The sequence below is a fragment of the Cyanistes caeruleus genome, chromosome 3, assembly GCF_971803275.1.
Source record: "Cyanistes caeruleus chromosome 3, bCyaCae1.hap1.1, whole genome shotgun sequence".
NCBI lineage: Eukaryota > Metazoa > Chordata > Aves > Passeriformes > Paridae > Cyanistes > Cyanistes caeruleus.
The window spans coordinates 102,897,123-103,041,301 of record NC_141703.1 but is presented as its reverse complement, the minus strand read 5'-3'; the positions used below and the strand labels follow the sequence as shown (position 1 = coordinate 103,041,301).

Genomic DNA, 144,179 nt, shown 5'->3' with positions numbered 1-144,179 from the left:
TTGAGACTGAGGTGGGCACATTGACCTTGCCAGTTTATAATTCATCCCTCTCAATGCCCTGTGTCATGCCATTTCCTGCCCCATTCAGAGGCGAGTCCACAGTTTCCCTGGTCTTCCTTTTGCTGATGAAGGATCTGGGGGAGTCCTTCTTGTTGTCATTCATTTTCCTTGCCAAGTTCCAGTCCAGGTGGGGTGTGACTTCACTAAACCCGTCCTGGCAAGGTCAGACAGTGTCTCTATATTCCTCACAGGTCACTTGGCCTTGTTTCCACCTTAGTCCTTCCTTTTCATGTTTGGGGTCTGTCAGCAGCTCCTTGTTCATCCATACAGACCTTTTGGCTTGGCTTCCTCTTGCACAGGGGGATGGACCATTCTTGAGCTTGGAGAAGGTGGTACTTGGAAATCAATGTCTTCTTCTTCTCCCCTCTTCTCTCCATATCCCACAGCATACTTTGAAGTCAGCCCCAGTGCCTGGCCTCCTGGGGTCTGGGCTTGCAATAATAATTTTTTGCCATTGGCCCTCCTCACAGGATCCAAAACTTTGGCATCTCATGGTCACTGCAGCAGATGTTGTCTCTGTGAGAAACCACCAGCCTCTGGTCTATTAAGTAAGAAAGTAGGACACAAATCTGACCTATCTCTGTGACAGAATATGTTCAGGTTTTTTGAAAATGATTGTGATAGGGCCTTTGGTCTTTTAAAACCACAAGAATTAATCCTTTGGGGCCAACACTATAATGTTTCTGGAATTTGTTTTTTATAAATTATTTCAGGGCAGGAGGTGAGGGTGAATGGGGAGGAAATGGTTTCAGAGGAGTCGTAGGGGAGCCATAAGAAATCTGTGTGTGAAGGCCAAATCACAGACCAGGTCCTGGGTGGGCCAGCTCTCTACTCTCCACAGGGAAGAAATTATTCCAGTAACAGGTAGTTCCCACCCATTCTCTGCCTTAGTTCACAAAAGCCAGATTCCCAAGGAGTGTAACAGGAGAGCACAGGATCAGGACAAGACAAACAGGGAAACAGTGGCCTCTGTAGTCTTGCCTTTTCCCAGACTGAGGCCAAATAAGATGCAGCCACTGACAAGTCTATACAAAACTTTTATTTCAGTTTTTTGGCAGCTTAGAGAAAGAACCATCTGAGGAATACCTGAACTAATTTTGATGGAAATTTTGTTATAGAAGAAACGCTTTTCTTAAAAGATGTATGCCAACTTGCAGAAAAGGTGCAGTTTACTTCTATTTTCAAAAATTGTTGGTTATGGAGTACTACAATAATTCATTTGTAGATGTAAGAATTTATGTTAAAAGTCTTTCTTGGTCTTAGTTTATGCAGCAGGCTCTTTATAACACATTGACAAGTAATCTTCTACTTAGAGTAGGAGTGTTATTTCAAATCAGAAAGACTCTTGAGAACAGAAAGCAAAATTTTAATTGGAGCATGTAAAAGTGATGCTAAAACTAGCAGCATTGATGCAGAAAAAAGATGCTAGGGGATTTTTCAAGGAGATTTTGCAAAGAGATAAGTACATGAATAACTTTTTCTGTTTTGTTTTCATAACACTTTTGCCAAAAACAATATCAAAAGTGCTGGAAAAGCCTTGTAAAATCATTTAGCCCATTCTTCAAACCCCTGCCAGTGCAGCATTATTCCTCAGAGTGCATTCTCCACTCTCTTGTCCAAGCTCAACTGTATATGGCTCAAACAATGGATTTCCACCACTCCTCTTGGGATATGTTTCTACAATATAATAGATCACATTGTTAGGAAATTTTGCTAAATGTTCCTTCAGTCATTTTTAATCCATTAGTTTTACTGACATGATACTGGGTCATCATAACCAGCACATCTTTCTTGCTGGCTTTCTTGTCTTCAATTATTTATAGATGACCAGAGCACACTGTCTTTCCTCCTGGTCGTCACTGACCTCAGGTAGCACACCAGGTTTAGAACATTTCTTTTTTCACTATTTTTACAGGATAGTTTCTGCAGCTATTTTCACTGCTTTGCCTGTTCATTGACTTTCTTTGATATTCTGGTTCTTTTCCTTCCCATTTCTGATATTTTATCATTTCACCTGGAAGAGACTGGCATCAGATTTGAATTACAGCAATGTGTATTTCTGATTAGTTCAGTCAACTTTTCTCCCTCCTGCTTAAGAAAGTTCCTAAGACATCTGTGATATATCCTGAAAGACTTAGACAGGTTGGCATTTTGCTTGCAAAATATTCTACGCTGTTAGCAGAAAGAAGGGTTATTATTAAAAATAAAATGACATTTAATATTTTACATTTCATGACTTCACATTTCAAGTGACTTTAATTTTCTGTTGCAGGAGACCTTAAAACTATGAATAAAACCTTCTTTCTACCTGGATCTAAAAGGCTCCCTCCTCGATTATTTGTTCATGGTGTGCAGCCAGTCCCACATGGGGACCCTTCCATGGTCTTTGTCAGGCCATGAGAGGTAAGAAGAAACCATATTAAAATAGCAATAATTTTCCTCTTTTCTGTTTTACAATGTGCTGCACTCTCAGGTGACACATTCAGAGACCTGTATCTTGAAGAATGGCTCAAGGTTTCTCAGACATCTGTTTGTCCAGAGGTCTTTTGCATGTTCCAAAAAATTAATCTTGCTAGATTCAGGATTCAGTAACCAATTTAACCACTGTAGAAGAACGGGCATGACTTACACATTCCTTAAGTGTTTTCATTCATCCCAAATCATATAAATGTGGTAACTGTTAATGAATCTGCCCTCTAGCTTTTTTTTTTTTTCAGCCACCATCCACTACAATTCTCATATGAAAAGCATTTTGTTCCTTTGTAAAAAGCTGTGAAAAGCCACCCCAATTTTAAACTAAAAATATGTTTGATTTTGGAGTTCTTATGTGTAAAAAATAATAACAAATTGGATATCTGACACACTCATCTAAGAATGCACAATAGATAATGTAATCCCACATGTAGCTAATTCATTACTGAATTTTAAAACTGTGAGGTTTTGCTTTTAATGGAGAGAAATATGGAAAGACAGAGACTTATTTTGTGCATGTGGGTTAATCAAGTTGCCTAGTGAAAGGTGTCCTGTCCACAGAAGGGAAGCTGGAAATAGATGATTTTTAAAGTCTCTTCCAACCTGTCAAATGTATGATTCTATGAAGTGGACACTTTGTAATGCTTGCAGGGAAAATTTTAAATTTTATTTTTGTTTGTTTGTTTGTTTGTTTTGTTTGTTTGTTTTGTTTGATTTGTTTTCTAATGTAAAAGGCTGCACAGAAAAGAGAGTAGCCAAGACAAGGAGAAGAGTAACATGCCACGTCTCAGCAAAATGCAAAGAAATAACACTTGAATGATGCCATTTGGATGGAGAATGCCATCAGTTCTGTCTCATGTAACACTTGAAAACTCTGCCATGTGGTGATCACCAGCAAAACTCAAGAGACATTGAGAAGGGAAACCTCAGTTATTTGATTTATGAACTATGCCTTACAATCCACAGAGACAATGCTTTCCATATACCAGGTTTTCCTCTTTTTTTCTGACTACTACCTTTCCTTCCATCAGTGTGCTCATAAGGATATAGCTGCCAGCTCAGAACCCTGACTGAAAGATTTTTTTGCCAATGTCTTTTGTTTAATTACAGTATTAAGCACACATACATTGCTTTATAAACAGGAAAAAAGAGTTGAGAATCCTTAATCAGAACTGCTATACACAGCTTTTTGTATGTGTTTATTCAGAAGTGCTAGGCCAGTCTCCACAGTAATTTAAATATCTTGCACCCTCACTAGTTTTAACAGAAAAGGCAAGAGTAGGGTAAGAATAAAAGAGGTTGGGATTTGTCTCCAGAAACAAAAAAATCCAGGTCTGGCATTTGAAGCTATGCTATAAAACACTTGCTCAGCTAAGAGTGACAAACTTCCTGAAGATTTACACTGTAAAATTTACAAAGAGGAAGAGATGCTGGAAACATAAGCAGTTTTTCACAGCTGTCAGTCTCAAAAGCAGTATCACTGACACAGCCATTGAGAGATGTGTCAAAGTGAGGAACAGGTGAAAGAATAGCATCTGTGGTTTGACAAAGTACTTGACTAATCAAGCCAAAGATGGAAGCAATTTCAATTGCTGCTTGTTAGCATGATACAGAAGATTTCTATAGATGATAAAGACCCAGAACAGGTCCTATTTTTATTAGGCATTTGACCAAATTTTAGAGACTAAAAGGATAAATGTCACAAATTGTTTACAACTGCTGGAAAGGAAAAAATATGTCCCTGGAGTATTTGCAATCATGTTATGATTACCTGGGCTGAAGCATATTCACTTTGATAACCTGGACTCAGTTAATCCAGCTAAATCTACTGCTCCACAGGAATAACAATTCCATAGACTTCCTAAATGTTTGCCACTTCCATTAACCTCAGTGACAACAGGCAAGCTGACTTTTTTCTTATGGATTTACATAGGTTGGCATCACTATTTTCATCTCCTGTAGCTAAATAAAGTCAGTGAATTACCATTTCCAATGTCATAACAGTATGTAACCAACTATAATCTTTATATATTCTCCTTATCAGTTATTCTGAGTTATCCTGCACTCTCCTCTCCCCAGATTTTGAAAAACACTCTCAAAAAAGCAGCAAGCTACGGAATATGTAGCTCCCAGAACTTTAAAATAGATGATTGGAGTATAAGTATTTTCTGAAGATATGTGGATGATGTGGAAGGAAATTATCCTGATCTAAATCCTGGTATACATACTGTTTTAAGGGAGTTATGAATGACAAGGAGTCACAGTATTTGTTCTATTCAAAGAAAAACAATAGTGGTTTCACCTCAGTTTCATTATCTCTGGTTTCTTATGCAAGGAATCGTAGTTTTATTTAACATTTGAAGTTCTTAAAATTATTTTCTCATGTAACTGATCACTTTTCTTTTTGTTGTTGTTATTTTTTGTACCACTGCTAGGTTTGGAATACTTTATCTTACACAAATGCTTATGGCTCAGCTCTGACTTCAGAAAAACAAGCACCATTCCCAGGGAAGTCAATGGAAGCTGCACTTGGATATGTGAGAGAGTGTTTGGGCCTTTAGTCTTAACACAACCAAATCTTCCATAAATTAATTTTAAATTTTATTAGCAGAGAATAGCCTTTCCCCTGTGCAGCTGATTCTGTTTGTTCTGTATCTATCACTAATTTTTTCAGGACATGTTTACAAGTGGAGTCACGTATCAAATCTGATTAGCTGAATTGTAACTATGAAAAATAACTGGTTTAGAATTAGGTAGCAGAGATTGAAAGTGCCTTTAGGAATTCAATCAAATTTATGCCCTTGTATGTGGAGAGCAATTTAGCTTTAAAATTTGTACCACATGTAATAAATCCAATTTAATTTTCAAAGACCCCTTTGTTTAGCACTGGGTTTGAATATAGCATAAGCTATTTGTTCCTCTACCTATAAAAAATGTAAATTATTCATGCTACCTATGTTCAGTGACCTCTAGATGAACTTTCCCAAACCACAGATGACCTGCTGCAGCACAACTTCATTTCTAGGCAGCGTGCACAGTGTCTAAATTAATCATTCAAAGCTGCAATTATAGATTATGTTACTTTCAGTTTGGCTGCAGCAGATGATTAGTTGGTAAATATGACATTTTGATTGGTCTGAGAAAAATCCCTAAATTAGAGCTTTCTGATATTATAGAACCAAAAGTCTTATAAGTCATCTTTGTATGCCTTGGGCCAGATTGTCAGAACAGTTCTGTGGTCCTCACCTCTGTTGTGTAGGATCGATTTTAGTTACTGTCTTAAGATTCTTCTGGTTTTCATAACACACAATAATCGTACATTCCCAGAGGTTCCAATAATACTGTCCTACTGGTCACTTAAGTCCTTAAAACATACTTCTCTTTTGTCACTGAAGTTTTTCAATTTTCACAACTACTTCCTCAGAAAAGAAAGTAAAATCCCTCCCATGTTTGCTTTCTCTAGGCAGCAAAAGGAAGCTTGGTCATTTTCTTTGCTTTGACTTGAATGAATATGAAAAAAACTGCAGAGAGATGAAATTGGCAAAACTATGGATTTTTGTTGACTGGCTGAATCTTCTGGAGAATGGAAAATACTACAAAACATAGATCTGATTGGTTGTGTTGCAGTTGCGCTCAGGAAAAATACAAATTATTGTGATTTAATGACAAAAACCTAAATTAGACTGTATAAAATGGGAAATCAACTCCTGTGACTTATTGATTTTACTCTTGTAACCATTTCTCTTATTTCTACTTCAACCATTTCACATGGTGTGGGCCCCCCTTTGCTCGTGCTCAGTGGTTCAAGGCTATGAGACATGAGTAGGACTGTGATCATAACCATGTCCTCAGTTTCCAGTCTATTGCAGCAACATTTCTTAGCAAATCTGCATCTCTCCCTCTCATCTTCTTCTTTAGCCTCAGCTTTAGACAGCTCATCCTTTGACTTCCCCATACAGAGACTGGACATTGTCCAGGCCCCTGTGGTTGGCACCCCATCCTTCAGATGTGAAGTAGTATTTCAGTGCTCTAGTATCAATAATTTCTTTGCCATCTGGTTAGGAGACATCCCCTTTCCTTTTGACTAAGCCTTTTTTAGTCAGTGGGCTGCCTAAATTGACATCGACCATATGGAAAAAGTACAAATGATTAAATTCCTTAAAGAATGGAAAGTGGCAGACACAACTGAAAGGAATCAAACTGATGGATCCATCAGAAGCTAGTAAGAGATAAATTCTTCTTCCTTGTCTGTCTTCCCTTTTCCCCTGAATATTGGTATGTTTTTTTAAAAAAGGCAGGGAAAACAAAGTAGAAAGTATAAGAATGAATCCATGCATCAAAACAAAACAGCCAGGGTAACTACAGGTTTCTGGGGTCTGGCAAAAGATCCAAGAGTTTCTACAGGCTTCTGGGGTCTGAACGGATGCCTGGAGCATTTTGTACTAATATATTTGGAAAATACTCAAGTCACATAGGTGGCCTAATGAGTGTGAGCCATATTGAGTACATTATAAATCTTTGTGCTCAGTCTGAACTGTTAGTTTCTTTTGTCCTGTAGGTTTTTGGGGCTCTTAAAGTGATGCAGATTGACTGTGGCTTCAGAATTCTGTATAGGTATCCAGTCTGCCATTAAAATGACCCAATCGAAAGAAGGCTGGACATTTTTGGCAAATTGTAGGATATTTACTAACTTTTTTATTCGTGCAGTTAATTAACATTAAATTAGTACAGCTAATTCAGTACAATTGCATGTAGGGTGACTGTCCTTATCATAAGCCCATCTGAGTGACACTTATATCACTTTGTCATATGAGACACAAAGGGGTGGCTTGCAGATGTTATCCTTACTGATGGAATTCCAAGGTAAAGAAAAAAACAAAACAAAACCAAAAAACCTAAAGATCTCTGGATCCTTAGTATTAGATTTCAAAAACCACGGGCAATTCAAACAGCCCTCTGAGATCAGGGAATTATTTTTTGTTCCTTAGGATATCCATTACCTTTTGGGTTTGTGTTACCTGTATAGCTGCCCAAGGAAATATAAAATTAAGCCAAAGGACCTAGTAAGTAAAAAATATCATATAAGTGCTGTCACAACTCACTTTAATTTGTTGTATAAAATGCAGGTAGTCACTTATTCCACCACTGGAAACTCTGATTTAAGGTCTCAAAATTTAGAGCTATGCCTTTCCAAAGCCATCAGCATTTGACCCAAGACCTCTCCAGTTAAGAAAAGCCAGAGTGGCAGACTTAGGTACCCTCCTTGAATATCAGAAGCCAGGATCCTAATGTCTGTTTAGACATCCCAGTGGCTCCATTTCCAGAAGTGTCAAGTGGCAAGCTTTGGACCAGTTTCCAGTACAGGGCTTTGATATAACAGTTGGATTTTGACCTTATAAAAAGAGGTAGATGAACTTTTTTATGAGAGGATATAGTGACAAGACAAGGGTAATGACTTCAAACTGAAAGTAGAGTTAGATTAGATGCATGGAGCACTGAGCAACCTGGTCTGGTGTAAGGTGTCCCTGCTCAGGGCAGGAGGCTTGGAATGAGATGGTTTTTAAGGCCACTTCCAACCCAAACCATTTTGTGATTCTATGAAATTATCAGTGGAGCAGAAGTCAGCATCAGCCACTGACAGTCCCATCTTTCAGCCACTGCTCAGGGAGCGCCAGGGGCCATGAAGTTGCTTTGCCAAAACTGCAGCTGCAGAAACACTGTAGATCCTTGACCTTGGACAGATGGAGCTGCTCCTGAGGAGCTGAGCCTGCTGGGAGGTAAAACTGTAATACAAGAAGACTGGTAGTCAAAAAAAAAAAAAAAAAGAAAAAAAAGAAAAAAGAAGAGATTACTACCAGGACACCTATTGATGAAATACAGTTAAAAGGATGCTGGCAGCATTTGAAAAGTGTTCCCGGTTGTGTTTTAAATAACATTGGCCCAGAGAATGAGAATGTGTACTCTGAGTTGTAATAACACTGAGGAATGTACTAGACCACAAACTGAGCATTGTAAAACTGTTGTTTTCACATTTTCCTAGTAAAATGCCATGGCATTGTAAATCTGTTTTTATTCTGTTTGTAATGGCAGAAATGTGTTTATCATAAAATCAAACCCTATTTCAAACTGTAGGCCATAGGACAGTGACATAATTCATCCTGTTCAGGATCATGGTTTGCATCACGACAGTCTGAACAAAAAATTGCAATATGGTGCTTAAAATCCCGTACTTTCAAAATGCATTATAACACTAAGTGCACATTCAGGTCTGTGCTGACACTGCAGTTTGTGGCAAAGTAAATCAGAAAAGTATAAAGCAGTTAAATGACAACATGTGGAGTAAAGTATGACTATCTGGAATGGTTGTGACAGAGGCTCGGTGTGAAATGGCAAACACAACTGACAAGTCATGATTAAATGTGCTCAAGTTTCAGTTTATCGAAGATTCCTTCCCTCCAAAGTGCCAAACACCCAAGTACCTATTAATTATATTTAAAATTATGCCTCAGTCTATAAAGCATGAGGTTGTAACAACTGAGCGCCCTCTAAACCAGACTATTTTATTTTGTGATATAAGTATGAGCACTGCATCTCTACAGCAATGGAAATGTGTGTGAATTTGCAAGGAAGAAATTAAAGTGATGAGATGTATAAAAGCAGTCTTCAATGACTCAGCTGTATCAACATTTCCCACACATATAGAACATTTAGCAATGGAGCATACCAAATAAAAAAAGCCCAACAAATTCATTGTGAATTGCAACGTAAGTGTTGTTCTTTAATAAATTTTGACAAAGAAAGCTTTTTAGAAAATAATGAGATTCTCTGTCACATCCAAATATTGTGTACCATGCAAAAAACTATTATTTTGTCATTTTCTAGTCCTTTTGGTATGATGCCTGAGGTAAAAAATGCAGGGCTTTGTGGACATAATGTAAATTATGAATGGGGAATTCTGTAATTGTAAAAAAATAGAGCCACATATGTCTGTATTAATAAGCCATTTTGATCTGTACACTTGATTTTTTCACTTGAGAGGGCAGCAGCTTCATCTTATTCCACTTGAGAGGCCGGATCCCTTCATAATAAGTACCCACTCCACTGTGAGGCATTGAATACCAAGTCAAGCACTCACTCTTTGTGGCTCTGCTGTTCCCTCCTGGGAACCACCTAAACCAATTTGAACACAGAGGTGAAAGTGGGAGAATCATCCCAAAGACAAGAGGAAAAGACCAAACGCACTTGAAATCAAGAAAGGAGCAAGCTTAACTAGGTTCCGAGCTGAGGCAGCCTCTCATGTTTTCATTACCTTGTATTCATCTCCTACAGTTCTGCCAGAAGGATGATGCTGCAGGATTTTATTTAGAATAAGAGGGGCTGTGATGAGATTGCCTCAACCCATTTAAGAAGCCAAGAATACAAAATAGGATACAAACTGAAACATGCTACGGATACAAAATTTATGATAAAATTACATTACCGCGACTTAATCTGAAAGGATCTATGCTTCTCCTTTGTATAAAATGTATTGTACCAGACTCTCAGTGGGGGATACATTTTCGCTTTCACAGAGCTACACAAATCTACATCAGGTGAGGATCTTGCCTAATATTGATTTTCTTCATAACATTTCAGCAAGGGATTTAATTCAGGATTAAATGTATATTTCCTCTCTTCCTGCTTATACTGCATTCTCTGTGTGTTCTTAAGATATCTATAGACAATTGAAACAGAGGTTATGCATTGATCAATACCAGAAAAGGAAAAAAAGTGAACAAATCTAGTCAGACAAGGTCAATCAAGGGAGTAGCAGCTCTGAGTAATAAGACACATTTCAAGGGAGTACAAACTAGTGAGAAGGACTTATGGACATTTATGAAATAAAAATTTTAAAAATCTAAGGATGTTTATTCCAAACCATCTTTAAAATGAGGCATTTCACTGTTTAATGTCTCTAATCAGAATAAACAATCAAACAAACAAACAAAGAGGCAGATAGTCCCAGGATGAAGCAGATTGCTAAAGAATAAATTCAGAATGTATTGTAAAAGCAACTGAAAATGTATCCTTCAAAGTATGAGAGCTTTTTTAAAAAATCTTTTCAGTCCTCATGTTAGAATATCCTGAGGGTGTTTCAAAAGGGGACTAGGAAGCCAAGAAGCTACTGGAGAAGGCCCAGCAGAGGCTACCAAGGTGATGAGGGGTCTGGAACATCTCTCTTAGGAGAAGAGCCTGCAGGAGCTGAGTCTGGTTAGACTGGAGAAGAGAAAGCTGACAGGAGACCACAAATATCTCCAAGGTAGGTGCCAAGAGGATGGTGCCAGATTCTTTTCAGTGGGGCCCAGCAACAGGGCAAGGAGCAATGGTCATAAATTGAAACACAAGAAGTTCCACATCAACCTGAGGAAGAACTTTTTACACTGAGTGGGGCAGAGCACTGGAGCAGCTGCCCAAGGAAGGCGTGGACTCTCTCTGGAGACACTCCAAACCCCCCTGGACACATTCCTGTGTCACCTGCTCTAGGTGACCCTGCTTTGGAGCAGATTATTTCCAGAGGGCCCTCCCAAACCAAACTATCCTGTGATTCTGTGAAATCTACTTCTCTCATTCAAGCACTTTCTAGAAGTCATTCATTATTCTATTAAATCAGTGGGGGTCTGCCATAGGTAAATTCAGACAACTGCTTGGGAATAGAGTACCCATGTGGGTGCTTGAAATAATAGTTTTAGAGAAACATCTATATCAAACATCTCACAAATGTATATATCTACTTGCAAAAACAACAAGTTTGCTTAAATTCCCAGTAAACTTCCAACATCTCCCTGGATATGCAGATTTGGACTTGTCATCATGCACAAGAGTACCTTAGCAAGAGTTTAAAAGGAAGCTGTACCATAGGGGATACAATTCAGCTAGGGAATTTATCCCATAGAGGAAAAAAAGTCCTCATATCCCAGAACTGGAGTTACCAGGAGGTATAATGAGACACTTTCAGGTTTATTTTAAAATTTTCGAAATCATATTTCCTTTATTCAGCTTTCAACTAAAAAAAAAGAAAAAAAGAAAAAAAAAAACAAAAACAAAGAAAAACCCAACACATATTAAAGCAGAAAACTTTTAGATAAACCATTTTTATTCAGTCAAAACTGCCAATATCATAAAGTCTATATTCTACTCTGCTCAAGTAAGAGGTGAAGCTGATGTAGTCAGAGCATTTCTCTGTTCATTGTTACAGAATTACACTGGAAGCAAGTGATAGACTTCCACAAAGAATGGAGATAAAGAGAAGACCTTTTATTTTCCTTCTGCAGGACTTGAAAGGAGAAATAGGGCACCTATTTATCACATACTTAATGGCTGAAGCTGGGTGAGAAAGACAAAGGCCTGACAAAGTATAATAATATTTGACATCTAGCACAGGGTTTGTTGTTAGTGACAGAAAAAACAAAGATTGTTAACAAGTAAAAGTAATGGTTCTGTTTTAGTGACTATTAGTGGAACAAACTGCAAGGAATCCAGAAATTAAAGATTAAATAAAGGAGTTGATTACAGAAACATGGGACAAGGACACATGTGAGTCCATATGTCAGAGTAAAGACAACTGCAGGACATCTAAGCAATAACTAGAATGCCTGAGTAGATATATATGATTATTTAAAAATTCAACCAGTCTACCTACATCTACTGGGAATTATGTTGGGCAGGCAATCTTCTGCACTGGGTCTCTGAAGGACTTAGAGTGTTCTCCTCTCTCCAGTGACCAGCAATAGGACACAAGGAAATGGAATGAAGCTGCATCAGGGGAACTTCAGATTAAAAATCATGAAAAAGTTCTTCACTGAGAGGGCAGCTGGTCACTGGAACAGGCTCTTCAGGGAAGTGGTAACAGCATCAAGCCTTGCAGAATTACAGTATGACATTCTGTTTAGTGACAGGCAGCCTTGCAAGGAGCAGGGAGCTGGACTTGATGATTCTTATGGGTCCTTTTCAATTCAAGACAGTCTATGATTCTACAGTGTTTTGTCTCACATGTGCATTTGAATATGTAAATGGCATCTCTTTCCTTCGCCCTTTTTTAATTCTCTGAGCATTCAAAACTAATTTTTTATTCCTTCCTGAAAAATTAATTACTGGGCTTGACAACTGTGGCTATACAGGAATTTGACAGCTCTTAAAGGTCTCTCTTTGATTTATTATTTAAGGTTTTTTATGTGCCCAACACAGAAGCTTTTTCCCATCTCATCTGTTGAACTGAATGGGAAAACCCCTTCTGGGAAGTCCATCAGAAATTTCTCAGTGAAACTGATGCAGCCTGCAAAGTTCCCAAAATGCCTGTGCATCTGTCTGTTGCAAGATTCCCTTTTGAGGACAGTGGCTGCAGACTGTTGTAGAGAATTCTCAGTATGAAAAGCTACGAAGTCACCTTTCAGGCTGTTCAATGGAATGTACACCATTATTTTAAAAATGTTGCCTTGGCTTGCACTCATCTCTCAGTCATGGAATTGAATGCTTTGGCTATGTTTATTCATTATTTTCCCTTGGGAAAGCATGAAACAGGATCTCTGCCTTACTTATAGTTTTGGGGGAAAAGGCTCACTCTTCTGCTGTTCCATGGGACAACTGCACATTGTCATCTCCTGCTGGATGCAACCATCCATTACTGAATCCCCAGGGACTACTGCAGAATAAATAACATATAAATTCTATGAAGAAATCCTTCTCATCTGAGAAAGATCTGCCAATAAAGTGTCTCCTTCTCACACTAGGTAAATTTAGACGAATACACTTTATTTGAATTGCTGGAGTTTAACTTAGCTGAAACCAATACTACACAGAAGGGTACCAGCCTCAAAGTTTTAAACTTATCTGTATGGTTTGAGAAATAAACTCTTCTTAAGTTTCATGTGCTGTCCTAATATTTTCAAGAAAATATGGCTGAGGAGTGTGACTGTGCTTGATGTACACTGCCCTTAAAGTATAGTCAGTGTAGGTAAAGGAAGAGTGTTAGGAAGCCTGCACTTAAGCATTTTCTTTAACATGCATTATACAGTGCTATGGCAGTCTAAATTGTAAAAAAAAAATTAAAAAATACTAACATTTCTAATTAATCTCGACTGCTGTGTTTTATTTTGGGCTAAAAAAGAGAACTCTTAAAGGAGATGTTTCCATAATTGACATTCCTCAAATTAAAAAGACAGAGAGACAGAAGCAGAAAGAAAGGGAATGAGAGAGAAAAAGCAGGAAATCAATAAAGCAAGGAAGAAAAAAGCAAGCAAGCAGGCAAGCAAGCAAGAACTGCCTGTTAGCCCAGAAATAAAGACTTTCTGCAAGGTAGAATCACAAATGAAAAGCCTGATAAGAAAATACATTTATAGTTAAGAAAATGTTTAATAATTTTTAAATATGAGTAAGCATGAACTAAATAGTGATTAAAATATTAAGACTTCTGATATAGAAAGGAAGATAATAGTAATTCATTTTTGGTTGAAAAAAATAGAATAGCTGAAAGATAAGGAAAAACTGTGTTTTCTTCTGCCTTCCTAGGGCTAGTCTACGGTTCATTATTTTGAAAGAATTCAATAAAGAAATCTAAACTGTAAAAGCAGCTGTAAATAAAGTGATTTTGAAAAGGGAGGAAATTTCAAACTTTAGATGGATCCACATCACCGATATTCTCTCTTACCTTATGGGAATGAACTGCTTCATTCAACAATATACACAAGACAGTGTGTTTTCAGATTTTAAAAATGTAGAGCATACCTTAGGAGACCCCTTGCACCACATGTTTTATTTTGACATGGAATGCTGAATTTCCATCATGTCTATGAACTATGTACTCCTCCCACTGGCTAACTCCCCACCTCATCACATTACTAGCACATTACTGTTTTTTCCTACCCTTCATTTACACCTGATTCAAGGTGCACTTTGATACCTGTAGGTAAATACTCATGTTCACAAAGGTCATGGGGCTTGTTCAATTGAACTAGTGTTGGGGATTAAGCATTTAAGTGAAGCATTTTGAAATGGGAAGGACTCTGCCTAAAAGCCAGCCCTTACTGCTGTGTAAAGAGCAATAATTTCCATACAGCAGGGAGAATTCAAGTGCAAAAGCTCCTGAACTGAGGGTCCAGCCTCAGTTTTGTGATGGTGTCCCTTGGGTTCAACAGGATCCGAGCCATTGGACCCTACATCTTCCTCAGCTGTTCAGAGTGGGAGACTCAGATCACGATTCTGTTATTCTGTGCTTTTGACCCAGCTTCTCTATATTCATTTTAATTTCATTAGGTTACAGTCTGTTTGAAGGAGGAGAAATCTGGGTAGTATTTCAGATTTTGTTGGCTGACACTCCATTGCTATAATGGAACATGACTCATGGCAGGTTTGAGCCAACAGCTTTAACTGTATACATGAAGGCTGTATTGAACACACGTTGTTCCCACTATGTCTTTCCAGGTCTTATCTTTTCTGATCTATTATTTTTCTTTATACTTAACAAACTGAAGAGATAAAAGAAGATAGCTATATTGCAAACACATTATGCAAGATGCTATATAGGCTTCTGCTTATTCCCACCCAGTGCCCACCTTTCCCTGTGCACAGCCTGCTTCATAACTTAAATCATGATGCAACACATGATGGAAGTAAAAGGGAAAACTCTGGAGGAATAATGGGCTTCTATTATTAGAGCTTGACTTCATATTGCAAACAAGTACTGAGAGAACCATTTATCTATTTCACTGACACAACTTTAAGTTAATAGACACTAGTCAAACTGTTCAAAAGCTGCAAAATCTGAACCTTTTCCAACAAAGTTTATTATTTTGAACATAACTTTCCATAAATCAGCAAAATGTGTAAATAATGAAGCTAAATAATTTGACATTTCACAGAAATGCAGAAATCTTTTCAAGAAAAACAGAAAAATTTGGCTCTGTGGTATTAGGATTCCTTCATTTATTCATATGCTGTGTCACATAATCTGGTTGCTGGTGATTTATCTATTTGGGGTAGGGGGGTTTTTTGTTTGCTTTTTTTTTGGTTGGTTGATCTTGGTTTTTTCTCTGTCCTAGTTATGGTTTTATACAATTTTCCACCAATAATTTCATTGCCTGTGTAGTCAGTGAGAAAACTTAGTTTGAAGAATCCTTTGATCATGGTGTGATTGTGAGTAGTTTACACAATTTGCTAAGCCATTTTGATTTAAAATGACTCACATGAGATGAATCTCCATAGTGATTAGATAAAAATAATTAATAAAAATTGATTTTAATAGGATCATAGAACATTTTGGTTTGGAGGAAACCTCTGTAGGTCACTTGGTCCCAATCCTTACTAAAAAATTTTTATGCACAAGCATTACTGATCACTAATTTAAAACTTATCTTTCATGACTATGCATTTTAAACTCTCTTACAAACATACCTGCAATATATTCCTGGTGAAGACACAGGTGCTGATGAGTTGTACATATTGGCAGTATCAAAGTTCAAAAAATGTAATTTAAACAACCAGATAAACATAAATGTTTGTTTGAAATGCTTCTTTCTATCTGTTTAGTTCTAGTTACAGCCTTGGGGTTTTTTCTCTAAAATGTGTAACCTTTTGTTTTGAAAGTAATATTTCAGGAGGGTGAGATTTGTGTCAGAAGAGGAAAATCATTTTTGCTTGAAAAGTGAGATTAAAAATGTATCAAAATATGGAAAGATTATGCTGACCTGAGCAGTAATAAGTACAAAACAACTGATTAGTTCATTTCTGGTTATGCTCCATTTAACTGTTTTCTGCTTGAACCAGCTTTGAAAAACTGCACAAACATGAAAATTCCTAAGATGAGATGGTCATTGACTTAACTCGCTGTGCCTTCTCCACTTTGAGTGTGCCCTTGTGCCCCTCTGCCCTCATTTTACTTCACTGCTCCCTGACTTCTGCTTTTTGTGCCATTTTGCATGGACTGCAAGGAGCACAAGAGGGAATGAGAGACAGGAATGAATATCTTCAGAGCAGAATCTTTATCTGTATCATAAGAACAGAATTCCTTGTTCAGAGTGGCTTTTTGACTTCAGGTTTTTTCAGTGAATTTATTTACAATGGAAGAAGTTTAGTGTCAGGCTGATTGAAGAAACTCAAATTTGTTTTTTTATTTTCATGTTTGAGATATTTTGGATGTTTATTTTAGCTTTTAATCTCATTCTAATGTTGGTTGATACATCTCTTTATTCATCCAGTAATTATTTTAGGTTTGAAAATTTAAAGCTCTTATTTAGACTAATATAAATTATTTTTTTAAGAATTAAATGTTTGAAGCAATGTGGGGAAATCCTCTTGCTTTAGGAGAAGACAATAATTTGAAAAATTATTTCAATTCCAATTGCTTAGACTAAACATCAGCATCAGTTTTTTGGGATTTGTGTCTAGAAGTTACCTAAGCTTGAGGCTTTTCAAAATAAACAAGCTATCTGAGTTGAAAGCTCTTCTCACACCTAATAAAATACATTCACTTGTTTTAGTTTTCATCTGAGTACACCGAGTCCTTGCAAAGGATGATTGTCTGTCAAAATTATTTTTCCCAGCAACGAACATTTAGAGGACTCATGAAACTCCTGGTAGTTTCAGGAAAAAATTCCCCAAGTCATTAATTAAAACTCATTTTACCAGCTTGTCTTTCTGTCAGCTCTGGTGCATCTGATACAACTCCCCGAGCATGTGATACATCTGCCTGATCTCTGTTCACTTTTCTTCATTTTTTTGTACAATAGGGCCCAAAGGACCTGAGTTCAGAACCACTTAGTCACGAGAGCTCTACGTCTCCATGCAAGTCACAACTTCCACCAAAAAAAATTGAGTTTTAGTTGCAAGTGATAAAGGCAGCGCATTCTTATCTCCCACTTCACTCATGCAGAACAGAGTACAGGGAGATTGAGTGATTTGGCCAAGGCTCCCCAGGAAATCTGAGTCCAGGAGTCCTCAGCTTTAATCCACAAGATTATCTTTCCTCTGCTAGGAAACAGATGTTAAATTGGAAGTTAATTTTGCCATGAAATTTTTTTTAAGAACTGTGAAAGGCAAATAGTCTCCAAGAATGATTACTTAGCAGGCTACCAGCTCTGCAGTCCTGCATCTTACAAGTAATTCATTCCATCTTTGCTGGCAGGCTTTAAAAGGCCTTTTGTTTTCACTTACTGATTAGTATAACAATCTATTTTGAAAGATATGTGGGCTGATAGGGGGGATCGTTTATTTGCTTCAATGGTAGATTTTTGCAACAAAATATATGAAGCTTTTAAGTGTCGCAGATTGAAGCCTACAATGTCAAAGACAAATGTTGGGATTATAAATACAGATCTTCTAAAGTACTGTAAGTACTGTAATCAGTAACAGAAACTTGCATCATTCCCTTGCCTCCTTTAAAGTGCTGAAGGCTTTTTCTTTTAAAAGCTGCAGGCACATATATTATCAGTCAAAATTAATAACTGAGGCAAGCACATAACCTGAGATAATTCTATAATTCCTGTTGCTTTATATAAAATTCCCATTTAATGCTAGACTGCAGCACATTGTGGGTTAACTTAGAATTCCAGTTAGCCTTCCTCTCCTCTTTTCTGCTATTCCAATCAGTCTTCTGGAAAATTGGCCTCAGTACCAGTGACGTGCTGCTGAACTTACAAGATCTCAAGAATATCCTACCAGATTTCATTCTTTTGTTGTAAAATTGTTTCCATCTGGGGCCTAGATATAAACTTGGAAAATGTAAAGACTTTTCCCTCTCACCCTGCCTGCCTTCAAAACATTGGCAAATAACCCTCCTTGTCAATGCAGTTCATATTGGATTAAAACACTGGAGCAAATTATATTTCTGTGAGTGTAGGAATTAGTGGCATTTATTGAAAGTTTAATGTACTGCCTAACAATCCAAGAAGCAACTACATACTTTAAAAATCAAGTGGAAATTAACATTGAACATAACAGAATAGAAGAGAATAGTAGATTCTGGAAAGAAATATTGGTCACACGAGACCAGATCTGCTAAAGAGCACAGTTACACACATTTGCAAGTGCTTCATTTGTGTAGAGTCTCAATGTGTGAGCATAACTCCCTGGCTTGAGTCCACATAGCTGTTTTACTAAGCTGGAGTAGCTAAGCTGGGAACAGAACCACTGTTAGCTTCTCTACACTCAGCAAGGGCAGTGGTGACTATATACCTAAAGTTGTTCCTCATGCAAAATTAAATAAATGTTCTTTTATTTGGTCTGTGCTACCACATCTAGTGAAAATGCTTTTGATATAAATGTCATCTATAAAAATATTGGTACTAAGCTTATACTGGGGAACTAAGCAAAAAAAAAAAAAGCATCATTTGCTGGAGGGGAGCAAGTTACTTCAGACTTCTCAGTGTCTGCTTGGCTTGTGTTTCCTGGTGTATACAGAAGGCTTTAAGTGTTCATCATTTGACAACACTGTCACTGCCTCCAGCCTTTGTGCTAGACATTTGTACATAAACTTTTGTGTGGGTGTGTGTTTCTGTGCCTTCACTACTGTTAGTGAACCAAGAAACATTCTTATGGCTTCTACAATAAAAACTCATTTAATGCTGAGAGGACTTTTACAATGATAACTGGAATTTGAAACATGCTGTCCTAGGCACTCTAAACTAAGTCTTTCTTTTTTTCTCTGCATTTCCACAGATCAGAAGTAACTCTGCCAGTTATGACCAGTTTTTCTGCTTTTTATTTATATTTATATACATATATATATATACATATAATCTGTCTGTATAGCGTCCCAAATATCCACACCATTTTCAAATGAAAATGTAATCTCTGCATTCTTGACTGGCAGATGTTTGTTATACTCCTTTTGTCTGATAGCAAATGATAGGTTCTGCTGTCTGACAGCACTGATAGGTTCATGACCAAAAAAAAAAGTCTGCTAAGAATGAACACAAAGACTCTTTCTGTACTTGAGCACACTGACATCTAGTTTCATTAGTGCTCACAACTTACAAGTAAGAGCTCTGCTGTGTTGGGACCCTTCTCAGAGACACCAGGGATGTTGTCTGCATTACTGAGCAGTGCAGAGCGACAAGAGTGCGTCTGCTTGTCAGTGCTGGGGACATGACATCCACACACAATCGCTCTCCCTGTGTGGGAAATGGCCTTCCAGGGTAGTCTGCTCCCACAAGCTGAAATCCACTTGCAGCTGCACTGCACTGGGTTCATAAGTAGTTCACCATTTTCAAGAATTTGGGTTCACTGGTGTAGGCATATTGTTGATGGCCTGAACCACGCTCCAAGGTATCATTAGTATTTTCCAAGGTGTAGGCCTAGGCCAACTATGGCCCTCAAAAAGCTGTTTGTAGTCTCTGATACTACTCATCTACACTTTTTCTTCCAGATGTAACAGTTCTTCCATCCTTTATCTTCCCAAAGGTTATTTACATTGCCTTTGTATGCCTTGAATGTGAAGTGAGAATTATGTCTTTGTTCTTCCACAGCATGCCTTCCAGAACCATCATCATTTTCTAAGAAGAAAGAGGCATCTGTCTTCTTAAATATTGTTTCTCTGATTTATTTACTCATGCAGTAAATCTCATATTCCCTCAATATGGATAACCTTATAGCTCTGAGTCTTATTCATGTACTTCTTCCTTTCATATTAATTTTGTTGATTTTGGAACTGGTGCAAGCAGTCTACTTATTAGATGTCTCATTTGCTTTTATAATTATAAAACAGATTCTTATTCATCTCCTGCCAGGGGGTTCTCCACTGGCCTGACAGAGAGTGCCTCTGGCTTGTGATGCTGCTGTTTTCCTCTGTGCCAGCGGTGTGTGATCACAGCTGGGCTGGCATCAAGCACCAGGTAACACATTCCACGTGTCTGCACTGACTTTGGCAAGGCAGAGACTGCCAGGGTGGGCTGTCCTGGGCTGTCACTTTTGAGTGCTGAGAGAATCACAGCATAATTTTGGTTGGAAGGGACTTTCTGAAGGTCACCTGTCCCGCTTTCCACTAGCACTACAGTTTTTTTCTTGTGGAGGTGGCTTCTTTTGCCCAAAAATTTGTTTCCATTGTTTGGGGTACATTCCTGGAGGTGTGAGATTCCAGAAATTACTCTACTCCTAGGAATTTGGGGCGATAGAGGCACCTAAAACTTTAAGACTCAGTCTTCATTTTTAAATCAACTAGAAGCTTTCTCATCCCTCTCTCTTTTCTAAGAAAAGAACTGTATTTATTTTAGTGCAGCTTTAATACAAAATTCTGTAACAAATTCATAGTTAGCTGTGCAGATTTAGGGGTGGGAAATGAAAACTATTACATTATTCTTCAAATAAAACACTGATATAATTCATAGAACCTAAGCTAACTTATTTCTGTCTTCATTTTTTGAAATTTCTGGTTAAAAAATGCAGATGATTAAGATAATTGAACTTTCTCTGTCAATTTTGTATGTTTTGATAACAATACTGATAAGAGTTTTAACTGCTAAATTTTTTCACGAGGGTTTATCTTTAATTCATCTTGCTTGCTTGTTTAGAGTTCAGTCCTGGACAAAAAATTCTGACAGAGATGAGCTTCATTCAGTGTATAAATACAATGAACCCATAAATATACGGGCTTTTAATAATACTGGATCTTCTGTGAGTACATTAGGGCTTTCTGAAGGCACAATTACTCTCAAGCCTTATTAAATACGTGAGCTGATGGATAGTATTGCAGAAGGGAAACTGAAGAAACCCATCCACCTGAGAGCTGAACAACCATAGGGAACAAAGGCAATTGATTGCCATACAAGGAATCACAAAATCATAGAATGGCTAGGTTGAAACAGTTGGAAGGGTTGGAAGGATAGAGATTATCTAGTTCCTATCCCTGTGCCATGGGCTGGGACACCTTCCACTAGACCATGCTGCTCAGAGCTCATCCAACCTGGCTTTGAACACTTACAGAGATGAAAGAGCGTGAGCTTGCCAGGACAGCCTCAGAATTCCAATGCCTCATCACCCTGACAGTCAAGAATTTTTTCCTAATCACTAGTCTCCTACTGTCTGTCAGTTTGAACCCATTCCCCCTTGTCCTTTAACTCCAGGCCATTGTAAATAGCCTCTTTCAATCTTTCCTGTTGGGTCCCTTCAGGTACTGGAAGACCACAATTACATCAGCCCAGAGTCTGCTCTTTTCCAGCTTGAACAATCCCAGTTCTCCCAGCCTCTCCTCACAGCAGAGCTGTTCCATCCCTCTGATCCCCTTGGTGTCTCCTCTGGGCCGGCTCCAGCAGCTCCCTGTCCTTCCTGTGCTGGGAGCCCAGGGCTGGATGCAGCCCTGCAGGTGGGGTCTGAGCAGAGAGGGGCAGAGGGGCAGAATCCCCTCCCTGCCCTGCTGCCCACGGGGCTCTGGATGCAGCCCAGCACACGGGGGGTTTATCTACACTGTGCTTTGCTGTGGGAAGTGAGGGAAATCCTGGAAAGATGATAGCTGTCAGCAGCAAGCTGAGGATCTGGAGCAGAAGAAGAGGCTGCATCTGTTTGCAAGTGAACTTTTGTGTGTAGCTATCTGCTTAGCAGGAATCACCAGGTGGCAAGAAAAAATTAGTTGTCTATGTCTAACATTAATAAGAAAGGAGAAACCATTCTGTTATTTTGGACAGACCTACATAGTAAAGTGGAACCAGTGAAGAATTCTGTTGTGGCTTCTGAGTTAGCACAAAGTGGCATTAAAGAATGACAAAATTGCAGAAAATTCATGTTGGAATTACTCCATGCCCAAAATAGGGGCAGCATCCAAGTAAGCTCCAGTCTTTGTCCTTCTGGTTTCTGTGAAGGAATCTCTGAGGATGGATCCATAACTCAGGGAAACTTTGAAGAATTTTCCACCCTTATAGTAATATGTTTTCCTCACTTCCAGCTGCAACTTTCTTCACTGCAATCTATGAGCATTGCCTCATCTGTACTGTGCACCTCTGAGAAAGATTTTATTCTGTTTTTAGTCATCAAATCAGGCTGTGATTTTTTCCATTGTGCAGAACTCCTGCTGGTACAGAGACCTAGGCAAATTCCACAAAACAAATGGCAAAAACTGGAGCACCTCCTTTTTCCCTGCTCAAATTGAACTTGGAAGAGGGGTAAGGTGTTGTCTTTGTAACTATATAAACCCATGCTCCAGTTTTGGATTACAACAGCAAGAATCTTTCAGGAAGGAGGTGGGGGCAAGCAGGGAAAGAGTGTCCCGTCCTCACTGTCTTTGGTTAAGCTGGAATTTCACCCACAGAAGTGATTACCCACACTTACATCATTTAGGAACCAATTAAAAACTGTGTTGCAAACAGTGGCTGGCAGTGCTGCTACAATGGTCCACAAGTAATTGCAGGTGACACTAGGCCATACTGGAGAAAGAAATAAAGCAAAGCAGTTCTCCACATTGCTGACAAGACAGCTTCTTCATAGCTGAAATTAGACATCTGGGGTTTACTGTCTTAGCAGCAGCAACACCGTAGGGAATAGTAAGGAATTCCTTCTTATGAATATTTTATTGTTTCTCCTGTGTTACTCAAGAGTGCATCAAAAGGGTACAAAGTCATCTTATTTGAAGAAAAACTCTTCCATGTCTAGATGAAAGTTTGAAGTTTCAACAGCACACAGAAAATTATTCTGTAGTATGCACATTACAACAGGGCAGCCCTTGGTACCAATCCAGGCTGGGCATGAGCAGCCCCAGAGCAGCCCTGGGAGAAGGACTTGGGGGTGCTGGTGATGAGAAGCTGGACATGCCCCGGCCGTGTGCGCTGGGAGCCCAGAAACCCCCCGTGTGCTGGGCTGCATCCAGAGCCCCGTGGGCAGCAGGGCAGGGAGGGGATTCTGCCCCTCTGCCCCTCTCTGCTCAGACCCCACCTGCAGGGCTGCATCCAGCCCTGGGCTCCCAGCACAGGAAGGACAGGGAGCTGCTGGAGCCGGTCCAGAGGAGACACCAAGGGGATCAGAGGGATGGAGCAGCTCTGCTGTGAGGAATGGCTGAGAGAACTGGGATTGTTCAAGCTGGAAAAGAGCAGACTCTGGGGTGATTTAATTGTGCCCTTCCAGTACCTGAAGGGAGCCTGCAAGATTGGAGAGAGGCTATTTACAAGGCCCTGGAGTGACCAGTCAATGGGAAATGGGCTCAAATTGACAGAGAATAGATTTAGTTTAGGTGTTAGGAAAAAATTCTTGACTGTCAGGGTGATGAGGCACTGGCACAGGTTGCCCAAAAAAGCTCTGGGTGTCCCATCCCTGGAAGTGTTCAAGGCCAGGTTGGATGGGTCTCCTGGAAGTGTTCAAGGCCAGGTTGGATGGGTCTCTGAGCAACCTGGTCTAGTGGAAGGTATCCCTGAATAAGATGATCTTTAAGGTCCCTTCCAACCCAAGAAATTTTACAGTTCTTTGAAAACTAGAATGGAAGAAAAACAGATATTCAAACTAAAACTTGGATCAAAATGTAATTAATATAATTTTTAAAAGCTGGCATCTCTAGAAACTTTTTTACTTTTAAACCCCAATCTAATCACATCTCAAAAATAGCCAACAATTTAGAGATCTTCTTAAAATGACTACAAAGGCTATTTTGGTCTCGTTATTATGAACTTTTAAAGAAGTATCTCCCTCCAAAACCAAACTCAATAAATATATATATACTTTGCCATAATGTGAAGATCAAAATCTTTGTTTCTGTTGCAAAAGAGCAGAGTAGGAGTTCCAGGTATTACTGATCAAACCTGTCTCCTTTTGACCATGGCAGTGGAACAAACACAGAGTGAAGGAGACTGTAAGGAATCCAACAAGCATTTGCTATGACATTCCTGTTTAAATTTTTATTTTAATATGGGATTTTAAAAGCATGTTACTTAACTGCTTGGAATGCTGAAACTTTACAGTCTCAGTTGTGCTGTGGATTTAACACATATTAAAAACAGAATCACTAGTAGTTCTTTTATCCCCTTATGTAACACTTAAAAAGGTTTACAATATTACCTACATAGGCACCTGCAGAGTTACTTGGGATTCTTCACACTTTACAGTATTATCTGGAATATGTATTTTTTTCGATGGGGGACATAATCTAAGAGAAATTATATTCAGTTCTTAAGACCCTGTCAAATTTGCATAACTTTTTTCACTCTTTCTCCAGGTCTAAGCTATTAATGAAATACCAAGCACTGGAGTGAAGGATATACAAGTGCAAAACCAGATGGATGGCAGTATTTTTAAAAATTATTTTTGGATGGAATGCAGGACTTCTTGCTTTATAGTCTATAACATTTCCACAAATTAATACCATTCCACTAAGTTGATCTCAAAACTTTGAAAAAAGTTTTTTTTCCCAAACTAAAATGTAAGAATCAAATAAGCACATCTCAAACTATTGAGTCAGCAAGTAATTTTAAAAATCCATACCCTGATATCAGTATAATACAGATGTCAATGCATCAAAGCTGCTGCCCATGCTTATAGACAAGTGTGTATTTCATGTGATTAATCGTTGAGTTACTGGAAATGTTTTCTTCTGTTGAAAAGAAGAAACTCTTTTTCCACTCAGAATTGAGAGCATTTTGAAAATGACAGCTAAAATCTAAAGCTACATTTGGGGTCAGATAGTTTGGGATTTTTTTTAAAACATACTTGCTGATATTTTTATTATTATTTTAATAAGATTTTATTATTATTTTAAATTAGATTTTAAAATAAGAAATAATTGCTAACTCTGTAAATCGTAGTCAAATTAAACCTGGCGAGAAAAAGTAACAGGGTCCAGAAACTCATACTATTTCTAATCATCTGTTGGAAATTTCCCAGGTCTAGCTGAAATGAAGACTGAATCAACACAAACATTAATCTAATCTGAAATAAATGCACTGAAAATCTTCAGGATGTATTCTCAGACAACTACTAGATTGGTTTCTGAAACCAAATACCTTCTGAAGAGACAAAGAGATATTCATTAATGTGAACACTTCCCTGAAGCAAAGCCCTGAATATATCAAAAGTTGTCTACCCTGCAATTCTATTTATGGGATGCTTGCACCATTAAGCATTTCAAACCTCAAGCAGGAGGTTCTGTCAGCAGAAGGTGAAGATATTTCCCATTACTTGTGCTGCAGACCTTGTATAATTTATTGTTGCTTTATGTAATTATTAGAAGCACATGCCTGGGAAGAACTATGTGGAATATTTAATGCAGTTCCTTTAGTCATACACAATGAGCCTCCATAAACTCCTTCAGAAGGTAGTCACTGGAAGCAGTTAGTTCATTGCTCATCACTATTCTCTTTGAAAGGTCATCTGAAATCCTTCTTCTTTTTTAGTTAGGAATCTTCTCATTTCCAGACTAGCTTGATTTGGGAAGACTTTTTTATCCTGATGTTCTGCTTTGCCTTGAATAGTTCTGTCTCTCTGTGATCATTATGTCATACTTAAAACATCCTGAGACTTGCCTACAGAATAATCAGCACTCATTAACTTTCCCAGCCTTGCCAGAGAGGCAGCTAAGCTTAGACTGGGTTTGCTGTGAAAGCTCTGACATGGAGCTGCACTCCAGTGGCTTTTGGATAAGATTTGGTGCAGGCAGAGGTGGCTTGGGGCAATCTATAAAAGACAGGTACAACACAGTACACACGTGTATGTTCAGACATATTTCTAGCTCAGAAACACACCTCTCCTAAGGAAAGATCTCCATTCCCCAATTTTTCTACTATCCCTTTCACTCTACCTGGTCCACTTTGCATTATTCTCTTGCAAATGCACATCATACATAACATTAATGGCTATGTAGTAAATTGCATTTCAGCATTACAAGTTGTTACTTTTAGCCATGGTGTCTCATTGCAATGCCACAGCATCACAAAATATTCTTATCAATAGTTTGAGAAGAGGCATGTGATTGGATCCACAGAGCTCCACACATTACTGCTAAACATGAAATTAAAAAATGCTAATGGATTAAGGAACAAGTAGAGATTCTAAAAGCTATTCCCTGTCTAAGCTATAGGATAAATGGTAAACACATCCCTTGGACAGCTATTAGACAAAAGCTATGGAAGTTCTACACTTTTATTCAGAATATCATTGGTAATCTTAACCCCAGATCAGAAAGCTACAAATGTTATGAAATAGTGTATTAAGGCATATTGAAGCACTGAAAAAAGTGAGTGACCAATCTGCAGGTTCTACAGCATCTCTCATGTCAGTGTAACTCTTTATGTAATGGTAACTCTTATAATAATCTTATTAATGGTAACTCTTAGAATAGACCACTTTCATTTAATACAGACTTTTACCTGGTTCTGTGTGTTGGAAATGGGAACAGCCAAGAATCTTTTTATTAGTGGGAAAAAGTCCTTACAGATAAAATACCACAAATTCCTAGATACCCATAACTCCTTTCTATTGCATACTATTCCACTTTCATTTAAGTTGAAGGGAATTTTGTTCAGTAGAAACAGAACTGAACCTGTGGTCAAGCATTCATATGTGCATAGAAAATATAAATATTCTCTGGGGAAACTCAAGGGTTATGATTCTTTGGTAAATCCTCATGTGACTACAAAAGAAACCTAGGGAAAAAATCCCGATATACTTTATCCATTAAGTCTGATTTATCTGTGACTAATCATTCTTCAAATTTGTCTTTAATATGTTAGGCTTTGAAACTTAATTTACTGTATATTTTAGACTTTGTTTTTTGTTTTTTGTTTATATTGTAAGGCTTTAAAACAAAGTAGAAAAACAAATCACAGAATAGTTGATTATGCTGAAGTTACATTGCAGTTCATGATATGGAAAGCTGCAAACAGTGAATTTTGATTAATACGTAAATACAAATTAAGCACAGTGATTTGAAAACTGCCCTTTGGTATTGAAACACAGAAGTCCTCATATTTCAGAAAATATACAAAGACTACTAAAAACAATGAAAATCAGACAATTTTTCATATTCCCCAAGGAAGTGGCAAATTATTTGAATCACACATGTATAATAAACTACAAAATTGTTTGTTCAAAAATTTTTAGGACCAACTTGGAAAAATGTTTGCACAAGTGATTCACATTCCAGTTTCTTTAAAAGTGGAAATCAACACGAGTCACTAGAAATAGATTGGATCTTTATTTTGATTTATGAAGATGGAAAGCAAGTTTTGTTTGGGCAAGCACACCCTGCCAAATTTAATTAAGTTATATATTATTAAATCTTCATTGTGATCGCTATCCTGGGTAACAGGCCACAGAAACTGACACATTTCCAATTAAAGCAGTCACAGGTAGAAGCCAAACCATAGCCTGTACTTAGCTAGATCAGGACATGCAGGAGTGGCAGACAGGTACTGAAGCAGCAGACCATGACTTTATTAATTAAATTCCATGGGGAACCATCCATTCATCCTTTCTCACACACCAGATGTTTAATCAGGGCCCACTCTGTGTTTGCTTGAGTCCCAGTCTTGATCTCCTAGCTTGGGGCAGGCTCTCTCCATGCTCACCTCCAGGAATCAGGTGATGGAGACCCCTGCAGCTGCAGCTGAAGGGAGGAGGAACACAGAGCCAAGGGGAATATCTGCTCTGGAGAAGCTACAGGTTTCCCTTCTCTCCTCAAGCAGAACATCTCATTTGCCATTTGGACTGCCTCTTTCAGTCTTTGTCTCCTCTGAACACAGTCAAAAACTGTGAAAAAGCATTTTTATTTTTCTTCAGTTTTTTCTTTGAGCTCTTACTTTTCTCTGACTTGTGTCTCCACAAAAAAAAAAAAAATAAGTGGAAGAACTCTGACACTTTGACTCACTTGGGCTCAAATCTCACCTTATCTATAGCAGGAAATTGATCAGAAAAATACAAAGTGTGAAGCAAAAGGTTTCCTGAAAGCCAGATCAAATATTAGATTTTGAGTGATACAAAGCTCTCTAACCCCAGTGAAGAGAGAAAACAATTTTTTACATTTATATGTATGCTTCTCCAAACACTCCATTATAAAATAAGACTACTTTAGTTTGTCAGCTGCCTTCCACTTAAAGGTCTGTTCCACATTTCTCCAGTTCACCATTAAGACACAAGAGGCAGGTAAAATTGTACTTAGTTTCCCATCAGGGATGATACTTTAACTTGCTTTGCTTCTGTGGTCACAGGACAATATGATGGGATAATCCAGCATTATAACCTGCTGTAGCTTTCATGAGTCTCTCACCTACACATAAAGCTCAGTCTAAATTAGATTTTGAGCCATACAGTTTATGTGGGAATTCAAGAGCAGCTTTACTTCACCAATTGAATCTCTGTAGCTGAAAACTTAGCAGGAGCTCCGGATACTTTACATAACTTTACATATCTTTGCATTTTCTCTTGACTACTGCAATACATTTGAATTTGGCAAGTCTGTAATTGGACACGTTGAGTGAAGTTATAACAGGTGTATATTTACAGTCCATCACAAGAAATTCAGCACCTGATTTGGTATCCATTTATTATTTCATGTTCCCTTAGCCTTTGTCTATTTTAGGCCATAAATTAGTCACGTTACAGCACATCACCTTTGCCTACTCAGTACAGAATTTCTCCTGAACCTGAAAGGTGCATAAAGGTTCCTGCACCACTGTTTCTGTACCCCAAAATGTAAGCAGGGTCAGTTGTTTAATGCTGTGCTGGTCAGATTATTTCCTTATAATCTTCTATCCCCTACAGCACAAAAGATGACTGTAGGTGCTATAGCTACACATGAAATCATTGAGCATGTCTTGAAATTCAAACTTCAGCATTTAACTTTCCTTAGCAAGGACCACTGCAAGTGTGGACACCCTGCCACCTACACTGAACTTTATCTTTTGATTTTTGAGAAGGCCAGGAGATGGGGACTGAGGCCATCTGGAAAGAAGATCAGCTCAGAAATATTTTCCTCCTGTAAACGTATTGGCATTGATTCATAAACCATTTAGGGCTAAAAAAATTAAGAGCCTGGAACACATGATATTGGAATACCCACCAACCACACATTCTGGATATTTTCTGAACGTGCAAGAAAGAAAAAGATGGGTGGAACAGTAAATTTATGTGGCCTTACTTTTGTGATGGGACACTATTTCAGAACTTGAGAAAAAATTCATGTTTCAGGGCTCCCCACAGAGCAAAGCTATCCTTTGGGAGAGTTTTTGTCCTTCTGAATTCATCTAGGTTGTCAGGTATGTGGACATAGAAATGCCATCTTTTTATATGTGTTCATGAACTTCAGAAAAATAAAAGTAGTAAGAATCCAACTCTGGGTAGAGAGAGTATCAAGGAAGATTCTTCACCTGATTATATTAGGAAGGTGTATTAGGTACATTAGGAAGATGTAATATAAAAAATATCACTGACACATCTTGCCACAGGTTCCAGCAAGGCATGTGCTTAGCAGAGGCCCAGTTGTGCTCTTGGTGAGGTCTTCCTGGGCCCCTTTACGCTTTTCTTTTACCACAGAGCTGACCTTGACGTTTTCAGCTCCCAGGAACGTGTGGTCTGTGCAACAAAAATGCACAATCACATTGCCAGCTGCTGGATTATCCATATTGGGTATTGATTAGTATGAGCAACAGGGATGATGTGAGGTGAATTCCTGTGCTTTTCTTTCCTGGCTTGGGTGGAGAAATGTGTGTAATGCTTCTTTTATCATATTGCCCATCAGTTGTGCTCATGAGTGCTGTCAGAAAAGCAATGCCACCGATTATGTTCATATCACATTTATAACAGGGCTTGTTCTCTGGTATTTAGTGACAACAGCTTTTCATCTTCAAATCTTCTTTAATCTTTAAAATCTTCAATTTGCTTAAATTTACTTTCTCTAAATTATAAGAATGACCATTTCCCCTTGCTGTCAAACTAATACAGATCTTTTCTGGGTGTGTGTGAAGGATGAATGACTGGAGAAAATTTTAATAGGAACAAAAAGTTGCTGGTAGAAAGAGTGTGCTTCCTTTAAAAATGCATTTGGTTTTCAGATTAGTATATTTCTTTCCATCTGTGATAAATCCCCCAAATCTGTAAAACTTTAGAGGTGTTTGTTATAGATGTTTTCAGTCAAGCCTGTTCTAATTGTTATTATTCATGCAAAAATTACAAACTGGGTTACTTCACCAGCCATAAAACACTAGTAATCTAAATTACATTTTGCAGCAACCTGCTAGTTTTTGAGGTTAAACATATACTGACTGTAATAAGAGGTCAGACCTATGTTAAGCATATTTAGAAGTGGCTCTTTACTACTGTGATGAGAAGTGAAAACACTAAAATGTGGCATTATGATCTTAAATAGCTCTTTTGAAACAAAACATATTTTTTATATCCAGACTAGGTATAAATTTAAAGCAGAGCTGTACAAAAAGGGACCTTTTGTCATTGTTTACACAGAAAGCCTGGGGAGAAAAGATAATACTGCGTTAATCAAATGTGTTCTAATAATCTCTCTATATACATATGTGTGTATATATGTATGTAGAGTATATATAAACCTGTTTTGGTATTCTTGTAAAAGTTGATCAGGAGCTCTAGGAGCAGGAATGATCTTTCCATCATATCTCTTTCAAATACCTAGGAATTTAATGAAGACTCAATACTCCAGATCAACAAAATATATTAGAGTTTTTAATTAGCAGGATGATAACACCTATGAGAACTTGCTATGGGATTATGGGCAGGATTTTCTCCTGGGGTATTCTTATAAAACAGAAGAAATTACTGGCAAAGAGACTTTTGTCATCTTAGTGAATAACTTACGCCACCTGAAACCATTGAAATTTCTCTATCTAATAATAGTAAGATACTAAGTCACAAAGCAGAAAGTACCTAGAGTACATCATGATTTCCTCCCTCCATACCTGCAGCATTAGGAAAAGGTTTCTGGCTTACTGTAATTAACACTTTGTCATTGCTCAGTTTGTATTTAAAATAACTTTACTGACAGAATTAACTTCTGGTGTTTAGGTCAAGCAAACCAAAATTTTAGTAAGATTCCTAGACAGTGATTCCTATTTTCAGGTGGTTAGATAAAGAAAATGTGTCAAGAAAAAACTACTCAGCAAGTTTTCAGTGACCTGGGTAACAATCTGTTGAATAATTATATTGATACATTTAGGAAATGTTAGACCATGTTTCCCCTTCTCTTTTCCTTTCCTTTCTCTCTGGCACATAATAGCAGTTTGTCAGTCTGCTGCACTCTCTGCATAAACTGTTCTAGACCTCTTGCTATGACAGGGATTAAATACCTACAGATAAACACAGGAGGGCACATCAGGAGAGAATTTCTTGTGTTCAGAACGACCCAGAAGTAAATGGTGTCCCAGTGACACATCTGACAGGGCAGCCCAAGGCCCAAAGCATCACCTTGCTCCTCAGCTCTGAGATGGCTTTGAACTGTCTTTGGTTTTTTGAACTTTCAGCATGGCCAAAGCCTGTGAGACCCCAGCTCCCATCACATCTACAGCAAAGCCCTCACTGAAGGTCAGACAGTGAGAAAAGAGAACTTGGCCTCCCTTCTTGCTGACACTGGCTGCTGCAAGCCCTCTCTGGATGTCACACAGGGATTGCCACCACAGAACAAACACCTGAGTGACTTCAAGGTCTTCTGCTGCTGCAGTTGAAGTTTGGCAAAGCTGGCACCAGGGAAGGCAACATTTGTTTGATTTGTAGATTTGCTTGCTGGTTCTTTAAGTTTATGTGTGCACAAGAGAACTAGTCAGAAAGAAAGAGTCAACAATTGTCTCTGAGAGAAGAGCACTTCAGTGTTCTGTTGCTGTCTTGGTGCAGAAATTGGGATGGAACTCACTTGTCAGAAAGCCAAGCAGGTAGCCAAGGTGCAGCACTGGGAAGTGGGTGGCAGCAAGTCATACCTGGCTAAAGCCCAGGCTTCAACTCTGCATCTAAGCTAATAGGCAGAAATCTTCCAATAGATAATACCTGGCCTTCAGTGTAATTTGCAAAAGGTTTCCCAACATTTTTATATCAGAATGGTACTCAGTGAGATTAAGATCTCAGAAATCTCTGTTTTAAATGTACCTGTAATGAGATGTTATCACCTCCTCAAGAAGTTAGCTGCTAAATAGAGAAGTCTTTTAGCAAAGACTGCAAAGTCAGTCTTTTATCCTTGTTTAAAAGATTAGGAAATGAGGTGATCGAATAATTTTGACTATAGTCTTTAAGAGCTTTCAGAGAAAGGAAAGAGCTGAATGCAACTCATCTCAAACATCTAAATTCAGTTCCTTGACTCCAAGGTCATCCTTCTTTCCCCTTCCCTCCTAGGTTTTTATTACAAAGACTGCAATCACAAAATGTATCAGCCTTTACCTTTTGGTGTAAATACTCCCACAACTGAAAGCAGAGCAATTGCTTGATAAGCACATTCATTTGCAAGGAGGCTCCAAACTTGGTCTCCCCTACAGGCACTTCTGTTTTGGTGTGTGAAGCTGCAGTATTCACAAGATTATACTGGCAAGAAGGAGAACCACCCTACTGCAGCTGGAACTGAAATCATTTATTCATGGTACTGCTTTTAGAGCTGATAAAACTCATAGTCATGCATTCTCATTGGAAAAGAGGGTTTAAAAATCCGAAAATATTTAGAAAGCATGATTGTTAAAAGCTGTATAATCCCAAGGTTTTGGGACAGATTCTCAACTTTGGGGACTGGTAATATACAGAGACACAATGTTTTTCATTCATTTGAATCATGAAATTCTACCATTTTTTTCTCTTTTTTTTCTTTTTTTAATGGTTGCAATTGGCTAGTGCATTAACTTTGTAACAGCTTGCACAGTGTCCCTTTTTTAGTGAAGTATTTTAAAGTCCCTTAATTACTGAACTGCTTATACTTACATTTGCAGATCAAATTATTACAGGACAGAGGAATTCATTTTTAAATTAGATGGTCCCAAGTTTACTGCAAATACAAGTACAATTAACTTTGCCTAATGAGATATAGCCACCAAATTTTGAACAAATCCAAACAAGATACTTTTTTATCTGATGCAGGAAAGGTGCTCTTTATAAAGCTGTTATAGTACTTATTTCTATGAAATCTGTTTTGTTCTACACATAGTATAAATCAGCTGCATTCTACTACAGTGCGGGAAAACAAGTTTTTTTCAGATTCCAGCAATAGCAAAAGTGTGTCAGGGTTTGAGTGGGCATTACCTCTTCATCCTGAAATGGCTTCCTTTGCCCATATGTAACAAATAATATCCATTCAGTGTATGTGCTATAAATGCATCAGCAGTAACTTTATGTGTGTGAGTGAGCCAGGGAATGTGTGATCAGCAAGCCATTGTGAGGTGCTGGGAGAATACACTTCATGAAATGGATACCTCAGCACAGTTGCCAAAAGCCCCAGATGATCATTTTAAAAGTGTTTTCAAATATTTATGGGTCTTTGGAGGACCTATAAAGGCCATTTACTTTCCAGAAAAAAGACCAATGTAATCTGAAGAAAAAAATTATTTTTCTGGCCACCCAGCTGCACCAAGTAGGTGAGATATATTGATATTACTTGCATGTAGATATGTCAAAGAATGATTTTCTTAGTCAGGTTTGTAAATTTGTAGTGGAATACAGCAAAATCCAAATTCAGTACTGAAAAATTACATTTGTTTAGAAGTCCTGTAGTCACTGAGGAGACACAAACTATTTCACAGCCTTCCTTGAAGCAGGGATAAACAATTTCAGACAGTAAGTCTCTTGAGCCCCCTTTGCTTTCTCCAAATGAAAAAGTCAAACACCTATATATCTCAAGTATGAGCAAAACCTACTATGAATCAACAGTTTCTGTTTCATAGAGAATACTTGTGTTTGAATATAGTAAACAACAAGCTACACATAATGATCTCCAGGATTGTTAGTGTGGGAATACACTTTGGTACTACTTATGAAAATAATTAGAATGATCCATTTTCTTTGGTTTCAACAGCTGCAAGTAAACACTATATTCTGGGGCAGCCTGAAAGGAGAATAACAGGTTTGAAACTAAATTTAAAGACGTTTTTATGTGCTCAGAGCTGCAAATCTGGTAAACAGCTTTCTTGTCCATCACATAATAAAAAAATATATTCACTTGTAGATACAGATGGAGAAACCTCGACATGGAATTACTTTATTGGCCATCTACCATTCTTTTGCCTGCTACTGCAGTAAGGAATGATGTCACTACAGTTTACTGTCCCAATCTGATTTTCTCCATAGACTACCAAAGGTACTAAATTTCCACTTCAAGGATTTTTTTTTCTCCTTCATTCCAACAAGTTGTTGTAATATTTTATACGCAGATTTAACTCTTCAGTGGCATAGTATCAATTGAATTTGGTTTAGTTTTGCAAACAAAGCATAAAAGAATGTCTTCCTGTCTCCTAGGAACTGTTCTGCTCCCTGATCCCAGTGGCCCTATCTTTCCCTTCCTTTTCTGTTGGGCTAAAACATCCTTTAGCCCTTTTTATTTCTACACTGAGATAAATACATTCTATTTTAATCACAGAAAATCTGTGTCATCAGATTTGCTCTGTGATCTCATTTCTGTTGACCTCTATCCATCAAAGGTCTACCTATGTTCATTTCTCTGAAAGCTCTTTTGGCTGTTTTAGCAAATTTATTGTTTTTTCCTTTTAGAAAAATTGGAGCACCATGAATGAAAAGTATTCCTTTTCTGAACAAAAAGAAGAAGTGTACAGGATATATTTCTTCTTTTTTACTCAATCAGCTGCTTGTCTACTTCCAGCAAGATAAGATGGCTATATGAAAAAAACCACAAATCTAAAAATATAGTTGCTTTCTGTAAAAAACAACTTTTCTATTCACTATAGCAGCAGAAATTATCAAATTATTAAATTCTGCATACTATATAGGAGTACAGTATAAAACTAGTTTTTCTGAGGAGAGGGGAAAGAGCATTTGGAGAAAACATAACAATCATCAGAAAATATGAGATAATTGGTTAAAATAAACATAATAAAGGTGCAGTCTGAACATTTTCAAACAAAAGGTTCTGCAATATTTTTACTCAGGCACTGCTAAAGTATCAATTTCATTAAAGGGGGGAAAAAGCACAAAAAAAAAGAAAAACAAGGCAAAAATAGTTTTTACATCTCAATTTGAGAAAAAGGGGAGTCCATTATTATCTACATGCTTCCAATTTATGTGGATCATTTCTATCATTTTCACATTGATATGATGCTATCTTCACCAATCATATTTAGGTTATATTCAGGATAATTTGACCTAGTATTTATGCTGTAAAAAAAGAACTTTAGAACTTTTCTTATTTTTTCTTCTTTTTTTTAATTAATATATTAATTTATTATTAGATTTTATTATATATCTTAATTATATATCTTAATTATATTAATGTATTATATATTAATTGATATATTTTTGATTAATATATTAAGATAATGCAATAATTATATCCTTTGCTATTTTTTCAGCAAGTTTTACATAAGGTTGCAAATCTGCATGGAATGGTCTGAGTTGGAAGGTGGAAGGGCCATTAAAGATCCTCTAGTTTCAACTCCCTGCCAGAGTCAGGGACACCTTCCACTATCCCAGGCTGCTCAGAGCTCCATCCAGCCTGGCCTTGGACATTTCCAGGGATGGGGCATCCACAGCTTCTCTGACAACCCCTGCCAGGGCTTCAGCACTCTCACAGGGAAGAATTTCTTCCTAATACCACTTCTAAACCTACTCTTAGTTTGAAGCCATTCCCCCTTCCCCCCTAGAGAAGGAACTGAAGTTCTTCAGCTCCTAGGAATTGTCTCAGTGTCAGTCTTTCAAAAGAAAGCAGCAAAGTGGGGACAATTTCTTTCATTATTCCACCAGTGCCAGATCTGAATCAAATTTGTAGGCCTTTGCAGGGACAGCAGAGGAGCATCATGAAACATCCTCTGCACTTTTCTGGGTTAATCCACACAGAGATATTCCTCTTGTTGCCCTGCAAAAATCCCTTGCACAGACATTGTGCTTTCCTCCAGGAGAGGGGTGGGACGGTCTCTGTACCAGCCATGCCCCGAAGCCAAGTGCATCTCACAGGATGTGTGGTGCAGCTCACAGGAGTGGGCACCTTTCAGCTTTCAGCCCCCTTAGCCTAACAGCAGCTTCCCTTTGGATTTGTGATCCAGACACTGAGCACCTGCAAAAGGTGCTAACCCCCAGTAAGTTCCCAAACAAAAGTTCCAGTCTCTGATAATGTGTGAAAAGCCAGAGTGTGGGCAGAGATGGGTGATGTTCAGTTAAATTCACTGAGCTGTTCACAGAAGTTGGAGCAAGGTGAGGACACGAAATTTGCGTTGGGGAAGGTGGATGCCAAGGGGATTGTGTGATATGGTTGCCAGTTACAGAAGGGAGCAGAATTCGATGACCAAGGAGGTCTCCTTAATCCTTCTACCCTCACATAAGTGTCAAATAAATTTAAGCAAGTGTTAGAAATTACTGTATTTGATCTTACCCTGCCTGTCATGTCAGGACTACCAAGAGGTAAATTGGTCCTACTCTTTCTATTGCATGGTGCTTTGTAGGTCACATATCACAGTATATTACTTGTCCTACAGATTTATAGAGACACTCCAAAACCCAGAAATTAGAATTTACCCTACTTGCTATCCGAATCGCACAATAGGCTTGCTCACAGTGAACACCGAGAAACTGTGCAGCAAAGGAAAGAAATAACTCACTAACAGAAAACAGAAACATATCTAACCGTGCTTATAATTGCAGGAACACATTGTAACTCAAGACTGATTAAAAAGGGAAGCAACTTTGAAATTCTGCCAGATATTTTCCAGCATGAATGACTCCCTTTCTGTCTCGCACACAGAACACACCAAGAAGCGATGTTGCATACTGCAACAACCTCCTACTTCAGCACGAAGAAACTGTCAGAGCTAAGGCAAGAGATATGCAATATTATAACCATTATTTATTCTAGATTAATGAAAGGGGAAAATAGCCCTTTTAGTTGCAGCTTGCATGCAGAAAAACATTAATCTTACAGAGCTCAGACTGTCTATTGTATCCACAATATATTAACAGTTAGCTGATCTATCAGCTGAGATGAATTATTACATTGGCTTACAGTGATATCAGTTTTCATTACAGGGCAGTCATCCAAGTCTTCTCCTATTCTGTTTGCACATCCTTATTTCTTTGCTTTTCCTTTACACTTTGGATCCTCTCTGGCCAGGAGGTTTGTAGTCTGAATATGCTGGGGAATTTTTAATGTCTGAAATGCATGAAGAATTAGATCAACCAATCAAATAAATGGTTTTCCAGAGAATTTGTCAAGCTTGTACCACACCTTCTTCTCATTGACCAAACCTCCTTCTCCTTGGACTAAAACATATTACAGCTTGGGCAGAAAGGAAGGTTGGGGGTGTTGGTTTGGTTGGCTGTTCTTCATTTGTTGTTGTTTGGAGTTAGCTTTGCTATTTTGCTTTAATTTTTTAATTTTTATTTTATTTTTACTCCATGTTACACGATAGTGACTCTACCAGCTAAATAATGGAAGATGTTCCAGAGAGAAATTTGCAGCCCTGGATTTATAGAGTGCACGATTTCAAGACAGAAAGACAAAAATGGTGGAGGAAGGATGGAGTGGCAGGCTGCTGTCTAATAGAGATGGCTCTTAAAATGCCCTCAAGGACAGATTGACACTGCAAATCTGCAAGCATGGCTTTGAACACAGTCTGAGCAAACCCATGGATCCTACAGGACCCTCATGACAAAGTTCACACCAGCATCTTAGCAGCTGTCCTCTAGGATGTTCCTGGGGCTTCTCTTTCTGCCTCCAAAGCTCCAGGTTTTGGGCCAGGAAGGCATGGAATGTGTGTGGGAGGATTTAATATATTTACTTGACAATATTTTCATGTTAAATTGGCAGTAGCACTTGACTGGCAGCAATATCAGTCCCTCCCTGATGCAGCTCAGTCTCAACCCATGGGCAGCATCCGTACCCATGATAGATAATGCTGTCTTTTGAGTAAGGCTCTTGTAGGTATGGAGCCCTGAGACTGCAGTGCTCCCTGCATGGCACCTCCCTGCAGGTTTCCTCAGCTGCCCAGGGGCTTCTGAGCGGTTTCCAAGTACAACTGGGGGGACCACTGAATGGTCAGGGTGCTTTTACATACGACAGAGAGGCTGAGTCTTTAGAATTTAAGTCTGTGTATATTTATAAATAGACATACATGTACATGCACATGTATTTTGAAAAAGGAAATTTGGCAGGTTTTTCCTTATTTAAAGCATTTATTTCCCTCTTCCACCTTCCCCATGCTCCCCTTAGAAATAATTGTCTCTCTCTGATGGCTTGCCCGCTTCAAGCAGTATTATATTATTTTTGGGGCAGAGTTTCTTGTACCTTGTCTATGTTTGAAGAGGAAGCAGCAAGCACCACTTCAAGTCTAAATAATGACAGTAATCATTTCCAGCAAACAGACAATCTCCTCCTGGCTGGCTATAGTCTTCAGCCAGACTCTTCAGCCAATGTAACTGGCAGTCCTGATATTTCCTCTGAGCCTGGCACAGAGTTAGGATGCTTAGCAGTGTTCTAGATGCCAATTTATCAATTTATTCCCTAAAGCAGTTTGATTTTGTTGCATGCAAAATATATACTTATCTATTAAAGGAAATACAAGTGGAATAAACCAGGAAATATTAAAACACAGCAGGATGCAGTGAGATACGGCGTTTCTTAAGCAGTAGCAGTAATTCAAATAAAATGCAGATACAGTCATGTTGAGGGAGCAGTGTAGTAATAAAAAGTGAAGAAAGGAGCAAGGTGCATAAAAAAAAAGGGGCAGCCCTCAGGTGGAAGAATGACTGAATTTAGCAAAGACATAATGTGGTGCCTGTTACAATTGAACAGATTTGCTTTCAAAATGTAAAACCAGTGGGTGGACTGCTTTAATGCCTGCTGTAATTCCACCAAATTCAATGGAATTATACCTATTCTGAATATAGCTCTGCACAAGCAATATAATACACTGTAGATGTGAATAAAGTCAGGTGGACAGAATTTAAAAAAAAAAAAAAAATCATGTGCATTTCCTTAAATGTAAAATTCATGGCCCTTTTTGTTCATTTTCCAAGAATATTCCCAGTGATCATATTTTGGTCACGGATAGCAAATATCTAAGGAATGCTTACCCATTCAAGTTTTGTAGCTCCCCAGGAAATTTATTTGGTTTCTGTTTTATGTCAGTTCTCCCAGTAGGGATTTGAAACAACACCATGTGACACAAGAAGAAACCAGTTCCCAAACACCACCAACCTTTTATTCTCTCTTTGTACAGGATCTAACACAATGAGAAATCTGCTACATGACATAGGGTTGTGTCTATTATAGATAATAATAGTAATAGTAATAGTAATAGTAATAGTAATAGTAATAGTAATAGTAATAATAGTAATAGTAATAGTAATAGAAATAGTAATAATAATAATAGTAATAATAATAATAATAATAATAATAATAATAATAATTGTTGTTACTATTAAAATATAGGAAGATATATTCTTTAAAAGTAAAGAATTTAAAGAAAAATGCAATCATCAGGCACAGTCAACATGACTTCTCAAAGGGAAAGTCCTATTGTAACTAATTTGATATCCACCTGTGGTAAGGTCACCTGCCTAGTGGATGAAGGGAAGGCAGTCAATGGAGCTTTTCTGGATTTTAGTGAGGGTTTTGATATTCTCCCTCACAGCACCCTCCTGGACAGGCTGTCCAGCTGTGGGATGAGGGTGGGTGAGGAACTGTCTGAACAGCAGTGCTGTGAACAGGGTGGCAGTGACTCAGGACATAGCTGATTCCCAGAGGGTTCAATTTTAGGAGCAGTTCTGCTCAATGCCTTTATCAATGATCTTGGTGCAGGAGTTGAATTCACCATTAGCAGGTTTGCTGTCCAAACTGAGCTGGGAGGTGCTCTTGGCACTCCTGAAGGACAAGATGTCTTGCAGAGGGATCTTGATAGATTGGATCATTAGGCTGTGATTAATGAGATGAAATTTAACAAGTCAAAATACTGGATTATGTACAGAGGATGAAATAATGATAGACACAGTGTAAATTGGGAGAGGAATGTCTGCAGCACAGCCCTGCAGAAAGGGATCTGGGGGTGCAGCTCAGCAGCCTCAGCCTCAGTCAGCAGAGAAAATCCCATTCTGGAGGGCATCAAACCAGCTGGTCAAAAGAGGGAATCATCCCACTGTATTCAGTGTTGGTGCAGCCTCGCCTCATGTGCTATGTTCAGTTCTGGGCTCCACAATTTAAAAATGTTAAAGTCCTTTCCTGCCAAATGGGGGAAGGCTGACAGAACTGGTTTTGTTCAGCCTTGAGAAAAGAAGTCTTAGGGGGAGACCTTCTCATCATATTCCTGTATTTAAAGGGTGGCTACAGAGAAGACAGATTCCCTTTTTACAAGGAGTTGCGTGGAAATGACATGGGGTAATGGTACAAATTACTCTTGAAAAGATTCTGATTGGACAAAAGAGGAAAATTTTTCACAATGAGAGCAATCAGCCCTTGAAATATTCTTCCCAGGATGGATTCTCCAACACAAGAGAATTTTAGCATTTGACTGGACAGGGATTGCACCATCTTGGCTTTTTCCAAGAAAGGCTGGACCAGATGATCTTTGAGGTGCTTTCCACTCTGGGATGCCATGATTCTGAAAATGTATCCAGAGGACAACAAACCTGGAGAAAGGGCTGTACAGGATGACCCATGAAGAGCAGCTAAGAACTTTGGGCATGTGTAGTTTGGATAAAAGGGGACAACTTCATTTTTTTTCTGGGAAGAGGAAGTGGAGAGGGAAGTGCTCAGTTTTTCTCCAAAGGGAGAATAGTTCTCCAGGGATAGGAATAGTTCAAAGATGTGTCTGAGGAGTTTTAAGCTGGGCATCAGGAAACCTTTGTTTACTGAGAGGGTGGTCAAGCCCTGTAATGGGTTTTTAGAGAGGTTGATGCCCCAGGTCTGTCGGTGTTTAAGAGGCATTTGTACAATGCCCCTGATAAGATGTTTGAACTTTTGGTAAACTCTGAATCTGTCAGGAAGTTGGACTAGATGATTGTGTTAGGACCCCTGCAACTGAAATCACCCAGACATGGGTCTAAATATTTCTTGTGTTCAGAAAGTGCTTACAAATAACTGAAACAAGTGTGCAAAGTAGAATAATCCAGGAAAAAAATCTTAAGAATCTTTTGTTAGTGGCAAAAAATTGCAGGAATATATTTTGCATAGCACTTTCCAGGTGAAAGCATGTCAGTATAGCAAGGAAAAAGGAAGAGATGCATTTCTTTATGTATTGCACATGGGAATCTCATAATCAGTACATTGTCCAAACATATATGTGATTTTTCCCTTTGTGGTCTAATGGAGTTTTAGTAGCTCACTATCTAAGCTTAATACATGTTGTTACTCTACAGGGTTGCCTGAAGTTAGACCTTGATAGTTCTGCTCAGATCCTTGGCAACTTATTTTGGTTCCCAAACATTTCAAAAGGGGGAACCTCTTACTTGGCTGTGCATCTTCTTCACCTGCCAGTGGAAACAATGATCCAGGCTTTGTGAGGTAGCTTTGCTATTTCAGGAACACCTGACATACAAATGGAGGATGACAGAACCACACTTCTTCAGAGTGGTAAAAAAAGAAGGCCTAGCAGTGGTTAATGGCACTCACTGCGTCTTTAAATGCCATTACAAAAACTAAAAAGCCAAACTCTTTCTGATAGTCACAGAATATGAAACAAGAAGCAGAAAAATAAAAATTTCAGCTTGAAAGGTTCAGAATGGGCATTAAGAAAATCCTCCTTACTGAAAGGGTGGTTCTGCCATGGAGCAGGTTACAGTCAGACCCTGTGAAATCTCCATCCTCAGAGCCTGGCAAAGCCATGGTTGAAATGATCTAGTGCTGGTAATAATCCTGCCTGGAACAGGGATTGGGACTAAACTACAGGTCCCTTCCAACCAACACTATGATTCTATCATTCTTGTGTCTTTTGGGTTTGGTTTGGGGTTTTCTGTTTGTTTTTCATTTCTCTGGGTGCCTTTGGCTGACTTTGGGCCCTGGGGAGCCTTCTTCCACACTCTGCTCTTAAATTGCCATGGCTTCACATTTCTGCACATTTTAACTCTCTGGAAAACTGACCACAAAATGAAACCAAAAGTTTCCCTGTTCATTGGCTCATCCTGTGTCTGTAAGAATTTCTCACAAATATCAACTGGACACAAATACAAACCAGAATGTCTAAATGGCAAGCCTGAGGAGGCACTGTCTTCAGTTTTGCAGTGGTTTACATGTTATGTATAAACAACCAAAAATCTCAAGTAATGTTTTGGTTTTTCATCCTGGAAGAGGGACAGAAAGAGAAAGAAAGGGTAATAATGCAAACCATGCTCTTAAATGTCTTTCAAAGCTATTAAATTTAACACTGGGGTATAATAAATATATAGTCTGATGATTTACTTATATAAGGATGCTCATTTATAAGAGAATTGAAGCAGATTCTGGATAAGGTATGTGGATTTGACTTTCTAGGAGTACAAGAAATAGATATTTTTGTGTAATCCTGTAGTTGTCCCTTTTTTACATAAGCAAGTCATTGTATATTACAGTTTTAAAAGAAACTGTATCACTTGTACTCATCTTATTTTGCTTGTGTCAAAGATATAAAGTCAAGGCTTCCTCAAACACTTGGTTATATGTGCAATTCATGTTTTACAGAATGTGTATCACTATTATTCTCTTGAAATATTCCTAGGAGGAAGTTTAGCACTCTGAATGACATTGCTGTTCCCATTTAGCATGAAGAAAGAGGTTTTTCTTGAAAAGCAACTTCCTTTTTCAGACAATTAGATTACTAATTGTCTGAGATGGTTCTAATAGAACTCACTTTTAATTACCCTTCATCCTCCTTTGAAGACAGCACTACTATTACCTAGCTCAAATATATGAAAATGTGAATGACCCAAGAGAGCCTCTTCAGGAAACCAAAAGCCTCCAGGGTCTTACTTGATGCTCCTCCTTGGCCAACTGTATCTTGTTTTACTGAGGCTCTGTTGCATCTTCTTTGTCCTCTTTTGATATTAAATGTCTTTCCTTTGGTTTCACATCCTTTTAAAATTAATAATATGCCTTTATCATGCACTCATTCTTTTTTTCTCTAGGAATGGTTCAGCTTTTGCATCTTTCTCTGTCCAGTGAGCAACCTTTTGGAACTGCTTCTTCCAATGTAGGTCAGCCAGGCTTCAGCCTCTCTCATCTTGTTCAGACTGGATGTTACTGACAAATTTCTACACACTAGAAGATTTAAAAATAGGCTCCCCCTGCCTTCAGACTTCGATTCCACAAAGGTGATGCCTTTTCCTGCACTCCTATGAAAACCAAGGTGTTGTAATGGAATTCAACATCATGCAGGATCACACATCTATATAGTCAAATCCCTTAAAAATACCATTAACACTCAGATTTAAGATGAGATTTCCTATAATTAGAGGAAAGGATGCATACATTCAATACATTCATTTCAGTTTCCCATCCCAAAATCTCTTTGTCATTTAGCACAGGGTGCAACACAAAACAGGCTTGAATCAGAGTCATATTTTAACACTTTGATTTTCTCCATAGCCTCAGATGAGCAGTTGTGTTCACCTAAGCCATTCTTCTGATTTATAGCTTCTCACCACTCAGACTCTTGCTCATGTAAAACTAGGAAAATCTACAGTGACTTTAGCACTAGGGATAGACACAACTCCTTTCTTATTCTGGGCATGAGCTCATCACTGATGGATATTAAGAACTTTCTTTTTTTTTATTTATGAATCTGTTTTTACTTGGCTGTTTCATAACAATGACATTTCCAGTTATCCTCACATTTAAGTTTAATACTGTTGTAAATTCTCTTAAAATAAAGACACTAGACCCAGGAAAATCTGGTCTGTGACTACTTAGCCTGCTGAGATTATTAGTGATGTGAAGGAATGATCTCAAATTCCCTTGGCTTTTTGTATGCTACTGAGCATAACTGTAGGAATGCACATTGATCTGCAAAATAAGAACGTGAATAATGCAAAAGAATGAAAATCTGGGTGATGTAAAAAATCTTCTCTTATTGGAATCTGGCCTGGCAACAGAAAACCAGATTTCGATATTAACATGAAGATCATATACCTGTATCTCCAGAAATCACTTCTCCAGCTGATTTTCCTTTTTGTTGGAGGTGGGAGAAGTTTAAAGACCAGAGAGAGAAAGTGGAAGGTGAAAAGGAATTTGTAGTTCATTGGCAAAAGTAACCCTTTGTCTATAATTCCTCTGAAAACAGGGTTTTTTTCCTTATGCACTCACATCAAGAAATGGAAAGAAGAGCACAATTTTCTTAACATCAAACAAAAAAAAAGGGACATCTGATGATAGTCAACAGTGACTGAGATGCAATAAAATGAATTCCATATATGGTAAATGTTATTTGTGTTATCTGTCACTCACAAAAATATAATAAAAAAACCACACACACCAAAATCTAACACTGACCTTATGGTTACACTTGGATCTGTATCAAAATTATCAGTCTGAATGCTCCATCTTTGGGAAAGTTCAGTGTGGATTTAAAGCTTGTGGTTTCCTGCTGTCTCCATAAAGAGATTCAGCCAAAATTTTGGTCCAGGCACTCTTGAACACTGTCTTTAAAAAGTATTTTTGGCATTTATTATATGGCATAAAGAAACACACAATAAAAAGCCATATTTTAGATGTCATTTAATTTTTAACTCTACTGCCTGCTCTGAAAGGCTCCAAGCACATACAGGTAGACTTACTGGAGCCTCTTGGTCAAGTGCAGAAGTGGCATTTTGGTGCTCATATATGTTTGATAATTGAGAATCTTTTTAGTGTCAGTCTCTGCAAAGAGGACAAAAAATTGGGTCAAATATTTGGTTATTTGAGCTGTGAGTGAATGGTGAGAAGCCAGAATTCCAATTCCCCCTCCCATAATATCAGCAGATTTCACCCCCTTTAAAAAATAATTCTATTTCCTCCCTGCCTCCATCCACCTCATTGCTGCTGAAAGATTCAGTAGGATTCTCTGACTGTTTTTGCAAAGGATGAACATGACTCCCTCAGAGCACAGTAAATGCTGATAGAGGTTTTGCATATGGGGAGCTCAGGGTAGGCTGGGGTAGAGTTGCTTTAAGGAGCAAGGAAGGAAAGGAACGAAGGAAAAGTGAGTGATGAAGCTGCATGCTGGGGAGGACCCTGGAGAACCAGATTTTCTGTCCATTGAACACTTTCTGAGACGAGGGGGTTTATGGAATCACTGCTGCTCATAGGAGTATTGTCATCCCACATTATGGCTGCTGCTCCTTCAGCTTACAGCAGGTCTGTGGCAATAAAGACTGGTCATTCTGCCACTCCTGCAGTCTGTTACCCTAGAAATTGCTCTACTTCACTGTGCCTAAAGCCTGACCTTGCTGGCAGGCCAAGAGCCTGTTAGCATTGGATTTGCAGAGATTGTCCAAGGGCACAGGGAAATGTGTGCTCACATACCCACTGCAGTTCCCAACACAGGCATTTCTTCACTTGTCTGGACAGGTCTGGCAACTTGATGTTTTCCATCCTTAGTAGCTTTCCCTTTCTGGTAGCAAAAGCCCTTTGAGCAAACCATTGTGCTCCTACACTGAAAGAGAGTGGCCCAACCTCCTGGCTTTTTGGAGCAGTAGCCAGCAAAGAATGTCCTGCAGGATGTCCTTCACAACCACTGTTGCACTGAAACATTGACTGTATTGCTGTATAAAAATCTATGAAAATTATGAACACAGCAGTGGCAACTTCCCCTCTAAAATTACTTCAAGAGCCCATAATTTCTCCTCTTCAAGTTTTTCTCATATTTACTGTAACTTTATAATTTCATCATTTCAATAATAACTGTGTAAACCTTTGGCAAAGCCTCACTCTTCTGCTTGTCCTCTGGTTAGAGATGCCCCTGTATGACTCATTGTCCATTCATCAAATGCATCCTTCACAGTTTTTATTGGGTTTTATTTGAAGAAGGGGATGTTTAAAAGACAGATCCAAGATCCAAGTCCTCTTGTGTCTCTCAGACTGAAATAGGAGATCTGTCATTTCCAAAGCCATGGAAGAAGAGAGCACCTAGAGTGTGCCACTTCATTTTCCAGCTTTGAGGCTAGAAATCCTCTTACTGAACAGATCTCAGTTAAAGCACCAGCAGACCTCAGCTAAAAAAAAATAAAATAAATTAAAAATAAAAACAAAAAAAATTTACTGACAAGCTCTGTTGTAGAGTCATCAAAATGCAATGCAAATGCACAAGTGTCTGAATCTGCTTGTTTTGGCATCTCAACCTACAAATCAAAATTGTCATATGAAAGTGATCTTTTTGGATCTCCTGCCTTCCAGATGGCATTTTTCCCACGTGTTCCTGACATGCACTATCTCTGTCATGGCTGAGCAGTCCTCTGAATGCAGCTCCCTAAACTAACAAAATTAATTGGAGGCTTTTTTCCTGCTAGAGTAATGTCCTGACTGTATCTAAGATTATATCCTAGGGGGCTGTTGGTTTGCCATTTAGTGAGGAAGGGGGTTTGTGGGAAACAGTCAAGGTAAGAAGACTTTCAGAAGCCATTAAAATAGGCCTCAGAAAAGAAAAAGCAGAGAACTTAGAGCTAGCTGCAACTGCAGGGCCTGAAAGTAAAGAAGATACAATAATAAAATATGCAAGGGCATGAAACAATAGCTGACTTTTTAGGCTTGGCCAAGATAGACCTTAAGACTGCAGAAAAATATGCTACCAAGATAGTAGAAAGTTTCAAGCTTAATAACGGAGTGTTGTGTATTGTAAATAGAAAACAAACAAGCAAACATTGTTTGAAGAAGGTGTATGTGTGTTTCTAGTGATTGGATGGAAGAATTGTCTGTAAGCTTTAGCAATATGCTCTTGGCTGAAAAACTTATAAAATGTTATGTAACAAAGAGATCTTGGGCTGCTTGTGGCAGACATGAGCTTGTGCCATCTCCTGTATCTGTAGCTGAGACTGGTGCCCAAAATAAAAACTCGTGGCACATCACCTGGCGGTCTTGTCCTGCTTGTGAAAAACCTCCAACAGGATTTTTTCAGTTGTCCCAAAACAACTGTGTTTCTTAGACATTTTTAGACTGCCAGGGTTGATATGACCTGAGAAGCTTCTCAACACAAGCTCAAAAATGCAGCACCCTACCACCATGGGCAGTGACTGATTAATTGAAAGGGGACTTGCACCATTCTGCCTTTTTCCTAAACTGAGCTCTTGTGCTGCAATGCAGTAGAAGAAGGGAAAAGCATAAATCTGCAGAACTTTCTAGGCTTCTTGTGGGTCTCTTGAGACCAGCTAAGCCTGTTCCACAGCTTCTGCTTGACTTAATGGAAGGGAATGATCCAGTTGCCATCTTTTGAATTTGATTTTTCTGTGTTTAGGGAAACATAGCCTGAAAGGCACTTGTTTCATAAAATGCAAGATGCTTACATGTGAGGAGGTCCTCTAGGCTTCCTTTGATAGTCAAGAGAAAGCAAGAGACTTCCTCTCATTCTAGGCAAACACCTATGGAGGGTTAGTTGAAGTGTGCTGGCTTCTTTCCACTCAGTACACAGGGAACTTCAGATATCTGCACCGATATGTGACACCAGGTGAGGTGAATCCTCCCTGCATGTCTGCCTAATGCTTTGAGACAGTGCAGGGTAATTCTCTGAGACAAACTTCATGTTAGTACTTATACTACTACAAGGTTCAATTACTTCCAGCTGCATTAATAAACCCTTTCTCTCCCCTTTTTTATATTTCATGTTGAAGCCACTTTTAAAGATCTGACAGTCTCTCAGGGAAACACATATCTTGTTGATGATGGACTGAAAAATGTATATTACATATTAGCAACACTAGGAGCTCATAAGCTTTATGCTGAGAAGGAAAGCTACCACAGCATTCACCTCATGGCCATTTAAAGTGATTACCTGTAGGCTGAAAATTATTGTGTCATTATTCTCTTCAACTAGAATGAACTGTTCTTAAAATCATAGGTAATCTGGTTTTGAGCATCTGCAAATAACAAGAAGCTGACAAAGTGAAATCCCCTCCCCTCTTCCCCAGACTCACCTTTGTTAAACCTTTGGGTCTCTGCTACTTTTCTGATTATGTGGCTTATTTAAAAATGCCCTACTGTGTTATCTGTTTTTTTCAGACATCAGTAGGTGTGCTTGGTGTTTAAATAGGTCTGAATAATGGAGAAATCAGTCTGATGTAAAAGTAGAAGGAGCTTACATTTATGGTGGTAGCAATAATGATGGTACAACATCACACAATGGCTCCTGGAAGCAGACAAATGTCAAAACAGCATGAAAAACCCCTCTTGCACACTGTTAAGACTGCCCAGAATTCTCTCAGAATAACATACACAATCATTTTGATGAAATCAAAGCTAACATCCATGTCAGACCATCACAAAGACAGCTAGTTTCAAACAGAAGCTAATTGTACTGTCTTGTTTAAAAATAAAGTAATCATCCCTTGCTTTTGCAGATTTTCTCTCTGGCATTTTGCTGTTCTCGCCTGAAAACACGCTGTGTGTAAAATGGTGGCATGAAAGGGTTAGCAAGCTGAGACACAGTAGTGGACATTGTTGGGGATATAACAGCACTTTTAGTTGTCCAGGAGAAGGGTGTGGGAGAAGGGATGATCTTTGGAGAGCTAGCACACCTCAGTGGAAACTGCATGTACTGCAATGAACAGCGCTTTTTAACAAAATAAATCTGTGTTACCTTAAAACACAGTCGTGCACATTACCTGGCTACTAAGGTTTTGATCTATTTGTTCTGCTTTGGTTTTGCTGCTGTTGTTTTTAAACTCTCATGGTTTCCATAATGCTCCATTCTCGTGATAATTAGAATTTATCAAGGGATTTCTTTTTAACTCACTGGGAAGTCTCTTTAGGAGGATATCTCAGGCAATATTGAACACTGTGCTTTCTGCACAGCCTGCACTTTACTCAGTCACCTTTCAAAAGCAACCACTGACCCTGGAATGCTGATAGTAGTTATGGATTTAATTTCTCAGAGCTGTCCAGTCCCTAACTCCAGATGAATTCAGAGGGAGCTGTGGATGGATATCCCTTCTGTGACTCAAGCCTTGAGTTTACTGGAAATAAAAGTGAGCCCTCACAGTCTGCTTATGCTGCTGCTACAGATCCTGTGCCTTGCAAGGCTGCAACCTCCATATTCTTCACTGCTTTGCTTCAAGCAAATATTTTTTAATGAAATGGAATGGAGATGCACATACCAAATAAACACATGAATTAGCAGAAAATCCCATTCATGACCAAAAACACGGCTGCTAGAAAATCTCATGGAGTAGAGTATTGTGTTTGTGATTGTTACATTGCACATCTCACTATAGTGAGGATAGATGCTATTAAAATAAAATTATTACAATACAATGAAGATGACAATAATAATGGACTTCAGTGTAAATAGAGAGTAATTTCTTCCTTCCAGTATTCACAAGTAGGATAAGGAACCAATATGTAAACTGTTATTTTTTTTCTTATATGTTCATGCATATAGTAATTATATGGGTAGGAGCTTTGCTGGTAAATATTTTATTTATCCTTTATTTTTTCATCTGACCACATTACTGTGCTGTGTGTCTGGTTTTCAGTTCAACGTCAGCCTTGATTAAGAATTCTATGTTATTACCTTCTCACAGTAATATGTTCTATGAAGTCCTGACTGACTGGGTTGAGTTCACTTGCCATTGAAATCCCACAGAAGCCTCCTGAAGCCTTTCCTTTCCCAATAATCTTAACAATTTTACTTATCCCAGAGTAAACAGAAATTATTTTGACTAGTAGATGGCTTCTTTAATTGTCTCACCTTCCAAGTTTTAGTTGGCCAGTTAAGGTACAGGAATCGATTGTGGGGGCATTTGAGGGATCTTGTACTGCTGCTCCTGAACCTTTTCTGCAGGGAAACGTGAGGCTGTGTGGCAGTGGTGTTGGAGCACACATCTCAAGGAGGTTCAGAAAAGCATTGTTTCCTGATGTACCTATGTACTTTTGAAAGTCCAAACTGTTTTAGTCAACAGGATACAATCACCGGTGTGGGTGTTTTTTTAATTTGTTGTAAAGAAACTGATTCATTTCATAAACTCTCTCCTTGACACACACACAAACACACCCCACAATGAAACCAGGAATGGCAGGAAATCCAGAAAGACCATGAGACTCATAACAATGCAGAAGGATATGAAAATACTGCTCATCTGTAGCACAATACACAGGAACATCAGGTTGAAACTAAAGTTTCAAAATTTACTATTGAAAAACAGAACCAGACTCTTTCTCCTTTCTTTTCAAAAGTAAAAATCTATTATATTCTTACTTACAATTTAATCACCTTTAGGCCATTTTCAGCTTTGAAATCATTAATACATTTAAGCAGATTTCGTACACTTGATCCCAAAAATGGCCACATAAGGCCAAGGTCTGTAGTTTTGTGTGCTTCCTAAATCAGGCTTCAAAATGCAGACACCCTTGTCAGATACTGCTTCCTTCTTATTTTTGAGACACACATAAATGTTCTTTTAGAAAATACTGAAGAATGTGAAAGGTATGAGTTTGTTACACATGGTATGTAGATTTCGTTATTGATTCCCAAAACTTGGAACAAAACATGGTCAGTTTCTTCCTTACACCCAATTGTTCTCTCTGTCACAATGACTACTTGACTGTTTCTTGTAGTAATAATTATTGACAAAGGGACAAAGCATGGAGCAGTCAGATTTTGCCCCACTGTTAGTTCCCATAATATGGAGCTCTGATGTCTTTGAAATAGTAAAAGATATCCATAATAGATGTGATTTCTAAGATCTTCTGTAGGAGTTCTTTTCAAAAGCTGCATTGTTTCCATGGATGCTGGCGTATAATCTAATTATTCCTGATGGGTTGCCTATTGTACCACAAGATAGGACAGGAAAGGAAAACAGCAAGGTAGATCATTTGAGCAAAAAATCTTTTATTTGTTTAGTACAATGTTTCACAAAAGCTCTATCTGGGAAGGAAAAGAAATCTCTTGTGAACCTCCTTTCTTTCAGAATTCAAGTTGCTATAATCATATAAAGCGGCTCTGTGTACTGTATGTTTTATCCTTTCCTTTCATTGGGTGATAGAAGACATTTCAGCCCCATGTTGGGATGGGGTTTTTTCCCACTGAAAAATTAAATCATTTATATTGTAGGATCTACTGTAGACAAGTAGGGTAAGGCAACCCCAAGCAGTCAGAGAATACAAGCCAGGCCCAACACCTGCAGCTTGTCAAAGGAATTATTCCACTCAACTCGGCTGGAATCTTTTCGTGGTAAGACACACAGTGGTGCTAAGGAGTTGATATTTACATCCACCTCATTAAAGTGAATCAGTTTCTTATTATCACTGAGTCACAAGTTCCTAGGCCACATGATGAATCTCACTTGGTCTGTGGTGTGTACAACTGAACTGCTTTTGACCTTGGGCATTGTGCTAACGAGTCCCATTGCATGTGCTGTTTCTCAGGACACCTTTGCACCTGCATAACTAGGCTCCAGACAGCTTTTCTCAGGGAAAGGCCTGAAAATGTGCTTTATCATGTCAAACAACAATATCCTGAGCACATGAGCATGATCTTGTCTTGCTGTGCATGAGTAAATAAATGAATGCTTCCCTTATAAGCACCGTCATCCAAGCTACCACACTGTAACAATATGGCTGTGTGGGAAACTAATAAGTGCTAAAGCAGGAAAGGATGGAAGCTCAAAACTGTTTCTCCCCTTCACCCACTCCTGTCTTAGAGCTATTACCATGGTACTACTATTATGCAAAACTAGATTATGTGTTTTGGAGTTTTGCCATCCTTTCATATATATGTATATGTGAAACAATTTACATTTAAATTTATTTAAATGTTGTCTTCATTTGTATAGTCTACAAATAAGAAAAATCTTTACAGATTTTCTGATATGTGGCCTTTCAAGAGCATTTATATTTCCAAAAAATGACCTGTTTTGTTCCTATATTATCATTATTCTTATAAGACACAAAGGTTCTGCCAGAACCCTACTCAGGGCTAATTTTTTTCCTTATGTGACACCTATCCTTAACATTTGTTAATGGTCTGCATTGATAAATGGTATTCAGCTAGTAAATTTGTGCTTTTAGGTAGAGACAGCTCAGCTTTGCTTCCTCCAGTGTTTATCAACAGAGAAATCAGAGCTCTAGTTTTAAAATCTGTTCAGGATCCAGAAGGAGCAGCAACAAATTTTCAGACTATGGTGCTGTTTAGGGAAGGACTCTCAGAGCAACATGGAGCTGAACTTCTGGAGGAGGAAGGGGGAAAAATGAGGGGTGGAACCAAAGCTGCACATATTTCAGGAAAATTAATGGAAAATTTCGAAGTCTGTGTCAGAGGAGTTGAAGGGAAGACCTACATTCTCATTCTACACAGCCCTGAGAGAAGCTGATATTCTATATCTTTTTCCCTTCTTCCTGTTTTTCTACTGTTTATTCACCTGCAATACACAGTATTATAGCACTTACACACGTCTATTTCAAGTCTAGTTCCTCACAAACAGACAATATTCTTCAGTCTACAATATTCTTACCTTCAATTGCAGATAAATTGTTTGCTTTAAATTAAATGTTTGGATATTTCTCTTTGGCTAGGGTTTCAGTAATTGAGGGGATGGAAAAGTACTTATGCAATGAAAAATGTGATGTGCATTCAGAAGTATAATCTGCAGAGCTGGGTCTCAGAGCACATCTCCTTTGAAGGTTCTCTCTCCCTTGTAGAAAGAAACCACATTCTTTCCTCTGGTTCAACCAGTTTCCTCTCATGTGAAGCCACATAAGAAGGAGGTGACAATATCTCTCCAGATAATTGCTGTTATCATGGAGGGATTCAATTCAGACTGTGCAGAACCAGGACAATAGAACACCATACCCAAGGTGAATTTGTTTCCAAACAGGGGGGATAACTTCTACACCTAAATCTTTTCAGCAGAATAGAACAGAATAACTAGGTTGGAAGAGACCCCCATTGAGTCCAACCCATGCCCTAACACCACAAATAAACCACGGCACCAAGTGCCACATCCAGTCTTTTCTAAACACATCCAGGGACTGTGACTCTACCACCTCCCTGGGCAGATGACTCCAGTACATTATTATTCTTTCAATTAAAAACTTTTTCCTAATATTTAACCTATATTTCCCTTAAGACTGTGTCCTCTCCTTCTGTTAGCTGATGCCTGGAGAAAGAGACCAACCCCACCTGACTACAAACACCTTTCAGGGAGTTGTAGAGTGACAAGGTCACCTCTGAGTCTCCTTTTCTCCAGGCTAAACAACTCCAGCTCCTTCAGCTGTTCCTCACAGGGTTTGTGTTCCCAGCCCCTCACCAGCCTCGTTGCCTCCTCTGGACATGTTCAAGAATCCCAGTGTCCTTCCTAAACGGAGGTGCTAGAACTGGACACAGAATTCAAGGTGTGGCCTCACCAGTGCTGAGTACAGGGGAAGAATGACCTCCCTGCTCCTGCTGACCACACCATTCCTGATCCAGGCCAGGGGCCACTGGCCCTCTTGGCCAGCAGGGCACAGGGCTGGCTCATATTCAGCCTGAGTCACCAGAACCCCCAGATCCCTTTCTGCCTGGGCAGTGTCCAGCCACACCATCCGCAGCCTGGAACACTGCAGAGGGCTTTTGTGACCAAAATGCTGGACTCAGCACTTGGACTTATTAAACTTCATCTTATTGGACTCTGCAGTCTTTTCTATTACCTCTTATGTAGGTATTTAACCAATGGAGGCTGAAAGTAGCAAACATCTGGAACAACATGTAGATCTGAATCTACTACAATGAAAAACTCCAGTTTTAAATCTATTGTGTTTAAACTTTATTAATCCATGTTGGAGCATTAGTTTAGGGTAGTAAAGCTGAGGGGATTACAAAGTAGTAGTAGTATGAAAAATATTGCAATATTAAGTACTGTTTTCCAAATATTAGGCACTTAAAAGGAGGGACAAAATTATGGCTTGATATCAAAATCCAGAAAAGCTGAAATCTGAAAATCTTCATTTTAAGAAGCAGACATCCTCTCAAGGGATGGTTTGCTTCTAATAATCCAAAGTAGTACGAGATATAGAATAAATATGTTCTCAGATGATGCCATTGGATGACTTGTAGTTAGAAAATATGGAATACTTTCATGGCATGTATACATATTTTGGGATGATTTCAGGTTTTCCAAAGGGACGGTCTTCCTACAGCAGTATTTTCTTTAGCTTTTAAATTTTTTTTCCCCAGACATTCACACTCATACATGGCTGCATTGAAGAAGCACAGCATGATTCAGGAAAGATGCTTGGAAATGCTTTGGGAAGGTTGTTTAAAATTTTGGAATAGATTTCCCACAGCATGAGCTGTAAACAGAGAATAATCCTTCTAGTGTGTGGCATAAGCATTATGAAAAGGCAGAAATGCAGAATCCTGTAGAAGATACTTGTGGCTACTTGGGCTCAGAGCAATTATGACATTGTAAAAATTTTTATTACAAACGTAAATATATTACAATTTAATGATTTTTGGTTTTTCCTTTCTGTGTAAACAGAAATATTTTCATTTTGTACATATTTTCTTATTCACAATACCCTTGACTTCCAATTACTACTAAATCTGAAAAGACAAAGATATGGTCACAAACTCGCTACAGATCTCCCCGCAGTCTCTCCTGATAGTTGTTATGGAAAATGGGATGCCTTGGATAAAGGTGCTTTTGATCACACACTGTGAATGTGGCCTATGACAATAAATGATTTTAATTACCTGGAGTCATGGAGTTATTTAGGTTGGAAGGAACCTCTGTAGGACTTGAGTTCACTCGGGGTGTTCAAAGCAGGGTCAAAGTCAAGCCAGGCTGCTCTGAGGTTTCTTTGTCCAGCTGGGTTTTTATACCTCCATAGCTGGTCCTTCCAGAGCCTCTCTGAGCACTTGTACCAGTGTCTGGCCCATTGTCATTGTGAATATCTTTTTTTTTCATTATACCTAACCTCAGTTTCCCACGTTCCAGCTAGTCTGGACTGTCCTTTCTCTGGGGACCTTTGGCAATATTCTAGTCTAATCTTTACCAATTAGGTATCTACAGAGAACAGTTAGATCTTCTGCTTAGCCTTCTCTGAGTCGAAAAAATACAGTTCTGTCAGCCCTCCCTCATACTTCATGTACAACTAAATATTTTTATGGAAATAGAGGATGAAAACAGTGACAACTTGAAAATCACAGGAAGAGGAAAGAGAGAGAGGGAGGGGGAGAAAGATTTAGAGGAAAAAAAATAACAGGAAGACTGACTTGATGTTGGCAGAAGATAAAAAAAGGAACTGTCTTGGTTTGAAAGACAGGTGTCTTTTAAGGAAAGCAGGAGCCTCCCTTGAAATGGAAAATGTAAACCCCTCCCCCAATTATTATAATTTTGAAATTAAGGGGCTCTCAGGCAAAGATATAGGAATAGGAATAACAGTTCTGTACTAAGAAAATGAAAATATAAATGCAATAGTACCAAAACAACACTGACAGAGTCAGAATACAGCCTGACACCCTGTTGGTCCTCCTGGAGTGACAGATGTGGTTCTGTTGAAGCAATGATCCCATACAAAGGTGTAGTTTTCCTCTGAAGGTCCAGTGGAGGTGTAGGTGGGTCCATTCTCTCTTCTGGGAATTCAGTGGAAAAAGGCTTCCTGTGGTGTTCTGAGTCTCAGATTATATCCAGGTAGGAATGTTTGGCTCCTCCCCTGGGTGGAGCATCTCACAATGGGATGATGTAATTTTACCAGTCATGCAGTGAGACTCAATGGCCCATTAACAGAAGAGATCCCCCTGGAGGGAGGATGGGTTGTGGAAGAAAAAAAACACTGCCCCACCTGGTTTTAACAGATGGTAATAGAATACTGACTTTTGGTTACATCTTGCATTGCAACCCAAGACAGGCACTGAGGGAATCCTGAAGCAGAAAAAAGAAAAAAAAAAAAAGAAAAGAGGAAAAGGAGGACATGAAGCTAAAAAATGCAATATGCAGAACAGGCCTTAGAAGTTGAAGAGTTACAGAGGTGAGAAATGGGTAGGAAATGGAGTGGCCATTCCTCTACCATTGTAAGAGACAGTAAGGGTCATGTCTTCTGAAAAGGATGGTTCTGTAAGTGGACTTATAGCTTCATTTTTACACAAAGCTCATTTCTATCCTAGAAAGAGGAGGATGAAGAAAGGCTTTCTGGGTAGAGATGTTTTACGAAGATGACACGACTGGTGCAAAAAATGAATGAGCACTGGAGCCTGCAAAGCAGAAAGCTCCTTCATAGTTCCTGTTCCACATGCAAAGTCTACAGAAGATTTGCTCTTTTTTCTTTTCACTTGCAAAGTCTACGAAAAGCTTTCTTTGCCTCCAAAGTCTACAGAAGGCTTTCTTTGCCTCTTTCATGTCTTTGTCCAACTCTAGAAAGAATCATGACTATAGGACAGCAGCCTTAAGTGACAAACTTGGCACTTTTGTTTCAGGGTAATAGCAAGTTCTAAAGAACATCATCTTCCCATCGCCCTAGGCTGAGGTTTATTAAATTTCTAGGTATAAAAGGGCTGCAAATGTACTGGAACAAGGTTAGAATTCAAAGTGCTCTTGACATAATGGCAGAGTCAGAAAATAGCAGGCTCCTAACTTTTCTAACCTTAAGACTATTCTTCTATTCTCTACCCCTTCACAAATTTTATGATGGTTTATCCCTATTCATTAATGAAATTGCTCTGGATGGATACTAAAGTGAAAATAGCCCTACAGGTTCTGAATTTTACAGCTTCTATTTTTCATTCTTTATCCAGGTGAATATTCATGTTTTTTACAAGAAATAATAGAATGTAAAGCTGAAGAATATGAAAGTTAAACTACAAAAGATATTCTTGCAATCAGGTAATATAATATAGATTCTTTTGTAGCTTTTTAGAGGGAACAGTATTCACATACATTTGAAAGGAACTGAAATATAGCTATTCTCAGTATTTGACCTTGAAGATTCCAGCCCATTAATAGCTCTTAAGTTATATTGTAAAGTCAGAAAGTACTTTGGACTTGATTAGCATAAGAGATTTGATGATCAAGATGCCTTAGCAAGAACAAACAGAGCTTTGAAGATTTGAAGCAAGTAGATTGGATCAGTCTGGAACAGAGACGATTGAATCAAGAAGAAGAGATGTTGGAAAAATGTATAAGTTTGTATGTTTGTATGATGTTTAACCCAAACATTGTAGTAAAAAATTACTAGCCTTCCTAGAATGATGTATCAGCTTATGTAGCCCACAGTAAAATTGGATTCTGATCATAACTCAGTTGTCCCCGTCTCTCTCCATTGCCAATAAAGTTATGTTGCTCCATGTTGCTACTTTTATTCCTCAGCTGTAGGTGTAGAAATATCAAATACACTCTACCATTAGGCAAATGCCAAAGCTGGGTTATTTTTCAGCAGCTAATCTTTCTTCTGGAAGAACTCCCCACCTTTCCCTTTGGTTGCTCTAAGAACTATTTGGAACAATTTACTAAGTGTACTATCTTGTGATTTTATTTTTAAATTTCATGATTAACTCTGAATGTTTTAATGAGTTGAAAGTGTTTATGGCCACATGAAGAAATCAGTGTAGTTCTTCCAAAGATTCTCCTGTGATATGTAAATGCTTGTCCCCATTGGTGTGGAGGAACAACAGTGCCAACTATGTGTATTTGGCCATGAAGTGGCCAAAATAATTCTTTGCTAAATTCTTGATTGTTTCCGTTAGTTTAGTATGTTCACTACTGTTGTAAGCAGGAGAACAAAAAAATTGTTGAAGTGAACAACTGAAAAGAAAATTGTGTCAGTCCCCAAGTAACTATTTGACCAAAATATTGTTACAGTAATCTCTGAAATTTTTGCCAGATGAGAATGGAATTTCTGTGTTGGATACTGTGCCAGCCTTTGCCAAGTTTGACATAGTTTGTAAATTCTTGGTTTTTCTACAGTTACTTTGACAGTGTGCATCAAAGTGCAACACAATGCTCTGGATTAAACCAAGAATATAAAAATAATTAACAAACAATATAGTGTGCTGTGCCAAACCACTGTCACATGTTTGATGATGCAAAATATTTCCTCTGCTCATTCCTGGTCTTCCATTAGAAGAACAATCTTTTTAAGGAATGAAGCCTGGTAGCAATCCTTGGACAACCACAATTTTAGAAAGTGGAATCCTATTTTCAGCCACAAACACCTGCCTGTGGAAGAGGGTTATTTTCCACAGGAAGGAAAGCCTGGCAACCCAGTGTTTTGGGGGCAGTTGAGAGGTGGCTCCCTGGAGTCCAAGGCCAGCCAGAGACACTGGTCCCTTGTACAGATGGCTGGGATAAATAAAACCAGTCCACCAATGTGCAGCACTCAGTCCCCTGGATGGATGAGAAATACATGCTTCCTTTCTGTGTTGGATCTGCTTGGATTTTTTCTCACTTGGATTTTTTTTTGTATTCTGGATTTTGTAACAATATAGAGTATTTAACACAGTGTTGTCTGCTGGTGCCAGCAAGCAGACAAACTTCTACCCAGCCTCTTGCTCCAAGTGAGACATGGAAGAAGAGATGAACAAGAGCAAGAAAGCTGATGGGTTAAGATGAAGACAGGATGATCACCCACCCTTTTTGGCCATGGGACAGACAGACTGCTCCTTGGTAAATTCCCAATTAAATGACAATTAGCTGAGAATTAAAAGGGTTGCCCAGAGAAGTCGTGGCTGCCCTGCATGATGGCTACAGGGAAGATGAGTAGAGCAGCATGAACAGACCCAGTGCACATCCTTCCCGTGCTTTGACATCAAGGCACCCTCTTACTCATGCTCTCTTCTTTTCTGGGTAATTATAAGGAAGACAAAGAACCAAGAATTCCTTGATATCGAATTTCATACCCCATAATCAGGTGCAAGGTGCAAGCAGCCACCAGAGGCATCTCCTGAAGGCACTGGTTGCTGGGAACAGTGGAAGGGGAAAGAGGACCCAGGAACTGAGGTACATAGCAGTGTTTTGCTTTTTCTCTGCAGTTTCTCTCAGATAGGTACTTGGATTTTAGGATGAATTTCAATGGATTGTAGGTGGGAAAACAAAATACAGGTTAAAAGAAGGTAAGAGCAGGTTGAAGAAAATTTTCATGAATTAAACTTATTTAAGTTGGCAGAACTTAATTAAATGTAATCAAGTACTTTAGAAACTAGCTCTAATGTCTCTGAATCATCTTTATGGATTTCCTAGGGGACTGGGGAAGCATAACCATGGTTTATGAATTGAAATATGGGAAATGGATGAACCTGGGGAATTATTGAACATACATTCTTGTTAGGACAAATGAGGGAAGAAATGCAGCTAGCTCTCAGATTGAAAGGATCTGTCAGAGCATGGCCTCTGTTCAATCATGCATTAAATTGCGGATGACAAGAGGGAAAAATGCACAAAATCAGCAAGGGGGAACTGAAATTTTAGAGAAAATTATCAGAATCCAAAACTTAACTCAGTCCTTAGCTCAGAAGGACTAGGATGGAGTCACCACATGTGCAAATGGATAAAAAACAAGAAGCAGAAGAGCACAAAAGTTTGGAAAAATAGCTTCAGAGCAAGCTGGTCACATGATTCATTCCCCAAACACCTTATCCTAAGATATCTCTGCCCCTACATCAATTAAAAAGGTGGTGATGATCATCATCTGTTTGTTATGACAGAGCACTGTCCTCAGTATGGCACGTTAGAGCAAATGTGGGCAAACCAAAGATAACCACAGCACACAACAATGAATTATTTTATCATCACACCCCATGGGAGGGGATACAAAACTGTACTATGTATCCCTAGAAAAAGAACACAGGAGCACCTGTGAAAACAACAATGTGCAGGTGTGAGTACAGTGTGTGACCATAATTTTCAGTTCCACAAAATTTTGATGGAAACAATGGCAAATCATTCAACTGGAGAGGAAAGAGTTATCATGCCTCCAATTATCAAGACTCTGTGTGGAAAAAAAAAAAATCCAAATTATCAAAACAGCTATGGAGATAAAAGTTCCAGAAACTTCCTTTTTTTTTCTTTTTTTTTTTTTTTCCTTTTCTTTATAATTAAAAAAAATCCAATCCAGAATGCAAGAGATGCTCAGTGGCATTACAGGGGCAACTCAAGGTAGGAGAACAATTCATATGGCCATGCTGCACAAAATCCTTGTAAACTATGTGCCACTGTAAGATATTCACTCCACCTCATGGAGCTTGTTTGAAGAACCTACCTGTGTGTCAGATGAGATGCAGGATTCCTGCTACCTCAGCTTGCAACTACCGTGTCCATGGCTTCCTGTCTTTCAGTTTCCAGAATTGTACAACCTAGAACTCAGATCACAGCTTCAGAAATAATAATTCACAGCTTCTCCTTCAATTGGTTTATTCAACCGTGTATATTTAAAAGGTTGCTGATTTGACAGCCCAACAGTTAAAACTACTGCAACAGGAGTAATTCCAGAGAGCAAAAATATTGTTATTTGTCTTCTGTGAAATAAAAAGGATGTTAGTTTATTGACAACTAATACACAGTTAAACTCTGGGACATTCTCTACAAAAATTGCATAAAAATTACCAAAAAATCCAGCACAGGAAAAAAAATCAACCAGAGGCAATTTTTGCTTTTATACTTTTAGTTTCTCTAATTATTACATTCGTATTCTGTAGGTTTTTTTAACACAGTGCTTGAATTGTCATTTTATTTAGATAAATTATCAAATCTCACTAGATCACCAAAAAATAATGCCATTCAAACAACTCAGCGTTGCTCTGCTCCAGAATCAAGACCTGACCCACAGCCAGCCCAAGCCTCACTCCCAAACCAGCCAACTGGATCACCTTGCTCAGCTGGCCAGACAAAGCACCTCATCTTAGCCAGACTCTGTTTCTCCAGCCACTCAGCCCCAGCCAGAGACTAAACCCAACCAGCCAGCCAGAGCCACGTTCCCCAGCTGCTCTGGGAGATGCTCTTGCCATCCAGAGTCACTCAGCCCTGTCTGGCTCACCACAACCTCTCTTCCCTGGACAGCTATAGCCCTTTTCCCCAGCCAGCCACAGCCTGTTTCTTCAGCTGGTCAGCCAGAGCCACTCAGTCCCAGCCCACCAGCAGAAGATCCACCCCACCTGGCCAGTCAGTCACCCTGGCCGCAGCCAGCCAGATTATCCTGCCTGGCCAGCCAGGCACAGAACTCACCCTGGCCAGCCAGCCTGTCCTGCCAGCCAGAGCTCCTTTCTCCACCCAGGCAGCCAGACAGAGCAGTGCTTGCACAGCACAGGATTAGTATGGGAAACCAGTCACAAGCCTTACTAAAGTCTATACAGACAACATTGTCTTACCTTCTGCAATGATTCTTCTATTTTAGCACTGAGGCCAATCAGATTGGTCAAGCATCATTTAATCCTAATGAACCCATATTGACTATTCTTGCTCATCTTGTTTTCACTCATTTTGCCCAGAGAGAGCACCAAAGACCCATTTCATCATTTTCACATCAACTGAAGTGAAGCTGGCATGTTTGTAGGTCCCCAAATTCTCCTTATTCCATTTCTTTCTGTAGCTGTAGCATGTATCATTCTCCTGGAATGTGTTCTTCACCCACCTCTGGTATGGGGGAAGTTTTCTCTCCTGAGCACCCAGGTCTGCACTTCATTGCTGCCTCAGGATCTCCATCTCCCTCTATGTTGTGGTCTGTGTAGCCATGGTTTCCATCAAGATCCCTCACCAGAACCTTGAGAAATGTTATCAGTCCATCACAAACCTCTGGTATTTGTGCTGCACAGGTCCCTTAGCTCAGCAAGTGGCATTGTCACAACTCAGCTGCACTTTGCATTGTTACTTGCTCTGAAACTGCTGAGCCAGTGTTTCTCAAAGCTGCAACATTTCCCCTCCAGTTTTCTTGCATCATTATTTTCATCCGGTTTTTCTCAGGGATTTGTGCCCATAAACCTCAGCTGTGCTGTTATGGAAACTTTTCACAGGAATGAACAATTGGTTTTGGAGTGTGGGGAGAACTAAGACAAAGCCTCCCCTTCGTTATCTTGTTTCATACATCTCAGTTTATGCTGGTAAAATACAACCACACTGTACAATAGAATAGATAAGCTATTTAATTATTTTATTTTTTTTAATTTGTCCTGTTTTTTTAGCACTATTTAACTTCTTATTTTATCACTATTTAATTCATTGTTTAAATCATTATAGATAATTACTTTTTAAAATTTAATTTTTATTATGAGTATTATAATTTTATCGTTGGATTATCTTTTTCCAATAACATGCACAGTTGGAGATCAATTGATGTATGGTGTTTGCACCTGATCACCACGTTCCAGTCAGCAGTAAAAGCATAATGAACAGTCAAAAGGGAGATTAAATGAATACTTATGAATACAGCATAGCTGTGTCATCCTGCCAGACCCCCCATGGAGGGAGTCTGCAGCTCACTGAGCACTAAGCATCCCATTTCAGGAGTTCTACAGAGTCATAGAATCATAAAATCATTAAAGTTGGAAATACCTCCGAGATCATCGAGTCCAACCTTTGGTTGAGCACCACTGTATCAAATAAACCACTAAGTGCCACATTGAGTCAGTTCTTGAACAATTCCAGGGATGGTGACTCCACCCAAGCTCCCCAATTCCCAATTCTAATGCTTAACAAAAGTAGACCAGAGCTTTGAGGTCACTTCACATGCCATGATTCCCCAGAGGCTTTCTCAGGCATGCCATGGCTCCTATTACACCCAGCTCCTCTACCATGGCCACACTGATCCTGGGACACTGCAGGAGGCCCCTAAACAGGTAGGAAAGTATATTTATAAAAAATAAAACACACACACAGAAGACTCTGCCCAGAAGAGTAAAATGGCCCTGGCAGGGTGCAGCTCCTGTCACAGTGCTGGTGTTTGTGTATGAGAGGAGGGGCAGGAGGAGCATCAGCTATCCCTCTCCTGCAGAGTTTTCTTGCTCTTCATTTTCCATTACGGTCAAATAACTTTTAATGATTAAAACTGCATGCAAGGGCTGTTTCCCCAGCAAATGAAGGCACTGTTAAATGCCTACTTGAAGGACAATGCTGTAGCTGGTGAAGATATTCCATGGCTGGGCTCAGCCCACAGAAGCATAGCCATGGTTGTGTGGTGCTCCTAAACAGGCCAGCCACGTCCTCCTCACAGCTGGACCAGCCTGAAAGAGTGCCATGCCATATTCACAGCTGCATCCTTGCAGGAGCTGATTTGGCTTGGTCAGCTCAGGATGCCTCGTCTTCCTCTACCCAAACATCCCTTCTGACAAATGTTCCCACCTCCAACACAACCCAACCCATGGGATTTTCTTGCTTTATGTCTGACTGGGCCTTTCCTTACTCCCTGCTTGGTTTCCTCTTGTGCCTGCTGACTGAGGACTTGGGCCTCTTACAGATATGGAGATGCTGGGAACAGGTAGGCACATCACCTTCTTGCCTTGCTTAATAAGCACATGTCACCTAATGCTTTATCTTCCTTTGTGTTCTTAGTTAGGGATACTCTTGGATAGTATAGATTTGTGCTTCTAAAGGAAATAGCTTAGGTGGTGACAGTTCACAGCAGCTGGCAATTCAAACAAATTTTCTTACTGCCCTTCAGCAGAGAGATCCTGTTAACTGCAACTGCCTGAAATCCCATGTTCACTGTTAAATTCACTCCTTAATCTTCTGTATTTCACATCTGTCATGGATAATTACTTCTTCTGTTTGTTTACTCATTTTTAATTCCCATGCAGATAAACTCTGAATTAATTTGTGGGACCCCTGATTTCTGCACCACTCCTCTGCTCTTTGAACGTCTTGAATGTCTTATGCATTAATGTGTATAGATTGATAAACAGAATCTTTGTTGCCAAATAGAGATAAATCATTCTCGTAACTTACATCTCTTTGGCTTTTTTTCAAAGCAAAACACTATTCAGGGTATCTTGGTTTTCCATTATTCTCTAGGTGTTCTGGTCTCCCCTTCACAAATCCAGCTACTTTATCTTACTGTGCATAAGAAAAATAAATGTCATTTTTGCAGCATCTTCACCCTGCAATAGGTTTGCAGCTGACCAGTTGATGACCATCAGACCCTGAAAAGTGTAGCCAGCAAACATACACTTCTGAGTTTTTGATGTGTTTCTCAGCTGGCTGAAGCAGCCCAGTGAGCTGCTGTGCCCTGCTTGGAGTGACCTCTCCTGTATTGTGCTCCTCTGTTGCCAGACTCCAATTTACAGCTGTCCTTGTCAGTTGTCCTAGTCCTGTCTCCTTGCCACTCAGCACCAGCCACCTGTTTCTTACCCTGGTTGTAGCACCATCCTCAGGCTCTCCCTCCCAGCTCCTGTCCCTGCACAGCTCCTGCTCCCAGCCATCCAGACTCAGATAGGCTGGTGGTGTCTTGCCCTTCAATTGTGCAATTTCTTCGGGATCCTTTATTCCTGATCTCTATCTCTGTACAACTGCCCTTCTCTGATGTGTGATCATGACTCACCATTTCAGCATCTCACTCCTCCCTCCCCAAACAGTTGTTACTGCTGGACTCAGCAGTCAGTGGGTCTGACAGACACAACACACCTTGTAGGTCTGCTCCCAAATCCCCTTTGAATTTTTAACATCTAAGTCTGTAGCTCTTCCTTATTTAGAATTGCTGTGCAGTAACTTAGCAATTCAGAGATGTCATTATTTTATCAACCCTACCTATAACCTGGCTCACAAAGGCAAGCTCTGGTATACTGGGTTATTATATTTTTCTCAATCAATATATTGATTTTTTTTTTTTTTTAACAGAGGGCCATGGAAAGATCAAACAGAAAAACAAGACATGCTTTCTATTTAGGATTTATGCTTACATGACAAGAGTCATATCTCTCATTATCCAAGAGCTTTCTCTCTTAGCAATTATTCTACATTATGTTCTTTCTTCCACAAAGGGCATTTGAGATGCTTAATACCTCTGTACCTAAGGAAGCAAAACTACAAGACCTTAACAAAGGATAGGAGTGTGATATAGAACCAGGAGAAAGCAATTCAGGGTGCAGTCCCTTTATCAGATGTTAGAATGGGGTTGCAGCCCCTACATTAAATCACAGACAGGACACATCACAATTCTTAAGGTAAAGTTATGGCCACAGAACCTAACTGCAGCCATGTGAAATGCATAAGCCAGGTCTTGTCCACATGATAGCAATTACCATTGAAACAGAATGAAGGAAAATACCTTAGATGAGGATGTTACAGGACCCAGAGCAGCTGGAGGTTGCAGGGAAATTGTTATCAGTTTTACCTGGAGAAATGTTATTTGATCAATGCTACCATCTTGAAAGGAGATATGTAATAAGGAAAATGGAAATACATCTTGGAAAATACACCTGCTTTCCTCCTATCTCAAATAAGCATTCCTTGTTCTGGGTTTCTGGAAATTTTTTTTGTTTGCTTTTGGTTTTTTTTAATATTAATCTAGCACCAGTGATACTGAAGGGTCAAAAATTTTGTCATATACATTGTTTAAGCATTGAATTATATCTACCTTGAAAACACTTTGTCCAGGCTTCAAAATGCGACCAGAGAAATCATTTGGAGATAAAACCTAACACACAGAACACAGAGCAGAGCTAGTTTATTCAAAGACAGATGGAAGTAATTCCTAAAAAAAGCCAAGAGTTCAGAAAGTGTTCCATTTGAAGACTATATTTGCCCTGAAAAGCAGAGAGCATGTTGGATTAGACAGCAATAAAATGATTACTCTTTGACATTTTTTTTTAGCAGACAGAAGGTGGCAATTTCTTAGATATTTTTGGTGTCAGTTCTCTGAGATTTTCCAAAAGCTTTCCCAATATGCTTTTGGTAAAATTTTCACTTAAGAACATAAGGAGTTACCATATTGGATCAGATTTGTGATCCATCTGGTCTGGTAGTCTGTCTACAATAGCAAATAGTACCAGACATGTCAGAAGAAGGTGCAAAAACCACACAGTTGACAGAGGTCATTTCATGTCTTCCCTAATAGTCAGGACATAGTAAAAGGATTTTTAAACCTTTAAAATAATTTGTCTGCATTAAATAACTCTGGATATCTTTATTGTTGTTGAAAACAGTCAGTCTTTTCACATCCTTCTAAATGGCATCCAGAACTGGCTTCCATTGTTGGTATGTTTAACAACCAAACAATACTGGAAAAACTACAGTCTTTCTTAATTTCACATTTGTGCCTTCTGTTTTCATTAACTGATAGTTAGTCAGTGTCTCACTGCATCATTAAAACAGATGGACTCTCTCTCACCCTTTCTACTCCAAGCATTGCTTTGTGTTCATTTCTCTCACTCATTCTCTTTTTACCTTTCTGGAGCAGGAAAGCCCAGTCCTTTCTGCCCCTTTTGGTGTGAGATTTTCCCCTGTGTCTGATAACTGTCTCCATGCTTTGAGGGAGCAGAGTGCAGCAGGAGATCCACTTGACACAAAGCGCAGCTCGAGGAAAAGACAGGACAGGAGCAGAGGGGTCACATAAGAGCACAAGGCTGTTTCACAGGAGATTGAGGAAGTGGAGGAGGACATTTGAACTCAATTCTGTCTTGCAGAAAGTAGAAAAAGGAAGCCAAGGTGAGATGGTGAACAGCCTCCCAGAGGTGCTACATGAGGCATCCTAACCTCCACTGCCCTGAAATCTGCCTTGGTTGGAAACACTGTGAAACCAGCCCAAATGTCAAGAAAGCAGAACTTTTCCAGCAGTACTGACCACAGACTGAATGGAAAATATGGATATCATCTCAATAATGAGAGAGCCTAAAACCCAAAAGCTTGTGTTAGAGGCTGATAAGAATGGGCTAGTTCTGAATCTTCTTCTTGACTGTGATTACTGCTGTGTGTTTCTTGAGCTACTTTCTGACCTGAGGAATAAATTCTTCGATTCAGAACTCTTTAAAAAATCCTGATATTGAGAGTAAAAAAATCAACTCTCCAGTGTTGTAGTATGTTTATTCAGTTCTGTTAAAATTGTTAGTGTTTTGTCTGTTTGGTATGTTCCTGGTTTTCCCCCATTTAGTGCTTTGGTTGGTTCCATTTGTCTGTTATGTAAACCCCTCACAGTTTTCCTGAATGTTCCCTGTCAATCACCTTTACCCTGCCCCATCTCCCCATCCATCATCATAAACCCCACCTCTCCTTCCAGCTCCTTCCATGTATATCATCCCTTCCTCAAAACACTATTGGTTGTTATGTTATGTTCCCGCCTTCTTTGTATCCCCATTAGTCCCTGACATTGTAACCTCCTCCCCTTACCCCTCCCTCCATGAGCTCCCATTGGACCCTGGACTGTGCCCGCCCCTGAGATAAAACCCAGTGCACAGAGGTGCTCAGGGCTCTCTTTGGTCCTGATTTCTCCCAGGTCAGACACTTGTGCTCATCCCCTCTCCTGAATAAACCTGTTCCTGGGAACTACAGCTGAGTGAGTCTCCTCCTTCCTTTTGCCACCACCCACGACGCCTGATCTGGCAGAGCCCGGCAGGATTCGGTGCTCTGAAGGTTCTGCAGTGGGATCGCCTTTCCCCTGCAGTTCCCCACTCCTGGCGACTGCCCGTGCCGGAGTGGCACCACAGAGCTAGCCCGGAGCTCTGGTGCGGCCAAAGCAGCATCACTCCAGATTTTACCAACTTCACTGTATTTCTGCCAGCTCAGATAAATTCTTCCAAGCTGCTGCCAGTACCACTGCTCAGTACCCATGCATTGAAAGTTACTTTAAATAATGTCCCAAGACTGTGCACAGAAGAAATGCCATTGCAAAATAATTTCTGGAGGCAAATTTGAATCTGTCTCTCCATTTCTTCTTAAACTGAAGAATGAGACTAAATTTTTGAAAGAAGAATCAAATGTTCCCTATGGGACTGATTGTTTCTTTGGCAGGCAGATGTAGGAAATGTTGCCACTTGTTTTTACAGAGTTTTCACAAGTGTAACCAAAGGATTTTGGTAACATGAACTGAGCAAATAAATTACAAAGCACAGAAGAGAAAGAATTCCACTCTGATGTGTAGTAAAAAAAAAAAATAAAAGTAAAATGACATAAGCAAATGAAGATCCACAAAATATTAATTAATTCATTCAGAGGAAAGACTGTAGAATGATTGATGGATACAGGATAGCAGAAACACTGAGAATATCTATAAAATACCATCTTTTGATTGTACAATTATGATTTGTCATTATTTTTAATCACTAGATTTTATACATATGAGTTAATTCCAATACAACGTAGGGAAAATACAAAAGTCCCTCAACTAGTGCATATTAACAGTATAATTTCTATATCTACATTCAGGCTTTTGCATTAAACTATGTTAAAAAATCCAGAGTTTAGCAGGACCCTGGAAGGTTATTAACACTGCAGATAAAATCCATCACAAGGTCTTATAGTATGGCTAGACAGTTGGGCTCTAAAAAGGGTCAAATCTCAGGATTTCAAAAGTTCTTGGAAAAGGCAGCTTTGCTTCTAAAACAAAATTACAAGTTAAATAAAAATTTAGTTTGTTTTTATTCTGTTGTACAAAGGTTTTCATTTAATAACACTGGAAATCACCTTTATTGATCTCTTATTTGCCTTCAATTAACTTCTATACAACTGATCTTAGATGTGAGTTGGAACTTTTTTTGTAATTATGACATTAAATGTAATTAGTAATGTGTTTGTAGTTGATCATTTACCTGCAATTTAGTGCAGGTAAATGATCAACTTTGCACTTTGGTGCAAAGCTCTTTAAAACAAAGGTGTGGAGAAAAAATACTTAAATTATGTTAAATATCATGTGGTTGAGGACTACCAACAGTAGATGTTTATGTCTATAGGTGTCAGAGAGTAAGAAAAGAAGAGTGGTAACTTCTGTGTGTGTGAAGGAAAAACATACCAAAACATTGCATACACAAAATGTGGACATGGGAGACTTCATTTGAAAAAATATCTACAAGATTTTGATACCAGAAAAGCTGTGTGATGTCCGCTTGTGCAGTCACTGGGGATTTTTTTGTTTGTTTTAGTACTTGGCCTGCCTTGTTCAGGTCACAGGCTACCCAGAACGGGCCAAATTCACTACTCTTTGAGGTTTTGTGTTTTCTTACTAAGTTTACAAGATAAGATCTTCATTACACACTCTTTTCAAACCCTCTCCTAAAACACAAAACAATATTCATTTTTTTTAATTTAATTAATTTATTAATTAACCTAGGATCTTGTTTCAGTGCACCAGCTCTTCCATCTGTGTTCACAAAAATTTTAATTCTGTTTTTGCAAGACCTGTCTGAGCTGACAGACAGAGGGGGCTTATGTCCACTTTACAGATGGTCAGCTAAGTCACTGAGAGTTGAAAGTTTCCACCTATTTTTTATGCCCATAAAGCTTTATTTTGTGGAGTATTTAACATTATGTCAAACATTATACCTAGACTTACTGTTAGCATTATACTTAAAGTTCAGCTTTCACCAACTTTATTTTACTGCTATGTGCTCTTTGTTTCTGCAGGTTTGATTTCAAGATGTCAGAAAAGAAACAGAAAAACACTAGTGTGAAAAACTGAAAGTACTAGTCAAAAAATAGATTTCTTGTTTAAAATATTTTTCCACTCTCACTATGAACTTCCCCAAATGAAAACCTTTCCACACAAGTTCCTGGGTGCAAACTCATCTAACAGGACATGCTGGATGACTTGAATAATACAGAGTTCCCTGTTCTTGCCATAACAGACATTCATTAATATCAGCATTCATGACAGGTTTCTGCAGTCAGGGGATGTTGCTGCAGTGTTTGCAGATTTTGCTAGGTGGAAGGTACTGAATACAAAAGGTTAATTCTAGTAATTAGCTGATGATAGATTAGGACCATGAAAAGCTGCAGAGAACATCAATATGAGCATTGAAGAATGTCCCCAGGGCCATTTAATCTAATTCAGGAGTCAGAGTAATAGCTGAAGTAAAGGAAAGCCTGGCACCAAAAGTCGACAAAGTAGAGACAGCAGAGCCAAGGTGTGATGGGCTATTTTGGTCCAGAGATTTACAGTGACTGAACCAAAGACAACAACAGATAATGGACTAGTGGATTGTAAAATGTTAAACCAAAATATACTACAGGACAAATCTATGAGGAAATGCCACTAGATTTTGATGAAAAGCTCTTGCATAATTAAGTTATGTAGCAAGCTGTATAGATTGCTTCTGGAGCAGCATCCTGCCTGTCTTCCATCTGTGTTCTGTCCAATACCAATGGAGTCAAGTTGGATTTTGATTTCATCAATCTAATCTGTACTGTGTCTTAGTTTGGGCTTTCCTGCCATTGATCTTATTGCCTTTACATCACATGGAACATCTTTTTTCAAGTTGAAGCCCAGTGGTATAACAGTGAATGTGCCACTGCAGAGATTTGTATGACTGGTAGAGCCTCAAATATGTCACCTCAGGAACAAAAATAACTTCAGTTCAGCTATTATTGGGGGAGATGGTTCTATTTGAATGAAATCAAATTAATTTAAGTATTTTAAGGTACCAATGAAAATAATCTAGTGTAAGAAGAGGGAAATTAAACATTTTTGTTTATCAAATTATTCCATTGGTTTTTATGTAAATGGCTGTTTTCAGAAATGGTTATTTTTCTGCTGATATCAAGAAACTGACTTTTTTTAAAAATATTGACTATGTTTTATAGTCTCCAGATGTAAGGCTATGATTTTTAATAAGGTGGGGGTTTTTTCTGTCGTTGTCTGCTTCTGTTTTATTTTAATGATCTTTCCTCAGCCCTATTAATTCCTTCCTTTTTGTATGTTCTCTGTAATTGAGGCTCTTTGGGCAGAGAAATTATGCAGGAATATAGATAAATCTGGGGGCAATATTTTCTGCTCCTTAAGTGTGCTGGATCGCAATTTGCTCCCTTAGAAACTGATAAAAATGTCGAGCACTGGTGAGGGCAATGTGTGAACTGGGGGCAGCAACCAAGAGTTGTCTATATGCCAGTCAGTAATTCCTCATCTTCCTTTTTGGCTGTAGCCAGGCGGGATTCAGCCCAAGCTCCCAGGCAAGAACCAGAGGCCATGGTCTCAGAATGCACCAGGGAAGGTTGGGGTCGGATATCATGAGGAATTTCTTCACATAAAGTTGTTAGAGCAGGATGCCCAGGGAGATGGTGGAGTCCCCATCCCTACAGGTGTTCAAGAAATGTCTGGGCCTGGCACTCGGTGCCGTGGTCTGTTTGACAAGGGGTAGTCGCTCAAAGGTTGAATTCGGTGATCCCGGAGGTGTTTTCCAACCTAAATGATTCTGTGAAATATCCTTTAAGGATGCCGGGGAGTGCGATGTCGCTGTGATGCTCCCCAAGGGATAAGTGGCCACTTACCACACGGAGGTGAGGCGCTGGCAGCGCCGCCTCTCTCGCCCCGGCCCCGCCGCATTCCCGGGTGGTTCTCAGGCGCTACAACCAGCTCCGAACAGCTCACGGAGCCCTCCAGCTCTGCAGATCAACCCTGGCACCCCGCGGTGCTCCTCCGCTTGTTCCCTGCGGGTCGCCCCCCGGCTCCCGGCTCCCGGCACACACCATCCCGGCACTCCATCCCCTGGGACTCCATCCCCCCCACGCCATCCCCCGGTAGCCCATCCCCATCCCGGCCATCCCCCGCTCGCTGCCCCGCACGGAGACTCCCATTGCGTCCCTCGGCCGCCGGGGAGCGCTGCGGGCTCGCCCGGGAGCGCCGGGAGCGCCGGGAGCGCCGGGAGGCAGCGCCCGGGACTCCGCTCCTCCTGGTACCCGCTGCTGCTGCTGATGATGCTGCTGCTGCTGCTGATGCTGCTGCTGCTGCTGCTGCTGCTGCTGCTGCTGATGCTGATGCTGCTGCTGATGCTGATGCTGATGCTGATGCTGATGCTGATGCTGCTGATGCTGATGCTGCTGCTGCTCCTGCCGCTGCCGCTGATGTTGATGCTGATGCTGGTGCTGATGCTGATGCTGATGCTGCTGCCGCTGCTGCTGATGCTGCTGCTGATGCTGCTGCTGCTGCTGCTGCCGCTGATGCTGATGCTGATGCTGCTGCCGCTGCCGCTGCCGCTGATGCTGCTGATGCTGATGCTGCTGCTGATGCTGATGCTGATGCTGATGCTGATGCTGATGCTGCTGCTGATGCTGATGCTGATGCTGATGCTGATGCTGCTGCTGATGCTGATGCTGCTGCCGCTGAGGGTAGAGCGGCTCTGCTGCTGTCACAGGCTGCTCCACACGATCGCACACGTTCCGCGGGTACTGCCCTCCCTGCTGGCTGCACCAATGCGCTCAAATTGCGCTCGAACTTGAATTTAGCTCTGAGGCTTTGGCGCTTTTGGTTCAAAGCTGGAAAGGCATTTGTTTCAGCTTTTCTTGAGGCCACTAAGTGCTCTAATCACACCTCTGCCTACAGGCTCGCTTCTGATTTTCCCAGAGAGACAGACCTTAGCCCAGCTGGTTCCTGGGGTAAAGGGCACGTACTGTAAGGACAGATACTGGTGATGAGATTGCAGCCACCCTGCCTTCAAGAGAGAGCAGACTGCCTGCCCACCTTGTAAAAACAGCAGCCGTTGCATCCTTGGGCAGTGTCTCAGAGTCCATATTTCATAAAGCTGGCTCAAATTAAAAGCTACTCTGTCTTCAGTGGATAATTTCAGCTTGGGATCTGCAGCATTCGAACTAGATCGTTGAGCCAGGCAAGTCCAAACTCCTCATGTAGGCAAGATCACAAAAAAATTATGTGTATGCAACTGACTTAGATAATCACAGCCAAATGTTTTGTGCCTTTGGTGTAATTCAGCCCTTGCAGCTTTTGGGTTGATTGTCTAAGCAAATTAGGATTAAGTGATAGGGCTGTGTGCTTATGTGTGTGTGTATATATATGCTTATGTGTGTGCATATGTACATATATATATAAACACCTGTCTGTCTCTTCCACCCTCTGTCCAATTCTGACCAATTCAGAGATGTCAAAGTTAATCATTTTAGGCATGTTTTGCAGGGATAGTCTAATGTAGAAAGAGGCTGCACTAGTGTACAGCTCAGGAAATGCTTGAAGCTGGCATCCCTGTCCTATTACATAGCAGAGAACCCACACCTTGCAAAGTTAATCCATAGAAAACCAGGCTGCATTGGTCCTGCTGCTCTCATCATTATTATTTGGTTGTTTTTCCTACTTCTCTATGAGAGAGCTTAGTTCTGAGAACACAGAACTCAAATAATTGAGAGAATAAATATATCAGAAGCAAGAGACCCATGACTCTTCTGCTTACCTGCAGATCAGGAGGTGGTATCTGACTCCAGACACAACCTGAATTCAGCAAGGCAGGGGAGAGGTTAGCTCAGAAACACAGCAGGAAATAGCAAGAGAAAAATATATCGTATCTTTCCACTTTTCAAAGGCTGCTAAGTCTGAGCTTGGAAAAATGGTAGAGCTCAGAGAACTGGTCATTGAAAAAGTCCCTCACTGAGACGAGTCCTATGGTAAAAACGCTTAGTTCTCTCTGTGGCTGTAAAGGAAAGCTAGATTAACTCTGATTATACATTTCTATGTGGAGGCATTATGTACAGCTGCAGCGATCTTCCTTCTTGCGTCCTGTGATAACAATCTGGAAGATTTAGAAAATTAAGATGTAACATGTAAGATTAAAACATGTAAGATTAAAGATATTAATGATTAAATAATTTACTATTAAATAATATTGGTTGTAAAGAATATATTAAAATACAGGAGAAAAAAATAGAAGCTCTCAACACATCCAAATTGTTTTTCAAGATTAGCTGCATTTAGGTAAGACAGAGCTAGGCATGAAGATAACTTTCTCAAGAGTTTTTAAATGAACTGGAATTTCTTTTCTAAACACAACCTTGGTCTTTCTGAGCCCATGGCTAAGTGTATGTCAGCAATGCTTATCCTTTGAGAATTCAGGCTCTCATATCATGTGGACTCTCAAGAGAAAGGAATCAGCTCTACCCTGCTGCAGGGCAGAAGGAAAATCCCTTTCTCCAGGTTGGGGAATGATCTGTCATGTGTGGGTTGTCCATGCTGGGAAGGGGCACACCAAGTTTCCTGAGGCCCTTTGGGCACTGTGGACTAGTTCCTAGCAACTTTTTTTGATTAAGATTCCCACTCTGTTATTAGTAGGGTTTGCAAAGTAGAACTTCCCAGTAGCCTCCTAATTTCAGGTTTTGCTGCAGTAGAATACCCACAGCTAGGGAGCAGCAGCTGCCAGCAGCAGTGACAGCTACAGAGCCTGCCTTACCCCAGCTGTGATTTGATGCACTCATCATCATTGCTGTCTGCTGCTGCAGAACAGCCTTTGGTTTACAGTCAAATAGAGACAAGGCTTGTGCAGCCTCGCTGTCATCACCACCCTTTCAAACCCTTTAAGCCCTAACAGAGAAATGTCAAAGACAAGAGTTACATCTTAAAAATCTTGTGTCCCACAGGTTTCCTGGAAACTGGTGAGCGGATACTGCTTTATTGCTCAGCGACGCAAAGCTGTTCCTCTTTCTGGTAGACATGCCAGGCTGCTGAGTGAGAAGCATGCCTAGACTTTGAATCAGACACAGTGTATAAGGTATCTTGCCCAGCTTTCGTGTAAAACACTCAGAATAGGAATACTACAAGAGAAATACAGAAGGTAGGAAAGCTGAGATGAGTGTAGCAGGAGGCCTCAGGCAACACAGGAGGGAGCTACATGTTTTAGTTGACTTAGAAGAGCACAGGAAAAATGGAGTATAGAGATTGTTAGGAGGAACAAAAGGGAACCTTAGAACACTGCAGCATTGCCTTTATGGGATAAGAGGAAAACAATACAGAAAATACAGAAGACCCATAAAACATGGAGGGGGAGAAATGGAAGAGAGAGGGGAGGCTTTCTATGTCTTGCTACTCTCAGAACTATCTTGTGCAGATCCCCCATTTCAGAGGATCAGTGGGGCACTTACAAAAAATGTGGGAATACCTGATCAAACACCAAAGAGACAGTTAACTCCTGTAAAGAAAAGCAATTGAGTACATCTCTGGAGAATGGGAGTGTACATGGATGATAAGATGATGTGAATTGACAATGTTCACTTGTGTAAATGAAGTCTTAATAGATGTTTGGTTGCCATGGATTTTATGCAGGTGAAATACTTCCTTTTCCTTTTTTGCTCACATTTCCAGCTTTACTGTGACAGTCACTGCAGAAAGAAATGCTGTTCTTCTTGAGGACCATGAGAATGCAAGGACAGAGTACAATGATTCCAGTATCCCACAGAAGCCTTCTGGTAGGAACCCTTTTTTGGCTTCCATACCATCAGATGCCTCAGTTCCCCTTTTCTCTGACCACCAAATGCTGGCAAAGGGGAGAACAAGAGGAGAAGCAGTATCACTTGGCTTGTTCTGTTGGTGATGAACCAGTAAATCCCACATAGTGCAGGAGTTCATGTAAGGGTAATAGGGCAAGCTGGTACCTGAGGGCTTCCCATTTCATGCTGGTCACAGCCTTGGCAGCCTGTGGCTTCTCCTGGGTAAGTGGTAGCAGTGAAAGCACAAGCACCTTTTTTGTCCATCTTGAACACGAGTGCTGATAAAGGGGCTCACCTGAGCAAGGTTGTGGGGAAGGTAGAAGAGGGCTTTGAATAACAATTTTATATGTTCATACAGTGCTCTGAGATCCTCAGGGACAAAGCATAGCACCCCTCAACCTGAATCCCCTTAGTGCAGAAAGACATGTTTCTTATATGTAACTATTAAGAAATACAAATTTCTTATGAAATACAAATATGCTTTCTGCCTAATGAGTGAGGTGTAAGACCATATAATTACAGAATAGGTTGAGCTGGAAGGAGCCCACAAGGATCACCAGTCCAGCTCCTCGCCCCACACAGGACAGCCCAAAGAATCACGTCACACATGTGAGAGCATTGTCCAAACACTTGTTTGATGTGGCCATTATTTTTTTTGTTTTACTATTAATATCACGGGGCTTTTTTAACTATTAATGTAATTATTAAAGGCAAAGGAGCTGTTAATTAAAGGCAAATGTGTTTTGGGGTTTGGGCTTGTAATAGTTTGTGATTAGGACATTTTTCCCAAGGCTGCCTTGGTGAAAACAAGCCAAAGGCCCTGTGGCAAGTGACTGTCTAAGGATACGTCAATCACTGCCCTGTTGAATCCCGGGTTCTCCCAGCATTTCAAGCTAAACTTCGGGAGAGAATTAGGAATCCCAGCCCTGATGAAATGGTTGATGCAACTCTAGGCAGGAGTGTGGCAATGTAGGTTGTAATTGGGAAAGGCACCGGTGGAGGTCACCCGCAGCACAGAGTGCCCATGGCTGCCCTTCCCTGCTCCGCTTGGAGACCTGCCTGGTGCTAACCCCCGCTTAACTTCTTCTCGTTTCTCCCCATCCTAACAGGGATGGGAGCATGAGCTGCTCGGCCTTCATACTCAGCCTTGACACATCAGAAGTGCTGCTGGATCTGACCAGGGACTACAGCTTCCAGGACCTGTGGGATGGAATGCAGGTTTCAGATGCCTCTAGAGTCAGGCAGCACATGCATGTGGCTGTTTTAGGATAACTTATGTGCCTCTTATCTCTCATCCTGTGAATGCAACGAAGATCAGCCTCTTTGCATGGTATTCTTTAGGCAAAGACTGTCTGTTTTAAGATCCCACCAAAAGCCAGACCAATTTTACAAAGGACATAAGCAATGCCATGTTGTATCACTGGAACCGAGCCAGAAACCCAGATCTTTAAATAGGAGGGGAAATCATGTGGTTAAAACCTAACTGTTGTTTTATCCAGTTTGCTAAATGCCTGTCAGTATCTGCATGTGCTTGTGCCTGCAGTATCAGAAGTGCCAGGAGATCTGGACTTTCAGTTTCACGTGGACTTTGAGTGAAAGGGAGAAAAGTTCCCTGCTTTTGTACACACTAGGAGTGCAAACTGTCCCTTGAAAGGCACACAGCAGGTTACTGAAATATGTAAAGGCAATTGGCAGCAGAGTCTGGCTGCCTGGCTGGGGACAGCTGTGCTGGAGAAACACAAACTCTCACAAGCACATGGAGAGCCCAGAGGAGAAGGAAATGGAAGACAGCAGCTGGATGAAATGTGGCCAAGAAGAGAAAAGCTGGAAGATACAGGCTGTTTAGCACAGAGAGGAGACATGTGAGGAGAAACACTGCTGCAAAGGAGGAAATGAGTCTTTTCTTCTGCATGGACTCAGCCACAGGCTTGAACTGCAAGTAAAAATTAAGAACTAGAAAAAGTTTTCCACGGAAAGCAAGGAGATATGTTGGGATGTACTGAAGGGCTACAAAAAAATCCAGTGCTCGACTTGGAAAAAACAGGTTAGACAAATGGTTGTGGCATAGTTGATTCTGCTTTGGCCAGCAAGAGGGCAACCCTCTCAAAATCCTTCCTGGGCATTTTTATCATCCATTAATAAGACAAAAATCCTGAGTTTCATACCTCAGGATCTATTGACAGCAAAAGTAGTTTTAATCAATGAAGCTTCATATTTCATTTTGTTTTCTTTCTTACTTAGATGGGGTGTATTCTAAGGTTTAAACCTTATTAAGTATTCAGGCAATTTATCTCCTAGACAAGTTAGTGGAATTCTTCATCCATCTGGGTGTTTTTTGGAATTTCTCATTATGTGCAGCTGATATGTGTGTTTACACATTTATTTTGAAAGATTGTCTGAAAGGTAAGAATAAACCCAAAATCTTCCTTTCTGTCCCCACAACTCACACACACATATATTCCTAAGAAGACAAAGAGATTGGGACATAATATTATGAAATAAAGCCTGTGTCATTCCTTTTTTGTTTCTATAAGGAATGTCCACTACTGTAAATCATTTTCCTTGGCTACCTCTTGAGCAGGGTTGGATGATGGGAAAGCTGTGGAGCACACAGATCTATTGCATGCAATTGAGTTGAAATCCAGCACAGCTGCAACATGTGAGGTTTGGGGTCACAGTTGCTCATCTTTCCACAATTTTTCTTTTCCTGCTCTGTTCCTGAGGTTGGTTATGCAGGGATTAGATAGAATAATCCTTATCTGTATGCTTCAAAATTTTGTCTGTCACAGACACAAGATTTTGGCACTGCTGTAATGAAAAGAGACATTCTTCTCTCTATTCCTGCACTTACCAGCAGATCAGAAATAAGGCATCTTCCTCTAGCTGATCAAGATATAATTTTGTAATTTTCCATTACAAAATTCTTACACTTATTTTACTGCTCTAGAAATTCACACTACTACAAGATTCACAAAGTGTTCTTCATATCCTCTTTTCATATCCTCTTTGTTTGACGAGTCAGAACCCTTAAATGGAAAAAGAAAGCACATTAATTTTGGAAAAAAAAACAGTGAGACTGGGTGTTTAGTTGAAATCTACCAGACCAACTGACACTCATCCCAGCACAGATATAGTACACTGCCATGCACAGGTATGGGAAACAGATTAGGAGAACCCTAGATGGGAATGAGAGGCAGAATCACTTCCCTTGTGGGTAAAAGCCAGAGTTGTCTTTGACTCTTCTGAAACTGGTGATAAGAGAATTCCTTCATCCCTCTCTCTCTAATCAAGGAATGTATAATAAGTAAATTTTTAATGAATTGGATTAATTGTTCTGTCCTCCTTGCAAAGTTCTGTGAGTGCCATTACTGCAAAATCCTAGATAAAAAAATAGGAAGAATAGCTACACTTTATTACAAAACTATGTCTGTTCACTTAGTATCATGTAAGGCAAAAGACACAGGCAGAAGGGTTTCTGATTTGTGTCTGGGCTCTTGATTAGAGGTTAATAAGTAACACTAGGCCTGATCTTAGCCCTGCGTTCCTCCTTGGAATGCAGTGTCTGTTAACACTCAGGTCAAAACTGGGCTTATGTATACATTCTTCTGACATCAAAGGCATGCAGTGGTGCAGATGAGGCAGTGATTCCTTGATTTTCAGGGAGAGGTTAACCCAAACACACTTTACTGAGTGTGATTTGGTTTGCCAGCTGTGCAATATTGCCATGCATTTTGTTTCAATAGCTGTTATTTCCCTCCTTTTGTCCTTCTTCCCTGCCTCCCTCCCTTCCCTCCCATCCCATGCCCCACAGCCTCCGTGCTCCTTTTGGGGGTGTTAATTCCTGTTCATTCCTCAGTGAAAAGGCCTACTAGGACATGTCCCCATAGAAGTACTAATGCATGAATTACTTGGATGAATTACACTGAAGTTACGTGAGACTTTCTCAGGTGTTTTCCCTAAGCACTTTTCCCAGGCAGTATTCCATCATCTGAATGATGCTGCTCTCAGACACAGCTCACTAACCTGCCCCAAGGCCTAGGCAAAAAATACCCAAATCAGCAGAACAAGGTGCCCCTTTGGGATTTGGAAGAGCACAAAACAACTTCAGTGCAGACAGTCTTCTAGAGTTGCTCAGGAGGAAACCTCTTCCCACAGTTCATTGGGATCCCAATGTAATCCACCTTAATGGAGTGAAATAGCCATGGGATATATCCCCAGAAATCTCAGCAAGTACTGACATGGTAATTCCTGTAGTGCTTTTGGGTGGCTGCCCTCACCAATTCCATAAACTAACTCAGCAAAGACTGCTCATACATAGAGAAAATCCTTCCTGGATGAATTCTTATGGCCATTAAGATCATTCCTCAGGGCCCACCTTTCCTAATGTACCTCTGTAAAATGAACTGCTGAGAAGAGGAGAAGGTATACTTTATCTGCTTGTGATTACTTACCAAAAAAATGTCAGTGTGTTCAACATGACACAGGTGGCTGTTGGTGACTCCTGTTTCCTATACCAAGAGTGTGCTGGTATAAAACACTCTGAATTCAAAACAATGTAAAAAACATTCCACAAAGTTCTATTGCCATTGTTACAACAGCTCTTTGCAATTCAGCAAAGAGAAAACCCATGGGCTAGAAAAGTGTCCCCTCACTTGATCCATAAACTTGGATGAAATGCATATTATTTAATTAACTCAATTTCATAAAGCTGCATTCTGGTTTTGCTTGTGCAGCTTGCATGCCTGAGAAACACACTGGCAGGCTCCCAAATTATAAGCAAATACAGAATATTCCAAGGTTGGGCTTGTGCCACCTCCAGAGCAGGGACAGCCAAATCTACAATAGAAATGTCTGCAAACTGCTGGAGGAGAAAAGCGGTGCAAAAGCAAAATCCTTTAAATAAAATCCCAGGCCCACAGGTCCCACTGCAGAGCTGTGGGTTGAGAGGTGGGAGAGAGGAAGAGTAGTCAGTTTTTTGGGCAAAGAAAAATCCAGGAATTTTCAAGAACTCTGTTATGTTCTTACATACATAAAATAAAGTTTATTTTCTTCTAATATTGTTCTCAGGACAGCTATATTTGTCAATATATTTGTCAATTATTTATCAATTTGTTTTTATTAGTTTGCTTATAATTCAACTTGAAGTACACATCCAACATGGAAAAATTAGGAAAGGTAAAATCAGATCTTTGATAACTTATATTTGATAAAGTTAGGAAAAACAATAATCAGGTGGTAATTGTGAATAACCTTAGCTAAACTTAACCATGACTGCTTTTGCCTATAGCAGCATTCTTCTCTGCTAGTTTTGTAGTGAACTGGTTTTCATTTACAAATTTTAAACACTGGAATAATTACCAAGGAAAAGCTTTTAGACTGACTGCACTTTCAAGTGAAAGTACAATGAGGTCATATTTAACCTTTGCTCTGAAAATAGCTATTCTGGTATAAACATTTTTTATACTACTTATGAATTCAGATTAGAAATATGTGCTGGTATAATTATGCTATAATTAAATGTGCTAAATATATATTGTAATCAATATACCATAACTGGAATGCTATCACTCTTTTAATTATATTGATATTTGCATTTTTCTATCCCAAATAGAGGACCATACACATATTCCATTGTCAGATAAGTGACTTGTCTGATTGCAGCAAATGTAAGGTACTGTTTTGTGTTTAAAGCTACACCAAATCATATCACTTCAGCTTTATCACAGACTAAAAGCATTCATGTGGGTTGTTTTCACAGCTCACTTGGTCCATAGTAACTTGCTAAGCCATGATGATTCAGTTATGAATTTGAGCTTGAAGGGAAATATTTCAGAGTGCTCTAATAATGGTGCTGCAGCTGTGAGAATACAGGATAGGTTTTGCAGTAACACAAACCCTAACAAAATAGCACCATCATCTAAACTAGGCCTGCAAGAGAATTAAACAGTGAGTTCTAAATACTGCTCAGATAAATGAGGACTGCAAAGAGAATCAGTGCTGGTTAGGACACAGCTGATGATCAGCCTGGAACACAGCGCTATTCCGTAGTGCTCGCATGAACGTTCCTCTTTAACCCCGAGAAAGATGAGATTTGGTTGAGGAAAGTGCCTTCATTCAGAAATGCACTTCAGCATGTACTTGAATTTCACTAAAACCACTAGGATTCAAGTTTGAGGTAAAACTAAACATAGACCAACATGTTTTCCTGCATGGGGGACACTGATTTAAAGGCTGCAAACCATGCAAGTTAACCTCTTTTGAAAGACAGCAAGGCAGTGCTGAAGAAGGAAATAAAATTAAAACCTCAAAACCAAGGAAGTATTTGGGTCATTGTGTTTCAATTTGAAAATCCTGGACCTCAAAGTGGAGAATCACAGTGAGATAACACAGGAATGACAGAAACTCGCTAATGTCAACAAAGATGAATCACCTCTGGACCAGGAGGTGGGGGAGTAAGGAGCAGCATTGCCCGAAAGTAACCTAATACTTTGATTAGCATGGCAAAAATCACACCCCTGGGAGGGGACCATGTGATGTCAGACTGCTTTTGTATGATGGACTAGCCACTAATCAGAGCACATGCAGAAATACATCGGTTATATAATTGGAAGCTGGGTAATGAACAAATTATTGTGCAGCTACAAGCTCTCCAAAAAGGGATGCTAGCTTTAGGAACTATGGCCTAGCACCGCTTTCTGTGCAGAGCAGCATTAAAGGCTGGATAGTGGATCTCAGCTCCATGAGCTCTTTGGCTCCTGCACTCTGAGGCCAGACCTTACCCTTCTTTCAGAGTCAGCAAAGTGGTATCAGAGATTTGCTGCATCCCAGTGAAATTATATGAGTTGTATTAATTAATCCCAAGGTAATTTTTGATGATGCAGTTTGTTTACTGCTAGTCATGCTTTTAACCCGAGAACTGGGTACATCTGATAAATTGTTTAATTTGGGACTGGAAGAGCTGATGAAAGTGGGGTCTTGCCAGTGCTCTGAGAAGCTTACTTTCCCCATTTCACATGTAAACTATCCTGGCTACTCTAGATGTGTAAATAAATAAACATGGGAAGAGAAGCATCAGCTCCAGGAGACTGCTCAGTATTCCTGTTAAAGCTGTAACATACTGGGATGTGTTCACATGTAGGGTGAACACTTACAGTCAATTACACTCAATTTATTAGATTAGGTATGCAGAGGAATGGAATAATAGCAGAGTCATATGGCAGAGGAGGTTTACCATCTGCTCTCTGCCTTCAGCAATGGACCAGTTCTTACTGTGGACAACAAAAAATAGGAGTAGTGAAAAAAATAAATGGAGTATATGCTTTTAAATTCCCAGATGAGAATTTGACTCCAAATTCTCAATTTACAATCACGCCCTTTTGTAAGTGAACTGAATTATTTCCCAGTATTTTACAGCTGAATAGGTTTGCTAGCAGGCTCTTATTAATTACATTTAATAGTCTTCTGTTGGAAGCCTGTGCAGAGTGTGCCAAAGGGTACAGGCTAAGGGAAAAGATCCAGATAATGCAATTGACAGCAGCAGAATTGTGCCGAGTTCATTTTGGCAACCATTCATGTGTATACCCTGAAATTCTTGTATTTTAAAAAATGTATCTGTGCATAAATACTAACCACTAAAACAGAGCTGAGGAAAGACATAGGTGACAAGCACTCTCAGGCAGCATCATCAGGCATCTAAACCTGAAATCTGAGGACTAAAACTTCTACTCAGTAATTTTATTCAGCTATTAGTCACCACCCTGGGTGAGGTGAGGATACTCAAGAACCAAAATGCCATTTCTGTGCAACCACAGCACCTCATTCTTCAAAAAAGATAAATTTTGGCCTGATGTCAAACCTACTACAAAGCCTCATCTGGTCTTAGAAACCAGAAGTATCACCACATTTTTCCCCAATGGCCATCTGCAGTTTTGCTTTATATCCACATTGTGGGGTTTTTGGGGGGTTTTTTTAACTTGTGTAAATGAAATTTGCCTTCTCAAATCTCAGGCCTTTCTGCCTCTGTGCTGCAACTGGCAAAGTTTGATTTATTTATGGAAACAATCAGTTCTGAGTAATTTTGTGAGAGCTTGTGAGATCTGTGCTATAACAAAATAAATATAGCATTGATACTGCTTCGGCTGGTTTGGGACACTGACTTTCTAGGATCACTTGTGTCTTGGGTTACAATGCAAGATACAACCAAAAGTCAGTATTCTATTACCATGTATTAAAACCAGGTGGGGCAGTGTTCTTTATCTCCTCATGACCCATCCCTCATAACTTTGGGGGAATATCTTCTGTCAATGGGCCAGCTGTTAAAACCAGGTGGGGCAGTGTTCTTTATTTCTTCCACAATCCATCCTCCCTCCAGGGGGATCTCTTCTGTTAATGGGCCATTGAGTCTCACTGCATGACTGATAAAATTACATCATCCCATTGTGAGATGCTCCACCCAGGGGAGGAGCCAAACATTCCTACCTGGATATAATCTGAGACTCAGAACACCACAGGAAGCCTTTTTCCACTGGATTCCCAGAGGAGAGACCAGACCCAGCTACACCTCCACTGGACCTTCAGAGGAAAACTACACCTTTGTATGGGATCATTGCTTCAACAGAACCACATCTGTCACTCCAGGAGAGCTGCAGACACCATTTAATTAGACTGCTACCAACATCCTGACCAAGAGGGTGTCAGGTTGTATTCTGACTCTGTCAGTGGGCTGGTTTTTGTACTACTGCATTTTTAATTTTTTTTTTTTAATTTCCTTACTAAATAACTGTTATTCCTGTTCCCGTGTCTTTGCCTTGATTTCAAGATTATAATATTTTGGAGGGGAGGATTGTTTACATTTTTATTTATATCAAGGGAGGTTTCTGCCTTCCTTAGCAAACACCTGTCTTTTCAAAGCAAGACAACTGGATATCCCTCATTCCTGCTTTTTCTCCCTCTCTTCACTGGGGGTTGGTATAAGGCAGGGGAGAAATTGTTTGCAGAACAGACCATGACCTGTCAGCAGCAAACAATTGCTGATGAACAATCAATCAAAGACCATTTCCGGGAATTTTTTTAAGAATTTTGGATTGGGACTGCTTTTGCCATCCCATTTACTACCATGACTATTCCAAGAGCTTATGAACTAGAGTCTCAAACTCAGACCTACCTATTGATAGTTCAAGTTTGCTAATTCCTGTTTCTGAGTTCCATTAAAACCCTCATGTTTAGAAGTACAGACCCCAAAAATTTAATATTAACAGCTGAACACCATCCTTACCCTTTAAAATTATATTATTGTTTAACAAAACTGAAAAATGAGACAAGACAACAATCAAGAGATGGAGTCATCTATAATAATGCTTTTGAAGTGAAATATTTTGTAAGTCTATTTGATAAACTGAATTATACAAAAATATTTTGTATTTCCCTTGCTTTTAACTTGATAATCTCAATCCCATCTGTAAACAAAGATACGTTAACTCCTCCAAACTAATCACAAGAGAATGAATCTCCTAATAATACATCCATCTGCAGGTGTGTGTGATAAAATGTAAAGTTAAATTATTTCACATGTGTTTGGATTTTCTCAAATTCATGTGTCTGTTTTTGTCCACGCTATTCTAGTGTAATTTCAGAATGAAAATTTGGTTGGCGTTGCATCAACATCATGGGAAATTCTCAGATTGCCAGAAACATCCTTCTCTCCACTTGACCTCACCAATATGTACATTGTGACAGCTTGGTGACTTTGGCATCAATTCACCACAAAAAGAGACTTGAATTCAAGGATTTACTGACCTAACCTGCCCATTTTTTGCTTTTTTTTCAACAGAAACAGGCCTTTTATTATTATACTTTAAATTTCTCTATATCTCTACCTGTGAGTCCTCCCTGTTCCTCAGTAGCTCAGGACATGCCAGCCAGTTTCATTTCACAGATACATGTAGAGGTCTCCAAGACAAGGCATGTTGTTTAAGTGTCATTACAACATATAGAGAATCTAATAATTAACTTCTGAGACTTCTCTGTGAGCTCAGACCTTACAATATGTTTGAGTTTACCTGGGCAAGAAGAGGGACAAAGGGCAGGACTCTCCAGCCACAGGAAAAGCACCCACATTTGTCATGCACACGACAAATATTCAGGAATACAAGTTGCCCTTGTTCTGATACTCCTTGAGTGGCCTGTAGGTGTACATGGTGCCCTTTCTGGTCCCAGCACACTGCCCAGAAACCAATGCCTATCAAGCAGGGTTAAAGACTGGTCTGACTTTGCTTGTCTGTTGTTTGGTGTCTGTGGGCAGTGGTCAGGTATCTGGGCCATCATTCTGCCAGGGCACTTTCTATTTGACTCTGTCCTGGACTTCTCCAAGTGACTCTTTGGTCTTGCACAAAGTTGAGTAGAACAAAGTTTACTAGTGGCTATTGTATAAATTCATCAGTATAGCCTAAGTGGTCATACCTAGGATTTGTGTCCTTGAACTTGCTCTGATGGTGAGCTGAGAACAACAGAATGCCTTATATTGTGTGTGTTTATAGGCTGTTAAATCAATAAGCTGCTGGAGGGGAATCTTCCACATCATCTATAAATAATGGTGAGAGATGCACTCTCAGCAGCACAGCTGAACATGCAAAGTGCCTCCATTGACTGCTGCACTGTTATACATTTTGCTGCATGATTAACTTAACCTGTTCCCTCTCATGAACTGCCCACACCAATATTTACTGCTCTAACCAGAGACATAGCTGTTGTGAGGAACTGCCTTGCCAAAACAGCCCTTCCAATAGATGGGAAACAAAAGAGACTATTCAAACCAGAAGATACTAACATCAGAACTTCGGGTCCACACCAGACTTACATCCAGGACCTATACCTACATCCAAGAATGAATGTTCTCTGCTGAAAGAAAAGGTTCATTTGCACTCCTGCTCTTTCACAATATGTCAGGTTTCAGATCCATCACAGGTCTCCTCCCCTAGGTTTGTACTTTGGTGTCAAGCACTCAAAGCATTGAATCTTGTACTCCACTCTCATCTAAATTTCTGACCCTGAAAGTAGTAGTATAACAAATTATGGTCTACAGCTGAACTCTGCTGGAAAGGCATTATGGAGCTGATGCAAGAAATGAAACAAGTCAAAAGCATGAGTGTGGGCACATATACTGGAATATTACTTCAGTACACAATGAGAGGAGGAAGTATGGGTGATCACAGGTAACTAAGGAATCCTAGTTAGAATAATGAGCAAATTAATGACAAAATAATATCAGACTGCTCAAATCCAAAAACAAGTCTGAAACAATGAAAATATAATCATTAACTACTCAGATGTTTTGATGAATGAAGTAAAACTATGTTTCAATAGATGAATGATAAAAGCATTTAACTGAAATTATCCAAGTAGTTAAGTTTCATGGAGTAGTTTTATCAAGTGTTGAGATGAAAAATGAGGGATGGGACCACCTTGCTTTGAGATGATTTATTGCTCAAGTAGCCAGATGAGATATCAGTCTCAAGGCATGAGATTTGGAGAGAAGCAACAAGTCAGCCACAGCTCAAGGTAGTCACGGGTTTCTTCTTCACACAGCAATATATAACATTTTAGTCCAATAGACAGTTGACATGAAACTTGTTTTCACTTATTAACCCATCACTTTTACTTAATTTTGCTGCTCTGTGTCTGTCTGTTAGCCACTAAGCTGACAGGTCACGTACTCATACACACAACTCTATCATAGCTTCTAGATCCTTAGCCTACTCTATAAGTCATTTCATTACAGTTCAAACTCCAAAACTATTTTACTTAATATAATTTCTTACCTACTCAAAACATAGTCTTACTTATAACTATACAGACATAAGTTTATAATTTCTCTACCCAATGTCTGTGTACTTTCATCATTACATTAACCCAAGTTCTTTTTAAGGCTGCAGACTGAACCCTTCAACATCTGTGGAATTTTCCATTTTTCCATTCCCACATCCAAGTAAGAGGTTTTCTATTCAGACCCTCACCACCCTCACAGTAAAAAATTACTTCCTACTCTCTGATCTAAACCTACTTTCTATCAGTTTGAAGCCACTGCCCCTTGCCCTGTCACTCCAAGCCCTTGTAAATAGTCTCTCTCCATCTTTCTTGTGGGCTTCCCCCAGATACTGGAAGGCCACAATCAAGTCACTCTGACACCTTCTCTTTTCCAGGCTGAACAATCCCAATTCTGTCAGCCTTTCCTCACAGGAGAGGTGCTCAATCCCTTTACTACCCATTGATGAATATATTGAATGAACAAAACAAGTTGTACTATCAACCCAGTGAGACAAATTCCTTTCCTTTGCACCTGAAGTTCAGGTGTACCTTATTCCCACTTTTCTGACACCATAAAGAAGCTACACTGGTCTAAATGTCAGTCAGCAAGTTTGTTCATTTTCCTAGTATAAACTGAATTCTTATTCTTCTGCTGATTGGGAATTAGCCAGGTCCTGGAACTCATGAAAAACAGGTGGTTTTGAGCAAAGATGAGTTTAATTGGTCGTTTCAGCAATCTCTGCCCAAACATTAGTGCTCATTACCTCACAGCAACTCCTTTTGTAACTGAAGTTACTTTGACAATACAGAGAAAGGTTTCTTGTTGATCTAGTGACCCAGTAAACCACGACAAACAAGGAGCTGTGAAACACCACCAGCAGCCATCTCTCCTCCAGCATTTTTTCCCAACATTAAAAGACTCTTTCATGTGAAGCAAACAAGCCTGTAAGATTCTGCACTTAATAAGATGTATTTATGCAAAACTGTTGGAGCACTCTCTTAATAAATAACCCCACTACCCAAGAGAGGTCCACATTCCTCTTGATCTGCTTTGTGTTTTTGTTGTCCCAATCAGAACCTTTGGCTGGCAGGGCTAGCACCAGTAGCTCAGCAGAACTGCATTTAGCTGTGTTTCATACCTGGTTCTGACTCATAAAGGTTGTCTGGGAAAGTTTGTGAACATGAGAAATAGCCATTAGACAGAAGGATCACATTACCAGTCTGACAAACCAAGGAAGTTCTTCCCAGGTTAGCGTGAATAACACAGGGCACAGAGGTATATTTAGAAAGTAAATGTGTATGTATGATAATGAGTTACACACATTTCACAGGCAGTAAAACTGAAGTTTGTGAAAGAACCAGTTCTCACAGGACTCCACCCAGACCAAGGCAGCGAATAAGCAGCAACCTATGATGAGGCAGGCAAATGAAATCAAGGCATACACACCCAGCCTGGGTTGCTTTCAGCATTTATATTATCATACATAACCTAAATGGATTAATTTATATTGTCTATAGCACTGTGAAATATGAATCTAACCAACAAGAGTGTAAGGAAAACTAATCCAAAAACACCAGAGGTTTGTGTCCAAAAAGAGACAGAGGAGTCGTTTTACTATATTGGAATAAAAGGAGAGGCCATGGGGCATTCCCCTGGGGTCTCTCAAATTTTTGTAGGATGCAAATTTTTATCCTTTTATCCTTTTTATCCTAATTTCCCGGTCGCATGTCCCTCTCTCTTTCCCCACTGGCTGAGGTACTTGAGAGGTACAGACTTCCCAGAACACCTGGTACCTAAGATTCCCCTCTAATGTAAAACCATCCCTCTTAATTTTTAATTATTATGGAATTTATGGGTTTTCCCCATTGTTTCATTCATCTTTCAATGTCCAGTTTCACTTATCAGCAAACCTACAGTTTGTTTATAAAGGCAAATATAACCTTTTTTTTTTGTTTTTCCATTTGTCAATCAGTGGAACCCTTCCCATTGTTTCTTTTATCTCTCAGTGCTAATTTTATTTACCAGCAGACCCACAGCTTGTTTGTAAAGACAAATCCATCATTCCTCTCAAAGACTATTTCACAATTATTTTTTTGAGAGAGGATTATGTTTCAGTGCAGCAGTTATCCAATGGGAGACGGGTGAAATATCTACAGGATGTCGGCAATATACTAAACCTTTCTAGAGAAACACTCCACCCAATAGGAACGAAGCGGAAAAATTTTACAATTTAGTTCTTTATGGCACCTCGTCCTCTGTCTCTTTCTTCTTGTGTTTTCTTCCTGTATTTTTTTGATCGCCGATCTCTCTTTTTCACATTTTGATTCTTGCTCCTGATATTCTGGGCAGTACCGCCAGAAAGAATGGGGGAAAAAAAAAAGAAAAAAAAAAAAAGGGAGGGGCGGGAAAAGACAGGAAAACAGCCCAGCCCTGGCTCTGTTCCTGTTATCGGGTGTAAATGATGCTGTAAAGAGCAAATGCCTGGAGTTCCTGTTATTTGCGAGCGGCTCAGCTGCGTGGAAGGGTCTGATAGGAGCAGCCGCTCTTGTGGTGATGCTGATTTTAGCTGGGTCGGGAACGGGTACCTGAGCGGGAGAGCCAATGTAGCTGCTCCTAGAGACAAACCTTGAGTCGGAAAGCTCGGTGATCCCCGTTAATACATGGAAATACGTGGAAAACAATGCGCAGCAGGTACTGGCGTGTTTCCTTGCCCAAGGCTGTATCCTTAACCCTGCAGCCACGCCGCTGACCTCCTTTGGCTCGGGGTCCGGAGGAGGACAGTGAGCTGAGGGATGCTGATGAGGTGCCGGGTTACCTCTCATGTTTCCCCTTATTCCGCTCCGCTTTGCTGAGACATGTGCTGGGGGAATCCGGTTTTTAGCAGATTATTTTTAGCCCATGTAGATTTATAAAATCGCAGCAGAGACCGTCATTTTCTTTGAGATCGGGCAGCTTGTTAATGAATCGCCGAGGTGGAAATATCATTGTTCACCCCATGGGACATCAGAGTTCCCAGAAAGGCTCACGTCTCATTAGCAGCAGCAGAGGCAGATAGCGGCATTGTTATTCCATGGTTGCACCTTTTCAATGGTTGAATTGCTAGCCCCAGGCTGTGTCTGGGTGTGCAGGGGCAGGAAGGGGGTGGGGGGAAAGGATTTGCCTCAAGTCCTTTGGTTTCAGGCTGTTCCACTTGTTTTCCTAGAGGATGAGAGTGCTTTGGCAAGCTGGTGAAGTTTTTTGTCTGGCCAGCTCTCTGTATATTGACCCCCGTGTAGCCACTGCACACTGAGCTCTCAACGAGAAGGTTTTGTGTATTTGGAAAAAAAAAACAAACCAAACATCGTGGAAAAATGTGGATACTTGCTTAATTAAATGTGGATATTTTATCTTCATTCTGTTCTTCTCCACAAAGCTGTTAGTTACCAGCCTTTGTGGTGGGTTTTCCTTCTTTCTCCCTGTCTCTCTCTTTTTTTTTCCCCCTGAACCCTGCACAATGAAATGTGATTCAGAGTTCATTTTGCTAATCAGTCCTCCTTTGACCAAAGTGCTTTACGGAGGCTTCACCCAGCTTGGTGGTATCAGATTTAAGTGTGAAAGTGTTACATTCCTGAGTGCCCTGCGCTCTCTTTGTGTTTGATTTTGCCTAGTAAAATAAATTGAATACTCAAAAAAAAATAATCCCGTTCAGAAAAGAAGAGAAACAAAAGAGAAAAAGAAAAAAAAAAAAATAAATAGAAATTTCAGCTTTTTCTTATGTTTTTTGCATGCTTTATTCCATCCATTATATTATTTTTCTTTTACTGTTGCTGCCTTGCACTCTTTTTTTTTTTTTTAACTTTTGATTTACTTCATGTTTGATACTACTTTCTGACTTCAGCTAAAAAAAGGCCTTCTCTACGTCTCTGAAAAATCACAAAACCTTTTTTTTTGGTATATATCAAAGATATGTACTCTGGAAGACAGCTGTAACTTTCACCTTTAGTTTATGACAGAAGTAGCTCATGCTGGAAATGCTGCTTGAATCATTTGAGAATCATAAAAGCATTCTGGATTTTTATATGTATTTATTTATTTACGTATCTTTTATGGCATATAGCTAAAGCCTGCATTTTTATACATATATTTTCTTCTAAATGCTGCTTTTTCCCTGCCTTTAATCTTGTCTATAATTGTCTTTTTTGAAGGCACTCGAGGGGGTGGAAGACCATTTGCATCACTGTAGCTTTGTCTGAATGCAATTACACTGGCACAAGATAGTATAATTAAGGTGTCACTATAAAGTGACAAAAATGTTGACTAATTCTTAGAAGGAAAAGGACTTTAAAACAGTACTTGCTGTGAACTCCTGACATACGTTTGAAAATCTGAAGGAGTCCTTTTTTTGTAGATAGTCAATTCTTAATGTAAAAAAACCAAAGACATTTTTAATTTAAAAAAATCCCTTTGCCCATGTCAGGAGTGATAAAAACAACAAAAAACCCCAAACCATTAGACCATGCTTCTGTTTTGAAAGTTACATTTCTAAAATAAACAGAAGCACATTTTGATTCATATATCAGAGAATCTCTTTGTTCTACATGCTAACATTTGTGTTAGCTATTTGTTGTTTTGTTTTCTTGGAAGGATGGGCTTCTTTTACATTTTTAAAGTCTGCATTTTCATTATCTTCTTTTTCTCTCTTTTTGCCTTTTAATTTTCACTTAAACAGCCTCACTTTCTTTAGAGACACAATTAAGAACCTGAAGACTTTCAGAAAATTAGCTTTTTAAATGAATTATTCTGAATATTATAATGTATATTTAAAAAAAAAAAAAAGTTTGCATTTCTAAGCATCCCTCCTAGTGTCTTTCAAAACTGAAGCTGGCATCTGTGTTGGCTTGAATTTTAATGGTCCCTGCAGGCTCTTTAACTCAAAGGGTTATTTGGTTATTTTATTAATTTGGTTGTTTCTTATTTCTTCCCAGAGGGTAACTACAAATCTAGCTCTTGTATTTGTTTATTTGCCTCACTTGGTTAAAAGATTATGTCTTCACCAATGCTTATGAATTTATTAGTGCTTAAAATGCACTCAGATTATCTAACAGTTTGCCTTTATCACTATATTTTACCTGGAGCATTTGGTGCTGTGATTGTTCCCCGTGTATCCCTAACAATAAGCACTCTGTATGAGGAAATGCACAGAGTGAGCTGAGCAGAGGATGTGAGGAAGTGTCAAACATTATTTATCTGGCTTTATTTGCTCCTATTAATATACTCTTCATTTGTACTGCCTGCGGTCAGCATTTCCAAGTACAAGAGATTCTAACTGGGTACCTGACCTCCACATCTACTAAAATATGTAACTGACACTGTTTAAGAGGGATAAACCCATCTCCCAGGTTGTGTTTCCTCCCATGCTCTCTCTAGTTCTCCCATGCCCAATCCAGTGTATTCCTCCCCAGTGCAGCAGGAGAACATGAGACATTGACCAGCTGAGCCTGAAGAACCTCCTCGTTCCATCTGCCCCCTTCCCTCCGGCTGATTGCCACTCCAAATGTCCACCACTGTCCCCCTGGTGGTGCCAGCAGGTTTTTGAGGGGTTGTATGGGAACAGAATTCCCTGAGAAGACCTGAGCTAAAGAGGAGGGAGATGTGGTATAGAGTAAGGCCAGGGGGACCGAGGTGTTTGTCCAGCATCACTGAACTGCGTCTTCCCTTGTCACACCTCCAAACAGCAAAGTCCTCCTCTTCTAAAGTATCTTCCTGAATTCTACACCTGCAGTTACACTGGCCAGAGAGGGAGAATGGGTGGGAAAACCACCACTGGGGATGTTGGAAATCTCAGGACAAGCTTTGCTCTGGTTCTCCAGCCTGCCCCCTCTCAGGGCTTTTCTCAGCTGGTGACACAGCAGCCACACGGGCAGCTTTCTCCATCCAGGAAGTTTCACAGGGTCATAGTGCATTTCTAAAGCACATAAAGCAAGTGTCATAATCTCCTAGTCTGTGTTTCCAGCCTGACCAGCCTTTGATGTTTATAAACTGTGTTCTGCTCAGCATTAAAGTTTGATAGTTTTGTGCTGTGTTCTACTCAGCATTAATTATTTGCTAGTTTTATAACCATTTACAAATAAAAGAGACAAGCAGTGGAAACAAGAGTCAGCATCTGGCTCAACCTTTTCCCCTCTCTGGCAAGAAAAAATAGCATGTGAGAGTTTTTCTTTGATTTATTTTTTTAGTACATGTGTATCTTACCTGTGATCTTGAAGAAAAAATTGGGGAAAAAAAAATAGAAAAAAAAGGGTTATATTTATGCCAGTGCAGGCAGGTTTGAAGTACTTCTGGAATAAGTATTGAACTAGATTCTAAGAAAAAAAAGTCTTTCTTTTTCATAAAAGTAACAACACTCCCTGTGGCAGCAACAGAGAGCTCCTGGTGTCAGAGGAGGAATTGAAGGTTTGTGAGAGGAACTGCTGTGCTTGGGATGTACATAAATACTGTATTAGTCAAATTAAGCCACCCAGTTCCAATCTGTATGTGAGCAAAAAGCAGCAGACAGGGACAGAGATACCTGAATTTGAATTGGTGAGGGGAAGATTTTGTGGTCTTCTCTTTAAATCCATGATGCAAAAGGTAAGTCCATCAAAGTACCAGGGTCGTTTTGACCACCTGAAGAGACACTAGCCATTTCTAAACTGCTCTGAGAGACTTACACCTAAAGAGAAAGGCAGCTGGTTTTATTAATTTTATTATATTTATTTATTTTATTTTTAAGACTTGTTGTGGACCTTCATGGTAAGGTTTTAAATTGTGAAGTGTTTGCTTCTTATGTTACAGGAAAATCTTGTTGATAAGCTGCTGGCATAATTTTTTCCCCAGTTCAGCAGATAAAATTTTACTCCCTAAATTAATGAATTAACACCTCTTACTTCCAGCTTCATCAATTTGATCACATTTCCTCTTGTGTCTTTCCATTACTTCCTTTTCTCAGCATGTCATAAATACTACTTGCTTTGCTTCTGCATTGGACAAGACTTTATCTGTATTTTCTTCCATCCTTTCAATTTGTTCACCTTCTTGGTTTCTGCCCTTTCAGATGGCATCATCTTTTATTGCACATAACACCTTTTATGCTCCCTTGATTATCAAAGGACATTATTTGGTTATCAAAGCATCATCAAAGGATACCTACCACTAGTCCCCCCAGAAAAGGTAAGACAACTAAGTTAATTTTTTCTACATCCTTGCTTAAAGGCTGTCTCTTCCAGAAAACATGTCCATTTGCTAGTAAATAGGCAGTTATGTGTTATTACTCTTATCATAATCATCTCCTTCCATCTGCTTCATACCTGCCTTAGAGGCACTTAGTATTTTCCCTTACTGGACACTGTTTAATTCATTGCATGCATTGTCTAAATGACAAATCTGTGCCATACCTTTGGTTGTTTGTTTTGTTTGGGGTTTTTTTTCCCTAAAAATGGTATTCTCCATTTGCAGGGAAAAGCAGGGTACCTATACTTCTGGTCAAGACTTATAAATGCTTTGGTTTAGTTTTGATTTGTCTGTGCTGCTAAAGGATAATATAAATAATATACTGAGCTTCAGGCCAGCAAAAGCAAATTATAAACATTTGCTTACAAAAAAAGGGGATAGTTCATAGCACCCTGCCCTGCTCACCACTAAGATACCCCTGCCTCAGTCTTCAGCCACCCAAAGTTACAACACACAGAAAAAGTAGGAATAAAAAGAAGGGCTGTTCTCCTTCCCTTTTTTGGTCATTTCTGTTCACTCTGAAGATGAGAGCACTTTGATATTGCAGATTTCAAGGTGTAAACTAGTGAAGCTGAGCTGTGGGTATGCTTCCTGTTCTGCTTTTTCTGCTACTGGAGTAGTAACCTCCAAAAGAGAGACAAGTAAGGCATTCAGAACAGTACCATCTTAAATGACAGACAATAAATATACTAGGAGGCTACACCCTTAAGGAGAGCCTATCATGAAATAAAGTCACACTTAAAATTAATTTTGTCTGACCTGCTATGAGGTTGCAATGCCAGGTCAATTATCATTGGAGTAATGTTATTTTGTGGTAAAATGAAAATGCTGTATCTCCACCAAGACAATTTATCTTGAATAGTTTACTTTTATCTTAGTTGGGTTCATGATGGCAGATTAACTGCACGCCTTTGGAAGTGCTAAAAGGAAATACTTGTTTTGGAGAACAGAGTAGATGTTACTTAAGACATAGATCAATATTTTGTTATGCATATGTACTGGATGAAACAGAGCCATGATTCATAACTGTAACCTTTTAGACTTCAAGCACAAGCAGACAATAGTGTTCATAATTTTGACATCCTTTTAATAACAGGTTTAGCTAAAATAATAGAATTTTCAAGGTTGGGAAAGACCTCTAAGATCAAGTCCAGCTGCTAACCTAGTACCACCACCACTAAACCATCGAGTATGCTCAAGGGTCATAACTATATTTTTTTGGTAGTTTCAGGGGTGGTGACTCCACCACTTCCCTAGGTAGTTTGTTCCAGTGCTTTGTGAAGAAATTTCTCCTAATGCTCAATCTAAACCTCCCCTGCTACAACTTGAGGCCAGTTCCTCTTGTCCTGTCTCTTGTTTTACCTGGGAGAAGAGGCTGATCCTCACCTGGAGCACCTCCTGTAAGAGAGTTGTAGAGTGATAGGGCCTCCCCTGGGCCTCCTTTTCTCCAGGCTGAGCCCCCCCAGCTCCCTCAGCTGCTCCTCATCAGACTTGTGTTCCAGACCCTTCCCCAGCTCTGTTCCCTGCTCAGGACATGCTCCAGCCCCTCAATGTCCTTCTTGCAGTGAGAGGCCCAAAAGTGAGCACAGGATTGAGGTGTGACCTCACCAGTGCCCAGCACAGGGGAATGATGATGTTCACTTCACTTGATAAAATAATCACAACCACACTGCCTGCCTGACCTTTCTTTGGGGCTGTGTCACAGCTTCCTGAGCCACCACAAGTTGCTGCCTGGGGGATGGCAGGAAGCCAAACCTTGCAAGGGGACCCTCTGACCTATCTGAAGCCTGTGGGAGCTCAGCCCTTCATTCCAGAGGTGCCAGGATTTCTCCTGCAGCCTGTGCTTAGGTGAACTATTGCTTAGGTGGAATATCAACAGCTATCGTCGAAACTGATGATACAAATGTTTGCTCACCTGCCTAAGAGAGGTCTCAACCCTCATCTATCCTGATGATTCTTTTTCTCTTGCTGAACTGTGGGATTTGCCCAATCCCATCTCCCCAGTGGCTGCAAGGCACAGAACACTGCCAAGAAGAGGAGTAGAAGGGAGTAGTGAGAGCTCAGGGGAAGGGAAGGGCCAAGACTGCTGTTTTTCCTGTCCCTGCAGACACAGCATCAGCCTTTGCTACCCTGTACTGTAAACAGATATCTGAACTTCAAGGGAGAGGTCATAAAGTGCATTAAATTGTCCTATGAAATGGACCTTACAAGCTGCTATAACTTTTTTTGCACTTCATTGTTTCCTGTATGATGGGGGTAAAACAAAGTGTTTTGGCAACTATAAGCTATTGATTTTAGTTTTTCATACTGTCCCTTTCAGACAAGCAAATATTTAATCATACAGTTATTCAGAAGAAGCAAATTGTCCAGAGATTTCAACAGACAGCAAAGCTGTCCTGCCTCTCCATTCTCCTCTCCATGTCAGGCCATTGAGCTTTGAACTCCGAATACATTTTGCTCATCCTTCTGGAGCATTTCACTAATTGATGAAACATTAAAATATAATTCAGGATGACATTCATCACTGAATTCTGACTTAACAAGAGGCAATAAGCTGAAAGCATGGGAAAAAAAGAGGAAAATGTTTTCAGAAAAAAATCTGAAGTACACAATTTGAAAAGCAGTTTTGTTTTTTGTTTGAAGACTACTCACAGAATGTCCCCAGATACACCAGAATTCTGAAATAAGTGCCACACACAATAAGCAGTGACATTGTTCTAGTTTGCCATTAGGTTAACAGTGCTAGACTTCCAGCTAGGTGCTACTTCACCTGGGCAAACATTTGCCACGGGCTCTCTGGAGAGCCATTCTAAACAGGTTTTATTGTAAACAGTTACGCAAGACTTCACAAAGGTTGTTAGCCATAAAAGTATGTATTCTGTACACTGTCAGCATTTTTTTCCTGGGCTAATGTAATTACAAAGCACTATTGAAACCAACCCAACCTGTTTATACAGTAGGAGGGGAAATTACATAAGCCTACCTAAAAACCTGAAACAAACCACAAAAACCAACCAGCCAATCAAAAAAAAAAACAAACCCAAAAACCAAGTGAGATTTTCACAATGACGTGATGCTAAAAGATCCAGCAACTAAAAATGCATCCAAGTCAACCTGAAACAAACTAGAACTCACCCTTTCAACAGGACACTGTTTAAATGCACTGGACAGGAAAAATAAATCTCCACAGAGGACACCTGCACGTATGAGAGGGGAGGGCTTCTCTTTGAGTCAATGAGCAACACCCACTACTGTCTCAAGCAGCCACATCATACACTCCCTCCAGAAACGAGTGAAGTTCTACACTGAAAGTTGTTCCGCTTTTGCCTCCTTGGGGGAAGGCTCCTTTAGAACATCCAACTCTGACAACCAGAAACATTACCCTGAACAGAAGCCGTGTGGGTTCCCTGTGTCTGCAGTAGCCAGCAGGGTGTGGCTGCAATGAGGAAAGCAATGAAGGGCAAAGGGTGGTTTCTGTCACGTTTGCCAGTGCAGCAGTAAAGGAGACCTGCTCTGAGGGTACATGACCAGTACCCAGGGAACAGGATATGGAGGAAGAAGTAGCACCCACTACTTCTCAGAACTACTCAGAATGGGCTAGTAAAATTATGTAGTACAGCCAACCAAAAACTTATGAGTAAAATCCTTCTCCATATACCCCCAAATATTTAGGCTGAATTAAAACAAACAAGCAAAAAAATCCTCTTAATTTCTTTCAAGTTAAGAGTATTTTTATTTGGGTCATTTTTGTGATTTCTGCAGGTCTTCTTACCAGGCTATCAGCTGCAAACAGGTTCTGATATTTTTTTTCATTCTTAAGAAAAGATCTGATTTTCATGACAGGCGAAGCTGATACTTCAGAAGACTGACCAGCACAAAGCTTCAATCAAATTGGAAAAAATTATCATTCTGCAACAACCTCATATGAAGCATCAACAGGTACTCAGTGGAAGTACTGTCAGAATCTCTGTAACTATGGCCCCAAAACACAGATTCTTAGTGTTATTTAACTATCTTGTTGGAAACAACATTAGTTAACTCTGAGCTACCTTTAAGGAGCTTGGCTTTAAGAACTGTTGCAGTTACCCTAAAACACCTAAGCTCCTGTGACAAGCAGATTTTACAGCCCTGAGCTATCCATCTAGGCTTTCCCAGGAAAGGGGAATGCTAGACACCTATGCAAGAAACATGTCAGAAAGCTTCCAGCTGAGCACAGAATGTCTCACACAAGAGTGAGAGGTGAAGTGTGAGACAAGGAGTGAAGGCATCTCAGCTACTGACTCCATAGAAGATCTGACAGACCTGAAATGGCACCTTCCTGCCTGTTCTTGGGCTCTCTTCACAAGCTTGCACCAGGTTTTGTAAGAAAGGGTAGTTTCCACAGATTACAGAGAATCTTGCCTCAGGGGTTCTGGAATTTCATCCCAGTAAAGGGCTTTGAGTAGCTTGCTAGTGACTAGGCAATGTCAGCAGTGCCAACCAGGAGAAACTTTGCTGCCTATCAGGGCAGTGGCAGCTGAGTAGCTGTTCAGGAAATGTCTTAAGTGGTAGGACACAGACACCAAAGAGACTGGTGAGTACTAAAGGACCATTTATAAACGCCTTGCACAATAACAGTTCCAGAATAACCTGGAAGTTCATAATGCAGTCCAAGCCACCATCAACTACTAGTTCTGTACTATTAAAACTGACCTGAGTAGGATTAAGGCCATTGCCTCTGGCATACTTGTGATTAACCTCCTGTTCAATTGTACTCTCCAAAGAGTTCCTTCCAGTATCTAAAGGGGCCTACAAGGAAGATGGAGAGTGACTTTTCACAGAAAATACAATGATAAGACAAAGAGTAGCGGGTTCAAGCTGAAAATCTTCAGCTCAGCTGCTAATGATGCATTTTCTTATCACTTCTAAGTGATAAGGAAATCACATCTTTTTTCATTTTAAGTGAAGGGTTCTTCAACCATCACTGTGGTGAATATAAACTCAGAAAAATAGTTTGCAAGAGTATAGGTCTATATTGTCTGTTGCATTAATGTTCCAGCCAACAGACATTGCACTTTTACTGCCATCTTCATGGACAATGAAAATTTGAATACAAATAAATCTCCAATATATAACTAAGAAAAGGCAGCACTCATATTTCTATAAAGATGAATCACATAATGCACTCCTCTTATGGACTTCAAACAAAGCAAATCTATTTTATATTACATGGATTTTGTTTCCTTCTCACAGCAAAAATATAAAGCTTTAAGCCTGGGTTAACTCAAACCACCATTGGTAGGAGACTGCTCTTCCTTCTTTCTCCTTTCTCAATTTCAAAGTGATGCAAACATCCAAGTAACTGCTGAAAGAAAATTATTCGAGGCAAATTATTTTTCTAAGCTTTAATAAGACAGAGAGACAAAGATGTAAATTGCTGCCCTCTTAAAACGTCTTTGCTAAAAATTGTCTCTCCAAAAAGAGGAGCACATCAAGGTGTGAATTTTACCCTGAGTCCAACTGTCACTTGACTGAGGTGCTAAATGGGAAAGCTGTTATTTTAATTAGAAACGAGACTGACTCTCAAAAACATTACCTCGAATTAAAGACAATTAAATCTCAGCTATGGTTGGATAATTTTTCCTTTACTCCTTATTTTCCCCAGTAATGGATTGTGCTTGATTATCATTATAAAAAGGCCCTAAGTGCATGAAAGTTTAGCTGGAAACAGCCCAAGGTTGTTAAAGAAAAACCAAACCCTGGTCAGGGGGTGCCCTCCCTGGGGAAGCTGAGGTGAGGATGCGGGTGGTGATCCCTCACTGGACCTGTGCCAGAGGGGAGCTTGGAAAGCTCTCTCAGGACACTGATCCAGGCTCTGCTGGCTGGCACAGAACATGAAAGCTGCACTCTAAGCTCTATGATGAAATACTCAGCGCTTTGCCTTCCCAAATCCTTTGCTGTAACTAGCCCGAGTTGATGAGAACTTAATGTAGACTATCTCTTGACTGTCCCTGCTATTTTCAGCATATCAGCCTGACTTGCCCCAGGCTGGTTTAACTAATGCTGATAAGGACAGTTAGTGCCAAAAAGCTTGGTAGGACAAGTGCCCATTCTCCTCATTCCTCCCATCGGGCACAGATGCCAGTATAAGCAATAACAAAATTTATTTTGGACAAAATGTCTGCACAAGTTCGACCTTGCCATTCACACAGCTCTAGATATGGTGCCAGTTTAAAGTGATCCCAGCTGACTCTCAGTCCTTTCCTTTCTCTGCCTGCCACCCAGCCACTCCCTTTCTTTTATGATAGCTGGCATGCAGGCAAATAACCAGGAAAACACTTCAGGGAGCTCAGCTGGTTGAGAACAAAAGGTCTTCATTTTTGAGCAGCCTGGCTTCTCAAACTGTCTCATCCACTGGTGTCCTGAGCTCCAGTGCCAGCACAAGTGCACACATGGGAATTTGGGGCTTGGGGGAGAGCAGGACTGTGGCACCTCCACTTTAAATGACCAGTCTCCAGGTGGTCACTGAACACCAACAGCCTGCAACAGAAATGGTCCTGTCCTCCTACCTCAATTCCCCAATCCTGGCCAAACACTCCCTCATGCTGACTCTGGCCTGGATTACAGAGTAAAGTGATGGAGTTTGCTGATCCATGCCTTTTGCAGAAGAATGTGCATCCCAGAAATAAATGAAATTACTTCCTCCTATAATTAGAAATCCAGACCCCAAAGTCCCAAGGGTAATGTTTTCTCCTCCTCTTTATTTATCTTCCCTATTTTTTTTCCTCTCACCCTTCTTGAGAGGTGTTGCTATCCGCTTTAGGAATTATATGGTCCTTTGGGGAATTTTGTCTCAGGTATTGCAATAGCTGATGACAGCTGCTCTTCCTGTACAGGACAGAAACAGAAAACAAGGCTGTTTTCCTTGAATGGCACGGGCTTGTCCGTGTTAGCTGTGTAACACAAGCATGGATGATTTCCATTTCACCGCTTCTGTGTGCCAGGACTGTGAGTAACTTCATTTGGTGCTCTTTCACCCATCCCCTCAAGAAACTAAACCCATAGTAATTTCACTTCATGGAAGGTCAGGCAGATAAGGAATTATATACAATTAAGAGAAGATGATTTGATTTTACATTTTATTTCAAGTTATCTGTAAGTTCAGGTTGAGACTGATATAGGGGTAGTATTGAAGATTTTGTTTTAATATTAAACACATGAGATAGATTTTTTAATATTTAACATAAAACATAAGATTCTTGAGCATGGGACAACATTTTCCATAAGAGAGATGAGACTTTTCCATTTGCAAATTGTATGTGGGTCTAGACTGCAGACCTCTGCTCTGGCAGATACAGTTTCGTTTTTGACTGGATTCTGCCTTCATCCTAAAGCTTTTTTTGGGCTTCATCCAAAATACTGGCACTAGTAGAAATCTGTTGATAAAGTTTCAAAACTGACCTTTTATTTTGTGAGTGGTCATTTTCACAGTCCTCTCTTTCTCCCATTGTGTTCAGTGTTCCAGGAAGTATAGGTCACTAAAAATCTACAGAACGTCACATCCTCTAATAAACCTGCTAGTTTTATGTCTTTTCAGCTGGACCAGTGTTTGCAGTGGGGAAGCAGAGATATTTTTTTAAATTTATTTAATTTTTTAAAATTATTATTAAACCCTGTACTGTTTATTTGCTGGAGTGTGAACAATTTTCAGGAGTGTGACCTTGACTGCATCAGTGTTGCTCTTGAAACAAGAACAGTGTTGCTCTTGAAACAAGACCAGGAATAGGTCTGTCTAGGCTAGTCAAAATGTGGAGCTCATGCTTTCTAGATGCAGTACAGTATTAATTTTAATTACTAGCTAGGATTTATTTCACAGGAGGGTGAGCATCTCCATTCTAATGACGAATCATTTTCTCTTTCTGTAATGACTGTGATTGCCTCATTATACTTTCCATGGTATATAATTTCTGTGTTGACACAAGTGGATGTACAGCAAAAAAACTCACTCATCCAGTCAGCCTGGGACACTCGACTCAGATTACCCTTTAAACTCTGCACATATAAAAAACCAGAAGAGTGCAAAATCTGAATACCCCTACTTTGAGGTTCTGATTCCTTTAACTTCAGATTACATGAATATTTTCCTCATAGAAAGAAAAGGCAGTTCTCTTCTGTCATTAAATAAAATGCTTGAGACCTACAAAATTGAAATTCTATGCTTTACAGATAGTATCCAGCAACTTATTGGGTAGATTTGTTTTTAAAAGGAGATCTAACAAACACTGTGAGTTGTCACGTCCTTACAAGATGTAAGTATTACTTATCTTCATGAAAAATGACAATGCATTTGCCCTACTTATCAAAAAACTAATTCTGAGCTGGCAGGTAAAAGCTGCTGCTTTACTCAGAGAAACCAACCATTTTGAAAGACATCAGAGCATGTTCACATATTCATAATTCCAGCAGAAATGGAGACACTGCCGATTTCAGCACTAGGGACCCTTTATTGAATGAAATTATTGAATGTTGCACCTCCTATTTAGCTAAGTGCATCTGACACGAACCCTATATGATACCCACTTAATCCAATGCTTTTGACAAGGGCAGAAAAATTTGGTTTCTAAACTCTCACCTCATACATAAAGAACATAATCATATAAAAATGTATTTGAACTTTATTATGGTCATCACAGAAAAATAACGAACGGTAACACTTTCAAAATTTGTTTGGAATGCAAATCTGGATTGCACAGCTTTTATGTAAATATTTGGTTTATGGGGGCATTTTCCCAATAGAGACAGAGCTGTGGACATAACAAAAGGCATGGAACCAACACTACTTAACCCTTTACAGGTGTCAGAAGCACACTTATGTCAACCAGCTTTGCTATTGCAGCATGTTGTAACACACGCATGGCAATAAATTAATGGAAAATAAGCCTCATCAAGCGCACTTTGTCTTCGGATAAACATTATCTGCTGGTTTTGCTGTACGTGAAGCACGAACCGGGTTTTTCTGGGACCGGCGAGGGCTGTTATTTTGGACACCACGTTACAGAACCAAAATCTGCGCCCTTTCGCACACGCTCTCATCTCCCTTTTGTCTCCTGAGCCGGTTTTCCGCAATTCCCGATCTTTCACTGGCAGGACGTGTGCGCTGCACAGGGAGCGCACAAGGCACTACAGCCGCGTTGCTATGGGGACCCAGACACGTCTGCTCGGCGCTCGCAGTAATCGCGAGGGACAAGCGCTCCCGACGGAGCGGAGCGCTGCCCGCCGCACCCCGGGCATCCCTCCGGCTACCGCGGCCAGCCTCCCGCCGCTCCTACGGCGCGTTTCGGGCGCTGCAGCCCCGGCGCCGCCCCGTCCACGCTGCCGGCCGGCCGGGCGGTCGGGGCAGCGGCGGGCGGTGCGCGGGGAGCCCCGGCCGGCCCGGCGGCGCAGCGGGCACGCGTGGCGGGCGGCCCCAGGCCGGGGGCGGCGGGCGCAGGTGCCGCGGGCGGGGCGGGAGCTGCGGAGCCGCGGCCGGGGGCGCGGCGGGGCGGGGAGCGGCCGGAAGTGACGGGGCCGGGCCGGTCTGATTCACCTGCTGGGCGGTGCGCGGTGCGCAGCCCGGGCACGGAGCCGCCGCCACCGCCGCCGGGTGCCCGCCGCGCCATGGAGCCGCCGCCGCCGCTGCCGCTCGGGGTGTCGCTCGTGCTGCTCTGCTCCGCAGGTGGGCGCAGGTGGAAGGGACGGGACCGACGGGAGGGAAAGGGAAGGGGGGAGAGAAGGGAGGGCGGGAGGTGGCGGCTCTGTGGGGCTGCGAGGAAGCGCGGCGGGGCTGTTGCCCGCCCGGTGTCCGCCGAGGGGGCCGGGGTGCGCTGCACCTCCGCCCGTGCGTGTGTGGGGTCCCCGCCATGTGTGTGGGCGTGGGGGGGGGGTGGTCTCCGCCCTGTGTGTGTGTGTGTGTGTGTGAGAGGGTGTGTGCGCGTCCCGGCCGTGTGCGGATCTCTGGCGGCCGTGTATTTCCCCTTCCCCGCCTGCCCCTCTGCCCTGGCCGCCCTCAGCCCGGAGCGCGGTGCCCGGGCGGGCGCTGGCGGTGGGGCCGCGCCGCGGAGCCGACGCGGGCTTTGTTCGCCCTCAGCGCGGCTGCCGAGCTTTATCTGTCGCCTCCCCCTCCCCTTCCCCCGCCGCCCTCCCGGGCAGCCCCCGGCGCGGCCGGGTCCGCTGTGCCTCGGGGTCCGCCCGGTGGCTCCCGGCCGGAGAGGCTCCCGCGGCGGGCGGGCGGCGGAGTCGGGGAAAACCGACGTGGAAAGAGCAAAAGGACAAAAAAAAAATATATTAAAATAAATAAAATAAAATCGAACTCCAGCTCTGCGTGTGTAACACCTCCAGCATCCAGTAGGCTGGCTCTGCTTTTGAGGGGGTGGAAGGGGCCGGGTGGCTCCCGAAGAGCCCTCGGAACCCGCTTGGCCGATGGCCACGATTGAGCCCTGCGGAGGAAACGGGAGAGGATTTGAGGGTGGGAGGAAAGGAGCTGAATTGGATGGACCTAAAAGTATTTGGTTTTCGTGATGAAAGAAAACAAAGGAGTAGATATTCTCAAACAAAAAAACCCAATCAACCATACCCAGAACCCACACATACCGAGTCAAACGTGCCTGGGCTGCTAAAAAACTAGGCAGATGTTTTTAATCTCAAATACTAGATTTTACTACGTTTCTGTAATGAACTTGGCTGCCGTATCAGTGTTTCCTAAACATATCTCTAAAATAAAAGTAAGTTTCCACTAAAGTTGACCCAAACTTATGTGAAACTATAAAAGGCGACAAAACACCTATGGAGGTTCAGGTTCACAGTAAAATGTGTATCAGTTGTGTCAGGAGGTCAGGTTTTATTTCCTATTGAAATGTTAATGCCTTTGTTGATGTCACTGCTGTTTTGGGAAATTACTCATGGGATCAAAATTCTGTGTCTGTAATGGAATGGTGAACTCTGATCTCTTGAATGGAAGGGAATAGGTAGTTCTGCATTAAATGTGTTTCCTGAAGCAGAGTTAGAAATAAGGCAGATGCTGTGTAAGAACTGTGAGTTACTAGTATTTAGTTAACAAGGTTAAGTCGTCAAGATTCATATTGAAATGCTTCATGCAACAAAAACTGAAAATAACTTACTCTGAGTAGAATTATATGTACTCCAGTTGCACTGCTAGGTTATCAAAGGCTATGATTATAAAAAATTAGGAACAATCAGTATGGGAGGAAATGTCAATCCAGAACAGAATTTTACACTTTAGATCTGCTGAAGGATACAGGTGTCTTCAGACCTCAGTGTGAAATTGAATGACTTTGTAAATAAAGAAATATTCCTAATAAAAAAACATGTGCCTCTTTCATACAGTTATTTGAACGACTGTACTCTAAAACACATACATTTCACAGCCCTCTGAAGGAAATAATTGAATAATCTGGGTATCATAAGAGTGGATATGTCCTCTGAGCTAGCTTGTGTTTTTTCCTATCAGACTGTGTTACTGTTTCTGGGTCTGTGCTGCAGATAGACATTACTACCTTCAGTGAAGGAACAGATGTCTGAATTGCTCTACTCCATATGGACCAAACTTGGAGGAAGCTATTTTTTGTGCAGTTGAGTGAAAGCTGTTGTCAGTGGAGTGTTGCCTAGCTGCTGAAGTTATTTGAATTTGTGGTTTAACCCTAGTAAGAAGCTAAGGACCACCTACATGGTCGCTTATTCCCCTTGCGTTGAGATGAGGGAGAGAATTGGAAGGGTAAAAGGTGAGAAAACTTATGGGACATGAAGACAGTTTAATGGGGAAAGCAGAATCCCTGCATGCAAGCAAAGCAAAAGAAGGAATTCATTCACCACTTCCCATGTTCAGGGAGATGCTCAGCCATCCCCAGGAAAGCTGGGCTGTGTCATACCTAAGGGTGAATTGGCAAGAGAAGCACTGTCACTCTGAACATCCCCACTTCTTCATCCAGCTGTGCACAGTGATCATGGCGTCATGTGGTGTGGCACTGTCTCCCTGGTGTACAGCCTTGGGGAAGTAATCTCATTACATTTGGTGCAAATTTAAATTTGTGTAGAGTTTTAGGTGAATCAGAAAAACTATGGGTGCTGAATTTATAATCCAAATTAAACAAATTTGATAATAATTTACAGCTTTTAAACTTCTAAAACATGTAACATCAGAACACAAATTTTCAATAATTGAAATGTTAACATAACCAGATTATACCTATAGCTGCTGAAAAAATACTATATGCATAGTGACCATTTAACCTTTGGAATTTACAAAACAGTAATGCTGTGCATATAAATGCCCCATCTAAGGATGAGTTTGAGTAGAGTGTTAAAATAAATAATTGGGCAGGAATTTCTTTAGTCTGTAGTGGTATCTTTTCTTGCTGCTCTCATAGTGGGTTTTATATGTATTTTGGTTCTTTATTTGCAATATTAATAGATGGTAATTTTGTACTCCATTGAAATTCTGCAGTGTGTGATGCTTTATTAATAGAATTGTAAGCTTTTAAATGAAATCAAAGTTCTGGTAAACTCTAAGAAAATCTGTGGTTATTGCCCTGCTGTTAAACTTGAAAATGTAATTCCAATATCATGCATGTAGGAGTAGACCCTAATGCAGGCATAGTAAGTCAGCATTTGGTGGTTAATATACTTTGCCAAATATGTATAATAAGGAACTTAAGCCTGTTCATGTTTTTATGCATGCAATAGGATCTTGCAGAAGCTTAAATTATAAAGTGAGACTACCACAGGAGTTTAATGATCACTCCTATCCCAATCTTTTAATTGCTAAACCTGGTACACTTCACCTATTGGGCAGTAATTGTAATAAGATGCAAGGATCAAGTTCTTCTAAAGTGTTCATTGGCATGAAAAGTTACCTGAAATTTGGAACTTGTTTCCTGGTTCTTAGAGTTTTAAGGAGTATGAAAGTCTTTAACAGAAATTACTTAATCAGCTGTTAGTCAGCTGCTGTGATATCAGCCATGACATTTGAGTTAGTGTTTTTTTGCTGTGTCTAATCTGTGTTTCCCAGAAGGTATTTTATGTGTTCAGAATACTGCTGCAGAAGTTATTATAGCTCATCACTTTGGTCTCCTCTGACTGCATCTCCCACCATGTTGCATGAAGCTTCAGCTACCTCTCTGTCTTCACTTCTAGTTCTTGCCTCTTCCACAGCCAAGCCCACTTAATAGCTAGATGAAACTACCCCTCCTGAATGCCTGGTTTAGCTTCTGTGGCTGCTTTACACAAAATACATGTGCTCATGTTTTTATATGAGCACATGTGTGCTTTGCTACTGATTCCACTCACACTTCAAGAAAGTAATTTTGAATATCTTTAAAAATGCCTCAGTATTGGAGCATATTAAAACTCCTTTGCCACAGTGCCTGCAGAGATTTGTACACTTAGGAAGCTTGTTTTTTTGGGGCCAGTATTGTTTTGATATACTTCCCCAACCATTTAATCAATTGTTTGAAGTTTGCTTTCTTAAGCTTATAATGACAAGGATCCTTTTTGTTCTTGTTGCAGCTTGGTTGATTTATTGAAACTTTTAGATACTGTGTAAAATATTCTAAATTTGGAGAAATTTTAACAATTCTGTGGCTCAGTGGCATGGAAGAATGTATGTGTCCCCACCCTCTCTACTACAATTTAGTTATACTTTCTTTTTCCTCCCTCCTTTTTAGGGAACTCCTCTTTTACTCCTTTGCACCCTTCAGGGGATGATTCAGTGACTTGGTTTGAAAAGACAGGTGTCTGCTAAGGAAGAAAACTCCCCTGACATGGGAAAAATGTAAACCACCCTCCCCCCCCAAATTATCATAATCTTGAGATCAAGGTGCTCCCAGACAAAGATATGAGAATAGGAATAACAGTCCTTTACTAGAGAAATTTTTTAAAAATTAAAAATGCAGTAGTGCAAAAACCAGCCCACTGACAGAGTCAGAATACAACCTGACACCCTGTTGGTCAGGATGTTGGTAGCAGTCCAATTAAATGGTGGCTGCAGCTCTCCTGGAGTGACAGATGTGGTTCTGTTGAAGCAATGATCCCATACAAAGGTGTAGTTTTCCTCTGAAGGTCCAGTGGAGGTGTAGCTGGGTCTGGTCTCTCCTCTGGGAATCCAGTGGAAAAAGGCTGCCTGTGGTGTTCTGAGTCTCAGATTATATCCAGGTAGGAATGTTTGGCTCCTCCCCTGGGTGGAGCATCTCACAATGGGATGATGTAATTTTATCAGTCATGCAGTGAGACTCAATGGCCCATTAACAGAAGAGATCCACCTGGAGGGAGGATGGATTGTGGAAGAGATAAAGAACTCTGCCCCACCTGGTTTTAACAGCTGGTAATAGAATACTGACTTTTGGTTATATCTCGCATTGCAACCCAAGACACTCACAGAAAAGTCACTTCATCCAGTTGCCACTGAACTAAGTGGCAATGAAGTCACAGTTGTGTGTGAACCTGTTTCAGTAGCAGCAATATAAGCAGATCCTGCATCCTAGCTGGTGCTTTCTTTTACTGCAGTTGTAAAGGAGTCTCAGTTGCTGAAGACTTCAATTTTTTAACTGGTTAGATCACATGATTTGAAACAACAAAGTGTTTTGTCACCAATTTGTCCTGGTACAGGGCAGGAATGAGTGACAGGAAGGTTGTCAGAAGAGCATTAGGAGGAAAATTTATTCAGTTTAACCAGTATTTTCCCAAAATAGTGAAACATGTATAACACCATACCCTGGAGAGAGCTTAGTTGAGGAGTAAGAGTAAATGGCTAAATCAGGCAATCAATCAAATGTCTAGATGTCACCTCAAAGATTATTTTTGCATTCCATTTGAAGTTGTACCTGGCATTCATCTGGCTCCATGGTGAGCTAGTTCAAGGAGTTTAAAAGTTATAAAGTTTAAAAGTTAAAAAAGTTATAAAAAGAGTGTTTTTGTGAGGTCAGTTTTCTGCCTGTTCCTTTTCCTGATGTGACTCAATGAGATCAAGTCTGAATTATAGCAAGGGGGTGTCAGATGGAACTTCAAATGCCCATTGGGTGGAATATATTATTGCTATTGTTTATTTATTAATTTATTTAAATCTCACCTACTTACTGGGTCATGTGTTCAAAACGTGATAAAGAGGCAAGATTTGAAGCTTTATTGGTTTTACACTGGAGCCATTTGCTGGTGCTCTGATGTCCTTTAGCTGCTGTCAAGAAGCATCTGAGGTACTTGATGGTTGCAAGTTTTGAGGTTGCACTTGCTGCTGCATTTTTTTAACAGTTTTGTTTTTCATGCCCTACAGCTAAAGCCTATAAGCTTAGTACACTGAAAAAATTATTCGTCAACAAAAACTATTTGGTTTGTTGGAGTGAAGGATGAGGATTTGATACATTCTCAACGGTTTGAACTTGTGCAGAATTAATTTGCATTAGGAATTTAAATTTCCTGTAATGAGTTATCCTGCATCTTCAGTTCTATGTTTTAGATGTATTAACAGTATAAACTACAAGGAATATTTAATCTCTGTTCTTTCAAGGTTGTTTTAAAATAACTTGTGTGTGTGTGTTTATATGTAAATGTATTTTAAAGTCTCCCTAAATTTTTAAATGATTTCTTAACTTTGTGGCTAATTAGGGTGGATATTCTAATTATCTGAGCTTATTCCTTTCTTTCTGTTACATGGTAGGAATTGGGCAGGGAGGGAAACAAGAGCAGGCAGACAGAACACTTTTCTGTCATTGTGATGCTTTACCTTTATATTAAAAAATAAAATCAAGCAAAGCAGGAAAAGAAAATAGCCCAAAATCGAGTCTGTGCTATTGAATCAAATAGTTATCAATCTTAATGCAAAACTTGCATGTACTGGAAAAAAAAGCATTGCTTGTTCAGTAGCTCGGAAGAGCCAAAGCCTCTACTCAAGTGAAAATAATATGGCTGCTCAGTTAAGTGTTGGATTGTAGTGAACTCCCTGATGCATTGACTGACAGATGTGCCCAATGCATTCACACTGCCAGTGATCTGCTTCATTCAGCTCCCTTTTAAATGCCATCAAATTGTCAGGAAAAAGATCGAATCATGTGGTTTGATTGCTTAGTGACTGTGTAAGCATCCAGTATGTGTCTGTAATAGCGAAGTAACTTGCAGAGCTAAAGGCAAAACAACCTGTGCAGTTGGTGTAGACTTGGTAGAGGAGGGGCAGGATTTTGTGTAAGTCTTGTCAGGATTTCAGCTCTGATCTGTTTCTTTTTTGTGTTCAATGAAGAAAGTCTTTGTAATGGTTGGCCTTCATTTCATTTTACACTTCACAGTACTGTTTCTAGGTGGTTCCTTAAAGGCTCTGAAGTGCGGTTGGAAGGTACAGTGTCACATTACACCTGCCCTCATTACAGATGTGGTTACATCTGGTGTGTAGCATCCCATCCGCTGTGGTTGTTGCCCTTTCTAGCGGTGGCATTGGATTCCTTCTCCCCTCCCTCGTGTCAGAGCAGCCTCGTGCAGCTGCTGCCAAAGTCCATCCAGCTGATGCCACAGAAAACTTGGAACACATTGTGGTCTTCTGTAGATACTGGCCTAAACACTATTGGTCTGCTTAAAACGAATCTTAATCCCAGTTTGTGTTACACTATCGCCTCCCCTTTCGGTTGCCTCCCAAAAGCTTATCATTCCCTTCAGTAAGGAGATCTGAATGCCCCCTCTCTCCTCTTGATAAGCATGTCCCTCTCAGGAAGGTCATCAGCCAGCAGTTGCTAGGATACAGGCTGGTGGCTTTGGGTTTAGCAACCCAAAAGCTTCAGGAATGTGCTGAACAAGTGAGGAGCACAAGGACAGTTGTAAAAGGAAAGGGATGTTGAAGAGAATCTATCTGAAGGCAAAGGGTGTGTTCAGGAAAAAAAACTAAGTTGTAGGTAAATAAAAAAAAAGATTATTAAAGTTTTAGCCTGTGATTTTTAGATTTTCATTGTTGCATAACTGTTTCAGCTGATGTCAGTGAACTGTGGTGGGGAGTGAAATCGAGCTCATGCTGTGTATTTGCAGAGTTGAGGTTATTGGTAGTTTTGTTTATATGAGCCTTTAAGTTAAGATTTTTTTTATCAGATTGGGAGGGTCTGTAACTTGTAGCTTAATTGTGCAATACCTTTTAAACTGGGGCAGGGGTATGCAACACTACATGAATTGGAGCTATTTATTAATTTAATGCTGTCTGAAGACATCCAGACAGAAAGCCTTTTTTTTTTTTTTTTTTTTAATGTCTTTGAAGAAGTATGTATAGTCAGTTTCCTGTCTATTTTTTTTTGTTTTTTAACTCACATGATTTGACAGGATTTGTGGATTCAAGTAAACGTGCCTCAGAAAAGTGGTGCTTCTTCCCCACCCTGTTCAGAGGAAGTAAAATTTGAGATGCAAGCCTATTTTGAGATCCAGCAGCAGAGTTGGCTGTCCAGGTGGTAGAAGTTTCCCAGGCTTATTCTTATATGTAGGAGTATGTTTCTGGGGTGTGCTTAGTTTTGTGTTGTTGTTTGTTTCTTATTTAGATTTTGTCGTTGTATTTTAGTGTTTGCTTGTTGGTGGTGTTGTTTTGTTGTTTGGTTTTGGGTTTGTTTTTTTTTTAATAAGTGCTCTGCTGTTTCATCAGCCTTCTTGTTGTAGCTCATGGCAAAAACTTACTTCAGGCATGTAAGTCTTTTATCTGTAACATCTGTAGAAAAAGTGTTCTGAAAACTAGGAGTTTGGTCACTCAACCTCTTTGAGCTATTGGTGAGATAATCAGAGATGAAATGTGCCAGGGAGGATTTTAAAATCTTGCCCCTCCTAACATTAAATGTATAAAACTCTATCTCTTTTCTACAAAAATTGCCATGTGGATTTAGTTTCCTGAACTGCTTTTATATTTAGTCTGGGACTAAATGATCTAGGAAGGAGGAGGCACGGTGTGGAGCCGAAGTATCTCCTAGCTGAGTGCTTTTATTCCTGGGTTGTCTTTACTTTCTCTGGCTCCATAAACTCTATCTTTTCTGCACAGTAGGAGAGTTCCACTAAAATCTGTTACTCCAGTTTAGAGAGCACTGACCTGGGAGGTCTGAAATGCAGGTATGAACATTATTTGTCTAAATTTTACTGTCTTTGAGGATTAACCAGTGTTCTGCCTAGTGGATTTAAGCTAGTGTAGAAGGGCAGGGGTTTTATCTTTTCTCTGACCTTTTTGCATTGGGCCTTTTTGAGGTTTAAGTAGATGAATACTTGGTGCATTAATGTCACTAGCCCTGGAAATGTTAGGTTTAATTTGGCTTATTCTTTTTGCTGAAATGGTTTTTTGGGTTTTTTTACCACTACAGTGAACTGTGCTTATCTCTGAAATTTGTATCACTGTATTGTATGATAACAACACTTAGGGTGTGAAGCATGGAAAAAATGTGGTCTGTGGAGCACGTTAAACAGTAACTGTTTAACACTTGCTATCAGCAGGACAGTACTTTCTTTGTCAGGAAAAGCTTTGTGATTTGCCTTTATCAGCATGGGATTATCCTAAAAACTGAATTCTTTGTGGAATTCTAAAATTAGAATGTACTAAAACCAAACCCCTTTAGATACATGGATTCAGATGCAGTAATGCTGTGTGACTTTTTCTTCTTTTGTTTTATTTACTGCTGCATTATTACCTAGCTTTCGTTAGTTCCTGACCAATTGCTTGCTTGTTCCTGTCCTTCATCTCTTGCTCATTTTACCTCCATTAAAGTTACTGTGAAGCCTGAGTATTCTTTGGTACCTAGGTACCTGGCTAAATTAATAGGATGTGTATTGAGCTAATAAGTGTTTTGGAATCTGTCATGAAACATTTTTGAGTTTCATTCTCACATCAAAAATCTCCAAGTATATTGAATTTGCTTTCTAAAGGAAAGACTATTTTTCTTTTTATCCTTCTATTAAACTTCCTTTTTACATTGTTCCTTTTATGTTTATTAAGTTAAAGGACACTCTTTAGGGGCTGTTCTTTGTGTTACAGAGTTTATGACATGTGAAGAGTTAGATTCAGCTAGGTTTCATAGTGTTTTGGGCCCAAGCTTCTGAAAGCTGTAACTGTGCTGGGTCCTTTTGCTCTTGGTAAGATGTAGAAACTGAGAATACAAATCCGAAAATCCGAAGCTGGGCCTCTTTTTTTTTTTTAACCTTCTGGGGAGGTGTCTCACTGATAAATTTAGGATGTGGCTTTGTTTTTTTACTTTTGATAAACTGTGGCAAAGTAGCATAACTGCAGCTTTGTGGCCGTCTCAGCTGTGCTGATGTGACATAACTCCTGGGTGCTGCAAAAAACACTAAAACAAGTAATGCAAAATGTTTGTTTCCATCTATTCCTTTGTGAGGGCAGCTTTTAATCCAGTTACCTGATCAGCAGGACCCTGCCTTACAGGCGTTCCCTTTGGCTGCTGTGGATGCTGATGTTTGGTATTGTGGGATGGTGGCTGTTTGCGGGGATTTGAGCCTTGGAGATTTATGTTTGTGTTAGATTGTGCCAGTAAATGCTAGGCACTCCTCTGTGTGTACCTTCCTCCCTGCATACTCCCTGCTTGCTCAGGGTGTAAACATAAATCACTGACTCCTACAGGGCCTGAGTTCAGAAATGCAGGTTTGAAAAAAGATGTAGAACTTCTGTCCAAGTGAAGGTGGGAAAGGGGAGAGTTGGGCAACTTTGTTCTGTGAAGTCATTACAGCTAGCTGAGAAAAGCAGAGAAGAGGCACATTCAGAAGTAAAGTGGGAATGTTGGGGAGGTAGTTTTTGAGACTGAAATGTGCCCAGTGAAGAGATCTGATCACAGGTAAGCTGAAGTGTCTCTTAAGTGAATTTTATACCTTGTGGCTCTCAAAGCACTAATGTGTATTTCTGGTTGTGATCATGACTTGCTACTTAAGGCCACATTCTGTGGAAAAAAGCATTTATATGTTTAGAGCCTCTGCTTGTTTGCAGTCAGGTATTGGCAAACAAGACTGGTTTTGGAAAGCCTGGTAGTAAAGTACTCTGAAGATGCAGTTGCAGGTGGATCACACTAAGTACAGCAGCAGCTCTGAACTCAACTCTTACACTACATAGAAACTGTCCTGCTCCCCATCTAGGGAGGGACTGTGTCTGCCAGGTTACATAACCTTTCTGTGGCACAGTCCTATCTGATGCCAGAAACTTAAGGCCAAATTTAGATGCACACTTATATTTGTGTAAGCCAGCAGTGCAGAATTTCAGTGTGTCCCAATAAAATAAGAAAATACTAAATGCATGAGTAGTTCATCTGTAATTTGCTGTTATTTATTAGCATATATCATAGCTCTGCTTATGTCTGTGTTGAAAAGAATTTCTGGAATGAAGAAAGCTTTGCTCCATTTTAATTTTTTGTCTGCTTTCTATTTTGAAAATTTTTTTATATTAGAAAACAGCTTCATCAGATTCCATAAAATATTTCACTTTTCCTAGATTATTCTTAATAATAACAATGTAGTTCACTAAAGTGTGTTCTACTTGTGTGATACTTAAAGCTAAGTTCAGAAGGAAAGAATTTTTCTAAATATTGTGTACTGGTTTGCACTCTTTCAGAAATCATGTGAAAAACTGTTCAGTCATACAGATAAAGTATGCAATGCTCTTTAGGGTCAGTTTCCCAGACAAATGAGTATTTTATTCCACATTAAGAAACTTAAATCTGAATGTTCAGAATCCAGTTTGTGTATTGACCTCCTATTTCTTCTAATACAAACTTTCGTAAGGGATAATACTTATTATTTTACATCATGGGAAGGATGCATGTCTCTTCTCAACCAGTCACAAATATTCATCCTTTTGTTTGCCACAGCTGAATATGGCACATGTTCTCCTTGCAAAATACTTTGAAAACAATATAAAGTCATTTGGATCAAGTGCACTTCAAAGTTCAGAGGTTTTCTTGAGAGCCTGTTATGTGCTTCTGAGTCTACATGTTGCAGTGATTTATTTGCTGTAGTTAGAAATGAGATATTTTAATACTAAGCATATTTGAATAAGTGGAATAGATTTCTTGATTAACTTATGTGTGTCTAAACCAGAAAAGATGTCTGAAAAGGGTCTCAAATAAAACCATGCTAACCAAAAGAAATACAAATCTTCCTTCAACTTGATAAAAGGTCTGTCATGTACTAGCAGTTAGATACCACAGTAGATCATCTTACATTTTGAGGAGCATACCAGAGGAATGAAATAAATAGAATCTCCCTGATTTGAGTGGAAACTGAAGGGGTAAAACTTGAGGAAAAAATGGAAAAAATGTCATCTTGTCACTTTGTGTGTTGGCTTCATGTAGATCTTTCATGCAGTTGCAGAACTGTTTGTGTTGGACATGACCTCAGTCACATCCAACCTTCTGCTCCAAACAGCATCAACATTGAGCACTTTGGTCTTCTCTGTATCAGTTATCACCTGTCCTATTTTTCTCTCTGATTCTTTACTGCTCATGTAATAGTAGAAGGTTTTCATGTGGCACTGAAGTCCCATGCTGCTTTCAGTTTTGGTTGTGTTTTGACTTTCCTGGCAGGGGTGCTGCATGCCTGGGCAATATTTGTGTATTCTTCCCTTGGTAGGCTGTTCTTGCTTCTTCCTCCTTAGGCCACGTCTGTTTATTTTGCTGGGTTTTGGGACATACTCCTTGTGTGGTTAGCAATTGTCCTTAAATACCTTTCTTAAGCTCTTTGGGTTTTTAGAGCTGGATCCCACAGAACTCCAGCTATGGCTAAGTCAGTCTGCCCATGTAAATAGCTGGGTCTGTGCTGGATTTGCCTTCCTCCTCTCAGGATTTTAAACTTCATTATTTCATGGTCACTGCAGTCAAGACTGCTGTTGATCCCATCCCCAGCAAGTTCTTAGGGTTTTTTCCCTTGAAAGCAATTTCAAGAAAGTATCAAATGGGGATTCACTCATTTAGTGCTGTTTTCCCCTGAAATCTTTCACAAACCTCTTCGATTTTGTCTCCTGCTGTTTTGCCCTTCTGGTAGATGTCAAAGAGATGGAATAGTAACCAATCTGTCATTCTTAGAAACTTTATGAAACTGCTGAAATAGTCTTCATCAGATTTCTTACCCCAGTCAGGTGATTTGTAACAAACTTTGACAGTGATATTATCCATACGGTCCCTTCCTTTAATCCTGACCCACAAGCTCTCTTAGCCAGCCTGTTGTCTGTCCTGTAGAACAGCTTTTTGTGTTCCAGCTGCTCCTGCAGGTAGAGGGCAGGTCACCTGCTGTTCTTCCCTTGCTGGCTTTGTTACAGAGCATGTGGCCATCCATGACAAAGTGCCAGTCATGCAAGCTGTCCCACACACCTCACTCTGGTGTCAGCTCTGTGTACAGGTGCTGTAGGTGGCTTTCCTTTTAACTTGCTTTATCCTCACCAGGGTCTCCCTTCCACCAACCTGACCCACGTATTTCCATGGCTCAGTCTCTAGTCCCTCCCTGACTGCGAAGTTCAATTACCATTCCCTGGTAGATCTCTCATTTACAGTGGCCATCACCAGCTCTGATGAGATTGTTCATATCCCGCTTCCTCACGTTGATCCCATCTCTAACTTGGCAGCCCTTGTTTCTCAGGGTTACTTGTGGCCATAGAAGTTAAAGTGTTCCTGGCAGTGCCAATCCTGTAGTTAGTTCTTAATTTGAAGGATGTGTCTCTACAAGCCTTTTCCCTCTCAGGAAAAGAGCAAGGAGAGTAAGCATCACCTGGGATCCCATGTCTTTCTTTGCCCCTGGAGTTTTCCACTCATGCTTGATTTGCTCTCTGGTCTCTGTTAATAACAAGTAATAATTTAGTGGGGAAAAGAACAAAAAAGAAAATAAAAAGGCACCAGTGGTGATGATAATGAGGGTTGGAGGACTTTTGACAATCTGTGATATGTCAAATCTGATCAAGCCTCCTTCTCCTGAGCACATATCTGGCAGCAGATGTGTGTCTTCCCTGCAGAAGGGAATCTCCAACTAGTATTACCTGCCCCTCCCTTATGTTGCTAATGCTCAGTCCAAGCCCAGCTAGCTCTGACATGTACCTTAATTGAGGTGCTCACTGCTTTTGCATGATGATGTTGACCCATAAAAAAAAACAAAAACAAAACTGAAAAAAGCTTTGTGTTTGCAGCCTTACTGTAAGAAAAGGACCGTGGAACATTGGTATAATGAAAAGAGGTGTTGGGAGATGTGCAGTAAGAAAGGAATTGAGATTTATGGAAAAGCTCTGATAATTAGAAGGCTCAGACTAATGTTTGAGTACCTCTTAGCAGCTACTGTGTGCTGGAAGCTTGTTGATTGTTGAGTGTTATCCTGAGGATTGTGTGCTTTAGCTTTCATTGACATGTTTGCATGCAGTCAATGTGTATGAAAATACTATTTGGACTTCAAAAGTACCAAAAATCAAAACTTTAAAAATATTTTTGTGACAATCTTCTATTTTGGGCAAGGCTTTTCAGGCTGTTGGGTTCTTCTTTTATTTGGCACATGGTGGTTACTATGTTGATTTGTATGTTTGGATCAGAGAAATGAGTGCTGTAGTAGAAACTGAAATGTTTGCTATTTCTGGATTTTAAAGCACTTGGGCCAAGCTGCCAGGCAGTAATAGGTGGGATACTGGAGTCTAGTTTCCTAGGAGTGTCTCTGAAAAGTAGTACTTCCAGCTTTTAACATAATTTTTCTTCCCAGTTGCCAGTTTCTCAGTGTTCTGCCATGAAACTGTGTGATGTCCACTTTGAAATTATACTCACATGAGTTGTCTGGCAGTGAAGAGGAAAGAGATAATTGAGTAATCTAATGCTTCTTAGCTATGCCAGTGTACAAATGAGTACTTGGGGGACTTCTGGTTGTACAGTTATTTCTGTTTTTCTATTTGTTTGAAATTGTCGAAGAGATGAACAAGTAACAGCTGAAGAGGGAGAGAAATAAAACATTGATTGTACAAGTCCCATTTGTTTAGAAAAGTGGTCAAAAAAATTAACATATGGATATTCATCTGTCCAGTTTGGTTTGGCCATGTTGTGTTTCAGCAGGTATCAAACAAAAATCCCTGAGGAGTTGATACTTTTTAGTAGTAGGGATATGTCCTAGCATCCTCAGAGTATGAATTCTATTACTCACTATCTGCTGTGAAAAGGCAGAGTGTTGCTCTTACATGAATTATTGTCTAGTTTCTGAAATTCTCAGCAGCTTCTCTTGTGGGGAGGGAGAAGCAAATGTGTGTGCTGTGATCCTTTGTTGTGGAACTTCAGGTGGCAAAGTGACTGTGACTGGAGATGCTGCCGCAGAGCAGCAGCTCTGCTTCAGGGATTTACTTCAGAATGAATACTTTTAATTTCCCAAGTTACAGATTTGAGGCTTTTAAGGAAGTAACATCATAATGTATTTCATTGTCAGTCACTTAAACTGTACTTGAGTTCATATCCCTTTTCTTTAATATAGTAATGCTGAAGATTCAGAAAGGCAATTTGGAGATGAACTTGAGAAAATTGTATTACAGTTCCCAAATCAGGTCACAGGGAAAAGGGAAACAGAAGAGGATGGAAGTTGCAACAGTTCAGGAATTTACATTAATAATGCCTGTGCTACCATGTGTTATGGAAACATGGATGTACTTTAAATCTACCCATAATAGGTAGTAGTAGTGTTGTCCTTGCTTATTCAGATGTTTAGAATGGTTAGTTTGGAAATCTGAAAAGATCCTTTCGGAAGGGATAGGATTGTGACAAATCAACCAGTATTCATGAAGATCACTATTATTTAGGAAACAGTATTAATTCAGCCTAGTAGCAGAGACTAAATTGTTTAGATCTGTTTACTGTAGAACCTCAAAAAAGAGGTGGTACAAACCTATTAGAGTTGTCTTTGAAAAATGTATATTGTTGTTAAGAGACATTGCATGAAAATCTCTTTTCTACCTCAAGTTAATGTGAGATTTTTTGTTGGTGGTTTGTGGGTTTTTTTCCCTTCCCCCAGACTGAAGGTAATGTCATGAAAAGTAATACTATGAATGGTAGGAAACATGATAATCCTACCTAATTTCTTAGTAAACAACTATTGTGAAGGTGTTTTCTTGCAGGCTGTAGTCTGGAATTTTGTATGTCAAGTGATTTCTCTTTCTAAAGGATTTTTTAAAACAACTGTTAAAGAGTCCATTGTTTTGACATCAGGAAGAGAATGCAAAGAGTTGCTAGAGAGCAAATTTTAATAAAGAAGGATATCTGTTGGGTCCTTTCCAACCCACAGTATTCAATGATCTACTGCGGGAAGGTCCTCTTCTGCACTGGAGCTCCTCTACTATATGGAGAAGTGCGATTTAGAACATAAATGCACTGTGCAAAATGATTTTAAACTTCTTCACCTGAAGCTGTTACTTTACATCTGTAAAACTCATCTATCTTCCTCACACTGTCCACTCTCCTGGTGGCCTTGCAGCTCTCGTGGCTGTGGTGACATCTGCTTGTGTGTCTAGCAACCTGCAGACATAAAATGACTGAAAATCTGAGTTTGGTTTCCAGCAAGGTGGACAAAACAGTGGATATAACAGTGCCAAACCTGTTTCCATCATGAGCAAAGGGTATGCTTCCCACGTCCTGGCTGTGATGTACAAGCCTGTGATCTAAGGGAAGCCTGTGTTTGTGGTGAAATAAGGAGAATCTTTCTTCTGGCCTTTTGTCTTTTTTTGTCGCTATATGGACTCTTGTTCAGGGTTGAATTGAGGAAAAATTGTTGTTTGGAAGCATGTTTGCCTAGAGGCATGCAGATAAGAATTGCACAGCCTTTTTAGAGGAGTAAGACAAGCAGAAAAGACAAAACAAATGCAAGAAACTCATTGAGATTCTTGGAAAAGATTAATTTGTCCTCTATCTCCCTGTAGATAACTCAAGGCAAAGTAGCTTACTTCCAACCCAGGACTACTCAAGAATACTGTCTATCCTGGCAGACTTCCTTGCTGTTCCATACCTTTATTTTACAGTAAGGGTGTAATGGTAAGGTGATTATATAGTGACTTGAAAGCCTGCTGCTGGAAATGTTTAGCTTAGGTTTGTGTGGGATGTGAATTGTGGGGAAAAAAAAAAAAAGTATGGCTTGAAAGATGTAGCTGCCTGTAGGATGTAATTCCAAATGAGCAGCACAGGACTTTGCACCATGTTGGGTGACAGGGTCTGCACAGGCTCTCTTCAGTGGTGACAAGTCTGACTGATGATTTCTATGCGGGAAAAGTATGTCATAGAGCTCTTACAGTGAACAACTGTGTGTGACTTGTTTTCAGAACATAAAAATATGTTTTTATAGGTCTGACAAGAAGCCTAACTATAACTTCAGCTGACCAGTCAATCTTTGAAAAAGCACAAGGAGAGAAAGTTACGTTGCCATGTACTTTTGAACTCTCAGAAGAAGATAAAGGCCCACTAGATATTGAGTGGGTATTGATACCAGCAGATAATCAAAAGGGGGAACAAATAGTAAGTAGAGACTTCTTTTTGGACAGTGTTAATTCAGTTGTTTGAGTAGGTCAATGTATGAGTTTTGTTACTGACTATTTAAACTTCCACCTTTTCAGGTTGGGATGCTTGTGATCTTAAATGGCTTTGAAGCACCAGTCACATGAAATCTAGTGGAAGTTTTGAAATACCAGATTAAGGATGAAATGTCAAGATATTTTTCAGTATAAACTTGCCTTCTAATGAAGAGCTCCCAAATTAAATACACTTCAGTTCCAGAAAGCAAACTTTGCTTTCATATCTGCATTATCTTCATTATTGAAAACAGATTCATGAGGATTTAATTTTAAATATATTAACTCTTTTAGATATTAATGCTTTCCTGTCTTTGAAAGCCTTAGAAGTGAGATGATTCATATTAGTAGGCAGGTTTTGCAGAATTAAATTGGAGCAATTCTAAACAGCTTTCAGTCAGAAGACAATGCTGACATATTGGTACTTGGTCAGTTGTTTGGTTGGCATATTCACTATAGTGGTATTTTGAAGATGAAGATATTTGACTCTTTATTTCTGGGGTTAATATTATAGAAAGAAGCTTGAGAATTCAAAGAGATGAAATTATTTTAAATGTTTGCACACTAAGTGGATTTCTGAACTCTATTTCTTTTTTCTATAGATAATAATGTATACTGTAGACAGGACTTACGATCATTATTATGCTGATATGACTGGGCGAATGCAGTTTACTAGTCTTGATCCCAAATCTGGTGATGGTTCATTGGATATCCTGAACTTAAAGGCAGCAGACACTGGCACATATCAGTGCAAAGTGAAGAAGGCTCCTGGAGTTCAAAGCAAAAAAATACAGTTGACTGTACTTGGTAAGATAATTTCTTTTCTTAAATTTTCAGTGATGTTTTTTATGTGCTTATTCCACCCTGTTTTCAATGTGTGAAAGCTTCAGTTGGGCAGTGTTACACTGAATCTGTGGTGATTATGGTCATTATGGAGGCTTTGGGAGGGATGGGCATAATTCTGTTCTGGGAAATGAAGGGAATGATATTTAGAATAACAAGCATTTTTAGAAGTTCTGCACCTGACTTATATTTCATAGAAAAATCTTTCTGTGCGTAGAAATGGTTTGTGGCACAAACTTTATCTTTCACAAAATGTACTAGAACACAGCTAGAAAACATTTTGATTGTGACTGTTACTAATTCAGTTATGTTTTGTTTATTAGTAAAGCCAGCACGGACTAAATGTTCCATTCAAGGATCACAGGAGATTGGAAAAGACGTTACCTTGAAATGTGTGTCACAAGAAGGATCCCCACTTTTGTCTTATGACTGGAGGAGAGTATCTGGCACACAGAATCTTCCTGCCACTTCTGTGCTGAGTACTGTCAAACTTCATTTATTACTCTGAAATACTTAAAAGTATTACAATAGTATTTTTGGCTTATCCTGACTTGTAAGCATCTGTGGGTTAGTATTACTGTAGAGTAGTCAAGATTAAATGTCACTTCTGCCCTCTAACAAAACTGACATTGAAACAAGCTGGAGTTGATTCTTATTTTTAATTTGTGCTTGGAAATGTTTCAAGCTTCACATTGAGATTCTTACATTCTTCACATTGAGTTAGGTTGCAGTATCATGCTCATCTGTTCCCAGATGTTGTGAGTTCTCCTGCTTGTTGATCATTAATGGCCTTCCCTGTACCACTCATGACTTTAGGCTACTGTTGTTATGCCCATTCTTTCTCCATGTTCCAAATTTGGCTTGTGGTAACAAAAAGACCAATTGGCAATATCAGTGCTGGACAAGAATGAGTGGGAAATTGCACAAGAGTGACTTGTAACTCACTAAAACCATGTTAGTTTTGGGCTTGTGAATGTAGTTTTGGGGACACTGAGTGTGTTCTAAAGAATCTAGACACTACCTAACTTGTTCAGCAGATAGAAGATGTCAAATGCTGTGGAATACATTTCTAACGGGGTAAGATTTACAAATAATAGCATTTTACAGCATGATGGAACTGTTTTGATCTGGATGGTTTTTTAAGTTAAGATTTCCTACATATGCTGGTTTAATGATTCTGTGATGTTAAATATAGAAATGTATTTAGGAAAATGGTAAACCTCTACCTTCTGTTGTTTGTAGATAAAAATACAGGGGAACTTCTTCTGAAAAATGCCTCTCGAGAGTATTCTGGTACATACAGCTGTGTGGCCTCAAACAGAGTTGGCACGGATGAATGTTCTGTTGAGCTGAATGTCACCCCTCGTAAGTGTTTGCTGTGCAGTGGTCACACAGTGTTCTTGTATTAAAACTGAACAGTCTTCTTCTCTAAAGTCCTAAAAGGTTAAAAACCCCAATGCTGTTATGTAACTTGTGGGTGCCTCTTCAAGTCTTACTATTTTAAATGCAAGTGATTGAGCACTCCCCCTCTGATTCAGTGATGTATTATTGACCTGCTGCATGTGAAACATACTGGGCTTAATGGTAAAAGAACTTACAACTTTGACATTTAATAAACAGTATCGTTATTTGTCTATTCTAGCCGTAAATACAGCCGGTATAATTACTGGAGCTATTATAGGAACTCTGCTGGGTCTCTTCGTACTGTGTTCTGTCATCTTCTGTTTCTGTAAGAAGCATAGAGAGAAGAAATATGAGAAAGAAGTACATCATGATATCAGGTAACAACGTGCCTCTAGTTTCTGAGCAGTATTGTTGGAAGATTAACTTTTAAATGTGTATTTCTACAAATAAGTTACTTAACAGTTGAGATTTCTGTCTTAATCTGGAAAGCTTATTATAACACACTAATGGCTTGTTAGTGTCTAATTTCAGCAAACATCTTGGAGGCAATGAATATTGAGGGTTTGGAGAGGTTTTGTTACTTTTAAAGGAAGATATAAGGATATTTTTGACTACTGCATTAGAATAGAAAAAAACAAACTGAGTATTTGTTTTAAAGTAATGATGACTGAATTCTTGTTCTGCAACTGATTTTTTTGATTTTTGTTCATTTCAGAGAAGATGTTCCACCTCCAAAAAGTCGCAGTTCTACAGCTCGCAGCTACATTGGCAGCAATCGTTCTTCCCTGGGCTCAATGTCTCCCTCCAACATGGAAGGATATACCAAAACTCCATACAGTCAAGTTCCAAGTGAAGACTTTGAACGTGCTCCTGCTCAAAACCCAGCCTTTGCACCTTCAAAGGTAGCTGCACCTAATTTAAGTAGAATGGGAGCTGTTCCTGTGATGATTCCAGCACAAAGCAAAGATGGGTCGATAGTATAAAATATTAATTTAAAAGCTGTTTTTTAAAGTGTTCATTGTAAGTACTAGAGAAAACTACTGTGTTCCAACCCTCATTTAAACACTGGCATGAAATTTACCTTGAAGAAAATATACAAGTTAGTTTGACAAGCCACCAATTCTCATATTTAATTGTAAACTTATTCACACATGACAGTTGAACTATTTGCTAAAAGCGTTGAAGTTCATAAATAAATGTCGGACACTGAAGGTATTTGAACCTCTGGTAGGTTGCTGAGGAGGCTCTGACACTGTCAGCTACTGAACAGTTCTGAATGTGTAACAGTGAGACACAGGTGAGAAATGACAAAAGCATTTCATATGTAGACCAGGAAGTTTCTCAGGGTTCCTGAGACTTTATTCTCAGTTGTGGAATAACAGAAATATTTTGATTTGGCCACTGTCTGGTATAGTTGCAGGGGTCTGAAATACCAAGGATGACTTTGAATTCTGTTCAAATTGAGTATTTATGTGGTTCTTTAACCTGATGATGTTTGTTTGGAGTACCTGAGCTCTTATTTCAGGGCAAACAGTTATTTGATTGGTTCAGTTAATTTAATTAATCTGTTCTGAATTTAAAATAGCAGTTAGTGGAAGTATGACAGGAAACCTTGCAAGTTCTTTGAAACACAAATTTTTCTACAACAACTAGTTCTGGTCCTGTCAGATAACTTAATACTTAGATTATCTGATGCAAGAGGTCCTGTCAGGTTGTTGGTAGAGGTATCTAAGCTCTAAAACCTACAGACCAACTGTTACTGTCACAGTAAGAATGAATTAATGTATCTTTATACAGGTCTTTAAGTTAATTGTACCTTGCATTTTTCCAGTGCCTGGTTAAATACTAAGGCAGTGCTCTAAGGTTTTTTTCCCAAAACAATTTCCTAGAAGCTCCATGGAGATTTGATGAAACCTGTTAAGTAACTGGTATTTGATATGATGTCTATCCTCTTGCTCTAAACACTGTGAAAACAACTTTTTCTCATATGCACCTAAGCAGCAGTCAGTCCTTGTTCAATGTGCTAATGTCTGGCTGTATGAATTTGCAAGGAGTTCAAAGTTCATTTTTTCTTGCCTCTTTAACAGCCCTAAGTATTCTGAGGCAATGTTCAGACTCTGGAGAGCAAGAGTTTCATGTAGCTGAGAGGAAATAGTTACCCAGAATTGTTGATACAAATCTCATGTTTCAAGATTGAAAACGCTTCTTCCCAATTTTGCAAACTTAAAGCAATACAGGAGAAACACAACAATTCCTTGTCTTACTTTCATGTGTATTTAAGGACTTCTGGTAGCTTCTGATGACTGTTGTTATACACCTGCAAAAGCTCCATTTAAAACTCAGTACAGTTTGAATCTGTGAATTCTTTCTTCCTTCCTGTTTTCTACCTTCTTTATCTTGTGCTGGGGAGCACGTGGGGGACAGTTCTTTTAGCTCACTCTAGCTAAAGATATTGAACTGTAAGGTATTTTGGAAAAGTGTAAATGATTATAGTACATGCACTGATGTTAATGAAGAAAATATCTGAATAGCCTGTTGAAAGATGTTAGGATTATTTGTGTGTAGCAACAGTGAGAGAAAACAACATTACCCCAGACTTCTAGGTTTAGTATCTGCTTAGCTGTAGCTGCCTATAGATCTGTGATAAATTCTTTGGCTTACTACTAAATGTTTGTCCTATCTGTAAACAGGTGCACAATTTTTGGCTGGCACTATTAAATGTAAAGAAATTCCCCACTGCCCATGGCAGTGGTTGGTACAGGGTCATCTTTAAGCTCCTTACAACCCAAACAATTTCATGATTTTAACATACCCTTCATATTGAATTTAGAAACTTGAATGGCTATTAATATAGAGTTAGTTTTACACACTTGGGACTTTTTTAGATTGTAAACTGATACTGTTAGAGATCAGATTTTTTATCTTTCATGTGTGCCTTGTCAATAAACTTTACCTGATTGTAACTTCAGTTTTTATGAAATTTCTGGTGCCTAAACATACTGTATGAACAGGTGCTTAGATGATGGTACAGTTCTTAAAACATGACACTGTGATCTGATTTCTTGATTCTTATGTACTATTTATACCTCTTCATGCCTATTTTTGGATGTGAACTTCAGTGTCTCTCTCTCTGTATTGTTCTGTATTTCAAAATGTCACTTAACTCCTTCAATTGCTAATTATGATTTGAGTGTTTGTGTTTGTGAAAGCTCTTTCAGTTATTGTACCAATGAGAGGGATGATTGACTTCTATTTATGTGGTAAATAATAGGTTTAGTAAATATGCCAAACATAGCTTCTGAAGAACTATAGATGAAGAGACATCTTTTTGCATCCAATTATTGTGATAGAAGAGACTTCCAAGATGTTAATCATACACTGATTGTTTACCTTGAAACAAAGGCCTTTCTTAATGAAAAGGGTATAGTTACTACAAATACAAGTTGAGTGCAAGACTAAACTGAATCACAGACTGAGAGAGAGCTATAAACTAAAGAACCAGGCAGCAAACCTACTAAATTTGATTCTAAGCCTTTGGTGGACCTATGTGTTTTTTTGGTGGTTTGAGGTTTTTTTTTTTCTCAAATAAATTTTTTGTTTGGTTTGGTTTTGGTTTGGCCTGAGACCCTGTAACTTACAGTCAGGTAAGCCCTAGGACACTCAGACTCAGAAACCTGTCTCAGTAAAGCACATGGAGCAGAGTTTACACGTGCTTGATGATCTGTCAGCTTGTGCAAAATAATAAATGGGCAGAAGGACAGCCGGATGTGCCCTCAGAGCCTGGCTGTTAGGCTTAGCAGCCTTGACAGTGTCTTTCTATTTATGTAATTGCATGGAAAAATGATAGAAATGGAATCTGACACAGTCCTTATCTGAAATATAGAACCTCTGACTTGGGGTGAACTCTGCCTCAAGTTGCTATCATCATGCCTTTTTGGGTGGATGCAACACTACTATGAAAACATAATACCGCTACTATAAATTATTTCTTTTGTCACTAGATTGTTCACTTACACTGGATTATGATTCTCAAAAGCAGCTACTATATTTTAACACTTATTTCTAGCTGTGTGGGAGATGAACTGGTTAAACATGTGAGGTGTCCGATGTGACAGAGAGCTCTGCTGACAGAACACTTTAAGGAAGTAATGGCAGCTGATACACCAGTTAGGAGGTGGCATTTTTAATGTCTCATTTTGTTAAAAAAAAAAGGGGGGGGGGAAGGGAGGGAGGGTGGTACCATTGTGTATATACTCTGAGTGAGCTCAAGAAACCTCTAGTTAATATCATGACTGTAAAATTGCCTGTTGAGGACTACTATATATAGAAAAGAAACCCCTCAATTTTAGCATGGTGTGAATAAAGTGTTAGACTTGTAATACTGTAGAGGTTATGTAACACTTGTCCATACATTACAAGAGTTTTCATCAACTTTCTGCAGTAGGTATTTAAAGATACTTGTGTGAAACTTCCTTCCCTAAAAACAAATACTTCTTCCAAAACTGTGTGGTGCACAGAAATGCCTTGTTGGAGGGGTAAAACATGACTTTGGAAAGAAATGTACAATGCATACGTCTTTCTCAGATCTTGATAGTCTCATTCATATTAGATGTATGCTTCCTGTTTAATAGTGCAAGTAAGACTTCTGAATTGCAAGATTTTCTGTAATGCTGAATATTGTATATTACTGGTTTCCATGACAAGCTTTTTAGTTTTGTTCTGAGCAGTGTATATATTCTGGATTGCTCTAGGTCTTTGTTCCAGTCTAAAGATATTATGCTATTTGTGTCACTTAAACCTTGTTTTATACACTTGATAGGTGCTTTTTGGGGCCCTTTGTTGAATAGTCCCCTAGCACTGAGGCATAGCTCAGCTGAAATCAGAGCAATAACAACTTCCTGGGATCCAAAATATTGCAATGTTGTGTTACACTTCTCATGCACAAAGCATGGACTTTGAACATTGATATGAATTTCAGTATGAGGTTTTTATATTCACACTTTTGGGGAAATGGTATTTTAAAATACAGGTATTGTGAGTGAATTTGTAAAAAAACAAAATCCAAAATTTTAAAATGCTCTAGTTCCATGACAGACTTGTGTACTTTTTGAAATAAAACTGTTGGAGAAAGCAGTAGTCTGTCTTTATTTTAAAGCAGCACTTGTATATGGCTTCACCTTTTTTTTTTATGTAATTGGAAGTGAACTAATAAATATGGCTGTGTATACCATGCTGACATGAATAACTTTATTTATTGCTTCCCCCCCCAACCCCCATCCAAGACAAATAAAACTTTAGATATTTTAAAATATGCACTTTTAGGTGGGGTTATTAATTATAGATATAGCTATTCTGAAACATAAGGCTGGAAAGAAACTTTAGATTAGATTTCATCCCCCTTTAATTTAGGTGAACCAAAAACTCCTGAAACTGATTAGTCTTTGTCTTTTAAAGTTCAAATAAGCAGGATGACAACACTCAAAGTATGTTGATAAAATGTTTTTTATTGTTAATGTGTTTATTTGCATCCCTTTCAATTTTGACGAAGCTGACTTGGGATACTCTGCACTGCTTGGCCCTGCAAACCAGCTGATTATTGTCCTTGTCATTTTACCTGAGATTAATGTGATTTCTCCAGTGTCATCTCGGGGGTAGATACAAAGTCTGGCATGGGCTCTGTTTGCCTGTATTAAATTCATATCATTGGAGGCATAATTAGCTAACTGCTTATAATGCATGCATGTTCCTATGTTATAATGCATGCCTATCTTCATATATTAATGTGTTCTGGGCCAGGCCAGATGTTCCAATCACTTCTTTGTATATATAAAAAAACAATACATGCATGCAGAAGCATGTGAAGTTAAATGAAGTACTGGTGGATAAACCTCTAGTTTTGGGTTTTGGTTTTTTAAAAAAAATTTAAGACTCGGGCTTAAATATCAAAGGAAACCTAATAAAAATGGAAGTTCATATTTGTCTCTAGAGCTCTATACACTCTTTTTAACATTCATGTCAAGACTTGGGAAAGGATTTAAGTGTTGAACTTAGGGTCCCGGTTTTGTCACAGATGGCTCTTGCATGCCTCAGCTGCTCCTCAGGTCTTTTATTTGGAGGGTAGGTGACCGTGAACCAGAAGCTGAATACTACCTCCAGCTTGGCTGTGGAATTCCAGCAAAAGAGCTAGAACTTTCCTGAGTGTCCTGACAGAGCAGAGGGCACTCAGCACCTGGTAGCTCTACAGAACCTCTGTGGACCTTTATATGTGTATTAGATAATGCCTTGGATAAAGTGTCATAAAAGATCTGGCTGTTTGTTTCCCTGAACATCTTGGCTGTGTCTTTTGAGCTTACTATCTCAGATTTGTTTCCATAATGGAGCAGCTTGAGTTTTCAAAGCTCTGTGATAATACTGATAGATAATTAATTGCTACACTCTTTTCAAAAGCAGATAATAACAGCAACTTAGCCTTATTTCCTATCTGTAAAATTCATAAAGTGGAATAGTTTATAAAGAAAATATCTGATTAAGTAGCAGAAGCAAGAACAGAATGAAACAAAGCTATGAATGTTGCCTACCTTACCAGATCTCAGCTTATTCTAAAACTAGTTTTAGCTTGTGTATGACTGTAGGTGATTTCTTAAAGCATGAAGACTTGCATCTTAATATAAAAATAATGTGTGTACTTGAGTTACAATGATTCTGATGCTCTTCTTAATTTGCTTCAGGCTTTTTGCAGAATTGTGCAGGCACAACTATCAGGAGAAGAGTATGAACCTTTAATTTTATAAAATAACCATTCTGGCAGAAAACTGGCCTGGAGGATTGTGTTGTCTCTGCTTCTGACTTCCCATTCAAAGTCAAGTTTCTGGAAATTGGGAGCCTTTAAGTATCTTTTGATTTTTGTATCGTTGGAAATCAGTCAGTGTCACCCTTGTAAATTTTCAGATTTCAGCTTTCAGCTGTTGAAGCACTGGTCAGGTTGCTTTGGATATGCAAAGTCAGTAGTATTTAGTGACACCAGCTGCTATTTGGGTCCTCATTTTTAGTAAAGTTTCTTTTGGTCAGTGCTGTACAGAGGAACAGATGAAGGACAATTGTACTGTAATTTTTGGGAAACAAAGCAGTGCAATTCATACAGGAACCCTGCATGATGCCAGGATTGATAGATAGATAGAGGACCAGCTTTGTAAGGAAGTTGAGCTTGTTGGTTACACAACTTGATTATGTAACAGATTTTAAAAAGTGGCAATATTAGAAGAGACATTACCAAAGATAAAATTATGTGCTTTCAGATGTTAATCTAATTTTTTCTTAGGGGAAAAACCTCTGGAGGCAGTGTGTCCGCTAGGAAGCGCAGGGAGCTGCGTGATGCCTTGACAGTTGTCCCACTTCCAGGGCTGGAAGCTGTGGCTCTGGGGAGCTGCAGGCAGGGCAGAAGCCAAGTACTGTATCTGAAGGGTATTGTACTTCCTTTCCCAGAGAATTTTTCCTGATTGTAAAATGAGGAGAGGAAAGCAGTGAGTCTGATCCGTTTCCGTGGAGTTTTGTACCAGGGATGGAAATTCTGGAAGCATGCACGAACTTTCCAGCTTCTTGGAGCCTTTTCATACTCTGGTGTGTAGCAACATCTGGCTTAGAGTCTTCAGAGTCTGCAAAAAATTTTTGCATTGAGTTGCTTATGTAGCCAGCATAGCTTCACTGCTCAAATCACAGAGCCTTGTGCTCTGCCTACCAACCATAATTTCTGCAGGTGATGACTGGTTATATTATTACTAACAGTCCTTTATAAAGAACCAGAAGAAAGTAGATTCTCCTGAACATTCCAGACAGGGCAAATGGTGACAGCTCAGCTTTTCAGTGCTCTGGGCACAAACAACTCCAGGGGTGTGGTGGTCACTTGGGTTAGAATTTGCTGTGAAGGAGTACTGAATCAGATGGTAAAGAGCTATAAAAGTAATTTAGTGCCATTAGTAAATAGCTTCCAATTATGTCAGGTTCTGTGTGAGTAGGAAAGCAACTTGAGCTATTGTTTCTTGTGGCCAGTTGCTGCTGTACAGGTGAAGTAACACCTGTTTACAACTTGTGACTTGTCCCGGTCAGTGATTTGTAATTGAAACTATTATGCCATCCAGGGATCTGAATCTCTCTATTTTGTGTCACTTGGTAATATTTTAGCTGTGAAACAGCAGTTGGGATTAGTCAGATTTCAAGGAAGTTAAAGTGTGCAGCAGAGCATTTGTTCCCGATGTTTAAGGGCTCTGATTGCAGTCCCAGCCTCTCACAGATGACTCCTCAGGCAGCTGAGTGGGTGGTGTTTCAAAGAAACTGTTTGCTGCAATCAAAACACTTCTGTTATGCCTTACTTAGCTGCAGGAGATCAAGAGAAAATTAACTTAAGGTTTCTGTTTCCCAGTACAATAGCTCAGGTGGGAGGGAAGCTGATACCTTAGACTGGGAATAAAGGCAACTGGTGGGAATACATAAAACTGCTAAATAGTTTTGACTGCTAAAGAAGATGCCAATTCTGGGCCACAGCTGGTGGTTTGTGAAACATGTCAAAAAGCTTATGTTGTGGCTGCTAGCGCTGCACTTCTCCAGATAAATAAAATGCCCTTCGATGTCACTTCCAATCCTGTAACTGTCAAGACCAGAAACTCTTCATCTCATCTATAAAATACAAAATAAAGCTTGCAATTAGTTTATTTTCATATATTCTTCCCTCTTTCTTGTTGGTACATGAGAATAATTCAGACTTACTAAAAGGACACAGCTTGAAATGAACTGTTTGGTCTTGTCCTGGTTTCGTCCTTGTGCTCTGTGATTCAAAATGAAGTTGCTTAGGCATTGCAATGTCTTTTGCTTTGGACTTGAGTTGTGGTTTGGGTGACCTCTTTAGGTAACCTATTTAATTTAATGATCTTGTATTCCTGCTTAACATGGGAAAACGCACTGTGTTTAAAACACAGAACTTCAAAAAACAACAAAAAAATGCTGTGGGTTCCTTTACTGTCTCCAGCCCATTTGAAAAAAAAAAATTAAAAAAAGGCTAAATAAGAGTAATAAATGTTGTGTTTGGGAATTATGACTATCCCCCCCAGCAGATGCTTTGGCAGCTTTTATACCCATCTCTCTGTGCCTAAATGTGAATGACTGGTGCTCTGCAGTGACTCTCTAAGAGTGTTTTCCAACAGAAAGCTGAGGAACCTTCTAAGGTACCAAATGGTTATTTTCTTACTGTTTACTCAGGAAAATAATTGAAGTGAGAAATCTGCAGCAGTTAAACTTTTTTTTTTAATAAGTTTTAACAAAAAGCTCTAGAAATGGACAGTTGAGTTATAAATGTAGTTTTTGATAGGTTTTAACAGTTGTGATGAGAAACATCATAAATTTGTGTAGTCTGTACACACACTGTTGCTAGGATTGAAGTACATACTTATACATCCCTTTCATTTACCAAAAAAATAGGTGTATCTATTTCCCAATTGCCTAAGCTGAAGCAGACCTTAGAGCTACTCATTAAAATCTCAGTATTTTTCTGACTGACTTTAAGGTCACCAATGATGGTTCTTTATTTGCAGCTCATTAAGGGGAAAAAAATCCTCAGCTCAGTCATCAGTGTGCCTGTTGACTTTGATTTAGCAGCAAGACAATGAAAATTGTGATTCTTGTGCAGATAACCTACAGTTGTGATCTTGCTAGATCTGCATACTTGAAAGGCATCAAAGTTCTAGACAGCAATTCGGTGTTTTTAAAATCAAGGTTATGTTGCCACTTGAAGTATTTTAGGTGTATTATTTTCAGTATGGTCTTTGCTCATCTGAACAGGGTGGGCAGGCAGGAATCTCAACCAACCCACTAAGGTCCTTTATTCCTAGATGAAAGGGCTGGAAGGAGCATTACAGCCTTTATGCTCAACAGTCCCTTTTGTTGCCTATTAGAAATTAGCATCATTTCCCTGCCCCTGGTGTTACCTGAGCAAACTGGGTTTTCAACTGACAGTAAAAATTGGGTTACGTTCTACATGTGAATTTAATTCTGTCAACATCTCATGTCTGTGCCAACCATATGAGCTAGTTAATTTGCTGCTGGCTTTATGGTTTGTACATGGAGGGAAAATTGCTGAAGGTGCAAGGAGGCTGAGGATATCCTTATAATGCCTGACACGGCTGACAGAAGCTCACTCACCAGCAATAAAAACAATAACAAAAAAATCCCAAGGCAGAGGACTCTGATTAACGAGGTGGAGAATTAGGGTTGATGTCCTGGCTCTGTCATGACTTAGCTGAATGGTGGGGTTTTTTTAAATTTTTTTGTTTTCTGTTGTCATTGACATTTTCTCTTTGCTCATCATCTCTCATAGCTGTTAGGCTGGAGCTTTCTCTGACTCTCTGTACCTTTTGGAACTAGGGTTTCCCATGGCACTGTCATTTGTTTTTAAAGCTATCCTTGGCAAGTCTTTTCAGTCTTCACCAGATTCCCATCTAGTACTTTCTTCCATTTTGTTCATAATCTTAGGAAAATTTGAAATAGGTGTATTTAAAGATAGTTATCTTGATGAGACCGTCTGTGGTTGTCTCTGTCCCCTGCTGCTTCTTGTTTTTTAATTCTGTCCTGACATAAAAGAAAGATCCCCCAAAGCCCATTGCCAGTGTGAGGGGAGGTGTCCTCATCACTCTACTGGGCCACTTGATACTCCCTCACCACCTTTTCCCTGCTGCTCACTGCAGGTGTCTTGGAAGGTATTCTCAGAGTGAGATAATGTAAATACAGACTCCAGATGTGCTGAGCATCTTCCTTCATTGTTACTGACACTGGAGGTGTCTAACCCTGTTTGTGACAGGCTGAGATACAACCAGAGAGGTGGGAAGCTCCTTGGCATCACTGGCCCTGGTGTTTGTTGTTTTATATGCTTTGCCTACAGCTTCCCACTTCCACTGGTGCCTGACCTTCCTCTTTCTATCATGTGCTGCCTTTTTATTCCTGACTGCAGTACAGATTTCACTACTGGAGCAGGACAGGTTTTCTTTTTTCCTGAGTGTGGTATGTTGCTTTTGATCATGCTCTTTTTACTGTTACTTTCTATCATATTTTCTGTTCCTAACCAATTTTACTTGCCTCTGCTTTAGGCATTAGGCACTTTAAACTCCATTACATACAGTGTATTTCAAAGTGGCTCCTGGTTTTCCAGCTTAAACTCAATGGGGTTATGATTGCAAGTACCTGGGCAGACAGTAGTTTCTTATTAACTGATAGTTTTCCTTGCACGATCCAAAGGATTTACCACATCTTGTTTATAAGTTACAACACTGTGGGGGTGGATGTTTTAATTTTTTTTAAATTATTATTTATTTATTCTTTATCAGTGCTGCATGAACAGCCTCTAGCTGCATGTTAAGGTTCACTTGCCAGACTGCATTTTTCTTTATTTTAATGATTTTTTTTTTATTGCTAGAGATTTGCTTGGATGAGGAGGAAAGGAAAAGAAAATCAAGGCTGAAAGTATCAGGGCAGTGCAGCAAGGGAGAAGGGATTGTGTTTGCTTTTCTAGCTCATTTAAACATCAGATTTTAAAAAACATTTGCTTTCCCAGACAACTGGGGTACCAAGAGCTATTCCCCCATCCCAGTTTGTCCCTGTGTGCCATGTAGCAGAATTTTCTCCATAAGCTGGGTGTGCTTAATTGTGTCTTGACTCATTCATGAAATGGAGCAAAGAGTAGCTTGATGGAGAGACATCATTACATGAACCCCTGCTTGCACACCTGCCCTATCCCTGAGGAAAGCTGGATTTATAAATGCTTTGGAGTGTAAGAGCTGTTTCTTCAGGCTCTTCCAGGAGAATGGGAATAGCATGAGCTAAGTGTGGAGCAGCTAGACTTTATTTAGAAGGCATATATGTTTGCTAATTATTAACTTGAGAACTATAAATGCAAGAGGTGGGAAATAGCAGCACTGTGCAATCCACGGTGCAAAGACAGGAATACAGAAAGGGCACTTCTGGCCTCAGCATTCAGTCCCAAGTAAAGCACCTTTAATATTCCCCACAATGATAATTACGTGAACAATAGCCAGAATGAAGTTCAGAGAACAGCAGGTTCTCATGCCAGGTAATAGCTTGAAATAGAAAGAAGCCAAAGGTCATGATTTCCTGACAAGCAGAACCTGGTGCTGCTTTGAGTTACTCTTCCAAGCAAAGTTTTGGGAAGGCACTCAGTTCCTTTTACTGTCACGTGGAAGATTCCATTTGATGTGTGATTCCAACTGCATTGTGACAGTGTGCAAGGAAGAAAGGGAGATGTTGCAGAAATAGCCTGAGTCAGTTGTTTTAACTACTGGTCTTATGGAGAAACTATTGTGGCATTGAGACAGGTCATAAAAATCTGTGAGGATGTGTAATTATACAAAGGCCTGTAATAAGCTGAAATTCAGTAAGAAAATTAGATGTTTCCAGTAAACAAATATATCCATGTACATTTGTGGATTATTAGTTAGGAAGAGTTGCTTTCTGGTGTATTATCATGTTTGCAGAATTAATACTGATCACTGTCAGCAGCATTTGGGCAAAGGCAGCATGTAGAAAGTGCATTTTGTAGCATGGAAATGTGGCAAAAAATGCTGAGTTACCATTTTTCTTAGAAAACCAGTCTTAGAATATGAACTCAAAGAACACAGAGCTTATAGGGAACTGTAACTGGAACAAAGAATTATTTTTTATTATCTTTGTACAAAACATTATCCCCAGAAAAGTCAATAATAATAGTCAAAGAAGTAGAAGTGATTTCTAAAGAAATGAAGTGAGCAAGTGTGCCAGTTGGGATGAGGCACTTTGAGAAAACTGAGTGTTCATGGCAGTAAACAACAGAACTGTGTGAGTCTTTAACAATGCAAGTTACTGTATGAAACTTGGAAACTCTTAGGAGTTACTTACTCTTAGGAAAGAGACATTTAGTGGATTTTGACAGGTACTTTTAAGAGTGCAATGCAGTAGGCATGCACTGGAAAATTCATGAGATACTGAAAATTTTCTGTTAAATGAAGTTTCAATTTGCTGCACCACTGCATCTTTTTACTATCAGGCACTGGTATAAACCCTAATCTGAATGACCACAAATTTGGTGATCTGAATAGTACATTTAATTACTCTATGTTACAGTATCTAGCCTCTTGCTGATATAGATTAATGGTATTCTTTCTTTTTGTAGTATGACATCGCACACAAGATTGGTGACATAACAGTGGTATAAGCATGAAGAAACAGGCATCAGTTTTTGCATGACTTTCCAGTATGGTGAAACTGAAGTACATTATGAAATGAAGTGCTGGGGTTTTTTTAACTTGATCTCACTTTAGATTCAAGATTTTTAAGTAGACTGTATTCAGTTTTGTAAGTACCAAATTTTTTTTCTTTTTCATATTTTTAATGCAAAGTTTACAAAGCCACTCCTGACGTTTTTCTTACTACTTTTGTGTTCTGAAAAGCGTGCACCATCCCTCCTGCCTGCTTCCCCCACCCCATTCCTGAAGATGCAAAAATTGTGAAGTTAACAAAATCAACTCAGGTAGCAGAAATATAGCCTTAAGCAGTGGGGTGTTAAAGAAATTGTAATCTGAAATAGAGTAGATGTGGGTTATTCTAACTTTCTGGTCTGCTGATTTCATAAGGAAGTGTGTCATCTATTGAATGCTGTAGTGATACCCATGAGGGTTTACAAACTGTGTGCAAAGTGCACTGTTGTTTTGAGATTGTATATATTTTATAACACTTAATAAAAGATACTTGAATGTTACAGTTAACACATGCTTCAGCATAATCTGTTAATGCAGGTGGTGTGGTAATTCATGTCTGTGCACTTCTTTATTCCTCCTGCTCCCCAATTTACCATGCAGAAGTCCAAAGGGAAGAAGAGCGTGCTCTTTAAACCAGGCTGGTTATGGGGTCCCCATTGTCTCCTGCAGTGTGGAGACTCTGGGTATTGATTTCATAATGAAAATATTCATTTACTTAACCATGTAAGGATGAGACCACTTTAACCTGATCTAATGGACTGGAATTTACTAAATCAATTTTTGGAACCTGTTACCCTGCTAATACTTGAGCATTTTTTGGTAACTCATTACCTGTCACAGTCCACATAAATCAGAGCAGACTGAAGGACACACAGAATTTAGGCAGTAGCAGTGAGCATAAGCAAACCCACCTTTAACTACATCTGTCTGTGCTCTTGAGAAATACCAGTGCTGGTTTCTAACTATTGTAAATACGTAGTTATTAATTTAAACATCAACCTAAGGGCATCTGTTACGCTGTGGTCTGAAGGCAACCACATCATCCATTGTGAAACTGGTGGTTATAATGCTGAAAAGTTATTCAGTTACTTTTGCTTCTGGTTTTGAGAGGAGCACAGATGATTCTAGAATAAATTCATATGCTGTCAAGCCAGAGTTCCATTTAATGAGTTTTGTCACTGCACATGAACAGTCAAATAGGACCATCTAAGGAAATAGGAATAACTTTTTGAGAAAAATTAAAGTGTGTAGGGTTTCTAAATATCACAGGTTCAAGTCACCAATTAAAAAAAAAAAAAGTTCCAAACTGTAATTACAGAAAACATACTTTGCCTTTAAGAAACACTTGTCTGTGTGCCAAAATATTTTATTCCTCATTCTCTCCTTTGACTCCACGCTGCCTAAACTTGTCTCTGAGTGAATTTGGCAAGTAATTAATCAGGGTAAAATTCCATTTGGATTGGTATGAAAGTTGCCTTGTCAAAAAGCAGCAACTGCCTGTTCTGTTTAGTGTATGTTCTGTAATGTAATGATTTGTTGACAGAATTTACCTTTTTTGCTATGGTGTGCTCCATATAAGATGAGAAAGTATCTTTTCCTGCCCTCAGTGATCACCATCATCTAAGTGCTTAATTGCTGGTGTTTAAGAAAGTCAGAGAAAGGTAGGAGCAACTGTGGAAGCTTATAGTTTTGTTTAAAAAGTGAATTTTGTAGAACTCTGTGGAAAATTTTGTAAAGCTTGCTGCACTAAAGTATGTTCTTAAAGGAATAAGTGAAATAAACTTTTTTTTTGTATTTAAATCCTATAGCTAAATTAATAGGTATATATTGTTAGTAAAAAAATCAATATATATATATATATATATATATAATTGCTGTTATTGAAGGTAAATGTGTGTCAATTTTGCAAGGAAATTTACTTTTTTTTTTCTTTTCCCCCCCAAAGGAATGAGTAACTGTAAAACTTCCTTGTCATCTCTCTGAGGAATTGCTTGGCTTACCCCCATGTTCTTAGCAGATGTCCAGATACTGAGTTTTTTGGAAGCTGCTTTGTGTGTTGGGTGGTTAGCCCAGAAGTCAGCCCTGCCTGAGGTCACCCAGGATGGGTTATTAACTCTATGTTGTGTGGTGTAAGCAGGACACGAGTTTGAAGGCTGGGCTGATGCCACACAGAAAGTCTGAAGATTTAGTCTCAGTCTGTTCTCTGCCACCTTTCTTAGGCTTGAAAGATAAAAATGGTTAAACCTGGGGTTTTGACTCTATAGATTATTGTGGCTTTTTAGGAGTGGCTGGAGATATCAGGGGAAAGTTTAACTTGCTATAGATTATTTTTTCAATCATTTATCCTTTGTAATACATAGAACAGCTTGGTCACACATGGTCAGCAGGTGAAAACCTCCCTGACTCTTGTGCCAACGCTATTAAATGAGGAGAAGTAGTGCATTTCACGTACTTTACTTCTTGCCAGGGCTTTCTTGTTACAGGAGAGTTCCAGCTTGTGTTTGGTAGCTGTGCTCCTGTTCACACCCAAAAGAATCTCATGTAACATTTTACATGCTGGCCTGGACCTGGAGAGTCACAAAGCCTGAATGTCACCGATAGCAGCTGTATCTTTGCTGCAAAGAGATTAAGTGGAAGTGCTTTCCCTCCATCCTTGCATACAGCGTTGTTCTATCAAAAGGGAGTTGTGAGATGGAGCTGCTCCTTCTCTCTGTTTAGTTGAGACCACTTCTGAAGGAGTTGTGTTTCTCCCAAAGCCATTATAATTATGGGTGTGTGAGGAGCAGCGCTGTGCTCAGCCATTCTCACGCGTCCCTGAATCTTCTCCGTGGTGGCCAGGCCCTGCAGTCTTGCGGAATTTCGGAAAAAACGTGTTGTTCCTGAGGTTGGTTCTGTGGGCTCAGACTGCCATGGTGGCATCTGGTGTGCTCTGTGCAGGATAAGATGAGGCAGGCAGCTGACCAGGTGAGCTCTGCCATGGTCAAGGGGGGATTTAGATTCCAGCAGTGCCCTGCAGGCAGTACAGCTGCAGCAGGCTCAGGAGCTGTGCCAGTGCCGGGCACTTTCACATTGCTACCGCTGTATCCATGTCTCAAGTGGTATCGGTGTAAGTATTTGCATAAAGCTAAGAAGCCTCAAATCATAACTCTGGCTGTGCATTTTGAATGGCAGCATTTGGCATGCTGCAGAAAGATTTGGCCCAGCCTGTCCTGACTGTTCTTTCCTGGCCTTGGGCTCCCTCCTATCTTGTCAGCATAAGCACTGGTGCAGCTGCCGTGAGCCACATCAGAGGCACAATATGGCTTAAAATTGCTTACATATGGTGAAGTGTAGTTTGAACTCGGGTACATTCATCATTCACTTCAGCAGGCAGCTGCACTGGTATTTGTGCTGACAACAGGGAAAGGAGGCAGTGTGAAAGTGGAAAGAAGGATCAAAGTACAAGAAAAAGGCGAACAAACGACCTTCAGCAGTGGGGCTAAAAGGACCCAAGACTCAGCTGCCCTGCTCTGCACAGGGACTAGGCCCAGGCAAACTTCAGAGAAGCTTTCCAGCTTCAGTGCCCTGTGATCCTGTAAAAAAGATTCATGTAGCCAAGTTCTCTCTGCATTCAAAAAATGTTGATCCTCAGCTGCGGTGCTCAAAGCTACAGACTCCTCAGTTTTTGGCACTGGTGTTTCCAGGCACCTCTGCCCTCCTACCATGTGCCAAAGCCCTTTATTCTGAGTAGGATGCACAGCTTGCATCATATTGCACGTGCATCCCGTTGCCTGCCACATGTATGAGCCTTCCTGAGTGTTCCCAGGGCACCCTGCTCCAGCCAGTGCCAGGACAGAGCACCCTGGGAGCAGATGCCACTTTCCTTTTAAGACTTCAAGGAGATGGTAGTTGATAATGCTGATGTTGTCATTAACTATGAGCTTGCAAAAAATGTATGCAGTTATTTCATGTGACTCTGAAGTAATCCTGAGTCTCTCCCTAAGGCATCTTGTGGAGCATCCACGTGGGCAAACCACCTCTGGCTTCAGCAGCCGTGCAGGTGGGTGACTGGCACTGCAGTTCCCTTGGCAGGCTCCGGCTCTCCTGTGTTACTGACAAAATATAGCTGGGTCAAACACAAAGGGAAATAACTTCCTTCAATCTCAACTTTACTAGCATGTGGAAGGTAAAGAGGGAAATCATTACTTAAAAGGAAGCCCCAGCATCTTTCACTATAATAATAACTCAATGCCACATTCAAAGATCGCTTGTTGAAGTCTGGGTCTGGAGACCCAGCTCGCTGGGTTTCAACAACACTGTTAACACAGCATAGCTGCAACTTTAGCATCATGCATTCCAGTTCATTTCTGTTCCTCACATGGCTTTCACTGTTCACAGGAAAATGGGATACATTCAGAATCTCAAGTAATTTATTTTGAATGGCTTGCTTTTGCAATACAGTGCAGGTGCATTAACGCTCAGGAGGCAGCTAGACGTGAGCTGACACTGTATGCAAAAATATTTACAATGATCTGTATGTAATATATTCTTTATTAATAATTTGTCTGTTACAAAGTAAATTACACTAATTACAATTATCACAACATAAGCTATGAAGGTTTGGGGTGGCAAAAATATAATAATGGGATTACTGCTGTTCTTATTAACACTGGGTCACTTCTGCATTTTACCATTTCTGAGTATCTAACTTTACAATGTCTTCTCTCTGTCCTCATAACTGAGTCATTATTAATGCAATAAGGATTTGCTGTCATACAGAGAAATTGTGTTCCCTTCACATGTGTTTTTCTGACCTTTTTCTTCTTATCAGAAATCAAATTTTTCCATGAACTCCAACAGTCCTACTTCTGAGGTTAACAGAAAAGAAGGTGGAAATTCTAATAAATGTAACATCATGCACTAACATGGAGATGAGGTGCATGGAAGCCTTGCAGGACTCCTCAAAGGAGGGAGTTGCTGAAACTGGGAAAGGGAGCACTAACACACCAAATCCTGTCCTATGACAGACAAAAAGAGTATTACAATTTTAAATCCATAATTCCATAGTTTTTATACATGTTTCTATAATTTAAATCAGGAACTAGGCATTTCTATGAAGGGATGTGTTTATAAGTAGCTAGGCTAGTTTCAAACCTTAGAGCAAAATTTTAGAAGATTAACTCTCTTTAACAGTGAGCATTGCCTGTCAATAATCCCTTTCCATGCAAAGCGTTGGTCCATAGCAGCTGTGCCCTGGATTAGCTTCAAGCACACATTCCCAAACCATGGACACCATGCCCTGTAGTGCTGGCTGCCATCCTGGGTGGTTCTAGTCCCAGGGGTGAACCAGAGCTGAGGGGGGACTTCTGTTCCCTGCCTCTCTCCCAGATGAAAAACCTTGGCCTTTTGTGAGAAGTTTGAATTGCCACACAGTTCCAAGCTCTCAGTCTCTCGCCCTGGACCATGTGCTGCAGGAGGCTCAGGAGGTGGAGTGGTTACTTTCCTAGGACACAGCAGATGTCCTACATTTTGCTCAAGTTTACTGTGGGTTGATTTTTATTTTTTTTTTCCTTAAAGAAAGAGGAATCCTTTATCATCTCTTAGTGCTGTATTTCAGTGACCAGTGTTAGTGTCTGACTGCTGTTTGTCATTCCAGGGCCTCTGCTTTGGCCTCAGTGCAACAAGCTAATGGGGATGGATTAAATGAGCTTGGGTAGGCTTTTGCTGGGGTTAATTTGATGTGTGTGTACAGTTTCTGCTATGCCAGCAGAATGATCTGTCAGCAGAAAGGTGAGTAGGTAGTACCTCCAGCTGTTCCATCTGGATACAGAAGAGGACATGCTGTTGGGAAGCACCTGGGTAGAGCAAAGGTTTGGTCAGCAATGGGTCTGTCTCCATGTCACAAGACACATTCCAATGACTGTTGTGCAGCTCTCTGCAGGAGCTGCTCTTGGCCTAGTTTGTATGGTAATGAGAAGTGGAAATGCTAACAAAAAATCTGTATGTGCAGTGTGAAATATTTCTAGAAATGAAAACTATTACACATCTATACTGCAGATGAGAAAATGGCAGTAGTTTAGTCTTCCTTTAAAAAATTTGGAGACATGAAAAAAGAAACTAGGAGACATCAGGTGGGTGTGCTGGGCTCCTCTTCCACCCACATCCAGGGGACAGTGGTGGTATGGGCCAGAAAGGGATTTTGGAGGGTTTTGAATGCCTTGTGATGTTGAAGTTTTCTGCAAAAGTGAGGGTTTTCACATTTCACAGCCTCCCTGACTACTGCTGTAAATGGATGGAAAACTCACTTTTTGCTTTTTTTACCTGTAGTAGCAGGATAATGGCTGACACAGCATGGAGCTTCTGGGGACCAAGGGGAAAATGGGATTCAGAACCACTTTCCCTGCCTCCTAGGGGTGAGGATCCACTCAGGATCACCTCCACTGATCCTTTTAGTTGGAAAGTAAGCCTGACTGTTACTTGACCCAAGACAATGCTATTACTATTCATAAAAGGCATTGTACACAAGCAAATTGTTGTCCTATTGTATTACACTAAAAAGCCATATTTTGGCATGTCAGTCAGTTGCCTGGAGGAAGGAAATGTATGGAAGAAGATGAAGGATGTGTCCTACACCGAGAGTGGTGTCGGGTTCTCTTCCATCTGTCCCCCGAATGTTCTGGCTCGGCGCTGTGCTTCCATGCAGAAGAATAAGGATTAGGTTTGTCCTGCTGTGAGATGATTCATGAGTGGGGAATGTGCATGCTCAAAAGCAGCGAGATTTCAAGAGTTCATCACTGAAGAGAGGCCTGTAACAAGAATCAGCAATAAAACAATAGCTGAGCAGGGAAAAATGTATTTAATAAAAGGAATTTACAGTTGAAATCTTAAGCAGTTAGGATTGCTTGTCTGAGCATTTCTGCTAAAGTTGCTGCTCTTCATTCTATTTTTAAAATGTCTTTAGATACATTTATATACATTTAAATCCATTTATTCTTGGATTTTAGATGTCATATACATATTTGTGCGTATTTATATTACACATTTTATGTGTATATATTTTTAAATTATGCACTCTCTGAAGTGTTTT

At 39.8% G+C, this 144,179-nt stretch overlaps 1 protein-coding gene and 2 long non-coding RNA genes across 4 annotated transcripts; all 3 read left to right on the top strand.

Annotated features, from left to right (window-relative positions):
- Positions 1–75,835: 75,835 nt before the first annotated feature.
- Positions 75,836–84,796, top strand: LOC147654409 (uncharacterized). The gene is made up of 2 exons (XR_015285173.1): positions 75,836–75,984; positions 77,115–84,796. It is a non-coding gene; the product is annotated as an uncharacterized LOC147654409 (long non-coding RNA).
- A 5,480-nt stretch (positions 84,797–90,276) lies between these two features.
- On the top strand, positions 90,277–100,763 carry LOC111922072 (uncharacterized). Its single transcript, XR_002860376.2, has 3 exons — positions 90,277–90,499; positions 94,881–94,996; positions 98,900–100,763. It is a non-coding gene; the product is annotated as an uncharacterized LOC111922072 (long non-coding RNA).
- Positions 100,764–104,574: 3,811 nt separating this feature from the next.
- On the top strand, positions 104,575–137,620 carry CXADR (CXADR cell adhesion molecule). Of its 2 annotated transcripts, XM_086883475.1 has the most exons (8): positions 104,575–104,750; positions 121,355–121,524; positions 122,180–122,384; positions 122,744–122,899; positions 123,663–123,785; positions 124,063–124,201; positions 124,540–124,726; positions 137,029–137,620. In XM_086883475.1, the coding sequence occupies exons 1-8, from the start codon at positions 104,693–104,695 to the stop codon at positions 137,068–137,070; spliced, it is 1,080 nt and encodes a 359-aa protein (XP_086739601.1). In that variant the 5' UTR covers positions 104,575–104,692; the 3' UTR covers positions 137,071–137,620. The 2 variants fall into 2 exon arrangements, with proteins under 2 accessions (XP_086739601.1, XP_086739600.1); XM_086883474.1 differs by lacking the exon at positions 137,029–137,620 and having other exon boundaries at positions 104,577–104,750; positions 124,540–129,054.
- The last annotated feature ends 6,559 nt before the right edge of the window (positions 137,621–144,179 follow it).

Bases quoted from the DNA above. Each gene is read 5' to 3' on its own strand.
- CXADR (XM_086883474.1), top strand. From the start codon at position 104,693: ATGGAGCCGCCGCCGCCGCTGCCGCTCGGGGTGTCGCTCGTGCTGCTC. The intron at 104,751-121,354 runs GTGGGCGCAGGT...ATGTTTTTATAG, and splicing joins CGTGCTGCTCTGCTCCGCAG to GTCTGACAAGAAGCCTAACT. The intron at 121,525-122,179 runs GTAAGTAGAGAC...TTTTTTCTATAG, and splicing joins ATCAAAAGGGGGAACAAATA to ATAATAATGTATACTGTAGA.